The sequence below is a fragment of the Mustela putorius genome, unplaced genomic scaffold, assembly GCF_011764305.1.
Source record: "Mustela putorius furo isolate JIRA1106 unplaced genomic scaffold, ASM1176430v1.1 tig00000056_pilon_pilon_pilon, whole genome shotgun sequence".
Classification (NCBI taxonomy): Eukaryota; Metazoa; Chordata; class Mammalia; order Carnivora; family Mustelidae; genus Mustela; species Mustela putorius.
Genome location: NW_025421263.1, coordinates 4,714,217 through 4,858,395, shown reverse-complemented (window position 1 = coordinate 4,858,395; position 144,179 = coordinate 4,714,217). Strand labels below are relative to the sequence as shown.

General features: G+C 37.4%; 2 pseudogenes; one reads left to right on the top strand and one right to left on the bottom strand.

The window, feature by feature from the left end:
• The first annotated feature begins 30,058 nt into the window (after nucleotides 1–30,058).
• On the top strand, nucleotides 30,059–30,652 carry LOC101672692 (annotated as a pseudogene).
• Nucleotides 30,653–33,272: 2,620 nt separating this feature from the next.
• LOC101672401 lies at nucleotides 33,273–122,622 on the bottom strand (annotated as a pseudogene).
• Nucleotides 122,623–144,179: the final 21,557 nt, after the last annotated feature.

Genomic DNA, 144,179 nt, shown 5'->3' with positions numbered 1-144,179 from the left:
TCAAACAACAGTATCCACCAACTTATCTTTACTGACATTTCTACCAGCATTGCAAACAACTGGGCCATTGAGAAGGCAAGCCAAGTCATCAGGTGCACATGACTTGGACCCAACTCACAATGGTAGCATTACTCAGAACTATTTATCCTAAAATTTCAAATAGGTATTTGTTTAAAATATACATGTAGCATACATCAGATAGCCCACATGCTGGACAATAAAACAAGTATCAATTAGTTTAAAGTGCCTCTGAAAAAAATGGAATTATATTTGAAAACACTTAAAAGAAACATGTAAGGGCAGCTGGGTGGCCCAGTCAGTTAAGTATCTACCTTCGGCTCATTTAAAGTGCCTCTGAAAAAAATGGAATTATATTTGAAAACACTTAAAAGAAACATGTAAGGGCGGCTGGGTGGCCCAGTCAGTTAAGTATCTACCTTCGGCTCAGATCATGATCCCAGGGTCCTGAGATCGAGCCCTGCATCAGATTCCCTTCTCAGTGTTTAGTCTGCTCCTCCCTCTCCCTCTGTGTCTGCAAGCTCTCTTATTCTCACTAAATAAACAAATCTTTAAAAGAGAGAGAGAGAGAAATATATAACTACTGTGATTTTTTTTTTGCTTCTTTGAAGCCCCCACTTCTGCATATTGCCTCTTCTAGTAGAGCTGCTACATACATAGATCCACCCCCCCCCATCACAGAAATGGACATATGACCTACACTGACCCATCAAATTAGCCTCTCTCCATGGGCATGTGTCCCAAGCAAGATCACACAAAATCTTTTTGTGGTGATTATTTGGACATTAGAGGAAAGAGAATCTGGGATTATTAAAGTAATAGAACATTTAAGTGGAATTTCCAGAGGTACTAAGACTCAAGAAATGTGAAAATCCAAAGCTAAATTGTTATATAAAGAAAATGGACAAGGATAACTTCAGTAACACTTTGACCCCTTCACCAGATAAATTCTGTAGAAGTTTTCAACAATATTTTAAAAAGTAGGATGTTGCAATTTCCTTGGAGAATTTTGTTGCTGTCCTCAGAGTCCTTAATTCCACCCAAAAGGGAGAAAGTTATGAGACCTTCCCCTGAGGCTTCCATAGGACCTTCAGCCATGAGGCTTCCATGGGACCTCTCAAAGAGTTTGGAATATATACCCACAACTGGGAGGCACAGGACTAGCACTGGATTCACATCTGAGATAGCTACCTCAGACTGTGCTAATGAGATCAAGGGTGCTGCATTGGGATCAACTGGAATTCTAAAGAGTATAATAAGGCATAAGACCCATGGATGTCTCCATGAACCAAAATGGATCACAAAGAAGAGAGTGGAGGTACTTGGGAATTATTTAGGGTCCAGCCCAACGTGGTTGCCTGGAAAGATGAAGAGAGCACAGGAGCACGATGTGGGATATGAATTCTGGACCTCCAGGGACTGTCAAAGAATTTGCTAGCAACTACCTAAAATTTAGACACATCTACCAGGTTAAAAGAAACTTCAATGGGCAACCATCAAATAAATTAGAAGTACCTCAAGGACAAAATATTAGGTTTAACTAGCTTCCATATGAAAAGCATGTGATGATCCCCAGCCTCTTTAACCTACCCTTACCCCACAGCCCCTTTCCATTCCCTTCCATTCATCTTAGAGTATTTGAAAAAGTAGTTAACATATGAGGAAAGATATTAATGAAGAGAAAAGCAGATGATCTCACTCTTTTTCAAAGGCAGTTGCCAACCTCTTGGTGGAAGGGGAAGAGAGGTAGAACATTTGCAGAAAGATTAAAGCGAGAAACTAAACCCTTGAATAGAAACATACTTATAACAGAATTGAAGCTGTCACATGACCACACTTGACCACAGAACTGCCTATATCATTTAGAGTGAGCAGAAAATTCGTAGGAGTTAAGTCTCCAACCCGGGTAGGAGAGAGTACAGTCACTGAATAAATTTTAAAGGGATACTGGGCGACAAAACTGACTTTGCATCATACTTATGTCACAAACTTTGTGGTTGCGCTGGCTCTAAGGTGACCACATACTTTGTTGTCCAAGCAGGACACTTCTGAGAGTGAAAGGGAACACTATTCATATAGCAATGCCACAGACCCAAACTCAGACTGTCCTAAGGGAACCTCGATGTGTGATCACTTCAGGAACACTGTACTCCTTGAACTCCTGGCGGATCTTCAGGGCATAGAAAGACTCTCTCTGAGAATGAAGCCAACCCAGCTGAAAGTAGCACTGAGAGATGGAGGGGGAGAGGCGTCACCCTCTACATCTCTTGTACGTGACCAGTTCAGTGATCTTCGTTGGTTCAAAGTGGTTTGAGTTCAATTTATATCTCTTGCAACAGATAGAAAACTAATACACATCACTTCTCAGAAGTGTTACCCAGAAGTAACTAGTAGTTTATTATCTTTTCACTTTCAGTAGCAACTACACTTTAGACCAGCCCACAAAAAATTATGCATGAACACTGACAAGTCACTATCATCTAGATATTGCAATTAACCATCTTTACCAATGTTCAAATCCACTAGTTGCATATGAAGCAAAGTGATCTCTTCACTTTCTCAGCAATACTGAGAAAAACGGACTGAAGTAAAGGTTGTAAGATTTGGATATTAAAAGACATGATTAGATGGCAGAGCTGAGGTTGGTTTTAATACAGACAAAATTATTTTCTTTATTGAGGTTTAACTTGTGTTCATCTAGAGTAATCTTCTTTTCTTTTCAGCTTTTAAAAACTTTTAAAAAATTCTTTACTTATATTCAATTTAGTTAACATATATTGTATTACTGGTTTCAGGGGTAGAATTTAATGATTCATCAGTGCATACAACACCCAGTGCTCATTACATCAAGTGTCCTCCTTCATGCTCAGTATCCAGTTACCCCATCCCCCCAACTCCCCTTCCCTCCAGCAACCCTCAGTTTGTTACCCTAAGTAATGCAGTTTGCACTGATTGCATCTCCCTTGTGTATTAACAAATAATCAGGCAGATTTTACAAAACCTGGCATCATGTCTTTTTCTTTCTTCATATTCCTTGGAATATAATGTGAAAACCACACTTTGTTTATCTGCAATTGGTACTTGGTTAAACATATTTGCCTTAATGATACCCTAAAATTACTACCCCATGGTTCAGTTAACTGCTGCAGAAGACTGCCAAGCTAACTATGGAAAATTGGGATAGAATGAGATATCTCTTCCCTTTCATATAGAAGATTAAGATCCAATTCTATTTTTAAAGATTTTTAAATTTTCTACCTATTAGAGGATAGTTTCAGAATAACTCAGTTTTATTCTGTGCAGTTTCTCATCCTTGCAGTAAAATAGACATAACAAACAAAAATCAGTCATGGCTGGAGTTAGCATTGTGGGATGATTCTCATGTTATTGTAAGTAATTATTTTAATCATGGTAATGACTGAATATCAGAAAGTTCTCATTAATAGCCTCACTTCTCTTGAACTTCCTCCCATATAATACATCTTTCAGACTCTTCCAGACTCGTGCTATTGTTCTCAAATCCTTTTCCATATGACTATGTCTCAGAGATTTTAAGGCTGAAGGAGAACTTTTTTCATAGAATAAGCCAGTATAGTTTCAATTTCCAAAATGTATTTTCTCAATCCACAGTCTTCTTTTTATGCTTTGCATAAAAAAATTCTTCTTATACTCTGTGCTTAATAAAATATATCATGATCCAAAGATTTAGAACAGATTTATTTTTTAAAATTTATTTATTTATGTTTGAGAGAGAGAAAGAGAGGGAGCAAGTATGCATGAGTCAGGGGAGAGCAGAGGGTGAGGGAGAAACAGAATCCCAAACAGACTGCTTGCTGAGTATAGAGCCCAATAAGGGGCTCAATCTCAGGACCCAGAGTCATGACTGAGCAGAAATCAAGAGTCTGATATTAACCAACTGAGCCACCCAGATGGCCCAAAGCAGATTTAAATATAGGGATTTGAAAATACATATTTTAAGTGCAGCCTATGATGTTCCAAATATCCCATCCAGAGACATCTGAGCTTTGTCACTTGCCAGCTTGGGGGCCCAGGTTTTCTCAGCCATAAAAAAGAAACAGTAGTCTTTGAAAAAATAAGAATAAAATATTTGTGAGGAATAAATGAGATTAAAAAAAAGTTTTAGCAGAGTACCTAGTAATAGATATTTTAGTTACTTTGTATCTAGAGTTAATTAATTAAGGCAAACTTGGTTCTTAGTTTCTTCAACACCGTTGACAGTTAGAAATCCATTATTTCCATGTTCTTGAATAAGTTCAATGTGAAACTCTTATCAAAAGGCCAGGAAAACCCTTTCATCTAATACTCAGAAAGGAGTTAAATGAACTACCTAAAGTTGCCCTCAAATTACAGCTTGTGCTGACATTTGAACAAATGATTAACTTGGACTTAATCCCAAAGCGATTTGGACAGTTTAAATTCCTGTTATGTGACGCTTTAAAACATTTATTAAAGAACACGAACACTGGGGTTAGAAAAATATCCATTGACTGGCATGAATTCAGACCCTACAAAAAATGAAATCTTTCCTTTAAGTAGCATAAAGAAGGTAAAATCGAATAAATCAAAACTGAGATGACATTGCTATTTAAAAAGGGAAAAATAGCACATTTTGTTACCTGTTTATCTTTGATAGGTTTCCATGAGACATGTGTCTGTAGCTTACTCTGAATGAATATGGTTTCCAAAATATGTAATACTTATGTCCTCTTAACTATGAAATTTAAAAAAAAAAAAGCAAACAATAAAAACAGGAGCAAAGGAGACATAGCTGAGGAACTTGATGGAGTACTAAAATTTTGTGATATGAGTAAGGCCATAAAATAGCATAAAACCATGCCTTCCAACCCTCGTTACTCATTAGAAATCCTCAGAAGTACTTCTTAAAACTACGTAAATGCCTGAGTCCCAAGCTTTGGGTTTATGATTTAATTAGTCTCATTTGTGGCCAAAGTGTTCATAATTTTTGAAAGCTGTGCAGGTGACTCTTATGAGCACCTGGTTGAGAAGCCCTGAATGAGGTTTTACAGGGTCCATTGGCCAGAGGGTCAATCCTGGCTCTGTTTTGTACTTGCTGTGCGCACCTGAGCAAATTGCTTTGCCAATCCAGGATTGAATTCCAATGATACCTAAGTTATTACTCCCTGCTTGGCCTGATGCTGATTTTTTCCAATGCTATTTATTTATGAACTATTTCCCTGAAGATATTTCAATAGATAGTCCTTCACAGGGACCTAACAATATCTTTGTTCCCCAAGCTCTGAGTATGAGTGGATGCTCTCAGTCAGTGAAAGCCAACATTAGAGATGGTGGTCAACACTTTCTGTCTTTAGCTGTTTGGGCAAAATACTACAAACTGTCCACTACTGAGCATGGTACCTTCATAAGCTGAGCGTTTTGCAACAAATATTATTTACTCTACAAAGGTCTCACTTTCAGCCATTTATTTAATATTCCATAGTACTCAAACGATAATATTTTAAGAATTCACTCTTCATGATTGCAATGACCTGCATGTACTGTGGTACCACTATAAAGCCAGCCTACAGCTAATTACAAACTAAATGCTTAGGATCAGTAATTTCTCTCTTTCCCTCTCTCACTTTCCTTTTAGAAATGTGATAAAAATAATTCAAAGTATGCTGAAAGAAGGTTAATGAAAATTTTAATTAAGCCCAGTCTCTGGGCTTATATATGTCTTTGATATGTGGAATTATATCAGTAACATACACAATCTTATAACCAATACAAATATGTGAATAAAACATCAGAAATCTGTATTTTTTAAGAATGTAGTACAAATACTCCAAGAAAAGATCATTTCAGGCTCAAATTCATTTTAACCTTGGGAAGGGATTTACTACTTGTTTGAATAACAGAGTAAGTAAATCAATAATTTATTAGACTATATTCTTTCTAAGATAGTTAAAGAGATGTTCACCTTTTGCAATATATTTTATTATGAATTTTTTATTAATTATGAAATAGTAAACCTTAACCCAATAAAGACCTCCAAATAAATAACCTCAATTTCTAGATGCTTCAAGTTGAATGAAAATTCCAAAGCACATACATGGACAAGTTATTTTATCTTCCTAGGGCCAGAATGTCCTTCTCTGTAAAATAGAGGCATTTATGGTACTTAGCGCTATTGTGAGGAATAAATGAGACACCCTATGGAAATATATATGTACAAGTGGAGGAAAGACTCTAAGGTAGCCCCCACCCCCACAATCTCCACCAAGGCATACAGTCACATATAAGAATCTGTGATTACATGTACATGATTACATTATATCAGATTGTAACACCTGTCTTGAGAGGAGACTCTCCTTTGATGGCTTTGCCGAAGCAAACAGCCACACTGGGAAGGTCCATATATCAAGGAAATGAAGGTGAACCTTGGCCAAAGAATTAAGTATGTACAAATTAGAATCAGAATCGTTACAGGTAACTGATAAGTTAATATTATGAAATATCTCTGTATCTTTAACAAGGCTTTTGGTCTTTTTAGATATTTTTCTTTTTAAGATCTTATTTATTTATTTGACCCAGAGAAAGCACAAACTGGGGGAGAAGCAACTCCCCACTGAATGGGAAGCCCCAGGGCTCAATCTCAGGACCTGAGCTGAAGGCAGAGGCTTAACCACTGAGCCACCCAGGTGCCCCAGCTTGTCATTAGATTTTACATGTTCTCATTGGAAGTCAATATCCAGAGACTGTAATTATAGGGAAAATTTAGGTTGCTATTAATTTTTACTCAACATTTATATTGAGTAGACTTTTAACCATTTACCTCTTTACCTGATATTTAAATACACTGTTTCTTTAAAAACAGTAACCCCCACTAAATTGTTAGGGAAAAAAAACAGGATCTGAACGGCATGAAAAAGATAGCTCTAATCACCTGACAGTCTTCAGTGCATCCTCAAACAGGGTTTACAGACCTTGAAGTATTGCAAAATTCTAGTCTTCATTAAAAACTACAGGAAACTTTCATGTAAGTAGCTGGAAGTCACAGACTCTTCCTCCCCTTGTCATCTTCCTCCAGCCACCTCCCTCCTATCCTCAGAAAAATATCCACAGAAAGAAAACATTTTTTTCTACATAATAGTGGGAGATGCATTGCTTATCTCCTCATTATGGGTTTGGTTTTGTTTGTTTGATTGTTTTTGGTTTTGTGTGTGTTTTTTGTTTATTGTGGTTTGTTGTTGTTTTTTCCCTGCTTCCCTGGGGAAAAATGAATGATGTCTCTCATGGGAAAAATAGACATTGAGAGTATCATGCTGGCCCACATTTTTGCAGGGAAGATTTCAACCATCCCCCACTCAACTATCTCATTCCACCTCTGTTTTAGCAAATCTTAGAGACGGATGGCTAAAATCCTGTGATGGTAAAGTCCTCCTGAATCTACTTGAGTCCCAGGGCTGGGTGGCAGAGTGAGGGACAGGGGTCCACTCTGGTGGATAAAGTGGAACTTTGTAGTGCAAAGGAACCTGAGATAAGAGCAGAGAGACAAGAGAAGGAGGAATTGGTGGACAAGGAACATGAATTTAAGGCTGGATGTAAAGATAGGAGTAAAGTAAATTGTCACGGGGCATACCCTCTTTTGAAAAGACATAAGTCCTAAGTGTTTTCCTTCTTGAGATTCTAGGGAAAGTGCAAAACAGACTTTTAATCTTTTTTTCTCAAGTTGTAATTCTCTATTCAATTTACTCTAAGATTCCCAGTAAGACTCTGTATAGACTGTGTGTTTCTTTTCAGACTGATGGGAACAGTGTTGGGAAGAAGAGGGATGAGAACAAGAGAACCTGAGAAAAGAGAACTCATTGACAGCTGTTTTCTGGATATTGGGAGAGATATTTTGTCCCATCACAGTCACTATGATTGAGAAATATTAGATTATTACCCAAAATCACAGAGTTGGTGAACAAAGAACTGGGACCTAAGCCCTTCTAAATCCAAGTCCAGCCTTACACTTAACCTATAAAATGTTTTTCACTTCGATGTATTGTTATAGCTGTATTGTGTCCTCCCCAAATTCATATGTTGAATTTCAAACCCTCAGTACCTCAGAATGTAACTGTGTCTGTAAATAGGTCCTTCAAAAAAGTCACTGAGGGGGACACCTGTGTGGCTCAGTGGGTTAAGCCTCTGCCTTCAGCTCAGGTCATGATCTCAGGGTCGTGGAATCAAGTCCAGCATTGGGCTCTCTGCTCAGTGGGGAGCCTGCTTCCCTCTCTCTCTCTCTCTCTGCCTGTCTCTCTGCCTACTTGTGATCTCTCTCTGTCAATAAATAAAAAATTAAAAAAAAAAGAAGTTGCTGAGGTAAAATGAGGTCATGAGTGGGCCATAATCGAATATGATGGTGTGTTTATAAGAAGAGATTTGGACACATACATGCACAGAGGAAAAGACCATGTGAAGACACGGGGAGAATGGCCATCTTGAAGCCAAGGAAAGAGGCCTCAGAAGAAACCAATACTCCCAACACTGTGATCACAAACTTCCAGCCTCCAGAACTGTGAGGAAAACATTTCTGTTATTTAAGTCACCCGGTGTGTGGTATTTTGTTGTGACAGCCCCAGCAGACGAATATACACTTTATTCTGGTTTGCCACTTTTCTGAGACAGAATGAAGAAAACAAAAGCAATATTCACCCTGAAGAGCATTTTTCAGGTTGATTTAGAAATGTGTGGAAATTGACATTGTAAAGAAAATGCCGAACTGATCTTTGGCTATGCCAACTAACAATTGATTTTTTTCTCCCTTTTCTATCCTGTGATTAATTTATTTTTCCTCAGAACAAAGTAATTTGGCACAAAGATGCATTCTAAATACATAGCATCAGCATTATAAATCTTGATTTAAGCTGGGTCTGCACAGTACTCAGCCAGTGCTCCAAATTCTACTTTTACTGAAGCCAGAAGCATATTATAACAATGTCAAACAATATACCATTGGATCTCAGAATATGTGTCTAATTTATGAGTTTTGTGGTTTTTCACACAAGCTTGAGGTGAAAATCAGTTTTTAAGAAACTGTTAGATCACCAAATGGGAAAGGTCTTATTCAAATATATTGCCATGAAACACCTTTAGTTAGATAGAGAGAAAATGTGCTTTATTCTAGGAATATAATCATTTCTGCTATGATGCTTGTTTTAAAAATGTGAGTTGTTTCTTTTTTAAAGATTTTATTTATTTATTTGATACGGAGAGAGATCACAAGTAGGCAGAGAGGCAGGCAGAGAGAGAGGGGGAAGCAGGCTTCCTGCTGAGCAGAGAGCCCCATGTAGGGCTCGATCTCAGGACCCTGGAATCATGACCTGAGCCAAAGGCAGAGGCTTAACCCACTGAGCCACCCAGGTGCCCAAATATGTGAGTGTTCTGATGTGACTGATGTGTTAGGAACAACTGGAACACCACACTCAATTCGTGTTTGCTTATGCACAACCTGGTGCATAAGAAAAACTAGATAAACACAGAAAACTGTGCTAGCTGAAGAAAGAGGGGTAGAAAAACACCCACCCATATACACAAACCTCTGAGAGTCAACCAGCTGGCCCTACTCACTGCATGTTAGGAGCCACATCTATCCACATCTGGTGATAGAATTTCCTGTCCAGTTTGACATAACCCTCTTCCACCACTCCACAATAACTCACAAGCTACAGGCCTTCCAATGCCCACTTACACAAGCACACTTGGGTCTTTTTCAGGGTCAAGTGATAAAATTTATCTTATCATCTATGGATTCCTTAACCTTTTAATATATATAAAACTGTGCTGCCATTTTGATTACAGTCCTGTCTTTTTATTCTTTTTTAAATTTAAAATCAATTAATTAACACATTATGGATTGTCAGTTTCGGAAGTAGAGTTCAGTGATTTGTCGGTCTTGTATAATACCTGGTGTTCATTATATCACATGCTCTCCTTAATGTCCAGCACCCAGTTTCTCTAACCCTCCATTCCCTTCACCTATCTTTTTATTCTTATATGTCACTGACAGTTTTGGAGTGTTGTGGCCCTAGCCACATATTCCTGATAGCTCTGTAGTTTCTATAGCGTGATTTTGCATAGTGCAGTGAACTTTGGGAATAAGTATATTCTAGCAGCAATCACTGGTTCTTTTTTTTTTTTTAAGATTTTATTTATTTATTTGACACAAAGAGAGAGAGCACATGCAGGGGGAGGAGCAGAGGGAGCAGGAGAAGCAGGCTCCCTGCTGAGCAAGGAACCCAACGTGGGACTCGATCCCTGGACCCTGGGATCATGACCTGAGCCAAAAGTAGAGGCCTAACCATCTGAGCCACCCAGGCACCCCAGCAATAACTGGTTCCTGAATAGGCATTATCTGACCCTTTGGATGTGTTTATCCATTGTTTTTTTGTGGTTTTGTTGTTGTTGTTGTTTCTGAGATTGTATTTATTTATTTGACAGAGAGAGGGAGTAACAAGGGGGGGGCAGCAGGCAGAGTGAGAGGGAGAAGCAGGCTCCTCACTGAGCAGGGAGCCCCATGCAGGGCTCAATTCCAGAACCCTGAGATAATGAGCCCAAAGGCAGACATTTAACCAGCTGAACCCCCCAGGCACCCTTATCCATTTTTTTTTTTTTTTTTTTTGGTAGCAGCTAGCCCAACCCTCTATAAGTTTGTTCTTTGTCCATAATCCTCCTTAGCCAAATCTAAAGTAGACACATGTGGTCTGTGCCCTCCTCAGAGACTGACCATCTTTATTAGCCTCTTTCCTGCTCAAGGGGATGATGTTGCATTAAAAAGAAACAATACAGTGCACCAGTGTAAAGGAATATGATAGTTCCAGCCTATGTTGTAGATGTACTCCTGAGGATAGTGAGGCATGCTCAATTAGAAGAAGGAGAGAAAAGGTATCAGGCAGACATAAATATTCATTACCATAGTCGCTAAAGCAGGGCTGTATGTCCTGACCCAGCATGAGAGCCAGCTCTCACTATTTTATCCTGAACCTCTTTAAATCCTTGTGACTCTCTAAGAATGTAGGAGAATAAGTGATCTCATTCACGGATAATGCCCCTTCTCCTAAAAAATATATCAGCTCAGCTGGTTCTATGCTGGGCTTATCTCCTCAAACAATTGGATTCCTCCACCTTTATTAAGGAGGCAAGTGGAATTCAAGAAATCTCCTTTCCTTCTAAACCACCCCGCTCCTGTAATTGGAAGTCTGGGTGTCTTTCTTTACGAACTCCACCTGTAATGACTTGACTTCATTCACCTCAACACGTTCCTATTCCTCTCATAATTCAATATCTCCACCAATAATTATGTTTCTCTTATAAAATCACAAACATCTCAAAACGCACATTTCTAACCAAGACATTATATATTAAAAATGAGAATGTCACATGGCCTTGTAGAACCTGCCTTAATAGAGGAAAGATCATGAAGTCTCACAACTGAGAATTTGGAAATACAAAAAAAAAAAAAAATCCACATTTTTTCATAACAATTCAGGGGCCAATGGTTGAAATTATACTGAGAAACATAACAACACTGGAGAAGAATTTACATATTCTATAAGCATATCTTATGGAAAAACTTTATAATCAGAGTGTAACATGAATATAACATTGGAAAGGGATAAACTAAATAATTCTAGTATTTAATATTTTCAGGCAATGATGACCAGATCAATTCACCTGCAAAGAGGTTTCCTTGGAGAACATGTAAGTAATGCCTTTGGGTCAGAGAATTGGAAAGTTCTTATATAGTAAGGACACTAATAAGTTCAGAGAAAATAAGTGACTTTTTAAAGATGACCCAAATAGTGTTAGAGCCTTCAAACCTTATTTGGGTGCCCATTCCAATATATTATACTGTGTCATTAGGTGGAAACTTGGTTTTATATAGGAAGACTTAGAAGAAGCAAACTTCTAGCATTGGGATCCCTAAAAGAGCATCACTACATATTTGGAAATAGAATCTTTGTAGATGTAATTAAGATGAAATCATTAGAGTGAGCCTTAATCTAGTAGGACTAGTGTTCTTTTTTGTTCTTGTTTTTGTTTTTAATAAGATTTTATTTATTTATCTGAGAGAGAGAGCCTGAGAGAGAGAGCATGAGCAGCGCAGAGGCACACAGGGACAGGGAGAGGCAGACTCCCCGCTAAGTGGGAACCTGATGCGGGTCTGGGATCCCAGGACTCTGGGATCACAACCTGAGCTGAAAGTAGATGCTTAGGGAACTGAGCCCCCCCCGCCCCCGCCACAGGCACCCCTCCACCAGTATTCTTTTAAGACGGTATTTATAGAGGGAAAAAACATCCATGTGACAATGTAGGCAGAGACTGGAGTGATGCATCTACAAACTGGGGAAACCAAGGATTACCAGCCAACACCAGAAGTTAAGAAAACGCCATGAAGGATTGCCCTGAAAGTTTCAGAGACAGCATGGTCTTGTCAACACCATGATTTCAGATGCCAGCTTCCAGAACAGTGAGACAATAAAGTTCTGCTGCTTTAAGCCTTTCTAGCAAGCCTTCCTCTGGTACTTTGTTAGGGCAGCTCTAGGAAATTAATACAGCAGTTATTTCCACGTTGGAGCAGACATTGAGCCCAGCATGAGAGGGTTGTAGCAGACCTTGTTAGCTACCTAGCTGAAATCCATCTATGTCCCCATCACTTTTCTCCCCCACTGAGAGAACACTGAATGAGCTCAAACACTGAATATCCATTTACCCACCATGTACCTGGCCTCTCCCAGTGATTCCATTTCCTCTACCCGGAATGTTTTGTTTTGTTTTGTTTTTCTTGCACTGAGCACATTTGGCAGTACTGTCCAATGAGTTGTCTGCTGCTGCATAAATCTACTGTGGGTCTTCTGGGGAAGCTTGCTCCCTCTTAATAAGCAACATAAGACAGGATTGACACTCTTCTTTGCCTTTGGACATTATAATGTGAGAACAATATCTAATATCTGTGCAGCTGCTTCCTCCAGCTTACGTGATTGTTCCCGTGATTCAGCCAGGTTGAAGCTATGAAGGGAAAAGCCAAAAAGAATCACAGAATTCAACCTGGATACCGGCCAGCATGGGCCACTGAATCCACCAAGCCTATTCTGGGCTTCTTGCTGTGGAACAGAGTATCTTTATGGTTTAGCTAGATTTTCTGTGACTTGTTCCTGAAAGCATGCCAACAGATCCAAATATGAAGACACCAGAAAGTGCTAGATGTCCTGTGTACTCATTCTTCCGTCCCGGGAAGGCAGAACCCAGGAGCCCTCTTTCCTGGAGCTCTGTAGTTCCAGAGACTGGCTATGGTTTCTGCCAAAGGAAAGCAATTGGATTCCATAAACCAAAAGAGCATTTCTGCATTTTAGATTATTTTATGCAAAATGTATTCGGCAAGATTTTTACATTATTTGGTAGAAGGAGCAGAACAGGAAATATAATAACACATTTTGGTTTATAATAAATGAGAACATGAATATACTTCAGTTTTTTCAACTATTCCTGCTGTAGGAATTGCCTTTGTAACCTATAATGATTTCTGACAATCATTCTCTTTCTAGTCTTCAAATCCTTTTCTGATTCCCTGCATGATTCAAAACCTAAATACTGTAAAAGTATCAGCTTGAGAAAAGATCAGAAATTCATTTGACCCCATCATCCATCGGATATTTGAATTCTCTCTGCAGTATCCTGACTGAAAACCATTTGGTCTTTAATTTTCCTGCTAGTGACTGTAAACTCACTCCCATTAAGGGACACCTTCTTTATTCTCGGAGAGCTTCAATGTATGAAAAGTTGTTTTCATAGTTAAAACACCTCTTCTTGGATCTTTTATAAGTGGCCTTAATTCTGGGGCACCTGGTGACTCAGTGGGTTAAAGCCTCTGCCTTCAGTTCAGGTCATGATCCCAGGGTCATGGGATTGAGCCCCGCATCAGGCTTCCTGCTCAGGTGGGGAGTCTGCTTCCCCCTCTCTCTCTGCCTGCCTCCCTGCCTACTTGTGATCTCTGTCTGTCAAATAAGTGAATTAAATCTTTTGGAGAAAAAAAAAAAGGGGGCCTTAATTCTATCCACTGGCACCACAGAAAAGCTCAACTCCTCTTCCAAGTGATAACCCTTAGTGATGGAGGACAGAGACCTGGTGAGTCATCTACCATCCGGGAGAGCACCAGTTCTTATCTACAGATAAAAACAAATCTCCATTCTTTACTGCTGCTTTATATAAAACCTGCAAATCACTGAGACAACAGGTGTTAATGGAACTGTCCTGAGCTAATTGGATATATGGTATATGGTCATATTATTCATAGAATATAGGACCTCATTAATTTTTTTTTTTGCTTTTTTTTACATTTCTCTGAACTCAGCCCAGTTTAGAGCAAATTACATGGAAATAACCACCATCAAAACAAAACAAAAACAGGGGGGAGGAGTCAAGATGGCAGAGAAGTAGCAGGCTGAGACTACTTCAGCTAGCCGGAGATCAGCTAGATAGCTTATCTAAAGATTGCAAACACCTGAAAATCCATCGGCAGATCAAAGAGAAGAAGAACAGCAATTCTGGAAACAGAAAAACAACCACTTTTTGAAAGGTAGGACCGGCGGAGAAGTGAATCCAAAGCGACGGGAAGATAGACCCCGGGGGGAGGGGCCGGCTCCCAGCAAGCGGCGGAGCAACGGCGCACAAAATCAGGACTTTTAAAATTAAGTCTGTTCCGCTGAGGGACATCGCTCCAGAGGCTAAACCGGGGCGAAGCCCACGCGGGGTCAGCATGGCCTCAGGTCCCGCAGGGTCACAGAAGGATCGGGGGTGTCTGAGTGTCGCAGAGCTTGCGGGTATTGGAACGGGAAAGCCGGCTACAGAGACAGAGCCGACAGTAAGCTCGCAGCATGGGGTGACCTTGAACCGGTCGCAGGCTCAGTGAGCTCAGAGCGCGCCCGGAGGTCAGGCAGACGGTAGTAACTGGGCGCTGTTCTCTGAGGGCGCACTGAGGAGTGCGGCCCTGGGCTCTCGGCTCCTCCGGGCCGGAGACCAGGAGGCCGCCATTTGTATTCCCGTCCTGCGGAACTTTATGGAAAGCGCTCAGGGAACAAAAGCTCCTGAAAGCAAACCCGAGCGGATTACTCACCCTGGCCCCAGGTAAGGGCTGTGAAATTCCGCCTGGGGCAAAGACACTTGAGAATCACTACAACAGGCCCCTCCCCCAGAAGATCAACAAGAAATCCAGCCGAGACCAAGTTCACCTACCAAGGAGTGCGGTTTCAATACCAAGGAGAGCAGCAGAATTCCAGAGGAGGAGAAAGCCAAGCACAGAACTCATGGCTTTTTCCCTGTGATTTTTTTTTAGTCTTGCAGTTAATTTAATTTTTTTCTTTTTCATTTTTTGTTTTTTTTTTCTCGCCTTCGGGTAAAATTTTGTTTTTTTTTTAACTGTTACCTTTTTCTTTTTTAATGATTTTTTACTAGTTTATCTAATATATATATTTTTTCTTTTTCACGTTTTTCTTAGGTGTTTTCTTTTTTTTAATTCTTTTCTTTTCTTTTTTTTCTTTTTTCTTTTTTTTTTTTCTTTCTTCCTTTTTGAACCTCTTTATATCCCCTTTCTCCCCTCTCACGATTTTGGATCTCTTCTAATTTGGTTAAAGCACATTTTCCTGGGGTTGTTGCCACCCTTTTAGTATTTTACTTGCCCCTTCATATACTCTTATCTGGACAAAATGACAAGACGGAAAAATTCAACACAACAAAAAGAACAAGAGGCAGTACCAAAGGCTAGGGACCTAATCAATACAGACATTGGTAATATGTCAGATCTAGAGTTCAGAATGACAATTCTCAAGGTTCTAGCCAGGCTCGAAAAAGGCATGGAAGATATTAGAGAAACCCTCTCGAGAGACATAAAAGCCCTTTCTGGAGAAATAAAAGAACTAAAATCTAACCAAGTTGAAATCAAAAAAGCTATTAATGAGGTGCAATCAAAAATGGAGGCTCTCACTGCTAGGATAAATGAGGCAGAAGAAAGAATTAGTGATATAGAAGACCAAATGACAGAGAATAAAGAAGCTGAGCAAAAGAGGGACAAACAGCTACTGGACCACGAGGGGAGAATTCGAGAGATAAGTGACACCATAAGACGAAACAACATTAGAATAATTGGGATTCCAGAAGAAGAAGAAAGAGAGAGGGGAGCAGAAGGTATACTGGAGAGAATTATTGGGGAGAATTTCCCCAATATGGCAAAGGGAACGAGCATCAAAATTCAGGAGGTTCAGAGAACGCCCATCAAAATCAATAAGAATAGGCCGACACCCCGTCACCTAATAGTAAAATTTACAAGTCTCAGTGACAAAGAGAAAATCCTGAAAGCAGCCTGGGAAAAGAAGTCTGTAACATACAATGGTAAAAATATTAGATTGGCAGCTGACTTATCCACAGAGACCTGGCAGGCCAGAAAGAGCTGGCATGATATTTTCAGAGCACTAAACGAGAAAAACATGCAGCCAAGAATACTATATCCAGCTAGGCTATCATGGAAAATAGAAGGAGAGATTAAAAGCTTCCAGGACAAACAAAAACTGAAAGAATTTGCAAATACCAAACCAGCTCTACAGGAAATATTGAAAGGGGTCCTCTAAGAAAAGAGAGAGCCTACAAGTGGTAGATCAGAAAGGAACAGAGACCATATACAGTAACAGTCACCTTACAGGCAATACAATGGCACTAAATTCATATCTCTCGATAGTTACCCTGAATGTTAATGGGCTAAATGCCCCTGTCAAAAGACACAGGGTATCAGAATGGATAAAAAAACAAAACCCATCTATATGTTGCCTCCAAAAAACTCATTTTAAGCCCAAAGACACCTCCAGATTTAAAGTGAGGGCGTGCAAAAGAATTTACCATGCTAATGGACATCAGAAGAAAGCAGGAGTGGCCATCCTTATATCAGATCAATTAGATTTTAAGCCAAAGGCTATAATAAGAGATGAGGAAGGACACTATATCATACTCAAAGGGTCTGTCCAACAAGAAGATTTAATAATTTTAAATATCTATGCCCCCAACATGGGAGCAGCCAACTATATAAACCAATTAATAACAAAATCAAAGAAAACACATCAACAATAATACAATAATAGTAGGGGACTTTAACACTCCCCTCACTGAAATGGACAGATCATCCAAGCAAAAGATCAGCAAGGAAATAAAGGCCTTAAACGACACACTGGACCAGATGGATATCACAGATATATTCAGAATATTTCATCCCAAAGCAACAGAATACACATTCTTCTCTAGTGCACATGGAACTTTCTCCAGAATAGATCATATCCTCGGTCCTAAATCAGGACTCAACCGATATCAAAAGATTGGGATCATTCCCTGCATATTTTCAGAACACAATGCTCTAAAGCTAGAACTCAACCACAAAAGGAAGTTTGGAAAGAACCCAAATACATGGAGACTAAACAGCATCCTTCTAAAGAATGAATGGGTCAACCGGGAAATTAAAGAAGAATTGAAAAAAATCATGGAAACAAATGATAATGAAAATACAACGGTTCAAAATCTGTGGGACACAACAAAGGCAGTCCTGACAGGAAAATATATAGCGGTACAAGCCTTTCTCAAGAAACAAGAAAGGTCTCAGGTACACAACCTAACCCTACACCTAAAGGAGCTGGAGAAAGAACAAGAAAGAAACCCTAAGCCCAGCAGGAGAAGAGAAATCATAAAGATCAGAGCAAAAATCAATGAAATAGAAACCAAAAAAACAAAAGAACAAATCGACGAAACTAGGAGCTGGTTCTTTGAAAGAATTAATAAAATTGATAAACCCCTGGCCCAACTTATCAAAAAGAAAAGAGAAAGGACCCAAATAAATAAAATCATGAATGAAAGAGGAGAGATCACAACTAACACCAAAGAAATACAAACTATTATAAGAACATACTAGGAGCAACTCTACGCCAATAAATTTGACAATCTGGAAGAAATGGATGCATTCCTAGAGACATATAAACTACCACAACTGAACCAGGAAGAAATAGAAAGCCTGAACAGACCCATAACAGTAAGGAGATTGAAACAGTCATTAAAAATCTCCAAACAAACAAAAGTCCAGGGACTGACGGCTTCCTGGGGGAATTCTACCAAACATTCAAAGAAAAACTAATTCCTATTCTCCTGAAACTGTTCCAAAAAGTAGAAATAGAAGGAAAACTTCCAAACTCATTTTATGAGGCCAGCATCACCTTGATCCCAAAACCAGACAAGGATCCCACCAAAAAAGAGAGCTATAGACCAATATCCTTGATGAACACAGATGCGAAAATACTCAACAAAATACTAGCCAATAGGATTCAACAGTACATTAAAAAGATTATTCACCACGACCAAGTGTGATTTATTCCAGGGCTGCAAGGTTGGTTCAACATCCGCAAATCAATCAATGTGATACAACACATCAATAAAAGAAAGAACAAGAACCATATGATACTCTCAATAGATGCTGAAAAGGCATTTGACAAAGTACAGCATCCCTTCCTGATCAAAACTCTTCAAAGTGTAGGGATAGAGGGCACATACCTCAATATCATCAAAGCCATCTATGAAAAACCCACCGCAAATATCATTTTCAATGGAGAAAAACTGAAAGCTTTTCCGCTAAGGTCAGGAACACGGCAGGGATGTCCATTATCACCTTCTTTCAACATAGTACTAGAGGTCCTAGCCTCAGCAATCAAACAACAAAAGGAAATTAAAGGCATCCAAATCAGCAAAAAAGAAGTCAAATTATCACTCTTCGCAGATGATATGATACTATATGTGGAAAACCCAAAAGACTCCTCTCCAAAACTGCTAGAACTTATACAGGAATTCAGTAAAGTGTCAGGATATAAAATCAATGCACAGAAATCAGTTGCATTTCTCTACACCAGCAGCAAGACAGAAGAAAGAGAAATTAAGGAGTCAATCCCATTTACAATTGCATCCAAAACCATAAGATACCTAGGAATAAACCTAACCAAAGAGACACAGAATCTATACTCAGAAAACTATAAAGTACTCATGAAAGAAATTGAGGAAGACACAAAGAAATGGAAAAATGTCCCATGCTCCTGGATTGGAAGAATAAATATTGTGAAAATGTCTATGCTACCTAAAGCAATCTACACATTTAATGCAATTCCTATCAATGTACCATCCATCTTTTTCAAAGAAATGGAACAAATAATGCTAAAATTTATATGGAACCAGAAAAGACCTCGAATAGCCAAAGGGATATTGAAAAAGAAAGCCAACGTTGGTGGCATCACAATTCCGGACTTCAAGCTCTATTACAAAGCTGTCATCATCAAGACAGCATGGTACTGGCTCAAAAACAGACACATAGATCAATGGAACAGAATAGAGAGCCCAGAAATAGACCCTCAACTCTATGGTCAACTAATCTTCGACAAAGCAGGAAAGAATGTCCAATGGAAAAAAGACAGCCTCTTCAATAAATGGTGCTGGGAAAATTGGTCAGCCACATGCAGAAAAATGAAATTGGACCATTTCCTTACACCACACACAAAAATAGACTCAAAATGGATGAAGGACCTCAATGTGAGAAAGGAATCCATCAAAATCCTTGAGGAGAACACAGGCAGCAACCTCTTTGACCTCAGCTGCAGCAACATCTTCCTAGGAACAACGCAAAAGGCAAGGGAAGCAAGGGAAAAAACGAACTATTGGGATTTCATCAAGATCAAAAGCTTTTGCACAGCAAAGGAAACAGTTAACAAAATCAAAAGACAACTGACAGAATGGGAGAAGATATTTGCAAACGACATATCAGATAAAGGACTAGTGTCCAGAATCTATAAAGAACTTAGCAAACTCAACACCCAAAGAACAAATAATCCAATCAAGAAATGGGCAGAGGACATGAACAGACATTTCTGCAAAGAAGACATCCAGATGGCCAACAGACACATGAAAAAGTGTTCCATATCACTCGGCATCAGGGAAATACAAATCAAAACCACAATGAGATATCACCTCACACCAGTCAGAATGGCTAAAATCAACAAGTCAGGAAATGACAGATGCTGGCGAGGATGCGGAGAAAGGGGAACCCTCCTCCACTGTTGGTGGGAATGCAAGCTGGTGCAGCCACTCTGGAAAACAGCATGGAGGTTCCTCAAAATGTTGAAAATAGAACTGCCCTATGACCCAGCAATTGCACTATTGGGTATTTACCCTAAAGATACAAACATAGTGATCCAAAGGGGCACGTGCACCCGAATGTTTATAGCAGCAATGTCCACAATAGCCAAACTATGGAAAGAACCTAGATGTCCATCAACAGATGAATGGATCAAGAAGATGTGGTATATATACACAATGGAATATTATGGAGCCATCAAAAGAAACGAAATCTTGCCATTTGCGACAACATGGATGGAACTAGAGCGTATCATGCTTAGTGAAATAAGTCAAGCAGAGAAAGTCAACTATAATATGATCTCCCTGATATGAGGAAGTGGTGAGGCAACATGGGGGCTTAAGTGGGTAGGAGAAGAATAAATGAAACAAGATGGGATTGGGAGGGAGACAAACCATAAGTGACTCTTAATCTCACAAAACAAACTGAGGGTTGCTGGGGGGAGGGGGTTTGGGAGAAGGAGGTGGGATTATGGACATTGGGGAGGGTATGTGCTTTGGTGAGTGCTGTGAAGTGTGTAAACCTGGTGATTCACAGACCTGTACCCCTGGGGATAAAAATATATGTTTATAAAAAATAAAAATTAATTAAAAACAAAACAAAAACAAATAACTGCCATCACACCCCCACACCCTCCAAACACACACCCTCCAAGATTATCTTTCCAATGCAGTGGATTAGAACCATCCTTTTCTTTAGCCATTATGACTTTATTCATGCATTGTAAGGTTCATTGAAGCTCTTAGCTATTTACCCTCTCTGTGGCTAAGCTCTCAGGCTCTGCTGGAATATTTATATTATGTTCACATTCTCCCCATAACATATTATGTTGATGGCTTTGGCCCATAGTTCCAACTATTTATTACTTTTTGGATTATGGGCCAAACACCCACACATTTCCTATCTCACATGGTTTCATTATTTCTTTAAATTTCATATATGTCTACAGAGCAAATGTGAGCCTCTTCTTTGTTTTTAATCACCCAACTTAAGTTGGCCCTTTCCTCCAAGTGGAGAAATTTAATCTTTGTAGATTTAAGACCCCCAGCTGACATTACTTAAAATCACCTTTACGTTCCAAGAAGGTTTGAAGGATGCCAATGAGATTGGAGGCAGGTGGTGGGAAGTTGGCAGGAGGAATGCATCTGCTCTGGTTGCCATCTGACCATGTGGACATCTGTCGAGTCATCTTCAGGCTCATGGCAACTTAGCTCTATTACATATAAGTCCTGTTGTACTATACTTTGTTCCCTTCCAAAAGTCCTCTTCAGAACTTCTTGTCTTTCTGTGACACAAGGGACTCTTTGAGCACACAGTTCAGACTGCTGTTCTGTTGCTAATATGGAGCTCGTGGACTCTGAGCTGGGATTCCATGGAATTTCTATCTGCCTAGACACAACATGCAGCCAGAGCTCCTCTACTGACAACTACATTTTCCAGGAGAGGGCACACAGTTTCCCCCCTGCCACATCCCCCTCCACTCATCCTGAGGGGCATGAACTCAGGGGCCCAGCACCATTTATGAAGAAGCTAGCATCACCAAAACTCATATCACTATTCCTCATCCACTTCTCCTTCTCCAACCAGAAGAACCTTTACCTTGGATGCCAGAATGCATGTTCTTTCCTTCTGTGTATTTATACAAATGTATTATCTTATTAGAATACTTCTCTTTTTCTGCAAATCCTAAACTTTAAACTCAGGAACCAATAAAGAATACTTTTTCTCTGTTCTGCATTCCTTCCCTATAGCAATGAATATGGGATTACCTAGCTGACTGGGTGGGGGCAGTGTGTAGCATCAATAGAAAATGGAAATGAAAATACTCTAGATAGTATTTCCAAATGTTATAATAATGCCTATAACTTATGACTAATAAATAGTGCTACAGAGAACAGAATTGAGAACAGAGATCTCTGGAGTATAACCAGAAACCAGAAACCTTCCTTTAAGCTAAATCAATTCCTGAATTTTTAGCTATTTAAACAATTTTGATGTTCAAGAAGATATTTTCAAAGATAAAATCTTTCTCTTTGTATATTTGATTAAATAGTGCTAACTCTGCCCAGGGGGTTACTGAAATGTATTCTTTCATATAATAGCTCTTATTATGTGAATATGATTTTGCCCTAATGTAAGCTTACCAACTTTTAATAATCTTTTTATATTTTCTAGGATTTCCAATAATAATAATAATAATAATAATAATAATAATATAAAGTATCTATTCATAGTAATTTAAATACGTAAATTTTAAATTTTTAATAAAATTTTCCATAATAGGAAATGTTCTACTAATTTATTTTTCTACATCCACCAGTTGCAAGGCATCTTAGTTTGAAGCACCTAGATGCTCTCAGATAGCCTCTTCACCAACTCTTGGCTGAACTTCTCTCTTAACCAAGACTATACTTTTTAAAAGAGTAATCCTCAGGGCACCTGCATCAGAATAATCTAGAATGATTGGTAAAATTATAGATTTCTGGGTACCATGTGAGACTTACTGAACTGGCATACAGAGCAGACAATGGAGCCCAGATATTTGCATTTGTAGGCTGCATCCTAAGTGATTTTTGTAAATGATACAGTTCCATGGAAACATTTATTCTATCTATTTTCCATCAAAAAAATTTCTTTCAGCAGAAAAGGTAAAAGTAATATGCCATTTAAGAAATATTTCAATGTTAAAAACAGAGGAAACGGGACTGGAAGAGATTATGCTGAGTGAAATAAGTCAAGCAGAGAGAGTCAATTATCATATGGTTTCACTTATTTGTGGAGCATAACATAGCATGGAAGACATGGGGAGATAGAGAGGAGAAGGGAGTTGGGGGAAATTGGAAGGGGGTGAACCATGAGAGACTATGGACTCTGAAAAACACTCTGAGAGTTTTGAAGGGGCGGGAGGGTGGGAGGTTGGGGTACCAGGTGGTGGGTATTATAGAGGGCACAGATTGTATGGAGCACTGGATGTGGTGCAAAAATAATGAATACTGTTATGCTGAAAATAAAAAATAAATTTAAAAAAAACAGAAGAAACTATAAACATGTCTGTTCACTTCCCATATTTCAACAATTGAGTTGATCTGTCCAAGTGAAAAGAAAGAACAAAAAAAGAACAAGGATTAGAACGCATGTATCTTAACTATAATTCTAGTATATCTGTTTAATCTTTGTAGTCAATACCTGCTGGTCCCCAAAACTGTGGGTTTTATTTCCTTTGGAGATCAGAAATCTTTCTGTAGCTTTCACACTTTTATAAGAATTACCTTACTAGTAATGTTTGAGCATCCCTCTAACAATTCGCTAATATTTATTCTTGGTTATATTTCTATAGTTTCTTCTTTTAAAAGGTTTCTTTAAGGACTGCCTTCATTCATCCAAAATGCATTTATTAAGAGTCTTCCCTGGACCAAACACAGTTCTGGGTAAAGGCGATATAGCTTTAAATAAAACATACAAAAAATTCTGCATCATGAATGAGTACAATTATTGGTCTGTTCTTCTTTAATTATTCATTTGAATTACTAATATTTAACTAACTTTATACTAAGTATTTTGACTTTTTGCTTTTAATATACTTAGTTTTCTCCAAACTTTATGAAATACAACTCCCCAAAGTTTTGGGAACTTATTTATGTTTTCTACCCCGTCTTATTCCATCCCTTTCAGTAGCACTTTATTTAAAAAATTCCAAAGAAATGATCACTCATTTGTTGAAATCTCAAGAGTGAAGAATAACTAACAATCAATGGCTGTTATGCTACTTTCTGAGAACAGAATGTTGACTAGGAGAGTACATTTTAGAATCAAAGACTAATAAGTTGAAAAGAAAAGGTAGAAAAATATTTACCGTGAAACATTAGCCATAAGAGTAATGGAGTGACTTCATTAATATAAAACAAGACTTCAAAACAAGAAATATGACAGGATGAAAGAAAGCTATTTCATAATAATAAAAAGGGCAATGTGTCAGGAGGAATAGCCATTATAAGTACATGATTATATGAAAACAGATCCCTAAAATATATGATGTGAGAAATGACAAATTAAAAGGGGAAATGTATAATTCAACTTTACAACTGGAAATTTAATATTCTGTTGTCAAGAAATGGCATAACAACTAGACAGAAAATCAGTAAGAATATAGAACCCTTGAACAGCATTATCAACCCACTTGACCAAATTCTTATATATGGAATATATATGGAACATTCTACCCTACAGAAAACAGAATACATTTGTTTTGTGCATATAGAACATTCTCTATTATAGACAATATGTGAAGACATAAAATAAGCTTAAATACATTTGAAAGACTGAAATCATACAACGTAGGTTCTCTGACCACAACTGAATCAAATTAGAAGTTGGCAACAGAAAGAAAATTGGAAATACATAAAATATGTAGAAATTAAACAACCCTTCTAAATAACTTCTAGGCTGTGCTCGCTTCGGGAACACATAGACTAAATAGCTTCTAGGCTAAAGAAGAAATCAAAAAGAAAGAGAAAATAAAATATAACAACTGAAAATAAAAATAAAAATGTATTGGATGAAGCTATAGCAGTGATTAGATGGAAAACTATAGCTTTGAATGTTTACATGAGAAAGGAAGAAAGATCTAAAATCCATAATCCTGGTTCCATTCTAAGAACCCAAGAAAAGAATAAATCTAACCCAAAGTTGCAGAAAGGAAATAAATAAATATCAGACCAGAAGTGAATGAAATAGAAAATGTAAAAGCTAGGGAAAAGTAAAAAATAAAATCAAAAGCTAATGTTTTAAAAAAATCTACAAAATTGATAAACTACTGATGGGAATATAAATTAGTATATGCACCCACCATTCATGACTCACCACTCATCTAATCCTGATTGCCTTCCAAAGGCCCCACCTCTTAACACTGTCATTTTGAGGGGTAGGATTTCAATATATTAAAAAGTTTGGGGGGACACACACATCCCATATATAGCATGTACCAAGCTGAACACAAACATATACTACAACTCAACAATTATACTCCTACATATATGTTCAACAATAATAAGTAGTTGTGTCAAAAAATATAGAAATATATTCATAACAATTTTGTTTATAACTAAAAACTGGAAAAACCCATCCACAGTGAGTTGGAGAAATATAAATAAACATTCTGGAGAATGTAAATAAACACACACACACACACACACACTCTCAGACTACTACCCAGCAATGAAAAAAAATAAATAGGTATCACACAACAACTTAAATGAACCTAACAGACATAAAGTTGAACAAAAGAAGCCATGCGCAAGACAGTATATACCATATGATTTATTTAACCTAAAGTTTTCAAATAGACAAATCTAATCTATGGGTACAGTAGTCAGAATAATATTTAACTTTCCAAGGAGAGATTGTCTGAGAAGAGGTAAGAGGAAAACATGCATTCTGAAAGCTTGCTGTTTTCTGTATTTTAACTGGGAAATGATCACACAGGTGTATACATTTCACATACCCATGTTTATCATTTACTGAAAATTAATTCACCATTATAGTTAAAATTTGGCACTTTATTGTATGCAATTATATGCCAGTAATTAACAAAAATTATATCTCTTATATTATAGTAAAGAATAAGTCTGAATAAAAAAGAAGACAAAAATTGCAGACATTGATTAAAAATTAAATTCCTAATACAACATTAAATTAAGTGAGAATTGTAGCTAAGATATGATCTCAAAATAAGTAATGCATGAATATAATATATAATATAATAAAGTAACATGTGAGATTTATGAATATAATAATATTTATTTAGTGAAAAATTAAAGACTTCAAAAACCTAATATTTAAATATTTCTACCAGACCATTTTAGAGGGAAATTGATGACCTTAATAAAACTTAGCTGCCCTCTCCCCTTCAGAAGGGTAAGCAGTGTATATGACAGAATTAGAAAAATAAATCCAGGGGCACCTGGGTGGCGCAGTGGGTTAAAACATCTACCTTTGGCTCAGGTCATAATCCCAGGTCCTGGGATTGAGCCCAGGCTCTCTGCTCATCAGGGAACCTGCGTCCTCCTCTCTCTCTGCCTGCTTCTCTGCCTAGTTGTGATGTCTGTCTGTCAAATAAAAATAAAATCTTTAAAAAAAAGAGAGAGGGAAAGAAATCCATAACATTTGTCTGGAGAGCAATTCAGCTCATTGTGAACCCAAATCTATGAATATGCTTACAATAATACAATAAACTCAAATGGAAAGTTTTATTGTAAAATATGTCCAATTTTTTCACAACTACATGACTTATATTATCATCCAAACTTTGACCAAGACTAAAATGTTTTAAGCTCTCTCTCTCTCTTTTTTTTTTCTCTCTCTCTTTTTTTTTAAAGATTACATTTATTTATTTATTTGTCAGAGAGAGAGAGAGAGAATGCAAGCATACAAGCAGCGGAGTGGCAGGCAGAGGCAGAGAGAGAAGCAGGCCCCCTGTTGAGGAAGGAGCCAGATACTGGACTCATTCCCAGGACGGGGATCATGACCTGAGCCAAATACAGCAGCTTAACTGACAGACCACCCAGGCGTCCCAAACTCTTTCTTGATTTAACCAAACTGAGAAACAAAGGAAAAAATAAATGAAACATTCCAAATTGGTTTGAGTTCACAATACATTAAAGTCCCATTAAAGGAGCTATAAATGGATGGTAATTTATTCAGTATTTGATCCATTTGACATAATTACCCACTTAAGATTTTTCACATTATCCTTCCTATGAAAGCAGGACTATCACAATTTTAAAGTCTTAAGCAAATATAAAACTGATTTTTAGCTGAGTGAAATAAGTCAAACAGAAAGAGTCAATTATCATATGGTTTCACTTATTTGTGGAGCATAATAAATAGCATGGAGAACATGAGGAGATAGAGAAAAGAAGGGAGTTGAGGGAAATTAGAAGGGGAGGTGAACCATGAGAGACTATGGACTCTGTAAAACAATCTGAGGGTTTTGAAGGGGCGGGGGGTGGGAGGTTGGGGTACCAGGTGGTGGGTATTATAGAGGGCACGGATTGCATGGAGCACTGGGTGTGGTGCAAAAATAATGAATACTGTTATGCTGAAAATAAAAAATAAATTAAAAAACAAAACAAAAACAAAAACTGATTTTTAGGATAAAATCATAATGATACATAGGTAAGACTTATTAAACATTATGCAACCTCAGCATTACATGCCTATTATTTCATAGGCATTGTTATTTTATTATTATTTCATATAATATTCATCACAAGTCTATGAGATAGTATTCTTATTATCCCCATTTAAAAGATGAGAAAACTGAGGCATAGAAAGATTAAGTTGCCCAAGGTCATCAGCTAGAAGTGATAAAGAATTGAATTGTCTAATCTCAAAGGAAATTCTGTAACATAGCGTGGGCTAGAGTTCAGTAATATACCAAGAGAAACACAGTGTATTCTAAATTAAAACGTGAAATAAATACAACATGTGATTTAGTGGTGGCCTCACATTGCCAATTCTGTGGTAAGCCCCCCAAACAAAGCCACATATGTCCTTGTGATACCACAAACAAGATGATTTAAGAATGATAAACTATTTACCTATCTTGTGCTCCATTTTGCTAGTGCTTCTTCTGGGAGCTAGTTGCCTGATTCAGAAAAAAAAGCGGGGGGGGGCAGGGCAGGAGGACTTTAGATAAAATGGACTAGATAAAATGATCATTACTAAATCTATTGCAAGTTACCCAAGGATTTTCTAAGCCTTAATATAACAAATTCAACATGCATTATACAAATCTCAGGCACCCAATGGCAGGGCAGTAGTGCTTAGGCTTGCCACCATTTATTAATTCAATTCAGTTTTTCCTGGTGAATAAACAAAATGAGTTTTAAGACTGAACTCCCGTGTGATATAATGAAGTGAGCATGCACCTTGGAATTACAAAAGCTAAGTTTACATGTTTGCTCTGATAAATACTGTGTCATCTTGTGTGAATCACCTTTTTGGGCCCAAGTTCCTCATCTACAATTGTAAAATCTGTATCTACATAATAGGGTTGATAGAGTTGAAATGAGAGAGTCATCATGATGCTTAACAGAGAGCCTGGCATAGCAGGTTTCTCAGTAAGTACTATCTCGGAGTCTTATTAATCACATTACTTCCAAAGAGCAGATTGAAATGCATATATTATGTTTTTATAAATTTTATATTTTAACTTATTTTTCTGAAAAAGTTCTACATGCACAGAGTTTTACAATGACAAATAATTATAGGGTATATAGTGAAAAATAAGGCATTCTCTATTCCTTTTCCTTTGCCTGAAATTTCCCCTCAGGAGCATCAACAGTATAAACTTTCAGTGATATCAAATGAATATAAAAGAATATATGCAAATCTTCCTGTTCAGTACAAATGATACCTACTTCTCTACCCCTTATTTTTTCACTTAATTTTATATCTTGGGGATCACCGATTATCAACACTTTTGGGTTTTGACACAATCTAATAAATAGCATGACAACTAATCACCAGACTTCTGAACCAATTGAGTTGGGACAAAAATTACCAGATGGAGAACACAAGACCAGTTTTAAACTAATGAAGAACAAGAGGACTTAGCTTAATGTGAGAACCAAAAGGGCTTGCTAATAACCTCTTCCCCAGTAGAAACCTTGGAACAGTTGATCTGAGAGAATGTTGAGCTCTAAGAGGAGACACAGCCCCCAGAGTCTCCCTCCCATTCTGAGTAGAGGTAAAGAACTAAACCAGTTGCCTTTTCTTTTTTCCTTCTCGCTTAGGTTAGTCTATTTTATTTCCTTCTGTTGACAAGGCTGTAATTAATATCCTTGATTGTAGATACATTCTTAGAAATGAAAATAAAGAGTATTTGCTTGTTAAGTTTTCAGAGGAATTACCAAATCACTCAGTATGAGAAAAGTATTAAAATACATGTATTAAAAAGACACTCATTTCATCTTCATTAAGTCACTAAAATGTGGGGCTTGTGCCCTACAGGTCACAGGATGGGATTGGAAACCATTCATCTGTACTATCAATTCAGTACTTCCTATTCCTAATGGAAAAGTGCTTTCAGCTCAAGAAAGATACTCTTTGGCACTTCCAAGTTGGTAGCCAAAGGGACATCATAAGTCTTCTGAGATATAAGTTCCCAAGCCTGTTGACTTTCAGGCACTTCAGTTACCCAACACCCAAAAATCTTTTGCGTTAAGAGCAGCATTTCATATATAGACCCAAACAGCAGGAACCTAAATCTGGCGAATGTAACCAGAAGGAGAATGAAGGCTTTAAGAACAGCAATAAGTAAAACACACTAATTATTCCTCTGCAGCAACAATTGTAGAAATTCTATTTGGTGAAAGTTTGATGGGTCTTTGGTTTCTTTTCAAAATACAAAGCATATTTTTAAGTAAAAATTCAAAAGGAAAAACGTTCGAATGAGTTTGTCAAACACGTGAAGCACGAGGTATGTTAGTTTTGACTTGGAAAATAATGGTTCTCATAACATTACCACAAAGGTGGTATTTGGGAATAGAATGAATATAGGAAATATGGTAGATTATTTTGTATGAAATGTACTGTGAAGTGCATACTTTTCTAGTCCTAAGCTATTTCTTGAAAATGTAACTACCGGACATCATAATCAATGACGCTAACTTTTCTTTAATACTACAAATTCTACATACAAGTAAACTAGAAACAAAACAAAAACAAACAAATAATATTTGGAAAACAGAGGCAGTTATAATACGAAAAAAATGAGTTTGAATGTTTAAATGGGACTTCAGTAAGAAAATGGTTCATTCTGGAATTCCCACTTACACTGGGGAGATCTGCAATTAAAGCTTCTCTAATTACTATTTCTTACCATTGATTCCTAGGCTTAGATAATACTACAGCACTCTGTTATTCTCGCATTTCATTTTCTATTAAGTAGATCTAACCAGATAATCTAACAAGAAGAAAGATGCCGGCAAAGGGGATGTCCTCACCAAGAGGCCCCCCCGTGCTGCGAGCCAGGGTGAACACAGTCACCACACTGTTGGAAAACAAGAAGGCCCAGCTGGTCGTGATTGTGCACGACGTGGACCCCATTGAGCTGGTGGTGTTCCTGCCCACTCTGTGTCACAATATGGGGGTTCCCTACTGCATCATCAAGGGGAAGGCCAGGCTGGGGCATCTGGTCCACAGGAAGACCTGCACCACGGTCACCTTCACGCAGGTCAACTCAGAAGACAAAGGGGCTCTGGCAAAGCTGGTAGAAGCCATCAGGACCAATTACAATGACAGATACGACGAGATCCTCCGCCACTGGGGAGGCAACGTCCGAAGTTGGTGGCTCACATCGCCAAGCTGGAAAAGGCAAAGGCTAAAGAACTGGCCACCAAACTGGGCTGAGTGGACACGGCTTGATTTTCTGTACATAAAAATAATAAAGTTGTCTTTCAGCCACTAAAAAAAAAATTTTTTTTGGAATTACAAATTCTATTTGTTCATTTAATTGTATATTCATACACTCATGAAGTATATATCCTTGGGGCTCCAACTAAGTACAAGGAAAGTACTAAGTTTTAGGGATGAAATGAAGAGCTTGACTAGCCACAGCCCCTTTGGTTATGGAGGTTACCATAAGAAGTCACAGAAGTAAATGCATAAATGTAATCTTCATTTAAACTATGAAGAAAAATTATGAAAGGATAAGAAAAGATGTAACATTGTGACCTATTAGGAAGTTTCATTTGAGCCAGAACCTGAAAGACAAGTGAATTTTAACCTGATGAAGAATGTCCAAGGCCAAAGGAATGGCACTGAGACCCAGAAGATCATCAAGACTGAGCACAGAGAGCAGGAGGGGAGGTAAGTGTGGAATAACACCAGAGTGGTCATGGAGGGCAGACTAATAGCCTTGTATGCTATATCATGGGTTTTGTTCTTCATAACAGCAAAGGAAAATTTTAAGAGGATTGTGAACAGGGAGATGACATGATTGCACTTTAAAACCTTGGGTAAAAAATTCTGAAGTGGGAATTTGAGTGAGGCAGAGGAGACTGTTGGGACCAGATTGTCCCATGTCACAGTTGCTCAGGAGAGTTATACCAGTAGTTTGAAAAGGAAGGCTGCAAGTACAGATGGAAAGAACGGCACACACCTGAGAGATATTTTGAGATAAAATTGATAAGACTTGTGAAGTGACTAACTGTGTGGGGTAAGAGAGAATGTCAAGGCTGCCTGGGTGTAAAATTGGATGGATGGTACCTAGAAGACATAACCAAAGGATAGGTTGAGGGTTTTGATATTGGGCTTGTCACCTTAGAAGTGCTCTTTAGACATTTCTCTGATGTGTATGATTTACTAATTACCAGTAATTCCTTTAAGGTTAAGATGTTAAGAGGTTCTAGATCCATCACGTAATTTTTCAGTACTCGAGCCTGGCTGTACACCATAGAACATCAAGAGCCCATGGGAAAGGAAGACTCTGAGGTCAAATATCTATAGACTCATGGCAACAGCAGCAGTGATGGGACTCCTCCGTTGATAAGACCTGGTAGTTTGAGAGAAAAGAGACAGATGGAGCTGAATAAGGAATGCAACAAGAGAAAGATTTGGCCTAAATTATATGTGTAGATTACAATGTAACACCTTGGTAAAATGTACATTTTGATCAAAATTTTCCATAAAGTTATGCCTTTGGTACCAGATTTTGCATTAGCATAGGAACATTTTGAAAGTAAGACTGTTTCTGTTCTGCTTTTACTCTGAATGACTTTGTGTTCGAAAACATTGAAATAGATATACAAAGACTTTTATAACATAGCTTTAGAAGCCGTCAGCACTTTAATAATCGAATACCTTAAATTAATGCATAAAGACTTTTAGAAACTTCCTTGCTATGAACAAGTTAGACAGATCAATGATATAATAGGAGAATGCAATTTGTATTCTATTGGAAATGCATTTTATTCTAAGAGTCCAAAATGTAAAAATATTTTCTCTTGTCCTCATTTTTTCAATGCAAAAATTGACTACTCTTAAGAGAGAAAAAAAGAAAGCTCATATAAATAAAAAAAATGCAGTTAAAATAAAAAGTAAACTTTCAGTAAATTCTCCAAGGGCAACTTTAATGAAAAGGTTGCTAATTATAATTTAAATAGGAATTTAAACTGTAGAATGGTATATTCAAAAATTAAAAATAGCTGACACAGTAGAAAAACACCAAAATCTCAGTGGCAAAATAAACTAAAGTCTTAATTCTTGCTCCTGCAAAATCCATGACAGGCCAGGCAACCCTCTTCAATATAAATCCAATGTCACATAGAGTATGCAGTCTCCCGGATCCCAGGGTGTGGGAGATAGAGGTAGAGGCAGCTCACCAACTCATAAATGCCTTGGCTCAGAAGAGATTTGTATCATTGCACTTCCATTTCATTTTCCAGAATTAGTTAAATAAACCTAACATAGTCGAAAGGGGTACTGAGAAATGTAAGAAATTTGTAGGTATTTGTTAAGTACTAGTCATCTGATCTTTGACATGGTAATTTTCCCTGGTATATTCAAGTGTCTTCAGCTTTCTGTCTGGAGTAGTTTTTATTTTACATTAATTGCACCCATAGAAGCATTTTATATAATATAGCAAAATATTTATGGTTTTTCACCCCAAATCTGTTTATTGGAAGTTACAGCTTGGCTAAGATACCATCAGCTTTCAGTCCTATGCAGATACCATCAGCTTTCAGTCCTATGCATGATGGTGACTATAGGAACCTGGAATTGAGAGGTTTACCACAGTATCTGACAAAAAAAAACATTTATCAAGAAGTTAGGGAGCACCTGATTGACTCAGTCAGTAGAACCTTGGCCTTTTTAGAGTAAAAAAGTAGAAACTTTTTTTTTTTTTTAAATAAAGGCCTTTTATTTGTTTTTTTCTACGCTGTTACAGGAACCCGTTGCAGCACTCTGGGGCCCACGAGGCCAGCGGCCACATCCGCACAGGCTGTGAGCGACTATGGAGAAGCCGAAAAGTCACGGGGTGACCTTCTTGTAGGTGATGTGAAGATGCTGAGTCATGGGCTGGGTAGTGGTTGCCATGGAGACCGTCTGTTCAAGTTTGCCTTCAGAATTCAGCCTGAATTTTCGGGTAATCTGCTCCACGTGGAGCTGCTTGGCGAAGGAGATCCTGGCAATGCAGTGGGACGTGATGCACAGCTCCTGCCTGTTCACCTAACCGTTTTCCACCTCCACGATGCCTGTGTTCTGGGCGCTGAGGAAGGCCACCTTGTTGGTTGTCGGGCTTGAGGCAGATGAAGCCACACTCCCTGTGCATGGATTTGCACGTGTACGGGTGGAAGGTGTTGAACGAGAAGTTCAGCACAGGCTGGCCCACGTGGGAGATGTACACCTCCTCCAGGTACTGGAAAGGCTGCAGCGTCGGAAGGTCCCGGCTCCCGGCGGGTCTGACAGCCAGGTACCCAGCATCCAGGACAGCGGCGCCACCACGGGGTTCATCGTGGGAGGCTCGCGGCTGAAGGGCAGCAGGCTGCTCAGGTAGGGGAAGCTCACTCTCCGTAGCTGGGGTTCTACTCAGTCAGTAGAACCTTGACTCTTGATATCAGCATTGTGAAATTAAGTCCTACACTGGGTGTTGAGATTACTTAAAAATAAAATCTTAAAAAACAAGATAATTAAGTAATTGTTAAGTGCTTTCCAAAACATTTGTTCTGGGGACAGACCTCTCTTCTTTCTAAAGAAAATGTAATTTTTTTCTGGGATATCAATTCTATGCATTCCACCTCTAATAATGGCCAAGTTAGCTCTTGCTAGACTGATCCTCCTCAGACAACAACTAAACATGCTGGAATACTTATCAAAACAACTATGGAAGTTCTTTGGAAAGCAAAGAACACGAGCAAAAAGGAGAGGGGAAGGAAGGAGAAGGCCGCAGCAAATTTTAGAGGGGAATTACAACTAGGAGGAAAGAAGGAACATTGGGTGCATTTTCCATTTTTGTTTTAGGGCTTCTACTCTGAAGGACCCTCACAATCTGTGCCAGGAAGCACAGTTAAAAATGTAATAGAAAATCCTGGGGTACCTGGATGATTCTAGTTGGTTAAGTGTCCACCTTCAGCTCAGGTCATGCTCTAGGAGTCCTGGGATTGAGCTCTGCATTGGGCTTCCTGCTGAGTGAGGAGCCTTCCTCCCACTCTGCTCCCTACCTCTCTTGTACTCTCTCTCTCTCTAGCTCTTTCTGTCTCTAAAATAAATAAATAATTAAAAAAAAAAAAAAAAAAACAACAAGGAAGAAAATCCACTATATTTCTTGGCTGAAGAGCCAGAAGACAAGATTTGGGCAACCACAATCACTAGATAATGAGAGGCAAATCCCCAAAAGAAGACAGGCAGAGTGGGGTTGCTGGATGGCTAAGTCAATTTAGCATTCTACTCTAGATTTCAGCTCAGGTCATGATCTCAGGGTCATGAAATCTAGCCCCTATCTGGTTCCATGCTGTATGTGGAGTCCGCTTAATATTCTCTCTCCCTCTCCCTTTGCCTCTCCCCCACCACTCATGTGCTCTTCTTTTCTCTCTTAAAAAAAAAAAAAATTAATAAGAAATCTACTATATTTCTTGGTTGAAGAACCAGAAGACAAGACTTGGGGTAGCCAGAATCACTGGAAAATAAGGGCAAATCCCCCAAAAGAAGACAGGCTCAAAGTCTATATTGAAACTCTGCCTAAGTCCTTCGCTGACATCTACACCATGTATGTGTCAGTGTCCAATCACTATAATCAAGGCTAGAAGAAGTGCACAAAGATGTATGCTGCTGCCTAGGAGTGAGTTTGTTATTTGAAACAGACCAAATGAATTGCTTAACCAAACAACAAAAAACTACACTGATTTGGAGAGATATAACAGAATCCAAAATCTTCTCATATAACATTTACAGGTTCAAGTTAATTAACCTATCAAGAAGTAGGAAAACACAATGCATCCTCAAGGGAAAAAAAAAAAATCAACAGACACTGATCCCAGGCCATCCAAATGTTACTATGAGGAGACAGGGCATTAAAGGCAGATATTAAAACTGTGCCCAAGGATGTAAAATAAATTATGGCTCCAAAGAACTAAAGATTAGAAATCCAAACAGAAATATAGGAAACCTAAAGAAACTAATAAAATTGATAGAACTGAAAAATATAATGCCAAAAATAAAATTATTCAAATAATGAATCTAATAGCAGAATGGAGATGACAGAGGAAAGACTATGTAAACCTGAAAATCTATCAATAGAAATTATGCAATCTGATAGAGAAAAACATTTTAAAAATAAGGAGATGCTCAGTAATTGGTAGGACAATATCAGCATGTGTAACATAGGTACAATTGGTGTCTCCATAGGGGAGTGGTGAAAGAACAAAGCAAAAGATACCATTGTAGAAATAATAGCTCAAAATTCCCCAAATTTGGTGAATGATCAGAATCTTCATATTTGAAAATTTTCAGTAAATGTCAATACAAAGAATAACATTCCTAGTTACATGACAAACTTTTGAAAAGCCATGATAAAGAGAACATCTTGTAATCTATAAGAGAAAAATCACATGTTAAATATGGAGGAACAATTATTATTCAAATGGTTGAAGAATTCTCATGAAAACAATAGAGAACAAAGAGAACAGATGAACATCTTTAAAGTGATGAAAGTGAAGTTATCAACCCAGAGCTCTATACCTTCATGAAAATAGCCTTTAAAAATGAAGAAGGAAAAAAGTTTCTGTTAAAACATTTTTTTTCTTCAGCACATAGTTAGTCTATGAAATAAAATAGATATATTGAAAAATGGATGGGAAAAATTATACCATACAAACAATAAGATTAAGGGGATCAGAGTGAGTTTATTAAAGTCAGATAAAGTGAAAAATATCAAGACAAAGATAATTATCATAGATAAAGAGAAATAATTCATAATGGTAAGAGTTCCTTAATAAGAAAGACATAATTTCAAATGGGTTCATACCTAACAACAGAAATGAAAAGTTCATGAAGTTAAAATTGATAGAAATTAAAGAGAAAAATAAATAAAACTATATTAATGATTATAGATTTTAGTAGCCTTCTCAAAAATTGGTGAAGGAACTATGCCAAAAAGAAATCAGTAAAGGCATAGAAGATCTGAACAGCGTCGATGTTGTTGATATTTATTGAACTCTATACCAAGTAACAACAGAATGCTTATTCTTTACAAGTGCTTATGGTATTTCATTAAGACAGACCACATGTTGGATAGAACTAGAGGGTATTATGCTTAGCGAAATGAGTCAATCAGAGAAAGACAACTATCATATGATCTCCCTGATATGAGGAAGTGGAGACACAACGTGGGGGGCTTGGGGATAGGAAAAGAATAAATGAAACAAGATGGGCTCGGGAGGGAGACAAACCATAAGAGACTCTGTGAAGTGTGTAAACCTGGCAATCCACAGACCTATACCCCTGGGGCTAATAATACATTATATGTTTATTATAAAAATAAAAAAAAAAAGATAAACCACATGTTGGGCTAAAGAAAAGTCTCCATAGACTAAAAGAGGATGAAAATCCTGCACAATATGTTCATTGGTCATAGTGGAATAAAATTAGAATCAATAAGAATAAAATCTCTAGAAAACTTCAAATATTTGTAAATTAAGCTCTACATAATTCATGGGTAAAAAAAATCATAAGAGACATTTAAAATTTTTTAAGCAAATAAAAATGAAAATACAACATATCAAAAAATTTTCCTCTTGATAAAGTAGTGCTCAGAGAGAAATCTGCAGCTTTAAATTATTAGGAAAAAGGACAAAGGTATATTAATGACCAATGTAAATGGAAGGAAATAATAAAATATAGAAATTAGTCAAATAGAAAAAAAATAAACAAATTAAGAGAATTGATTCTCTTAAAAGATCAGTCAATTTAGTCAACTTTTAACTGGATGGATTAAGAAAAAAAAGAAAGAAGAAACATGAATTACCAATATCAGAAAAGACAGTACAGTCATCACTCAAATTCTCTCTATATATGAAAAGGCATTTTAGAAAATATCATGAACAACTTTAAGCTACCAATTTTGATAATTTAGATAAAATGTACAAATTCCTAGAAAATTATAATTAACCAAAATCGACACAAAATAAATAAGAAAATCTGAATAACTTTACAACCACTAAAGATAATTAGTTTATTCTTATCACAAATCTTCCCACCAAGAAAGCATCAGGCACATTTAGTTCTATTGGTGATTTCCATCAAATGTTTATGAAGGAGGGGCACCTGGGTAACTCAGTGGCCTCTGCCTTCGGCTCAGGTCATGATCTCAGGATCCTGGATCAAGCCCCACATCGGGCTCTCTGCTCAGCAGGGAGCCTGCATCCTCCTCTCTCTGCCTGCTTCTCTGCCTACTTGTGATCTCTGTCTGTCAAATAAGTAAATAAAATCTTTAAAAGAAAATGTTTAGGAAGGAAATCTCACCCTTTATAGAACATAAAACATATAGTCTTTATAGAACATAAAAATTATTACTAATATCTGTGGCCTCTGCAGTTTATTTATTTATTCAACAAGTATTTACTAAAAATGGGAATTGAAACAAGAAGCTTGCCATAGAGCACCTGGGTGGCTCAGTCAGTTAAGTGTCTGGGTTTGGTTCAGGTCATGATCCCAGGATGAGCCCCACATCAGGCTCCCTGCTCAGCAGTGAGCCTGCTTCTCCCTCTCCCTTTCCTTCTCTTTCTCTCCCTCTGCTGCTCTCTCTCTATCAAATAAATACATAAAATCTTGAAGAAGAAGAAGAAGAAGAAGCAGCAGCTTGCTGTACAGAGGAACACCTGGAGTTCAAGTTGGTTCAGTTACAGATCTGAAATGTCATAAGCACCATTTCTTCCTTGACCTGACTCATCTGCATATAAAAAACAACAGCATTTTTTAACTGTATGTTGTGATCTGGCAGAAACTTTCATTTTCTTCTTCTGCCCCAACCCACAAGCACTTTGGTTGTAACCAGGACTTCATTTTGAGAGTAGGCTTCCTTCTTTAGGAAGAGAATAAATAGTCTTGTGACATGTGCTACCAACAGGGATTTTTAGAGGTAAATTCAAAGTTTTGTTATGCTCAAGGACTTGAAAATTGAGCCTCTTCTGATAGAAATATTTTACGCCATCTGATGTATTTTCAGGATAAACTAATTAAAGATACCCTCACCTGTACTTCATGTGCTAACTGGCAAATACCTTGCCATACAAAATGAATGGGTAACTTTTGTCTTCTATCATATGTGTAAATTGAATTAAAAACTAGATGATAAATACCCCCCAAATACTCCCTCTTTATTAGTATTTTCTTATATAAAATCCAGGCTAATGTAAACAAAAACAGATAATCATGATTATAATGGAAAGCAAAGTTGTATTTTTTTTTCCCAACTCAGAACTGCTGTTGATGAAGTATTCCAAAGGTGATGATAATTGTGCCCTACATTATTGGACCAGTCCGTCCCATGATGCTCTTTAATTCTTTTAAATAAAAACCATACCTGAACGACATAATTTATGTTAAGCTATTATATTTTCAAATTTGCTTCTTCCTGCTTTTTATTTTGCCTTGTTCTATTAAAGATATGCATATTACTTTGTCCCCAGAAAGGCAGCTTTCATCAAAGTGGGAAGTGACCTGAAAGGAAAAATCCCCACTCTGCTTCCCAGATATTCGAAAACTGTCCATTACTCACAGACCTCAGATTAATAAAATTTGATCCAAAGAATTTCTGACTTGAGACAGGGACTGTATCTAAATTAAGCTATGCTCCAGTAACTCAAAAGAGATGTAACTGATCCAGTGAAAGGAGTGTGGGAGTCTGAAAGCTGAACTTTCCAGAAGATGTACAAGTCTTCAACGTATTTCTTCACCGTTATATTCTGGCATCCTTCTCAGTATAGTAGGTATGATAGTTAGCATAAGACATAAAAACGTCTCCTGTTTATTTTGCCTCAACGCCTAGTTAAGCCAGAAGAATTATATTTCCTTTGGCCTACCTCTAGGATTCAACCTCAACACTTCTGCCCTTAGAGATTTTCGTTTTTATCTCCCCGGCCTTCACCCATCTACCAACAAGCCCCATCTCTGGCCATATACATATTCTCTTCCTTGTCCACTGAAAATTTCTCTACTTGTTCCTTTCTTTGATTCCTAAATATTGGAGCTAGATTCCTGGGCAATTAATAATCATAAGACTGTACCTATGATGATGATATCTTACCTGAGGGATGTCAGCTTTATACCGTGTTATTCAGCCCTGTGTAACAACACTTCAGATAGCACTATTCAGCACATGTGAACTTAGCTTTATTAGATGGGAGGAGGGGAAAAAAAAAAAACTCTCCCTGTTAAGAAATAGTGGCATCTGAAGACTTGTTTAGCAGGGCTGTCTATTGCAAAGCATTATCAATGGCTAGGCATTCCTATTCATAAAGATAAGATTTGCAGTGCTCTTTTTGAAATCACTTCTCTCTGTGTTGAGAGTGGTCATTAGTTACACTTGAGAAGGCAAGTGCTCTCTTTATCTAGCTGTGGCAATAGACCTTCTATCTGACCCAACCTCTTAGTTTCATTAAACTACCGATTTCAGTCAACATATTTAAGATTGAATTTTTCAGTTGAAAAAGAAATACAAAGTGGTAGAAAGTGAAGACCATGTTTAAACAAAATGACAATAGTACAAACAAAGCACAATAAATTCTGGTATGAACTCTGGGAATAACCTTTTAGAGAGTCACAGATGATGTGTTCACTTTAAATGCAGTTTGAAATTGAGGAAGAATTTTCTATAGATAATTCTATAGAATTATCAGAACTAAAAATCTGTACAATTTAAACACTCTCTATGCCTGGAGAGTAAGCAGAAAAACATATTGAATTTCAAATATAAAGTTACTGAATGTTTACTTCGTGAGAATCAACAAATTTGAATTAAGTCATTGGGTGTACACCATGGCATTAAGCATTTGACAAGGATAATTCATCAACAAAACTTCCCTTCTCCCGGGAGAACTTAGATTCATTCCACTATAAACACTGCTGAATTGATGTGCATGCTTAAAAATCTTTAGTCTTTATTTTTTTATTTGGAAAAGGCAACAAAACCCATAATACTCCTTCCATTTATTCTAGCATTTACATCTGGATGGATGGAAAACAATATGACCTCCACCATATTTTACTACTTTGAAACTGTTTAGTCTAACACAGACATTTTATCATGGCATGCCTCTGCTTCTTCCTCTCCAAGTAAGCCCACTGGCATGTTCCCAAGCCCCTTGGTGTCAGGAGCAGTTTCTCATAATCTGTCCTTGCCTCACCTCTCTAACCAAGAATTGCACTTGACCTTCTTACCCCTACAGTGCAACCAAAGAAAATGTTTTATACCCCTCTGTTCCTTGCAGTTTCCTGCCACTTGGGATCTACCCATGTTGCTTCTTCTGCCAAAACTGCTTCTCCTCTCACTATTTCTTCCCAACCAGTACAGCCTCATAATGCAAAACTGAACACAGCTGAAGCATTGTGCTTCCTTTCGGGTGAGATGTGCTCCTTTAGGTTGGTCTGTGTATTCAATATATATGCTCATTATTATGCTAGTAATACTTATTTTTTATTTGTATTTGCATTTGTTTAAAATCCTGTTTCCCTTATTAGAATGTTAGCACATAGTATGCCAGATATATATTAGCTGTTAATAAATTTTTCATGAATTCAACAGTCATCTTAGAGCTGGGGAAGTTAGAGATGAATCATTAATTTTGTCAACAAAAAGGCATTTTAAAAGCTTAACGTGTGTTTTTAAAAAGTATTTATTGAATATTTTGTATGCATGCACAAAGAGCTTAGAATTTTAATTAGGGAAGTGACATAATCAGTTTTATATTTTTCAAGGGCAATCACATTTCCCATCCTGATTATCTCCCAGACAATATACCAGTTGCTAGGGATAAAAAGGTGACTGAGATGTGATGTGCTTTACTAAAGCATGGTCATGATAGTACAATAGGGGTTCTAGACCTCTAAGCAGTTAATTAAAATATAATATGATATGGAATAAATCAGTCACAGGAATACAAGGTATAGCAAATATAGTCAGTGTTATTGTAATAGTGTTCTGTGGTGACAGAGAGTAGCTACACTTGTGATAATCATAGCCTAACATAAAACTTGTTTAATCACGCATTGTATATCTGAAACTAATGTAATGTTTTATGTCAACTATACCTTGATTAAAACGAGAAATATAATATGATAAGTGACTTAGACAAGGTGTTCATCAATGAGCTTATTCTGTGTAAAAACTATCCCAAAATTTAGTGTTTCAAATGATAACCTTTTATTAGCTCATGATTCTATAGATTGCCTGGGTGGTTCTAACTTATCTCCTCAGAAGTGTCCCATGTATTAGAAAGATAGCTGACCATGACACAGTATTTCAATAGAACCTCACTCCAAGGTGCAGTGATTGGTGGGGACATGTAGAGTGACAAGGGTGAGTATGCCAAATTTCACTCATTAAATAGGCTGGCTACACTTCCTTACACAGAGGAAGCAGAGATCCAAAATTAGGACAAGGAAGGGGCCCATTACTCTTAAGAGTACTTGTTTAGATCAAGTTTGCTAATGCTACATCCACTAATGGAAGTCACATGACAAGCCCCAAGGCAGTGTGAGAGGACACTATCAAGAGGCACTGGGAGTACAATAGAAATTTAACCTGCCGTTTTGTAAGCAGTCTCTTTTCCATGACTCTTAGCTCTTGGCTCTTGGTTCCTCCCTCTGAGATATTCTTCTCTGTAAAAAGTAAATGTCCCTGGTTGACAGTTGAGTAGTTTTCTAAGACTGCTTCCAATAGAAATTTGAAAGTCCAGAGGACTCTTTTTTATTTGAAGTGACTCAGTTTCTGTCTAAGAAATCTTAAATGGATACAACTTCCTTCAAAAATGTGTGTGCTGGGTTACCTGTGTGGTGCAGTTGGTTAAGCCTCTGCCTTCAGCTCAGGTCATGATCTCAGGGTCCTGGGATCAAGCCCCACATCAAGCTCTCTGCTCAGCAGGGAACCTGCTTCTCCCTCTCTCTCTGCCTGCCTCTCTGCCTCCTTGTGATCCTCTGTTGAATAAATAAATAAAATCTTAAAAAAAAATGTGTGTGCTTTTTATACATCTTTTAACAAAAGTAATTTCCACAGTTATTTTCAATACAGGCCTTTCTTTACTTTGGGCTGCTGATAAGGCAATGTTATTTAGAACCTTTGAAGTGCTTTGGTCTAACTGAGAAAGTCCACTAGATATCACCATAAGTGTTTTTTAGAGTCCTAACAAAGATTTTACAGTCATATCCTTGATTTGATCTTGATACAGAAGTCACGTTTTATTGCAAGTGTTCTGAATTTTCAAAACACCCTTAGGTTTTAATTTACACTGGGACTCTTACTGGCTGGAGAGACTGCAAATGAGAAATAGTTAATCTAGTGCATCCTGGGTCCTTCATGTTTTACATAAATTCTTCCTGCAAGCTAATCAGTTCTTTCTTTAGCTCATCTTTCTTTTCCTATGAATTATCACAGACAACTAAAAGAATCCAATAGAAATGTTAAAGTCCTCCTGAAAATTATCTTGCCAATGTCCACAGTTTTTATCTTCCAGATTACACCAGGAAATAGTTTTGTGAGTTGTTTCATAAGATCATCTCATACATGTCACAATCTTTCCATTCTCCACTAGCAGTTTGCTTGCCAATCTTCCAGACTTCACAAAATGTCTTATGGCTTCTGGCACAGAATGGTCTCCAAAGCCACTGTCACATGTTTATTGTTGTTGTTGTTGTTATGGAAACATCCCAAGTCTAGATATCATTTTCTTTATCAGTTAACGTTTGCTGGAAAAAAAAAAATCGCTCCAAACATAGTCTCTCGAAACAGCAACCATTTCTTTAGTTCACTATTTTGTAGTTTGTAGGTCATTCTAGTGGTTCTTTGATCTGGTCTGGCATTCTGTGACACCCTGAAAATAAGCTGATCTCTACTGAGTTCTCTAAGCATTGCATTCAGCTGGCATGGTGGCTGGGGGGTGTATTACCAAAGATGGCCTTTCACACTGACATTTAACTGGAGCATAGTTTTCCACACATAAGAGTTTCAAGAACTCTGAGTTTCAAGAGTTTCAGGAAGAGGGTGAGCTCCAGTGTGCAAGTACTTCCAACGTAATCTCTTTCAAGTTAGCTAATACACCTTTATTCAACAGGTCACATAGACAAGCTCAGTGTGGAAAGACACTGGCAAAGAGTATTCATAGGATAATAAATTATGGTAGCTATTTTTATACAAATCTACCATAAACCATAAGAAGACTGAAAATGAAGAGAAAGGAGAAATTGACTAGCTATTAGAGTAAGACCAAATCCAAGCCACATAGGGTTTCAGAGCACAAATTCTAAAATTTAAATTCAGCAAAATAGAGAGCTAGCACAATAGTCTGGAGTCAGCATGGTTTTAAAAACTCTCAATTTAACTGGCCATGAACCATAACTCATATGTACAATGTGAGACGGAGACACACCTAGTCAGATAGCAACTCCCTATACAGCCTAACTTCAGTCTCACACATCCCAAGTCCTATCATTAATTCACCCTAGATATAGCAGAGTTCATTCCCATGGGTCACCTTTCTGAGAGGTATTTTATTGGTCAGCCATTCTTAAAGTCCTAAACACCTCTGATTTCCTGGGTTTCTTCCACTCATGAAGTCTCTAAATGCACGATTTCTCCCTTTTCTTCTGTGGGATTCTTCTGAAGAGACTGACACTCTTATATTATCAAGTCTTTGGTTACCTTTCAAGATTTAACCTTGATGTCAAAGGTGCTTTGGTCTGGTTTAAGGAGAATCCCTCCATGCCTCCATGAAAATTTCAGTCAGAACAATTATAAACCAACCTAGAATCTACTACTATCTTTACCTGTATTCAGCCAACAAGAACCAATTTTGAAGATATTTACACAAGTATGTATTCACACATTGCCCACTGTATGAGAGGTAGAGAATTGGGCTCAATAACAAGTTTGGTGATAAGGTTTGGAAGGAATGGGTTTGGAGAACACCGGAAAGCAGTCTAGCTGAGAAGAGGAGTTGACTTGTGAATGAAATAATTGTTAAATATTTAAACACAAGAGCCTAATATGCTCAAGTGGTGTATTTATTTTCAAAATCATAAGGGAAGCAGCAACTCTCCAGGATATCAATTTGATCAGGTCTTAATTTTCATTGAATAAATAATGAAAATAAATCAAAATGACAATTATTTTATTACAGCCAGCTCAAGAGAAAAGACCTTTTCTCTTAAAGAAGAGAAAAGACCTCTGGAGGCAAGAGCCAGAAGGAATGTGGAAGAAACTACTAAAAAAGAGTAAAACAATAAAGAAAATAAAGAAAAAGAAGATACATTCACTATCATTCAGCATTTTTTTTTATAGATCTTGGCATATAGTAAGGGATAGTAATGACTTCCTTTTTTTAAAGACTTATTTATTTATTTTGAGAGAAAGAGAATGAACATTAGTGGGAGGGGCAGAGGCAAAGAATCTTTCAAGCAGACTCCCCGCTAAGCCAGGGCTCCATCCCAAAACCCCAGAGATGATGACCTAACCCAAAACCAAGAGTTGGACACTCAACTGACTGAACCACCAGGTGTCCCCACAGTAATGACTTCTTAATTAAATATTCAATTTAGGATTTAGGGATCATTTAGCTCCCATGGCATATGTTGTTGTCCACTACACTGGATTCTGAAGTCCTCCACCCTATTTGTCTCCCAGTTTACATGGCAAAAATTAAATCAGGAAGCCGGGACTATGCCATGGCTACCCTCTGCTCCATCCAGAGAAATAAAGTCTACTCCAACTATTGCAGTTTTGTGGACAGTGTGAGCCAGGAGAATCTGTACTCCAGATTGGTACATCTTTCCTTGGGAAGTGTTTATGAAGTCAACTTAACAATATAGCCTGAGCATATCAAACCTGGCACTGTAGACATCAATCTAATATATCTAGTGTGATGGCTTAATATACATAGTGATTTCAATGTCAATGCCACCTTATGTCTCTGTTGGAAATTAGATGGCTTCTCCTGGGTACACTAAAGAGTTCAGGTCTTAGAAAAAAATAAAGTAAAAACAACATTTAGTATCTTTATGTGTATTTGGTGGGGAGAGCAGAAAGTATTGCAGAATATTTGTTTTTTTATGTATTAAAAGATTATACTTGTGTTAATATTATTTGTCTTTTTTATTAACATAAAATGTATTATTTGTTTCAGGGTTACAGGTCTGTGAATATCTGAATGTAATAATTATTTTCGGTTTGTGTCATCTATCATGCCTCTGACACTGTTTCAGATTCTGGACTCACAAAGATAAATAATCTGTATTAACATAGTTTATGTTTCAAGAGGGGGAGACATGTACCTAAACCAATACTCATATCACAAGTAATAGTTTCTAGAATAAAGAATGAACTGAATGGTGCAAGAGAATTGAGGAAGAAATGATCTACTCTACCTACATAGGGGAGTTAGGGGAAGTTTCATAGATGAGATGAAATTTCAGATGATTCTTAAAATTGTGAATGTGTTCTTTAGCTACGGTCAGCAGTGAAAAAATTACATGCAAAAATAAATGATATTAGCAAAATACAAAATTTAAAAACTGAGATGAAAGAGGAGATGCTGGACAGTATGGCTAAAATCAATTTAAATTTCAAGGATTAGTAAGCCTAAGTATTTTTTAATTACTTTTAATACTTTTCTTTTTTAATTGTTTTTAATTTTAATTCCAGTATTGTTAATATGCACTGTGATATTAATTTCAGGTGTACAATATACAATTCAACAATTCTATACATCACCTGGTCCTCATCAAGATGAGTGTGCTCTTTAATCGCCTTCACTCATTTCACCTATCCCCATAGCCTCTTTCCTCTGGTAGCCATCAGTTTTTTCTCTATAGTTAAGAGTCTGTTTCTTTATTTGTCTCTCTCTTTTTTTCCCCTTGCTCATATGATTTGTTTTTTAAATTCCACATAAGAGTGAAATCTTATGATATTTGCCTTTCTCTGGTTGCTTTATGTTGCTTATCATTATATACTCTAGCTCCATCCATGTTATTGCAAAAGGAGAAATTTCTTTCTTTTTTATGGCTAAATAATATTCCATTGCATACATATATACCACCTTCTCTTTATCCATTTATTTATTAATGGGATCTTGCTTTGCTTCCATAATTCGGATATTGTAAATAAAGCTGCAGTAAAAATAGGAGTGCATGTATATCCCTGAATTAGTATTTTTGTATTGTAGGGGTAAATAAAATACTAAGCACTGTGATTACTGGATTATAGGGTAGCTCTATTTTTAACTTTTTGAGGAAACTCCATACTGTTTTCCACAGTGGCTGCATCAGTTTTCATTCCCACCAACAGTGCACAAGGAAACAAAAGTTAACGTGATTAGTAAACTTCTTTGGATGAAAATTTTTGTGGCTTTGTCTTGCTGTCTCCTTGCAAAGTTTAATTATTAACAAATCATTATTACTTGTAATCACAAAACTTTTTTGATAACACAATATATGGTATTTTCTTCTAATTTCTAAGATTTTGTTTGTTTTAACTTAACAAATCTCTACTGGAAATGCATCTGAACTTTTCTTATCTGAGGTATAGCAGAGATAAGAAAAAAAGGGGAAAAATGCATCTGCACTAAAATTACTTCTAAAAAATTAGCAAGCATAGAAAGTAAATAAAAATCTTGCTCTTTGGAATTTCCACTTTGCATATTAAAACATCCAGAGTTCCCAATCCTCATTGAAGATGGCACAGTACTTAATGTGCTGTCAAATGGATTAAAATGTAAGTCTTCGCTGAAAAAGCCTAAGAATGGTGCTGCAATCAACATAGATAATGATGAGCTGGGTTGCTTTGGTTCATTTTTTGTTTGTTTTTTGCTTTTTTACAGTTTAAAATTGAAAGCATTAAAAGTACACTGTGAGCTCTTGGATTCAGAATCTCCAATATGAAGTATAATTCTTAAGAAATAATCATCAATGTTGAACTAAAGCATACAAATATATGAATGAATAGTGTTTCTGAGGTATCTTTTATAATAAATACCTTGAATGGAGAGGCTTCAGAAAGGACCAATATGACAGTAATAAAATCGAGGCAAGATGAGTGTGCTTTTTTTTTTAAATTTTATTTATTTATTTGACAGACAGAGATCACAAGTAGGCAGAGAAGCAGGCAGATAGAGAGGAAGGGAAGCAGGCCCCCTGCTGAGCAGAGAGCCAGACGTGGGACTCGATCCCAGGACCCTGAGATCATGACCTGAGTGGAAGGCAGCAGCTTAACCCACTGAGCTACCCAGGCACCCAATGAGTGTGCTCTTTAATCCCCTTCACTGATTTCACCTATCCCCTATGCTTAGAGGTGAGAGGACAAGGATAAGTGCTGGTGTGTTTCTTTGCAGAAATATCTATAATTTTTAATCAACTTTTTCACTCAGAACACACATCTGATTACTTATTTTAGTTTCTTTAAGATTTATTTTTCTATTGCTTATTTTATTTTTTATTATTTTTATTAACATATGTAATGTATTATTTGCCCCAGGGGTACAGATCTGTGAATAATCAGGCTTACACATTTCACAGCACTCACCATATCACATATCCTCCCCAAAGTCCATAATCCAGCCACCATCTCCATAGCCCCCTCCCCCCAGCAACCCTTAGTTTGTTTGTGAGATTAGGAGTCTCACAAAATTATTGGGAGGGTTTGTCTCGCTCCCAGTCCCATCTGGTTTCATTTTTTCCTTCCCTACCACCAAAACCCCCACACTGCCTCTCAAATTCCTCATATCAAGGAGATCATATGATAATTGTCTTTCTCTGATTGACTCATTTCGCTCAGCATAATGTGTTCTAGTTCTATCCACGTTGTTGCAAATGGCAAGATTTCATTTCTTTTGGTGGCTGCAAAGTATTCCATTGTATATATACACCACTTCTTCTTTATCCATTTACCCACTGGTGGACATCTGGGTTCGTTCCATAGTTTGGCTTTGTGGACATTGCTGCTTTAAACATTTGGGTGCACATGACCCATCAGATCACTACATTTGTATCTTTAAGGTATATACCCAGTAGCGCAATTGCTGGGTTGTAGGGTAACTCTATTTTCAACTTTCTGAGGCACTTCCATGCTGTCTTCCAGAGTGGTTGCACACGCTTGCATTCCCACCAGAGGTGTAGGAGGGTTCCCCTTTCTCTGCATCCTCACCAACATCTGTCGTTTCCTGACTGGTTAATTTCAGCCATTTCTGACTAGTGTGTGTATCTCATTGTGGTTTTGATTTGTATTTCCCTGATGCTTAGTGACATGGAGCACTTTTTCATGTGTCTGTTGGCCATCTGGATGTCTTCTTTCCATAAATGTTTGTTCATGCCCTCTGGCCATTTCTTGATTGGATTATTTGTTCTTTGGGTGTTGAGTTTGCTTAGTTCCTTATAGATTTGGGATACTAGCTCTTTATCTGATATGTCATTTGTGAATATCTTCTCCCATTCTGTCAGTTGTCTTTTGGTTTTGTTGATTGTTTCTTTAATGTGCAAAAGGTTTTGATCTTGATGAAGTACCAATAGTTCATTTTTGCCCTTGCTTCCCTTACTTTTGGCAATGTTCCTAGGAAGATGTTGCTGTGGCTGAGGTGGAAGAGGTTGCTGCTTGTATTCTCCTCAAGGATTTTAATGGATTCCTGTCTCACATTGAGGTCTTTCATCCATTTTGAGTCTATTTTTGTGTGTGGTGTAAGGAAATGGTCCAGTTTAATTCTTCTGCACGTGGCTGTTCAATTTTCCCAACACCATTGGTTGAAGAGACATTTTTCCATTGGACATTCCTTCCTGCTTTGGCAAAGATTAGTTGACTGTATAGTTCAGGGACTATTTTTGGTTCTCTATTCTGTTCCATTGATCTATGTGTCTTTGTGTGTGTGTGTGTGTGTGTGTGTGTGCGCACGCCAGTACCATACTTTCTTGAGGATGAGAGTTTTGTAACAGAGCTTGAAGTCTGAAATTGTGATGCCACCAACTTTGGCTTTCTTTTTGAACATTCCTCTGATTATTTGGGGTCTTATCTGGTTCCATATAAATTTTAGGATTATTTGTTCCATTTCTTTGAAAAAATTGATGGGCTTTTGATAAGGATTGCACTAAACATGAAGATTTCTTTAGGTAGCATAGACATTTTCACAATATTTGTTCTCTCAATCCATGAGCATGGAACATTTCTCCATTTCTTTGTGTATTCCTCAATTTCTTTCATGTATACTTTATAGTTTTCTGAGCACATACTCTTTGCCTCTTTGATTAGGTCTATTCCTAGGTATCTTATGGTTTGGGGTGCAATTGTAACTGGGATGGACTCCTTAATTTCTCTTTCTTCTGTTTTGCTGCTGGTGTATAGAAATCCAACTGATTTCTGTGCATTGATTTTATATCCTGACACTTTTCTGAAGTCTTCTATGAGTTCTAGCAGTTTTGGAGTGGACTCTGTTGGGTTTTCCACATAAAGTATTATATCATCTGCAAAGAGTGAGAGTTTGACTTTTTCTTCACCAACTCGAATGCCTTTTATTTCTTTTTGCTGTCTAATTGTTGAGGCTAGGATTTCTAATACTATGTTGAATAGCAGTGGTGATAGTGGACATTGCTGCCGTGTTCCTGACATTAGGGGAAAAGCTCTCAGTTTTTCCCCATTGAGAATGATATTCTCTATGGGTTTCTCATAGATGGCTTTGATGATATTGAGGTATGTATTCTCTATCCTACACTTTGAAGAGTTTTGATCAAAAAAGGATGCTGTACTTTTTCAAATGCTTTTTCAGCCTCTATTGAGAGTATCATGTGGTTCTTGCTATTTCTTTTGTTAATGCATTGTCAATCACAATGATTGATTTGCAGATGTTAAACCAACCTTGCAGCCCACTTGGGTCGTGGTGAACAATCCCTTTAATGTACTATTGGATCCTGTTGGCTAGTGTTTTGGTGAGAAATTTTGCATCTGTGTTCATCAAGGATATTGGTCTATAATTATTCTTTTTGATGGGGTCTTTGTCTGGTTTTGGAATCAAAGTAATGCTGGCCTCATAAAATGAATTTGGAAGTTATTACAGGCATATAGGAAATAATTCTTCTTTAAATGCTTGGTAACATTCCCCTGGGAAGCTGTCTAGCCCTGGGCTCTTGTTTGTTGGAAGATTTTTGATGACTGCTTCAATCCCCTTACTGGTTATGGGTCTGCTCAGGTTTTCTATTTCTACCTGGTTCAGTTGTGGTAGTTTATGTGTCTCCAGGAATGCATCTATTTCTTCCAGATTGTCAAATTTGCTGGCATATAGTTGCTCATATGTTCTTATAACTGTTTGTATTTCTTTGGTGTTGGTTGTGATCTCTCCTCTTTCATTCATGATTTTATTAATTTGAGTCCTTTCTCTTTTCTATTTGATAAGTCTGGCCAGGGGTTTATCAACCTTATTAATTCTTTCAAAGAACCAGCTCCTAGTTTTGTTGATTTGTTCTATTCTTTTTGTTTCTATTACATTGTTTTCTGCTCTGATCTTTATTATTTCTTTTCTCCTAGTGGGTTTAGGCTTTCTTTGTTGTTCTTTCTCTAGCTCCTTTAGGTGTAGGGTTAGGTTGTGTATTTGAGACCTTTCTTGTTTCTTGAGAAAGGCTTGTACTGCTATATATTTTCCTCCCAGGACTGTCTTTGCTGTGTCTCACAGATTTTGAAATGTTATATTTTTATTATCATTTTTTTCCATGAATTTTTTCAATTCTTCTTTAATTTCCTGGTTAACCCATTCATTCTTTAGAAGGATGCTGTTTAGTCTCTATGTACTTGGGCTCTTTCCAACTTTCCTCTTGTGATTGAGTTCTAGCTTCAGAGCATTGTGGTTTGAAAATATGAAGGGAATGATCCCAATATTTTGGTACTGGTTGAGACCTGATCTATGACCCAGGATGTGATCTATTCTGGAGAATGTTCCATGTGCACTAGAGAAGAATGTGCATTCTATTGCTTTGGGATGGTATGTTCCGAATATATCTGTGATGTCCATCTGGTCCAGTGTGTCATTTAAGGCCTTTATTTTCTTGTTGATCTTTTGCTTCAATAATCTGTCCATTTCAGTGAGGGGTATGTTAAAGTCCCCTACTATTATTGTATTATTGTCAGTGTGTTTTTTAAAATTTTGTTACTCATTAGTTTATATAGTTGGCTGTTCCCATGTTAGGGGCATAGATATTTAAAATTGTTCTATCTTTTGTTGGACAGACCCTTTGAGTATGCTATAGTGTCCTTCCTCATCTCTTATTATAGTGTTTGGCTTAAAATCTAATTTATCTTGTATAAGGATTGCGATTACAGCTTTCTTTCTCCCCCTTGCCCAGGTTTCTTTTGACGTCCATTAGCATTGTACATTGTTTTCCATCCCCTCACTTTAAATCTGGAGGTGTCTTTGGGTCTAAAAGGAGTTTTCTTGTAAACAGCATATTGATGGGTTTTGTTTTTTTTATCCATTCTGATACACTTTGTCTTTTGATTGGGGCGTTTAGTCCATTTACATTCAGGGTAACTATTGAAATATATGAATTATTGTTATTGTATTGTCTGTAAGGTGACTGTTACTGTTTATTGTCTCTGTTCCTTTCTGGCCTACTACTTTTAGGCTCTCTCTTTGCTTAGAGGACCCCTTTCAATATTTCCTGTAGAGCTGGTTTGGTGTTTGCAAATTCTTTTAATTTTTGCTTGTGCTGGAAACTTTTTATCTCTCCTTCTATTTTTAATGATAGCCTAGCTGGATATAGTATTCTTGGCTGCATGTTTTTCTCATTTAGTGCTCTGAATATATCATACCAGTTCTTTCTGGACTGCCAGGTCTCTGTGGATAAGTCTGATACCAATTTAATATTTCTACCATTGTATGTTATAGACTTCTTGTCCCCACCTGGTTTCAGGATTTTCTCTTTGTCACTAAGTCTTGTAACTTTTACTATTAGATGATGGGTTAACTTTTTATTGATTTTGAGGGGGGTTCTCTGTGTCCCCTTGATTTTGATGCTTGTTCCTTTTGCCATATTAGGGAAATTCTCTACTATAATTTGTTCCACTATACCTTCTGCCTCTCTATCTCTTTCTTCTTTTTCTGGAATCCTAATTATTCTAATATTGTTTCATCTTATGCTATAGGTCATCTCTTGAATTCTCTGCTCATGGTCCAGTAATTGCTTGTCTCTGTTTTGCTCAGCTTCTTTATTCTCCATTGTTTGCTCTTCTATATCACTAATTCTCTCTTCTGCCTCATTTACCCTGCCAGTAAGAGCCTCCATATTTGATTGCACCTCATTTATAGCTTTTTTTATTTCTACTTGTTTAGATTTTAGTCCTCTTATTTCTCCATAAAGAGATTCCATTACTCCAGAAAGAATTTCTCTAATCACTTCCATGCCTTTTTTTAGCCTAGGAAGCACTTTGAGAATCGTCATTCTGAACTCTAGTTCTGACATATTACCAATGTCCATATTGATTAGGTCCCTAGCTGTTGTTACTGCCTTTTGTTCTTTTTTTCCTGTGGTGAGTTTTTCCAACTTTTCATTTTATCCAGATAAGAATATATGAATGAGAGAATAAAATACTAAAAGGGTGACAAAGACCCCAGAAAAATGTACACTAACCAAATCAGAAGAGACCCCAAACTGGAAGGAAAAGAGTGGGAGTAAAAAGAAATTTTAAAGAAAATTTAAAAGAAATTTTTAAATTTCTTTTACCCCCAATATGTGTGTGTGTGTGTGTGTGTGTGTGTGTGTGTATTATACTGGTGAATGGAACAGAGCAACCCACTTAATTTTGGATATATTCTGGTCTCTTAGAAGAAAGTACCTCCCAAAATTTTAAAGAAAGAAAAACTTATAAATATACAAAAATAAGGGTAAACACAATAAAGGGATGGAATATGACTGTAACGATGAAAATTTAAAAATATCTAAAAAAGGAATTGAGAAGGTAATTAGGTTGGAAAAAGAAAAAAAATGGAGGAGAGAATGCGCTCAGGCTGGAGACTAGAACAAAGCCATGTGCTAGATTTGGGGTATATTTTGATCTATCAAAAGAAATTGTATCCCAAAATTAAAGAATAAAAACCTATATGTATTTTAAAAATTAAGCTAAATACAACGAAGGGATTAAATATGGCTATAACAATGAAGATTTAAAAGGATTTTTTTTTAAGAAAGGTATTGTTAAGATAAACTAGTTAGAAAACTTTAAAAGAGTAAAGAGGAAAAGTTAAAAAAATAGAATAAGAAAAAAATAAAATTACAAAAAATTTAATTTTTCAAGACTAGAAGATCATGGGGAAAAAGCCATGAAATCTATGAGTTGCTTTCCCCTAACTCTGTAGTTCTGCTGTTATCCTTGATCGGTGAGCTTGGTCTTAGCTGGATATTTTTGCTGATCTTCTGGGAGAGGGGCCTGTTTAAGTGATTCTCAAATGTCTTTGCTTGAGGCTGAATTGCGCCACCATTGCCAGGGGCCAGGCTAAGTAATCTGCTCAGGTTTGTTCTCAGTAACTTTTGTTCCCTGAATGCTTTCCATACAGCTTTGGAGGATGGGAATGAAGATGGCAGCCTCCCAGTCTCCTGCCTGGAGGAGCAGAGAGCTCAGGGCCCCACTCCTCAGTGCACCCTCAGAGAAAAGCAGTCAATGACTCTGGTGTCCCTGGTCTGTGATCTCCTGGCCTGTGAACTAGCATTTCTGTCTCTTGTGCATGGCCCTGTTTGGAGTCTCCAAACCCAGCAGATTCCTGCCACACATTTCTGTGCCACTCCTGGAGGAGGAAGGAGGAGGTCGGTCTCAAGATCTGTCACTTGTGGGGTTCCTGCTCAAAGAGCAGTGGTGTGACTATGCCTTGGATCATGGTTTAAGGTAACCCTGATCTGAAAGTCCACTCCTTGGCTCTGTCTCTATAGTCAGCTTCCCTGCTCCAATACCTGGGAGCTCTGCCACAGTCAGACACTCACTATCTTTCTGTGACCCTGTGGGGCCTGAGACCACACTGTCCCAACAAGGGCTCCACCCCTGCTTAGCCTCTGGTGTGATGTCCCTCAGTGGAGCAGACTTCGAAAAGTTTCTATTTTGTGCTCCATTGCTTCACTACTTGCCAGGACCCAGCCCTTCCCCCTGTCATCTATCTTCCTGTGGTTTCAGATTCATTTCTCCACACATCCTACCTTCCAGAAAGTGGTCTATTTTCTGTTCCTAGAATTGCTGCTCTTCTTCTCTTCTAGCTCCTATTGAGTTTGTAGGTGTTTGGAATGGTTTGATGACTATCTAGCTGAACTTCTGGGAGCTAATGTCATTTCAATCTGCTATTCCTTGGCCTCAGCTCTCTCTCTATTGCTTTAAAAACAAAAATTGTTAGGGACTCCTGGGTGGCTCAGTTGGTGAAGCATGTTCCTGCAGCTCAGATCATGACCCCAGCGTCCTGGGATAGAGTCCCCACATGTTGGACTCTTTGCTTAGCTGGGAGTCTGATTCTCCTTCTCCCTGTGATGATCTCCCTGCTTGTGCTCCCTCTTACTCTCTCTTTCTCTGTCAAATAAGAAAATTCAATCTTTTAAAAAAATTGTTCAAAATAATGATTATTTGGGGGCTTAAGTGGGTAGGAGAAGATCAATGAAACAAGATGGGATTGGGAGGGAGACAAACCATAAGTGACTCTTAATCTCACAAAAAAAAACTGAGGGTTGCTGGGGGGAGGGGGGTTGGGATAAGGGGGGTGGGGTAATGGACATTGGCGAGGGTATGTGCTTTGGTGAGTGCTGTGAAGTGTGTAAACCTGGCGATTCACAGACCTGTACCCCTGGGGATAAAATTATATGTTTATAAAGAATAAAAAAATTTAAAAAAATGATTATTTCTAGAACTTCACATAAGTTAAATTGTTTTTACATTTAAAAGTACCAAATGAGAGAAAAATAAAAATTTATTTGATGCACAAATATAAGTTTTATAGGTGTTGTCTGTACTTGGCACAATAAATGTTATTAAATTAAATTAAATTAAATTAAATAATAAAAATCATTAAATTATTTGTTGAATTAATGACATAAAGTCATTAATTTAACAAATATCTGTTTTGTATGAGAGAATACAAAAATGAATAATATGGTCTCACATCTACTATTGTAGAAGGTTACATGGGAAAATCAAAGTTCTGAATAGACCAAGGGAAATAGGAAAGGACAAAAAAGGATAATGGCAAGAGATAGCAGGAAATTTTTACAAAGGGCAATGTGGCTTTGTGGCATGAGCAGTCTTTGGAGGTTTTGTGAACACTGCTTCCCCATCTGTAAATAGAAGAGCTATTGAAAAGAATTAAACATGATATAGAGCTAAAATAACTATAATTGTGGCTATAATGGAAAAAGTAGACAAGAAGTAGTTCTTTACATTTGTGGGTAGATTAGGTAGATCTTACTGACTCAATGATATGGGAAGGATACAGAGTGGGAGGAAAGGCCAGGGAGAAACCCAGGAGGACACCATGTTTCTGAGTGGATGAGCAGATTCACAGCATTGTGGGATGCCACGAACGAAGATAAGAATTTAGTCAGGAGCAATGTTTGGGATAGAGAATATGATGGGTGACTAGATAACATGGGTAAAAATGTCTGGAAGGAAGGATATAAGTATACAAGTTGTTTGAAATAAATGTGAACCTTAGATACTTATGGAGATATCTGAGAAGCTGAATATTTGAAACTAAGAGCATGGAATGTTTATTATATGAAGACGTAGTATGGGCACCAGAGCTTTGAATTTGGTTTTATTATAATCATCATCATCAGGATTAACAATATTTACTTTATATTTCTTTAGTAAACAGACTTAGAAATTCAGCTTTATGATGATACAATAGCAAATAAGTATAACTTTAGATTAAATGCATAGTAATTGGCATGTAAACACTCTTTAATCTTCTTGACTCTCTAGGCAAGTATAATGGTTAATCTAAAGTTTTATCTTCCCTAAGCACCAGTACAAATCACATTTTTATCATGATATATCTTAGTAAGTTTTTCTCACTGACTGTTAGTTGAAACTGATGATGTTTCGTTCAAGTAGAGTTTGATCATGAATGAGTGGAACATCTTTGGGACTTTAGAAAAGGTTTTATAACATATGCACCTGTGTGTATATAAATAAATAAATAAAACTGCATTAAGCAACTAAGTAAGCCATCCACTTATAATATCTAATTTAGTCATCCAACAACCTATACTGTAGAATTTTAGAGATGAAAGTGACTGAAGCTTGGAGATATTAGGAAATTTTTCAAGTATTAATACTATTAACAATAATAATTTCATATATCAACATCTCATGTAACAGTTAAATTAAGAAAAAAATGTATTTAACCTTTAATTGAAATCAATCTATGGAGTATTTGGGTCTCACCCACTAATCCTGGATGGTACAGAGGTCTAGCACCCAATTCTCTTTATTCTAGAAGGATTCCTGAGGTTATACACTGAACCCATGAACCAATTTGTAAACCCAGCAGGTCTCATATGTAAGCTGTATAAAACCATTAAAGAATTAGATAGTTCTTTCCAAATTCCCTTTCTCTCCTGCTGCTTACCAAATCATGAAATTCCTTATTCTTCATGAAAATGCCTTGTGCTGAGAGGAGTTTCTTATCTTTGGAAATCTTGACATAAGAATTGTGTTTCTTTACTAAAAATGTCAAAAGATTTTTATGGAACAAAAATCCACGGAAGGATCTAATTAACATCAGGTTGCATAATATTTGCGTTATTACCTCATAGTATTACAAATAAGAGCGGAAAACTCTCAAATCAATCTATATCAAGGAAGAAGATGTATGAATAAAAAACAAAAAAATATATGAATAATAAAGGAAAAATTAAAAGGAGAGTTAAAGAAGTGAGGGAAATCCAAAGGATAAAGGGAGAGAGAAGGGCATTTAGGGGCTATTAGAGAGCAGGAAAAGAGGGGTGCAATGTGGAACGAGGAGAAGGAGAGGAGATAGAGGATGGATGGATGGATAGATAGATAAATAGATAGATGCATAGAAGGATGACAGATGCAGTTTTTTTTTTGGTTTTTTTTTTGTTTTTTGTTTTTTTTTACCTCAGAGGTACTGGTTTGTAAATCATCAGGCTTATACACATCAGAGCATGCACCATATCACATATCCTCCCCAATATCAATAACCCAACGACCTTCTCCATACTCCCTTCTCCCCCCAAACCTTCAGTTTGTTTTGTGAGATCAAGAGTTTCTTATGGTTTGTCTCCCTCCTGATCCCTAGCTCCATTTTTTAAACCATGTTTATCACAGCAAATTTATTTTTCTCACCAAGCTTGTGATAACTAAGCCACTGATACTCATCTCACAGATCTAGCTCTAACATATCCAGTAAGTAAAAACAGAGGGAGATCTGCCTACTACTGGAAAACAAATCGATTTACTAAGGAGAAGAAAATTTTCTTTATAGCTTTTCTCTGAGGTCTATCACTTTTATTTGTTTGTAATGAGTTCACATGCTATGATGTGCAGAGCTGGGTTTATGGTCATACAGATGAGTTTCGATTCCAGATCTGCAACACAGTGTGTGACTTTGAGTAAGTTAATTATTTCTCAGAGTTTCAGTTTCTGAAAGAAAGATAAAGCAAGCCATATTCCAACAGTGACGAGTACATGAGATTAAAAAATGAATGAAATGAATGAGTAAAGGAACAGAGCTAACATTATGCTCTCAACTCAAAGGTGCTCAATAAATATTATGTTCTTCCATTGTAAGAGTAACCTTATTCTCATCTTAAGACTACAATTAAGATATTTCTTATTCATAACTATGAATTATGTAGAACATGTAAACAAATGACTAATATTCAAAATGTCATGTTATTCACCTATTTCATTTTCAACTCAAACCACTCTTTCCAGGAATCTCTCAAACTCGGAGCTTCATTGTTTCCTTTTGATACTTAAGTTTCTCTTATAAAACAGTGCCTTGCTTTTGTTGACATTTTTAAAGAAATTTTTCTTAATTTATTTATTTGAGAGAGAGAGCGAGTGTGCACAAGGAGAGGGAGTGGCAGGCAGAGGGAGAAAGAAACACACTCCCCACTGAGCAGAGAACCCAATATGGGGCTCGATTCCAGGACCCTGAGATCATGGCCTGAGCCAAAGGCCAATGCTTAATCCACTGAGCCACCCAGATACCCTGCTTTTGTTGACTTTTGTCATTGTCTTCAAGTCATTTAAAGTTTCTTTGTTTTGCTTTTTGAACCAGATTCCTTATTTAAAGATGGAAATGTAAGGACTACCAAAGTGTTATCTGTCTGGAAACACAGCAGATAGACAAAAACAAAATGTCTGCTACTTATCCCTGGTGACATGGACAGCTTTTCCATCACTTCCCGCCTTGCAGAGACCAGATGTGACAAAACTGGCTTCACTGGCACTGAATAAACAGTTTTGAATAGGGATACCAATGTTTCTATGCTATGACATAGACTAAGAGAAGACTTTAATGTTTATTTAATCTACAACATAAGGTCATTATAATTTGAGAAAAATTGAAAACATTGGCTGTACCAAAGCAAAAAAGAAGAGAAGAAAACTCCCAAATTAGACCTACTGGTATACTCAAATGGATCAAGCCAAGAGTCCATGATAACATTGATCAATTATTTTATATTTAGTATGTGCTCACAACGATACTGAGTGCCTTCAAACATTCCATCACTGATTGCTACTCATCACAACCCAAAGAACTGGATGACTGTTATTCTCATCTTACAAATGAGGAAAATAAGATTAAGTACATTTTCAAATTCAACCCACAAGTAAGTGCCAAAGTTGAGATACAGTGGTGTTTCCAATTCCAAAGCCTAAATTGTTTTTTCCATTCTGCTTTGCTCCCTTTCAAAGTTCACATACATTTATTTACTTAGAGTAATATGTAATGTTTACAGGCACCTGATTATATAGACAGTACCCTAAAGTTAGTAGTAGAGGATCAATAAACTTTCAGATCTATCTATAAAAATAAATGCCTACAAACTAAAGCTAACAGAAGCTCAAGGTAAAAACTGAATCATTGTTTCCTATATCCTGAACATCTAATGGCTATGATTGTTCTATTTCTACTCAACCATTCTCAAATCCTGAAGGACTGGTGACCTTGACTTATCTGAGTTCAGTTTAATAGAAGAATTGTACAAATTTCCCACATGCAAACATAGTCACTCTGACATTCTAAATGGAGCTGCCATCTATCAATTTGTTGGGTTCATCAGGGAGCCCTGTGTAAGGCTTTATAGTGTATATAGTATCACATTGAGGAAAGTAAGGCAGAGCAGACAGATTTCTCTGATGTACCATTCATCTGTTATACCTAAACACCCCAGCAGAAACAGCATGGTTCATCCAAAGCTCTTGCCTGGTTGAACTTATTTTAGTGTGAAGGCTGTGATACCTATGATCACTCAGAACACAAACCTAGTATAAGACAATTGCACTTCAGTGTCATTAAGGCACAGCTGGCTTAAGGCTCAAGGATGGATATTTCATAGCTTAATATTCGTTCTGTTAGCTTTAGTTTGGAGGCATACTAAAGATGTGGTGTGGAGGGCTGCTTCTTCTCATGTCCCATCTTGTAATTTTGGTGGCAGCCAAGAGAATGTGGTTTCAAGACAATGAACAGATTAATAAAAATCTTACCCCTTACTTTCAAATACCATGGCCAAAAGCGCCACTAAAAAATATGATTGAGAACACTAGGCCATGACAATTCAGCGTCCTCTGACATTAAAGGTCCACTTCCTTGAACTGGCAGGTTTGGCACCTGTTTCCTGTTTTCTCACTGCTCCAACAGTGATACCTCAGTTCAGAATAATAAGCTTTCCTTGTGAAGAGCACAGTTTTTCAGGCAAGTTGGTCCCAGAGAACTCCAATTTCTGAAGGAGTCATTTTTTAATGGAACACAAGTTACACATCAATCTCAAGCTTGTAACTTCACAAAGAGTTCAGCGGTTTCCCATTGTACTTTCTGATTGAAAAATATGGCCTCCGGGTAGTTCCCCAAAGGCTGAAATGCCCCCTGGGAGAATTTTCTGCAATTATCCTAACTCTGAGTAGTATTGCTTGCAACTTAAGTTTTCATGCTGTTTTTATCTTTGTTTCTCTGCTTCACGAGATCTAAATGCTTCATGAATTTAGTAACTTCACTAAAATCATAAAGTCAGGTTTACGAAGAGAGTTATGGAGGGAAGACCTTTCACGGACTATGCAACAATTTGCTAACCTAACTAGCTGCTATATGGTTTTGCAAGGACTGCCATAACAGAGTAATACAGACTGGGTGGCTTATACAACAGAAACATATTTCCTCACAAGTTCCAAAGACCAAAATTGAAGATCAGGAGGATGTTGGCAGGGTTGGTTTCTTTTAGGCCTTTCTCCATGGCTTATCGATGTCTGTCCTCTCCATTTTTTCACCTGGTCCTTCTTCTGTGTCTGTCTGTGCACTAATCTCTCCCTTAAAAGGACACCAGTCATTAAATTAGATCACACCCCAGTACCCTCATTTAACCTTCATTACCTCTTTATAGACCCTACTTGCATATACATTCACAATCTGAGGTAGTAAGAGTTAAAATTTCAACATGTGAATTTTGGGGAAGGAGGAGGAGAGAGACAAAGGTCGGCCCATAACAGTTGCATTTTATTGTTTCTCCCCCGGCCCCCATATGGGCCTGGATTATATTCTTCTGCTTTCTGAAAACTTCACTCCTGAGGCAACTCCTGTCTCTCATAGACTACCAACTGGTGAGTATGATCCAGACCCCAGCTTGCTTCATCTACTGTCTTTTCATACGTATCTTTATTATACTCTCAATGTCTCCTCACACTCAACCTGAGCCAGAAGTGCTTAAAAAAAAAAGTCACTACAAGTCTCCCTCCTTTCTTGCCTTTCAATATCATGAACAATGGGAGGAAGTTGCAATAAACAAAAAAGGCAAGAAAACAAGTGATCCATTTGCCCTTGAGCAAGCTACAGTTAAGACTGTGATTGGAGGTATCATGTTTATGTTCATGCTTATTATGAAATATTTTGTAAATGAAACAGAAATAAAGTCATGTGTTTTAGAAAACGAAATGAGCTTTTCCTTTACTCCGCTTTCATACTTTTTTTTTCTCTTGCTCTTCATTTTATTTTTTTAATTTTTTATTTTTTATAAACATATATTTTTATCCCCAGGGGTACAGGTCTGTGAATCACCAGGTTTACACACTTCACAGCACTCACCAAAGCACATACCCTCCCCAATGTCCATAATCCCACCCCCTTCTCCCAAACCCCCTCCCCCCAGCAACCCTCAGTTTGTTTTGTGAGATTAAGAGTCACTTATAGTTTGTCTCCCTCCCAATCCCATCTTGAGTGGTCTAAGGTGCCAGACTCAAGCTCCGCTTCCCCGCTTTCATACTTTTTAAAACCACAAATCTATTTCCATGTAAAAATATGACTAAATCAAAATAAAAGTGTTAGCATTCATTTTCCCCAACTAGTGACTTCATTTCTAAAGAAACCATTTTATTCCAGTAATTAGTAAATTAAATGATTAGGATTTAATTGAATTTTTAGGCTGCTTTCAACTCCTAAAGTTTAGACCACTTAAATATCTAAAATTTAGCATTTGGCATTTAGATAATCAGGACAATATGAAAAGCATAGTCTTTATCAGCACTGCTTTTTTTCAGGCAAGCCAAAGGTATCCATGGGAACATATTATATGTTGCAGTACAGAAAAAAACTTGGAGATCTGTCATAGCAATATTAACATTGGTAAGTTTTCCTGCTGGTTAGTCATCTTAATGATGGCATACTTTATGATTAATATTGTTCCTTTTCACTGAAGAACCTCAAAGGTTTTCACAGTATCTCTAGCCAGGTTCTTTAGTAGGTATTTAAATGATTCATGTTTTCCCACTGACATTTGCATCACCCCTGGGTAGATTATTTGGAGTGAAATTAAGGAAAGTTTAAGCTGTAGCTAAGTAATAAGGCTCATGTGAACACGTAATGTTACTCTGTGTGAACTTTGTCATGCTATGGTTGAAATATTCTTAATTTTTATTAAAGTCAGTGTGTAGCAGAATGCAAGGAACATTAAATGGATCCTGCTTCTTGTTTGTCTAAAATGCCTCTGGGTTTTTGATAACTATGCTTTTGAGTTCTGGGACTCTGACAGCAAATATGCATTCAAGAAGACAAAAGAATTTTAATAGGTGAGACAACAAGCTTAAGGGAAGTGGATTTGCAAAATGAGAGAAAATGCTTAATGAAATATGGTGGACGAATTGGCCAATCTAGCAGTGTCTCTATTTTTAACCCAGTTCTCAGGCAAAAATCCCATCCAATTTCTGAAGGTTCCCATCTTTGGAGTTACAAAGCAGGCAGGGGAACTTGGGAGCACCTGTGCCAAAGGGCCGGGATGTCTCCTGACCTTTCTGTTAGGTCCATGGTCAAAGGAGCGAGACTAATATGAAGCGAAGGTCAAGCAAAGCTTTATTTCGCACCAAGCATTGATAATCAAATTGACTGGCCAACTGACCGCCTCTTGCAAAGAGGAGACTCTTCCCAGCCTCACAGACTAACTTTAATAGAGTAAAGGCCATGTGGTTGAGCCTGGCCACACACAGGTGGCCAATTGAATTATAATTCACCCTAGTAGTTATTTGAACTAGCCTATCACTCTGGTCAGAACTGGCACCCAAAAGGCAGGGCCCACATTCTTGGGTGGTTAGGGAGGTGCTTTCCTGATTGGGTGTCTCCACCTGGCTTGCCTCATCCTTGTATTCTGAGCTCTGTTACCTCCCCCTGACCTGACACGTCCTAGTATATGGGCTCTGTTATCAGGGGCTGGTCAGTCATATTTTTCTGGTTTCCCAGACTTGTTTCTAAGTAAGTTCCTCTGGGAGGGCAGGGTCAATCTAAGTTTACTGAATAAACAACAAAATGGCTCACTCTGGCTAAGCAGGCCCTTACATTAAGGATAAAGAAATGGAGGCTCAAACATCATAAATAACTTTCCTGGGGCCAGTTAATTAATGCATTTTACATAAATAGTTTTAACTCATGTCTCTATGACTCCAAGGCCCATGTTCACCCCATTCACCCTCTTCCTCTAGCTTGAGAGAATAAAGTATACTAAGAAAAACACAGGGTCATAAAGATCTGGGATTTGGGGAAGTAGAAAGTAAAGTGCATAAAGGACATAGACTATAATTTCAGAGTACTAACCCTCACAAAGGAAGCTGTGGAACCCTTAAACTGAGACCAAAAGAAGCGACTATCCACAAAATCCCTATGACAGTACCATTAGCCTCTAGCCACAACATCACCTTGTGCATGTGTGGCATGTATGTGTGAGCATGTTATGCATATATATCATACCTTTTATTTATTTTCATCAAAAATCAAAAATTTCACCAGAATAATTTAAGGTCAGAACACCAAATAGTCATTTTAAATTATTTCAGAGAGCTTGATTTTCCAAGAAACTGATTTCTATTCTACTTGAGTAAACAAAATCCAATGTATCTTTAGAGTGCCACATGGATAATAGATAGCGTCCAAAGAAAACCACTTTAGCCTTGTAAGTTCTGCATGTGGGTCTCCATGGAGATAATGCCTTCATGAGCTGTGACCCTAGCAAACTTATCCTTTAAAGAAATAGATTAGGTGAATCCTTTTGGGGTTAGGTGAAAGGAAAATACTTTATTGCCAGAAATAATTTTATTGATGGGGATTAAAAAACCAGGTAGAAAATTTTCTTTTGAAATAATTATAGTAAAGAGCAACAACTTGATAAATGCATGGGCTTCTATTCACAAGTGTTGCATATTATGCTCTTTTCCTTTTCTTATATTATTATTTTTCCTTAACTAGTAAATCAAGTCATGATCACAATGAAACCCAAAAAAAGACTGTCTAAAAACCCTTATTTTTATTCATTTAGTATGCTTGCTTAATTTAGGATCATATGGAATGAGAGACACAGCATCACAAGAAGCAGTTTTGATAACATGGCTTATTACTGTGTCTGGGCTTTTGGGCTGGATCTAAATGCAGCAAACTTATTTTTAAGGGGAATGCTCAGAATTTGGAGCATATTCTTTTTTTTAGTTAGGAAAAATCATATATTTTATTATAGAAAATAGAAAAGTATTAAGAAACAGAAAAAACTATCTACAATCCCAGAACAAAAAGACAATTTTATCACTACTAATATTACAGTATATTTCCTTTCAAAATTCATTTCCAGGGACACCTAAATGGTTCAATTGCTTGGGATTCCAATGCTTGGTATCCGGTCAGGTCATGATCTGTGAGTTGTGGAACTGATCCCACAAATGGGGGTCTGGGATTCTCTCTGTCCTTCTTCCACCCCTCTCCACTCATGCACACACACACACACTCTCTCCCTCAGTCAAATAAAATAAAAAAATAAAAACAATTTAAAACTCATTTCCAAGACACACATTTAGGTAGTCAACATTCTGTCTTATAACAATTTTGATTAATAGTATTTCCTAAATGTCTTGGATGTAGGCAGCAATATACTTCTGGACTAGTCTGGCAGAGTCCTTAGTGACTCTGGGGTTATTTCTACATCTGTGGTCCTCAGTTCTCGCTGTCTGCCCTGTCCCTTCCCTGAAACCATTACTACATCCAATCATCAGTGTTTTATAAATGTTCCTGATCCCCAGGTGATTGTAATATTCTAATGCATTGCCAGCATTGAGAATCAGGGTTCTAGATTTTGAGGCTTTCAGAGTTTTTCATCTTAAGCACTCCAAGAGTTTTGCAAGTGTTACCTGACCCATTTGAAAGTTGACCTCAAAATTTTTATTATGAATGTAAATATTTATAAAAGATGTCATCTCTGGCACACTAGAAATACCAATATTTTAAAATAACTTTATTGTTTTATTTTTCTCAATGTATCCAGGGGAATCTAAAGAACATGGCAGTGTGATATTTATACTTTTAAATAATCCATTAAGGTTGTTTTAACAGTCAGAAATTTTATATCATTCTTTTTAATCCTTGACCTTGTGTTTCCATTCCTTTAAATTTTATACAATTTTATCTCAAGATAACACATTATTATGATTCTAAGTGTTGTTGACCACAGTAACAACAAAATGTATATGTAAGTTGAAATTTATTTTTCTTCCTGGCCATGTGACCTCAAGGCTAATAGATTTTTTTCTGGACTGAGAAACCCCGAAAGAAGCAGGTGCTCATCTTGAAGAAGGCACAGTTTCAAATTCAGCAGATGATATGAGAATTTTTGTGGTGCTTGAGTAACCTCATGTCTCTGCTGCTTGCCCAAAAACCAGTTGTCATCTATTGGGAGCCTTCTGACTCTGGACAAATAAAACTAAACACAGCAGCTCTCTACCATATTAGCAAGCACCATTTACCTGAGCAATTGTGTTTATAAGCACTTAGGAAAGACACACACTGAGGAGTCTTATGGAGGTTATTTTTGACTGTCAGAGACAAACCAATGATACAGAGAAAAATAATACTCAAAGATTAAGATGTGGAGTACATGGGGAAACTTCAGCACTCAAAAGGTACTTCTTGAACCAAAGGATTTCAAGTTGAGTTAAGCAAAAATGTTTCATTATATTATCCCATGGGGCAGAGGGAAACTGTAAACAATTTGAAAATAAACTAGATAGCCTTATTTTAAGGGTACTGCTGAGGATATCTTTTAAATATATGTCCTGCCTGGTAATGACATGATCCTTGCAAAACTATAAAAGTAGGATACAAAAAGAAGTAAACCCTGAAAGCCCCCTTGAACACCCCCAAATATATTTTATACAAATGGTCAAAGCATTGAGTTATGACTATGTTTAGTTATTGTTTATTTAACCTTAGAGTGAATTAAGGGCTTTACTTGCCAGAGAGCTATGGTCCTAATGGTGGTGGTAGTAGTAGTAGTAGTAGTAATGATGGTGATAATACTTACTGCTTGGTTTTATTTTCCTGATCTCTCCAGTGCCAAGGACACACATTTTGCTGGTATTGCTATTAGATAACTCTGTAAATTTTTACCTTTTATTTTGAAACTCCACTGTCCCTTTCATCCAAAATCAAAAATGCCATCCCAATTAAAATTCCACTGGCATTTTTCAAAGTGCTGGAATAAACAATCCTAAAATTTGTATGGAACTAGAAAATACCCTAAATTACTAAGGAAATGTTGAAAAACAGTAACAAAACTGGGGGCATCACGTTGCCTCATTTCAAGCTTTACTACAAAGCTCTGATCACCAAGACAGCATGGTAGTGGCACAAAAACAGACACATAGACCAGTGGAATGGAGTAGAGAGCCCAGATATGGACCCACAACTCTGTGGTCAAATAATCTTCAACAAAGCAGGAAAAAATATACAATGGAAAAAAGACAGTCTTTTCAATAAATGGTTCTGGGAAAATTGGACAGCTATGTATAGAAGAATGAAACTTTACCATTCTCTTACACTGTACACAAAGATAAACTCAAAATGGATAGAAGACCTCAGTGTGAGGCAGGAATCTAGCAAACTCCTAGAGGAAAACATAGGCAGTAACCTCTTTGACATCGGCCACAGCAGCTTCTTTCAAGACATGTATTCAAAGGCAAAGGAAACAAAAGCAAAAATGAACTTTTGGGACTTCATCAAAATCAAAAGCTTCTGCATAGCAAAGGAAACAGTCAAGAAAGCAAAAAAGCAACCCAAGGAATGGGAGAAGATATTCACAAATGACACCACAGACAAAGGGCTGATATCCAAGATGTATAAAGAACTCCTCAAATTCAACACTTAAAAAACAGATAATCACATTTAATAATTTGACCAAATATTTCCACATAGTTCCTACAATACATACATAGTAGTTGTTTATCCTAACATCCCACCAACACTTAACATTATCAAGCTTTCTAATTTTTGTGAATTCTATAGGCTTAAAGTAATTTAATCTCTTATTATTATTCTTCACATAACTAATTTTACATAACTAATTATAAATAATTTTGAGCATGCCAGTCATGTAATATGGGCCCTATCTCAGTCTTCATGTGTCATATATCAAGATTCGGGACAGATAACAAAACATCAAGTAGAACAGATTGAAAAATAGTCTGTTTTATTAAGTGAATAAAGGTTTTCAAGATACTCTCCATTATTTCCATTATGTTATTACTTACGCCCTAAGGTCTTCTCTCTTCTGCCACTTAAGAAAAAACAAACTCTCTTGCTTATTTTTTTCTTAGCTACTGTGATAGTTACTTTTATGTGTCAACTTGGTTGGATTGGGGAATGTCCAGGTATCTGGTAAAATATTATTTCTGGGTGTCTGTGATGGTATTTCCGGGTGATATTACCATTTGAATTGGTGGGATCATGAAAGTTGTTTGCCTTCCCCAGTGTGGATAGGCATCATCCAACCTGCTAAGGGCCTAAATAGAACAAAGATGTGGAGGAAGGAGGCTTTTGCTGCTTTTTTCTACCTCATTGCCTGAGCTGGAACATCACATTTCATCTTTTCTTGCCCTCAGATTGAGATTTACATCATTAACTCCACAGGGTCTCAGACCTTCAGACTTAGACTGAATTATGCCATTGGCTTTCCTAGGTCTCTAGTTTGCAGACTGTGGGATTTCTCAGCCTCAAGAACTTAATACCCAGTTCTCCATAATAAATCTTTTAGGGGAGAGGAGTCAATATGGCGGAGAAGTAGCAGGCTGAGACTACATCAGGTACCAGGAGATCAGCTAGAGAGCTTATCTAAAGATTGCAAACACCTACAAATCCAATGGGAGATCAAAGAGGAGAAGAACAGCAACTCTAGAAACAGAAAATCAACCATTTTCTAAAAGGAAGGACTGGCAGAGATGTGAATCCAAAGCAAAGGGAAAATGGACTGCAGGGGGAGGGGCTATCTCCCGGCAAGTGGCGGAGCAATGGAGCACAAAATCAGGACTTTTAAAAGTCTGTTCCACTGAGAGACATCTAAACCAGAGTGAAGGCCACCTGGAGTCAGCGTGGCCTCAGGTCCCACAGGGTCACAGAAGGATTGGAGGTGTCTGAGTGTTGCAGAGCTTGCAGGTATTAGAACGGGGAAGCTGGCTACAGAGACAGAGCTGAGGAGTGAGCTCTCAGCTCAGGGTTACCTTGAACCAGTCGCAGGCTCCGTGAGCTCAGAGCGTGGCCGGAGGCCAGGAAGATGGAAGTAATTGGGTGCTATTCTCTGAGGGCACACTGAGGAGTGGGGTCCCGAGCTCTCAGGTCCTCCGGGCCGGAGACTGGGAGGCCGCCATTTTCATTCCTGTCCTCCAGAACTCTATGGAAAGCATTCAGGGAACTAAAGCTCCTGAAAGCGAACCCAAGCTGATTACTCAGCCTGGCCCCTGGTAAGGGTGGTGCAATTCCGCCTGGGGCAAAGACATTTGAGAATCACTACAATATGCCCCTCCCACAGAAGATCACAAAGAAATCCAGCCATGACCAAGTTCACCTACCAAGGAGTGCAGGTTCTATACCAAGGAAAGCAGCGGAATTCCAGAGAAGGAGAAAGCAAAGCATGGAACTCATGGCTTTCTCCCCATGATTCTTTAGTCTTGCAGTTAATTTAATTTTTTTTTTCAATTTTTTTCTTCTGCTGCTATTTTTTTAAACTTTTACCTTTTTTTAATGTTTTTTAACTAGTTTATCTAATATATATATATTTTTTTCTTTATTCATTTTCTTTTTTTAATTGATTCTTTTTTTGTTGTTTTCTGAATCTCTTTTTATCCCCTTTCTCACCCCCACGATTTGGGATCTCTTCTGATTTGGTTAAAGTGTATTTTCCTGGGGTCTTTGCCACCCTTTTAGTATTTTACTTGCTCCTTCATATACTCTTACCTGGACAAAATGACAAGGCAAAAAAATTCACCACAAAAAAAGAACAAGAGGCAGTACCAAAGGCTAGGGACCTAATCAATACAGACATTGGTAATATGTCAGATCTAGAGTTCAGAATGACGATTCTCAAGGTGCTAGCCAGGCTCGAAAAAGGCATGGAAGATATTAGAGAAACCCTCTTGGGAGATATAAAAGCCCTTTTTGGAGAAACAAAAGAAGTAAAATCTAACTAAGTTGAAATCAAAAAAGCTATTAATGAGGTGCAATCAAAAATGGAGGCTCTCACTGTTAGGATAAATGAGGCAAAAGAAAGAATTAGAGATATAGAAGACCAAATAACAGAGAATAAAGAAGCTGAGCAAAAGAGGGACAAACAGCTACTGGACCATGAGGGAAGAATTCGAGAAATAAGTGACACCATAAGATGAAACAGCATCAGAATAATTGGGATTCCAGAAGAAGAAGAAAGAGAGAGGGGAGCAGAAGGTATATTGGAAAGAATTATTGTAGAGAATTTCCCTAATATGGCAAAGGGATCAAGCATCAAAATCCAGGAGGTGCATAGAATCCCGCTCAAAATCAACAAGAATAGGTCCACACCCCATCACCTAATAATAAAACTTACAAGTCTTGGTGACAAAGAGAAAATCCTGAAAGCAGCCTGGGATAAGAAGTCTGTAACATACATTGGTAAAAATATTAGATTAGCAGCAGACTTATCCACAGAGACCTGGCAGGCCAGAAAGAGCTGGCATGATATATTCAGAGCACTAAATGAGAAAAACATGCAGCCAAGAATACTATATCCTATCATTGAAAATAGAAGGAGAGATAAAAAGCATCCAGGACAAACAAAAACTGAAAGAATTTGCAAACACCAAACCAGCTCTACAGGAAATATTGAAAGGAGTCCTCTAAGCAAAAAGAGAGCCTAAAAGTAGTAGATCAGAAAGGAACAGAGACAATAAACAGTAATAGTTACCTTACAGGCAATACAATGGCACAAAATTCATACCTCTCAAGAGTTACCCTGAATGTTAAGGGGCTAAATGCCCCAATCAAAAGACACATATCAGGATGGATAAAGAAACAAAACCCATCTATATGTTGCCTACAAGAAACTCATTTTAGACTTGAAGACACCTCCAGATTTAAAGTGAGGGGGTGGAAAATAATTTACCATGCTAATGGACATCAGAAGAAAGCAGGAGTGGCAATCCTTATATCAGATCAATTCGACTTTAAGCCAAAGACTATAATAAGAGAATTGGAAGGACACTATATCATATCAAAGGATCTGTCCAACAAGAAGATCTAACAATTTTAAATATCTATGCCCCTAACGTGGGAGCAGCCAACTACATAAACCAATTAATAACAAAATCAAAGAAACACATCAACAATAATACAATAATAGTAGGGGACTTTAACACTCCCCTCACTGAAATGGACAGATCATCCAAGCAAAAGGTCAACAAGAAAATAATGGCCTTAAATGACACACTGGACCAGATGGACATCACAGATATATTCAGACCATTTCATCCCAAAGCAACAGAATACACATTCTTCTCCAATGCACATGGAACACATCCTAGGTTCTAAATCAGGTGTCAACTGGTATCAAAAGATTGGGATCATTCCCTGCATATTTTCAGATCACAATGCTCTGAAGCTAAAACTCAATCACAAGAGGAAATTTGGAAAGAACCCAAATACATGGAGACTAAACAGCATCCTTTTAAAGAACAAATGGGTCAACCAGGAAATTTAAAAAGAATTGAAAAAATTCATGGAAACAAATGATAATGAAAACACAACGGTTCAAAATCTGTGGGACACAACAAAGGCAGTCCTGAGAGGAAAATATATAGTGGTACAAGCCTTTCTCAAGAAACAAGAAAGGTCTCAAGTACACAACCTAACCCTACACCTAAAGGAGCTGGAGAAAGAACAAGGAAGAAAGCCTAAACCTAGCAGGAGAAGAGAAATCATAAAGATCAGAGCAGAAATCAATGAAATAGAAACCAAAAAAACAATAGAACAAATCAACAAAACTAGGAGCTGGTTCTTTGAAAGATTAATAAGATTGATAAACCCCTGGCCAGACTTATCAAAAAGAAAAGAGAAAGGACCCAAATAAATAAAATCATGAACAAAAGAGGAGAGATCACAACTGACACCAAAAAAATACAGACAATTATAAGAACACATTATGAGCAACTCTATGCCAACAAATTTGACAATCTGGAAGAAATGGATGCATTCCTAGAGACATATAAACTACCACAACTGAACCAGGAAGAAATAGAAAACCTGAACAGACCCATAACCAGTAAGGAGAGTGAAACAGTCATCAAAAATCTCCAAACAAACAAAAGCCCAGGGCCAGACAGCTTCCCAGGGGAATTCTACCAAACATTTAAAGAAGAACTAATTCCTATTCTCCTGAAACTGTTCCAAAAAATAGAAATGGAAGGAAAACCTCCAAACTCATTTTATGAGGCCAGCATCACCTTGATCCCCAAACCAGACAACGATCCCATCAAAAAAGAGAAGTACAGACCAATATCCTTGATGAACACAGATGCGAAAAGTCTCACCAAAATACTAGCCAATAGGATTCAACAGTACATTAAAAGGATTATTCATGACAACCAGGTGGGATTTATTCCAGGGCTGCAAGGTTGGTTCAACATCCGCAAATCAATCAACGTGATACAACACATTAATAAAAGAAAGAACAAGAAACATATGATACTCTCAACAGATGCTGAAAAAGCATTTGACAAAGTACAGCATCCCTTCCTGACCAAAACTTCAAAGTGTAGGGATAGAGGGCACATACCTCAATATCATCAAAGCCATCTATGAAAAACCCACCGCAAATATCATTCTCAAAGGAGATAAACTGAAAGCTTTTCCGCTAAGGTCAGGAACACGGCAGGGATGTCCATTATCACCACTGCTATTCAACATAGTACTAGAGGTCCTAGCCTCAGCAATCAGACAACAAAAGGAAAATAAAGGCATCCAAATCGGCAAAAAAGAAGTCAAATTATCACTCTTCGCAGATGATATGATACTATATGTGGAAAACCCAAAAGACTCCACTCCAAAACTGCTAGAACTTATACAGGAATTCAGTAAAGTGTCAGGATATAAAATCAATGCACAGAAATCAGTTGCATTTCTCTACACCAACAGCAAGACAGAAGAAAGAGAATTTAAGGAGTCAATCCCATTTACAATTGTACCCAAAACTATAAGATACCTAGGAATAAACCTAACCAAAGAGGTTAAGAATCCATATTCAGAAAACTATAAAGTACTCATGAAAGAAATTGAGGAAGACACAAAGAAATGGAAAAATGTTCCATGCTCCTGGATTAAAAGAACAAATATTGTGAAAATGTTTATGGTACCTAAAGCAATCTACACATATAATGCAATTCCTACCAAAATACCATCCAATTTTTTTCAAAGAAATGGAACAAATAATCCTAACATTTATGTGGAAACAGAAAAGACCTTGAATAGCCAAAGGAATATTGAAAAAGAAAGCCCAAATTGGTGGCATCACAATTCCAGACTTCAAGCTCTATTACAAAGCTGTCATCATCAAGACAGCATGGTACTGGCATGAAACCAGGCACACAGATCAATGGAACAGAAATAGAGAGCCTGGAAATAGACCCTCAACTCTATGGTCAACTAATCTTTGACAAAGCAGGAAAGAATGTCCAATGGAAAAAAGACAGCCTCTTCAATAAATGGTGTTGGGAAAATTGGACAGCCACATGCAGAAAAATGAAATTGGACCATTTCCTTACACCACACACAAAAATAGACTCAAAATGGATGAAGGATCTCAATGTGAGAAAGGAATCCATCAAAATCCTTGAGGACCTCAAGGATCTCAGTCACAGCAATATCTTCCTAGGAACATCACCAAAGGCAAGGGAAGCAAGGGCAAAAATGAACTATTGGGATTTCATCAAGATCAAAAGCTTTTGCACAGCAAAGGAAACAGTTAACAAAATCAAAAGACAACTGACAGAATGGGAGAACATATTTGCAAATGACAGATAAAGGGCTAGTGTCCAAAATATATAAAAAACTAAGCAAACTCAATACCCAAAGAACAAATAATCCAACCAATAAATTGGCAGAAGACATGAACAGACATTTCTGCAAAGAAGACATCCAGATGGCCAGCAGACACATGAAAAAGTGCTCCACGTCACTTGGCATCAGAGAAATACAAAGCAAAACCACAATGTGATATCACCTCACACCAGTCAGAATGGCTAAAATTAACAAGTCAGGAAATGACAGATGCTGGCGAGGATGTGGAGAAAGGGGAACCCTCCTACACAGTTGGTGGGAATACAAGCTGGTGCAACCACTCTGGAAAACAGCATGGAGGTTCCTCAAAATGTTGAAGATAGAACTACCCTATGACCCAGCAATTGCACTACTGGGCATTTACCCTAAAGATACAAAAGTAGTGATCTGAAAGGGCACGTGCACCCGAATGTTTATAGCAGCAATGTCTACAATAGCTAAACTATGAAACGAATCTAGATGTCCATCAACAGATGAATGGATAAAGATAATGCAGTATATGTACACAATGGAATGCTATGCAGTCATCAAAAGAAATGAAATCTTGCCATTTGGGACGACCTGGATGGAACTAGAGAGTATCATGCTTAGCAAAATAAGTCAATCAGAGAAACACAACTATCATATGATCTCCCTGATATGAGGAAGTGGAGATGCAACATGGGGGGTTAGGGATGTAGGAGAAGAATGAATGAAACAAGATGGGAGGGAGACAAACCATAAGTGATTCTTGATCTCACAAAACAACCTGAGGGTTGCTGGGGGTCAGGAGAGGGCGTTGGGTTATGGACATGGGGGAGGGTAAGTGCTATGGTGAGTGCTGTGAAGTGTGTAAACTTGGCGATTCACTGACCTGTACCCCTGGGGATAAAAATATATGTTTATAAAAAATAAAAAAATTTAAAAATAAAATAAAAAATAAATCTCCTTTTATATTCTGTTGGTTCTATTTCTTTTGTGAACCCCAACTAATACAGCTACCATTCTGAAGTTAATTCATTGCCAGATCTGTCTCCCTCCACCTGATTCTGTCTACAAAAAATGTAATAGTTGCTCCTTTTAGTATTTCAGAAGGTAGATTTCATTATATAGGCTCCTCTGGTGCTTAAATTTCTGCCCCATAATGCATGCCAAACTCAGCCTTGTAAAATGTGAACCTTGACTTTATATCCACAAAATGCTTCCCAGGTCATCCAACCCTAGCAACAAAAGCTAGAACTAATGTTGGCACTTCTGTAACTATAATCTTTAGTCTGTTCTCCTTAGGGACACTTCACACACAAAAAAAAATCTGCTTACTGTAAATGAACAACGATTTACTCATTATTATTGATATAAACACCATGTACATTCCTAATGTATCTGTCTTTTTACAGGTACCTTTTATGAGGATGGATACTGCTCTGGAAACCCCACAACTTGTTTCCATTTATTACCCAAGGTTGTCACAAATAGTCACATGGTTGTTGCTTTCTTCTTAGCTAGCTAAGTGCTATAGCAAACACTTCTGAGTCCCCTTATGTAAATCCTCCAGGTAAGTGAACCCATAGTTTGGGACCATTACTCACTTCCCAAATTGTAAAACAGGTCATGATAATTCAGTAAATCACTACACCCTTCATTCTTACCCTCTTCTTATTTGCCTCTAGAACAGCTTTCGATACTGGACCAAAAGGGGTGAGATAGGGGATTTCAGTGGCAAGGTGATGGAAGAATAGGAAACATCTGGCTTAACCTTACACCCAGAAGGATAGCTATCTTCAGAACAGGCAGTTTTTTCTCAATATTTTTATTTGTTATCCCAAGTTTCCAAAAATCTTTTCCCTAATTTAAACAATCCAAAGGAAATAGTTTTGAGGAATGCTGATTTATTTGTACTTGTCAAGACTCTTTCACTGGCAGTGCAGTGTCTCCATTTACATCAGGCAAAGGGTGGAAATAAAACCTGGGGGTTTTATGGAAAGGAGGCTAATCAGCAAGTCAGGCGTCTCAGCCACCTCTGCTCCCACTCCTTCTCTCCACCTCCAACTATACTTCACAGTTACAGTGCTGCATGTCTTCAGGGTTGTACTAATGGCCCTGAACAATAATGAGTGGTAAGAACACCTCACGAACCAGTATTTCCTCCTGGAATCATGGTAGGTTTTTATTTTTGTTTGAGAACTGTTGGATTGCCCTCCACATGTCCAAACATTCAAATCTTTAAAAGCCTTCCATCTATATTCTGATTCCTAGCCAATCAGTTTTCATTTTTAAAATATTATCTGTATTTTAAAAATAGAAAACCATATAAATCTATTTCATTTATAATGTTCAATATTTTGGTCTCTTTTTAATAAACAAAGTAAGCATTTTATTTATTGATTTGTAAGTCACTTTTTGGTTGTTGATTCTTTAATGGTATTAGTTGTCTTAAACATATAATCTATTATTTTAACCTTGGTTGAGAGTAAAAGGTGAATTAAAGGTATGAAACTTATTTATCTATGTTTAGGCTCATAGGGAAGCTTGATAAAACAATGAGAAGAACTTGGACCCTAGATTCCAAATACATGGTTTCAAATCCCAGGAAAATCATTTTCTATGGCCTTGGGCTAGTTAATAAGATGTTCTGCACCTTATTTTAAAAGAAAAATGGAATATGATCCAAAACAATTAAAGGTGAAACATTTTATTCCCATTTTCCTATTGGTAACTGATAAGGAGGACATGTAATCCAAAACATTTTACAGACAGATTCAGGCACAAAATATCTTTTTTTTAAAAAGAGATTAACTGTTTTGTTTTGTTTTAAGATTTTATTTATTTATTTGACAGAGAGAGAGAGCGAGAACACAAGCAGGCAGAGCAGCAGGCAGAGAGAGAGAGAAGCAGGCTCCCTGCTGAGCAAGGAGCCCAATGCAGGACTCGGTCCCAGGAACCTGGAATCATGACCCGAGCAGAAGGCAGACACTTAATTGACTGAGCCACCCAGGCATCCCCAAATATCTTTTCCAAGACAGCAATCTGCAGTTGGTGAATTTGCCATGACCCCTGATGGTGAGAACTGGGAGTGAAGACCTGGGAGAATAGTTTAAAATCAGACCTTTCCCCCTTCCACCTCACCTCCCTAAGCACAGGGAGTGGATATTTTATTCTGAGGACAGATTGAAACTTCAAGAGGCATCAGATTTTTAACACTTGAAAATGAGATCTGAGTAACCCCAAATCTCAGGCGTATTTGCAAGATTAACTTTCAGAGATAAGAAAACCCAGCAGAGCCAGTTTTCAGGGCAGTAGAAGAACAATAATAAAGCTACTTCCTCATTGTCCAACATTGAGTCTACCCAACCCAGTCAACAGTCCTGTCTGTAAGGCGCCTGGCATGAGGTCTTTGTTCAAGGTAGTCTAGTTCTTTCCCTGTCATGTTTCCTCCTCTGTCTAGTTCTGGGCTCTTCACTAGTTCTTCACTAGTCCTCATCTATGAAATGCAGGGGTCACTGTGAGATCTCCATGAGCCTCACATGTCACTTCATTCACACACTTTCCAGTTTCCTGGGCTCCTTTTTGTCCCTATGTCCCTTCTTAATGCACAGTTTCAAAAATAGGGACATAGGGCCCAGAAAGCTGAATTTTAAGTTAGCCATATTCTAAACCTGATGCAATTGGGTCAAATATGTTTTTAACACTGCTCAGGTACCATAGGTTTTCAATGGAGTACAGAAAAAAACTATTTTTTGACAGTTATACCAAATTGAGGCTTTAATTCCTATGTGTTTCCTATTGCATGTTCTTCTATAAACTCACAAATGTATAAATGTTAGCATGATCGATGTTTTTGAACTAATTCAACAAGTCTTGCTAATTTTATCTAAGTGAAAAGGAACAGCAGGGTGTTTAAAAAACAATAAAAATATATCTGTTCACAATTTTAAAATAAATACCATAGTATTGATCAATAAATGAAATAAAACTTACTTGGAAAAAATTTCTTAAAGGGAATGCTTTGTTGAGAACACGAGATTCCCAAATAATATATTAGTATTTTCTATGGAAAGGTGAAAAGATCTTAAATGTGTTTGGAAAGTTCATTCTCTCATGAAATTTAATATTCTACCTCATGCCTTAATATTTTTTAGCATATTTCTTTCCTTCATTAGTATGATATTAAAGTTAAACTTTAATAGCTTCTAATAACCAGCATTTATTCTAATTATCCTGAATTCCAAACCTGTAGAATTGAATGCAAAATATAAAAAATTAATACTGTTTTCTTTTGGTTATAATTTTCATCAGCATCAGGGGATACTGGGTGAACTGAAAGGTAGTGCAAGATGGGGATATGCCCAGGGTAATGCAGAAACCCATAGCACAACTGAGTGGAAGTCAGGGCTGGATACCGGGTTGAAAGCTTTAAAACCACTAGGATAGTGGATTGGGGTCATAAACAGAAGGCTTTGGACGAAGCCGGGAATCCCTGGGGCCCACAGCATGCACGGCCACAGTAACATCCCTCCCTAGATGAGACAAGCAGAACTACGGGGACTACCATGGAGCCTGCTGGCAAGACCTCTGACAGCGGGAAGTTGGATAGCCAGACACTGAACTGGGACTCAAGGCAAGAACTCCACTCAGTCTTTGAGAGAAACAAAATGGTGCAAAGCGGGTGTCTGAAGATTTGGGGAGGTTCCATCCAGAAATGTTACCACAATTAGCACACAAAATGAACACCAGATTAGCTTCAAGTGTGTTTATCCCAGATCATAGCATTAAATGAATCCCTTTGGCCTAAAATCAAAATGGTGCTAGCAGCTGGTGATACACTAAAGCGGCAAGTGGGTTCAAGAAAGCGGGAACTTTATGTGGTATTTTGGTGTGTACTTTTAGATTTCTATTAGATCATTGAAAAAACTAGTCATCATTCTGACTCAGTTTTTCCAACTCCAAGATGAGATTATCTTTGTGTACATTTCCTAGGGGTAAGTTGAGGGAATTTGGTGCGATTATGGCACTAGAGTATTTTACATCTATTTTTTAGATTGGAAAGTCTCAAAGTCAAAGCTTGGTGTAGACAAGGCTAAAATGGAAGCAATATACATGCATTCATGCTATTGTGATATATGTTATCCTTAGGAAGTGTCGCATTAAACTTTAACTGAACGAAAGAACCTATTCTTATCATCAGCAGAGCCCCCAGATTTTATACTTGAAACCATATAAACACACAGGGACATGCTCTATACAATTTCAGTCTTTTCCCTTTTCTGTACATAAAAATGTATATTGGTTTGAATAGAATCTATATATGAACATACATCATGCAAGCATGTAATAGGAAAGAAGCAACAAGCTCTAAAATTAAATAAACAGAAAGAGAAGTGTTTACTTTGTCCAAAGCTCAATGCAATCACTTCTTAGCCTTTTACAGGAAAAAGGCCAGAATTCAATAGCAAGTTTTCTAAACAGTTTATTAAAGTAGAAGACAAAACTCTTCCTCCAATCAGAAAGAAAAATTGTGAGTGAAGAAAATATAAACTCTGACAAGAGCTGCCTGGGATTCTTAATGGAGCATAAGTGTTCCTAAGATCTGGGAAGAAATAAAAGTCATTTCTACAGAACAAAAAATGGAAACAGCCTCATTTCATTGAAATTCCTCTTCCTTTTCTACATGCCTTGTTGGGAGACCTGAACATCCCCAAGTTCAACTTTTCATTTCCATCATGCTCTACAGAAAGAACTCCAGTTGTGATAAATTTCTTTTGTGACTTTTCTTTCATTTTTTTTCCTTTTTACTGATATCCAGTCATATTTACCAGTTTTCTTTCCCAGTTTTCTGTTGTTTTTGACTTGTGTTGTATAGTAGAATACCGCTTTCTTATTTTTTTCCATTTATCCTTGCTCCCCTCTCTCTGTCTCTCCCTCCTTGCCTCTCTCAGTTAGAAGAGATGTTATATTAGCTAGCCATGCTTTCTTTTGGGTCAGTTTTCTTCACAGAAGCAATGGAATGCATTTGTTTTCCTCTGGGCACGCCTCCACTTTTCAATGCAATGCATTTGAGATTTCTTCTTCACCAGCTCCTTGTGAAATTTGATTTTTATTGTCTAGATATTTTTGTTAGAACCTTCACTTGAGATTGAGACTCTTTTCATTGGCTTCTCAGATAATATCCAATAATCTAATATGCTTGAGAAATGATACATCTCCAACCCTCCAATTTCCCTTCATTTCCAATCTGGGAACCGGCTCCTTCCCACTCCATATCCTTGGAAGATGCCTAAAACACCTGTTGTGGGGCACCTGGATGGTTCAGTTGGTTAAGCATCTGACTTTGGCTTAGGTCATGATCCCAGGGTCCTGGGATTGAGCCCCACATCGGGCTCCCTGCTCATTGGAGAGCCTGCTTCTCCCTCTCCTCTGCCTGCTTCTCTTCCTATTTGTGCATGTGCTCTCTCTCTCTGACAAATAAATAAAATAAAATCTTTTTAAAAATAAAAAATAAAACACCTGTTGCCCTTAGAGAACTCACTCACTCTCAGTTTCAACTATGTGAGTTAGTTTCAAATCTACACACCAGTCTCAGAATGAGTAATAGGATTTTTAATCCCACATTTCCAGTTTTCTAAAAGGTTACTTTGAACAGTGTTCCACTAAAATTTCAGACTTAGCATCTTCTGACCTGGTAGCTTTCAACTTTTTCTAAAACAGATCCCTTTCTAGAATATGTCTTAAGTGGAAACCCAATATTTTATCAGATCAAAGTTAATACAATAGCAAATACTTATTGTGAAATCCTTAAATGTGGCAATGGAGTCATTTTGCTACATACATATGTATGTAGATAAAAAGTTATGGATGATGATTGAGGGGTATTTCTGTAGGTTGGCCTAAATTCAGAAAAAGAAATTGAAAAACAACAACCTTTCTTCAGTACTTTTGTGAGAATTCTTAATTTGAGTACAGAGATGAAACATGCTGCTTTATGAAAGAGGTAACACAGATGCTCCTATTCACGCCCTCAGTGTCCGCCAGTGAGTTAACATTTATCTATTATATGAGGGAGTGTGTTCTTTTAAATTAAAATTTGTCAATAGTTCATTTTTAAATTATGTTTTCTGACTTTTGGAAGCCCTGAAAGTCTTCTAAGGAACAATAATAATTCATAATGCACATTTTAAAAGCCATTCTTCTGTTTCATAATGTGTTCATTTTTCATCAAAAACTATTTTCTCCCCCTAATATTTGTATCCTTTTGGCAAAAAGATTGCTGCCCCTTATTTTTTTTTCACATGTAATCACAAATCATCTTATTGCTGATGTCAGTATATTTGAATTTTATAATGTTCTTTCTTTTCTATGGCACTGCGATTGCCCTTGTCCGCACTCGTATTCCCTCACATCTGGATGGTCAAAAATGGCCTTTCTATTCTCTACCATCTTCCAATATATCCTGCATTCTGCAACCTGACAAAAATACTGCTATTCTCACATTGGTCCCTTACACACAAAATTTCAACAGCCCTTTGCTGTCTAGGAAATAAATGCCAAATAGTTCTGCTTAATGTCTATAATAACATTCATTATTTAAGTCCTTTACTCTTTACATCTCCAACATGAAACACAAATGAATACACACCTGCACACACACCCCTAACTGAAACATGTGCCCCCCCCACTCCCCATCTGTCAAATTCATATCTAAATCCATTCTGGGGTCTTCCTTTATTGCTTCCCTAACTACTCAGAATAATTTTATTTTCTCCCATCTCTGATTTCTCTTGCCCTTGAGGTTGATACCATTTTTTTAGCTGATAATTATACACTGTTCGCTTTTTCTCATTATTTTATAAATGCAAATCTGCTCCAAATTAGATGGCATGTCTTTTGAGAAAAAGAAGCTCTTTTTTCATCTTTCCTCACTCCCCACCCCATACACACTCACAGTGACTAAAACAGGCTGGGCTTGAAGAGCAACTTCACAGAATCACGTGACCATTATCATCCTTCAATCTTCTTATTAAATTCCTAATTCTTTTATCTTTAGCCCTCAAAGAACTTTTTTTTTCATTACCTCTGAATTTTTCCTGAATTGCATACATATTCTGCATAACTCACTGGGCTATATTAAATTTAACTCAAGCCTTGGGTTGGGGAAGTACTTTCAACACTAGTAATTATCAGATTCCTTTGTAAAATAGAGAGGATATAACATCCTGAATTGGAAGACTATTTTAAAATTATACATGACCTTTTATTTACACACACACACACACACACACACACAGTGATGTGTGCCCCTAGGCTGGTCTTCTGCCCTATTCACATACAGAGAACCAATACCTGAAAGGGTACTAATGTGCTATTGGCATATGTCTGGAATGTGTTGAAATGAAGACAAAAACACCACACCCAGTGCTCCATGCAATCTATGCCCTCTCTAATACCACACCCGGTTCCCCCAACCTCCCACCCCCCACCCCTTCAAAACCCTCAGATTCTTTCTCAGAGTCCATAGTCTCTCATGGTTCACCTCCCCTTCCAATTTCGCTCAACTCCCTTCTCCTCTCCATCTCCTCTTGTTCTCCATGCTATTTGTTATGCTCCACAAATAAGTGAAACCATATGATAATTGACGCTCTCTGCTTGACTTATTTCACTTAGCATAATCTCTTCCAGTCACATCCATGTTGCTACAAAAGTTGGGTATTCATCCTTTCTGATGGAGGCATAATATTCCATAGTGTATATGGACCACATCTTCCTTATCAATTCGTCTGTTGAAGGGCATCTTGGTTCTTTCCACAGTTTGGCGACCATGGCCATTTCTGCTATAAACATTGGGGTACAGATGGCCCTTCTTTTCATGACATCTCTATCTTTGGGGTAAATACCCAGGAGTGAAATTGCAGGGTCATAGGGAAGCTCTATTTTTAATTTCTTGAGGAATCTCCACACTGTTTTCCAAAGTGGCTGCATCAACTTGCACCACCGACTTGGACTCCAACTTGCACCAACTTGGCTCCACCAACAGTGTAAGAGGGTTCCCCTTTCTCCACATCCTCTCCAACACATATTGTTTCCTGTCTTGCTAATTTTGGCCATTCTAACTGGTGTAAGGTGGTATCTCAGTGTGGTTTTAATTTGAATCTCTCTGATGGCTAGTGATGATGAAGATTTCTTCTTACTCCCTCCCTTGAACCAGCCCTGGAGAATCCACAGAGAACAAGAACCAAGGATCTGAAAAAATTATACAAAACCTGTGCCAGCTGCCAGCTTCAGACAGACTGATAGCATCTTGAACAGAAAGGACAGGGATAGTCTCAGAGGCAGCATTAGCATCTGACTCAGAACATCCTGTCACAACTTTGAAAGAATACACAAGAGGAGATATATTTTTCTTCTCTTTACATTGCTTTGGACAATTATTACCTGCCTCATAGCCACAGAAAGCCTAGGCCTCCTGGTTTTGTGGAGATGGATGAATATGGAAGAGGATTCAAGGATAGTACAAAATTCCACTGGGACCAGGAGCTGGCATAAACTGGTCTGAGCAGACTGGATGACCCTACATTATTTGCCTTCTCTCACTCCAAAGACCAGGGCTCACATCATTCCAAAGAAATGACCCCTTCTAAAGTTGTCTCCATCTAAGGGGATTTTAAAGATGAATTTTTGAGATTAAATGGTCTACCTAATGGCTCTGTATTACCTTGAACTGTGTGTGCTGGCCTCCCCTCTTGCCCTTTCCTAAAAGTCAGAGAAGACAGACTCCTCCAGACCTTTGTTTTTTCCCTGCTACATATTACAAGTCAGAGCAGGAAGACATTCTAAGAGAACACATACAAGCCGACATGACTAGGATCTTAGAAGAACAATCCTTTCTACAAAGAAAGCAAAACCAACAATGAATATCACATGAAGTAGTTATTAAAATAGAAAAATAATTTTAGACAATAATGATAAATGCCCTCAAAAATGTTAAAATGAGTATTAGTAATATTTAGTAGGATGGAGTCACAAACAGGAAGCAGAAATATTAGAAAGAAAACAGTTACAATAGGTTAAGATAAGTAAGTAGTAGGATATAAATAGTTGAGAAAGTAATTAGTGTACCTATAGATTATATTGAAGAAATATCCTTGAGGATAGCATGAAAGGCAAAAGGGAAATGAAGTATAAAGGAAAAGCTAAGAGATGTGGAGGAGAGAAGCAGAACAACTGACACATGGAAAATAGAAATATTATGAAAAGATAAAATAGAAACAGGAATTTTAATGATATATAAGGACATCAGATATTTCTAAAAGCTTCCTACAAAGAAGAAAGAACAAGATCTATGTGATACTTCCTTATTTTTTTTAAGATTTTTTTTTTATTATTATTTGACACAGAGAGATCACAAGTAGGCAGAGAGGCAGGCAGAGAGAGAGAGGAAAGCAGGCTCCCTGCTAAGCAGAGAGCCCCCTGTGGGGCTCGATCCCAGGACCCTGAGATCATGACCTGAGCTGAAGACAGAGGCTTTAACCCACTGAGCCACCCAGGTGCCCCTTATGTGATACTTCTTAACACTAACTTTAATTAGGTAATGGAATAATATATTTTAAGTATTTAAAGAGATCAACTTTGAACCTAAGACTTTTAGATCAGCTAGATTAACATTTAATTATGAACAAACACATAGAAAGGCCATCTTCCCCAACATTCTTTGAGGCAGGGTGTGGCTCTGTGGTTTTATCTGGGCCAAGGAAAAATGACCCAAAGTATGACACTTTCTCATAAAACATGTGATCCTACTGTTCCCCATATTTTGGCAATATAGGTGGTCAAGCCAGTTTGGGAGCTATGTATTGGAGGTAGCATTGCCTCTATCAGCCCTGGTCCATGAATGACCATGTAGAACACACCACATCCCCTGGAGTTTATTGTTCTTTGTGTAAGGAAGAAAGTATTTTTTATTGTGTCACATTAGTGCTGTTTTGTGGCTTATCTGTAACTGCAGCTTATGTTAATTTAATACAAGAATATTATATTTTGTAAAGGAGTAACAGAGGTGGAAGATATAATAATCATAAACATACATGCACCTAATGATATACTTCCAACATGCATAAAACAACAACCTCAGAAGTGAGGAAAAAATAAACAAAACAATGGTACCTGGAGATTTCAGTCCATCCCACTCTAAAACTGAGGACCACACAGACCAAAAAACAAACAGAACTATAATCAGTAAACTTGAACTACTTGGCATCATTGGGCCCTGTTAGATGTCTACAACAAAAAATGTTCCTTCTTTTTAAGCACATGAAAAATATTTTATGAAGTGAGTGAAACATTAGTCTAGTGAGAAAGTTTTAATTATCCCCAAATCAAAATGTTGTGGATTGTGCTGGAGCAAGACAAAATAAAATTATACATTTAAAATTTAACATTTTCCTTATTTTCAATTTTGCTTTTACCTGTTTTAGGAATTCAGGTATATAAGCCTTATAAAATGAGCAGAAAAGTTTTTCTTTTCTCCTTTTTCTGGATATACTTGTATTTGAAAGAAAACTACTTCTTGACAGCTGATGAACTCTTCTCAAAAAAGTGCCTAGAGAATAGAGATAAGATGGTGTTTGGTGAATATTTTTAATTTCTTTCAGTTTTTTATTTTATTTTATTTTTTAATTTTTATTAACATATAATGTATTATTAGCCCCAGGGGTACAGGTCTGTGAATTGCCAGGTTTACATGCTTCACAACACTCACCATAGCACATACCTTCCCAAATGTCCATAACCCAACTATCCTCCCCCTGCCCCCCACCCCCTACCCCCGGAAACCCTCAGTTTCTTTTGTGAGATTAAGAGTCTCTTATTGTTTGTCTCCCTCCTGATCCTACCTTGCTCCATTTTTTTCCTTCCCTACCCCCAAACTCCCCATGTTGCCTATCAATGTACTCATATTAAGGAGCTCATATGATAATTGTCTTTCTCTTATTTCAATCAACATAATACCCTCTAGTTCCATCCATGTCATCAAAAATGGCAAGATTTCATTTCTTTTGATGGCTGCATAGTATTCCATTGTATGTATGTATGTATGTATGTGTATACATATCACATCTTCTTTATCCATTCATCTGTTGATGGACATCTAGGTTCTTTCCATAGTTTGGCTATTGTGGACATTGGTGATTTAAACATTCAGGTGCACATGCCCCTTCAGATCACTACATTTGTATCTTTAGGGTAAATACCCAGTAGTGCAATTGCTGAGTCCTAAGGTAGCTCTATTTTCAACTTTTTGAGAAACCTCCATGCTGTTTTCCAGAGTGGTTGCACCAGCTTTCATTCCCACCAACTGTGTAGGAGGGTTCCCCTTCTCTGCATACTCGCCAGCATCTGTCATTTCCTGACTTGTTAATTGTAGCCATTTCTGAGTAGTGTGTGAGGTGGTATCTCATTGTGCTTTTGATTTGCATTTTTATTTGTATTGCCTTGATGCCAAGTGATATGAAGCACTTTTTCATGTGTCTGCTGGCCATCTGGATGTCTTCTTTGCAGAAATGCCTGTTCATGTCCTCTGCCTATTTCTTGATTGGATTATTTGCTCTTTGGGTGTTGAGTTTGATAAGTTCCTTATAGATTTTGGATACTAGCCATTTATCTGATATGTCATTTCCAAATATCTTCTCCCATTCTGTCAGTTGTATTTTGGTTTTGTTGACTATTTCCTTTGCTGTGCAAAAGGTTTTGATCTTGATGAAGTCCAATAATTCAGTTTTGCCCTTGCTTCCCTTACCTTTGGTGATGTTTCTAGAAAGAAGTTGCTGTAGTTGAGGTCAAAGAGGTTTCTGCCTGTGTTCTTCTCAAGGATTTTGATGGATTCCTTTCTCACATTGAGATCCTTCATCCATTTTGAGTCTATTTTTTTGTGTGGTGTGGCTGTCCAATTTTCTGCATGTGGCTGTCCAATTTTCCCAAAACCATTTGTTGAAGAGACTGTCTTTTTTCCATTAGACATTCTTTCCAGCTTTGTCAAAGACTAGTTGACCATAGAGTTGAGGGTCTATTTCTGGGCTTTCTATTTTGTTCCATTGATCTATGTGTCTGTTTGTGCCAGTACCATACTGTCTTGAGGATGACAGTTTTGTAATAGAGCTTGAAGTTTGGAATTGTGATGCCACCAACTCTGACTTACTTTTCCAACGTTCCTCTGGCTATTTGAGGTCTTTTCTGGTTCCGTATAAATTTTAGAATTATTTGTTTCATTTCTTTGAAATAAATGGATGGGATTTTGATAATGATTGTATTACATATGAACATTGTTTTAGGTAGCATAGACATTTTCACAGCATTTGTTCTTCCAATCCATGAGCATGGAACATTTTTCCATTTCTTTGAGTCGTTTTCAGTTTCTTTCATGAATACTTTATAGTTTTCTGAGCACAGATTCTTTGTCTCTTTGGTTAGGTCTATTCCTCAGTATCTTATGGTTTTGGGTGCAGTCATAAATGGCACAGACTCCTTAATTTCTCTTTCTTCTGTCTTGATGCTGGTGTATAGAAATGCAACTGATTTCTGTGCATTGATTTTATATCCTGACACTTTACTGAATTCCTGTACAAGTTCTAGCAGTTTTGGAATGGAGTCTTTTGGGTTTTCCACATAAAGTATCATATCATCTGCAAAGAGTGAGAGTTTGACTTCTTTGCCAATTTAATTTCTTTTTGTTGCCTGACTGCTGAGACTAGGACTTCTAGTACTATGTTGAATACCAGTGGTGATAATGGGCATCCCTGCCATGTTTCTGACCTTAGTGGAAAAGCTTTCAGTTTTTCTCCATTGAGAATGATATTCGTTGTGGGTTTTTCATAGATGACTTTGATGATATTGAGGTATGTACCCTCTATCCCTACACTTTGAAGAGTCTTGATCAAGAAAGGATGCTGTACTTTGTCAAATGCTTTTTCAGCATCTATTGAGAGTATCATATGGTTCTTATTCATTCTTTTATTAATATATTGTATCACATTGATTTGCAGATGTTGAACCAACCTTGCAGCCCTGGAATAAATCCCACCTGGTTGTCATGAATAATCCTTTTAATGTACTGTTGAATCCTATTGGCTAGTATTTTGGTGAGAATTTTCACATCTGTGTTCATCAAGGATATTGGTCTATAATTATTCTTTTTTGATGGGGTCTTTGTCTGGTTCTGGAATCAGGGTAATGCTGGTCTCATAAAATGAGTTTGGAAGTTATCCTTCCATTTCTATTTTTTGGAACAGTTTTAGGAATAGGAATTAATTCTTTAAATGCTTTGTAGAATTCCCCTGGGAAGCTATCTGGCCCTGGTCTCTAATTTGTTGGGAGATTTTTGATGACTGCTTCAATCTCTTTACTGGTTATGAGTCTGCTCAGGTTTTCTGTTTCTACCTGGTTCAGTTGTGGTACTTTATGTCCCTAGGAAAGTATCCATTTCTTCCAAATTGTAATTCTCCCAAATTTTCGGGTGTATAGTTGCTCATAATATGTTCTTATAATTGTTTGTATTTCTTTGGTGTTGTATGTGATCTCTCCTGTTTCGTTCATGATTTTATTAATTTGGTTCCTTCCTTTTTTCTTTTGGATAAGTCTGACCAGGGTTTATCAATCTTATTAATTCTTTCAAAGAACCAGCTCCTAGTATAGTTGATTTATTCTACTGTTCTTTTTGTTTCTATTTCATTGATTTCTGCTCTGATCTTTATGATTTCTCTTCTCCTGCTGGGTTTAGGGTTTCTTTCTTGTTCTTTCTCCAACTCCTTTAGGTGTAGGGTTAGGTTGGGTATTTGAGACCTTTCTTGTTTCTTGGGAAAGGCTCATATGGCTATATATTTTCCTCTCAGGACTGTCTTTGCTGTGTCCCACAGGTTTTGAACCATTGTGTTTTCACTATCATTTGTTTCCATGAATTTTTTCAATTCTTCTTTAATTTCCTGGTTGACCCATTCATTCTTTAGTAGAATGCTCTTTAGCCTCCATGTATTTGGGTTTTTTCCAAATTTCCTCTTGTGATTGAGTTCTAGTTTCAGAGCATTGTGGTCTGAAAATATGCAGGGAATGATCCCAATCTTTTGGTACCAGTGGAGACCTAATTTGTGACTCAGGATGTGATCTATTCTGGAGAATGTTCCATGTACACTAGAGAAGAATGTGTATTCTGTTACTTTGGGATGGAATGTTCTGAATATATCTGTGATGTCCATCTGGTCCAGTGTATTATTTAAGGCCATTATTTTCTTGTTGATCTTTTCTTGGATGATCTGTCCATTTCAGTGAGGGGCATGTTAAAGTTCCCTACTATTACTGTATTATTGTTTATGTGTTTTCTTAATTTTGTTATTCATTGGTTTATATAGTTGGCTGCTCTCATGTTAGGGGCACAGATATTTAAAATTGTTATATCTTCTTGTTGGACAGACCCTTTGAGTATGCTATAGTGTCCTTCCTTTTAGTATGCTATAGTGTCCCTCCTCATCTCTTATTATAGTCTTTGGCTTACAATCTAATTTATCTTTTATAAGGATTGCCATCCCAGCGTTCTTTTGATGTCCATTAGCATGGTACATTGTTTTCCACCACCACCACCCCCCTTTAAATCTGGAGGTGTCTCTGTGTCTAAAATGAGTTTTGCTAAACAGCATATTGATGGGTTTGTTTTTTTATCCATTCTGATACCCTGTGTCTTTTGATTGGGACATTTAACCCATTTACATTCAGGGTAACTATTGAATATATGAATTTAGTGTTATTGTACTGCCTGTAAGGTGACTTTTACTGTATGTTGTCTCTGTTCCTTTCTAGCCTACTGCTTTTAGGCTCTCTCTTTGCTTAGAGGACCCCTTTCAATATTTCCTGTAGGACTGGTTTGTTGTTTGCAAACACCTGGAAACCTGTGTTTGTTTGTCCTGGAAACTTTTTTTTTATCTCTCCTTCTATTTTCAATGATAGCCTAGCTGGATATAGTATTCTTGGCTGCATGTTTTTCTCATTTAGTGCTTTGAATATATCATGCCAGTTCTTTCTGGCCTGCCAGGTCTCTGTGGCTAAGTCTGCTACCAATTTAATATTTTTACCATTTTATATTACAGGCTTCTTTACTAAACTGCTTTCAGGATTTTCTCTTTATTACTAAGACTTATAAGTTTTACTATTAGGTGACAGAGAGTGGGCCTATTGTTATTGATTTTGAGGGGGGTTCTCTGTGCCTCCTGGATTTTGATGCTTGTTCCCTTTGCCATATTAGGGAAATTCTCTACAATAATTCTCTCCAATATACCTTTTGCTCCCCTCTCTCTTTCCTCTTTTCTGGAATGCCAATTATTCTAACATTGTTTCATCTTATGGTATCACTTATCTCTCAAATTCTCCCCTCATGGTCCAGTAGTTGTTTGTCTCTCTTTTGATCAATTTCTTTATTCTCCATCATTTGGTCTTCTATATCACTAATTCTCTCTTCTGCCTCATTTATCCTGGCAGTAAGAGCTTCCATTTTTTATTGCACCTCATTAATACCTTTTTTGATTTCAGGTTGGTTAGATTTTAGTTCTTTTGTTTCTCCAGAAAGGGCTTTTATTTCTCCAGACAGTTTTCTCTAATATCTTCCATGCCTTTTTTGAGCCCAGCTAGCACCTTGAGAATCGTCATTTTGAATTCTAGATCTGACATATTACCAACATCCTTATTGATTATGTCCCTGGCCTTTGATACTACCTCTTGTTCTTTTTTTGTGGTGAGTTTTCTGCCTTGTCATTTTATCCAGATAAGAATATATGAATGAGAGAATAAAATACTAAAAGGGTGACAAAGAACCCAGAAAACTGTGTGCTAACCAAATCAGAAGAGACCCCAAATTGTGAGGAGATGAAAGGGGAAAAAAGAAGTTCAAAATATTAAAAAAGAAAAGAAAAGAAAAAATATGTATTAGACTGGTGAATAGAACAGAGGCACCCACTTAATTTTAGGAGTATTTGGTCTCTTAGAAGAAACTCCCAAAATTTTAAAGAAAGAAAAGAATACACACACACACACACACACACACACACACACACACACATACAATAAAGGTAAACATGATGAAGGGACAGAATATGACTGTAAATGTGAAAATTTAAAAAAAATCTGAAAAAGAAGTTGTTAAGTTGGTTGGGAAAAGAAAGTGGAGAGAATTTGCTCAGGCTGGATACTAGAACAAACCCTGTGCTAGATCTAGGGTATATTTTGATCTATTAGAAGAAGTTGTATACCAAAATTTTTTAGAATAATAAACCCTATTATGTATACAAAAAATTAAGTTAGATACAATGAAGGATAAAATATGACTATAATAATGAAGGTTCAGGGGCACCTGGGTGGCTCAGTGCATTAAGCCTCTGCTTTCAGCTCAGGTCATGATCTCAGGGTCCTGGATCAAGCCCTGCATTGGGCTCTCTGCTCAGTGGGGAGCCTGATTCCCCCTCTCTCTCTGCCTGCCTCTCTGACTACTTGTGATCTCTCTCTCTGTCAAATAAAAATAAATAAATTCTTTTTAAAAATAGTGAAGGTTCAAAAAATAAACTAGTTTAAAAAACATTAAAAGAGGAATGAGTAAAAGTTTTAAAAAATCAGAATAAAAAAATAAAATTTAAGAAAATTAATTAACTTTGCAAGACTAAAGAATCATGGGAAGAAAGCCATGAATTCCATGCTTTGCTTTCTTCTCCTCTGGAATTCTACTGTTCTCCTTGATCAGTGAGCTTGGTCTTGGCTGGACCTTCCTGCTGATCTTCTGGGGGGAGGGGCCTGTTGTAGTGATTCTTAAGTATTGTTGCCCAAGGTGGAATTGATCCACCCTTGCCAGGGGCCAGGCTAAGTAATCTTCTCCCTGGAGCTTTTGTTCCCTGAATGCTTTCCATAGAATTCTGGAAGAAGGGAATGAAAAGGGCGGCCTCCCAATCTCCAGCCCAGAGGACCTGAGAGCTAGGGGCCCCACTCCTCCATGTACCCTCAGAGAAAGGCGCTCAATTACTTCCATCTCCCTGGCTTTTAGTCATGCTCTGATCTCACCTGGCCTGTGACTGAGCATCCCTGTCTCTGGCACACAGCCCTGCCTGGAGTATCCAAACCCAGCAGATCCATGCTGCTCTTCCAGGGGTATCTCCCCAGATCACCACTTGTGGGGTCCCTGCTCAAAGAGAAGTGGTCTGACTATGCCACAGATCACAGTTTAAGGTAACCCCGGGTTGGTAGCTCACTCTTCTGCTACATCTCTATAGCCAGCTTCCCTGTTCTAATACCTGTGAGCTCTGTGATACTCAGTCACCCCCAATCCTTCTGTGACAATGCAGAACTTAAGACCACACTGTCCCCACAAGGACTCCACCCTCGCTTAGCCTCTGGAGAAATGCCCCTCAGTGGAGCAGACTTCTAAAAGTTCCAATTTTGTGCTCATTTGCTTTACCACTTGCCAGACCCTGCCCCTTCCCCAATGGTCTATCTGTCCATCACTTTGGATTCACTTCTCTATGGGTCCTACCTTTCAGAAAGTGGTCAATTTTCTGTTTCTAGAATTTCTGCTCTTCTTCTCCTCAATCTCCTATTGGATTTGTAGGTGTTCAGAATGGTTTGATAAGCTATCTAGCTGATCTCCTGCTACCTGATGTCATCTCAGTCTGCTACTCCTCCGCCATCTTGACTCCTGCCCCTTAATTTCTTTCAGTTTTATTGACTATTCCAATTTTATATTTATTCCTGAGTCTTAATACTAACATATTTTTCTGGAAATGCATTTATTTAATCTAGATTTTAAAAATGAATTAGCATATAGTTTGTCCACAGTACATGTGCACTTAAAGTTGTGTGTCTGCTTTTGTTTGAAATGTAATTGTTTGGGACTGAGTTAATGACATTCCCTTGGTTCCAGGTACCATGTCATTTCATGGTCACACCAGACCACTCTGTTTTACTTCTTTATATAATCACTTCATCTTTTTGCTTAAGTACCTACCCTACCAACTTGAACAACTATTCAAATGTGTTTATTAAATATATTATTCTTTGTATGTTTTTTAATGTATATTGTGCTGTGTGCATACATATTTTAATTTATTTTTAAATTTGATTTTATTTTCTCATTGTTCCAAGATTCATTGTTTATGCATCATACCCAGTGTTCCATGGAATACATGTCATCCACCAGGCTCACCTAAACCCCTCTTCCCCTCCATAACCCTCAGTTTGTTTCTCAGAGTCCACGGCCTCTCATGGTTCATCTCCCCCTCTGATTGCTCCCAATTCACCCTTCCTTTCCTACTCCTAATGTCCTCCATGTTATTCCTTATGCTCCACAAGTGAAACCATATGATAATTGACTCCCTCTGCTTGACTTATTTCACTCAGCATAATCTCCTCCAGTCCCATTCATATTGATGCAAAAGTTGGGTATTAATCCTTTCTGATGGAGGCGTAATACTCCATTGTATATATGGACCATATCTTCTTTATCCAGTCATCCATTGAAGAGCATCTCAGCTCTTTCCACAGTTTGGCGATTGTGGCCATTGCTGCTATAAACATTGGGGTACAGATGGACCCTCCTTTCACTACATCTGTATCTTTGGAAGGCAGCTATGCTCACCACTATACCACCAACGCTACATCTGTATCTTTGAAGTAAATACCTAGTAGTGCAATTGCAGGGTCATGGGGTAGCTCTATTTTTAATTTCTTGAGGAATGTCCACACTGTTCTCCAAAGTGGCTGCACCAACTTGCATTCCCACCAATAGTATAAGAAAGTTCCCCTTTCTCCACATCCTCTCCAACACTTGTTGTTTATCGTCTTGTTAACTTTGGTCAATCTAGCTGGTGTAAGGTGGTATCTCAATGTGGTTTTGATTTGAATCTCCCTGATGGCTAATGATGATGAACATTTTTTCATGTGTCTGTTAGCCATTTATGTCTTCTCTGAAGAAGTGTCTGTTCATGTCTTCTGCCCATTTTTTTGATGTGCTTATCTGTTTTGTGATTGTTGAATTTGAGGAGTCCTTTATCTGTGACATCTTTAAGTGATTTTTTTTAAAAAAAGCTATTGTTCCTCAAATAAAATATATTTGAGGTCAGGATATTATTTATATAATAATTACATACATAATTATTATATAATTATTTATATAATTGTTTATATTATTTTATTTATATAATTGTTATATAAGAGTTACAAATGGAAAATAATTCTGGAAATAAAAATACATTTTTGAACATAAAAAATTTAATCACAGTGATTAAAAAGTCAAAGCATCTAGATATAATAATCATCACCATAAAAGAATTATACATCTGCTTTTGTAGATAGAAAAATCTTCATGATAGCTTCAATGCTTGATTGCTCCATTATTGAATTTTCTATACAAATGAATGTTAAATATAATAGTCCTTCTAATGACATTGAAGTCCTTCTGTACCTCTTCAATAATAATTTTGAGAAGCTATGAGGAACAATTCTGCAAATTTAGGTATAAATGACAGTTTCAGAAATATTCAGTAGTTCTAGCGAACTATATCAGTAAATATGTAAAATACTTGAATTATATCCTTACTAAAATTTAAGATTTTATTTATTTATTTGTCAGAGAGAGAACACAAGTAGGCAGAGTGGCAGGAAAAGGCAGAGAGAGAAGCAGGCTCCCTGCTGGACAAGGAGCCCGATGTGGGACTCGATCCCAGGACCCTGGGATCATGATCTGAGCCAAAGGCAGCAGCTTAACCGAATGAGCCACCAGGAGTCTCCTTACTAAAATTTAAGACAGTGTTAATTTTTTTTTTAGTTACTTGATGTACATAAAATGATGTACATAAATAATATATTCTTTACTGTGTTTGGAAATTTTTGCTAATTTTTATATTATTGCACTACCTTATATTCACTATAATTCTATTATGTATTTATATCATCTAAACAATGAGAAGACCACAATAAATGCAACTTTAGATCATAAATGCAACTTAAAAAATTTTATCCAGGGACGCCTGGGTGGCTCAGTTGGTTAAGCAGCTGCCTTCGGCTCAGGTCATGATCCCAGCGTCCTAGGATCGAGTCCCACATCGGGCTCCTTGCTAGGCAGGGAGCCTGCTTCTCCCTCTGTCTCTGTCTGCCATTCTGTCTGCCTGTGCTTGCTCTTGCTCCCTCTCTCTCTCTACAAATAACTAAAATCTTAAAAAAAAATTTTATCCAATATAGAAAAATAAATTGATTTTAAAATTCAGTTTTGGATTAATGTTAAACTAATATTGGGATATACAGTTGAAGTGAATTTTCTTCTTCTTATATTTTTTTCTGCATTTTCTCTTTGAAAGCTAGCTAAATACTTGGTGTTAATTTGTTTTAGAATCAATAATATATTTTAATGAATAATATTACTTGAAATAGTTTCTTTTTTTTTCAAGATTTTATTTATTTATTTGTCAGAAAGAGAGAGAGAAAGCACACAAGCAGGCTGAGAGGCAGGTAGAGGCAGAGAGAGAGGCAGGATCCCTGCCGAGCAAGGAGCCCAATGTGGGACTCGATCCCAGGACCCTGGGATCATGACCTGAGCCAAAGGCAGAGGCTTAACCTACTGAACCACCCAGGTGTTCCTTGAAATAATTTCTTATTCTTCTCCATGTTTCCAAGGACAGTTTATATATTTAAATTTTTTAGCATAAATTTGCTTATAATATTAATTTTACTGAAAATGTCATGTAAAATTTGTATTAAGCCAAGAAATTTACAAGTGGACATTTTCTAAAGGATATTTTTTTTACATTTTAGAATTGATATCTTACTATCAACAACTTCTTTAAAAATAGAACTAAGTATCCTACTAAATAACTTATTAGACCTTGGTGATATCATTTTGATTATTTGTATCATATATTCTCTGGTGGTTTCACATTGTTAGGTGAATGCCTTTCAACAAATGCCAATGTTCCAAAAGGTAACAAAAAAGAATATTAATAAAGTCAAGGCTATTTTTTGCTAAAATATTATAGAATGACTCAGCAAGATGGTAGACTAGGAGGTCACAGCCCTTGTGCCCTTACACAAATAGTGATTTTATAACTACTCATGGGAGAGCTCTGGAATATAATTAAGAAGAGTACAAAAACTGAGGATGGCCATGTGGAAAAGCATAGAAAGCATTTTACATGAGTCATTTTATATCACAAGCTGGCATAGCTTAATGTTAAACATGATCTCCTGAACTGCAGGATCTCCTACATCCCATGGTGGATTAGGAGAAGAGGAGAATTCCAGCAACCTTCATCACTGAGGGCCCCAGTCGGGGTGACTATACTTAGATTCAACACAAAAGACTTTCAGTCAAAAGCTGTCTCTAAAGACAAAGAAGGTAACTATATAATGACAAAAGGTCAACTCAATAGAAAGATACAATAATTATAAATATATATGCACTCAGCCTCAAACCACCTGAATACATAAGGCAAATATTGACATATCTGAAGGGAGAGATTGACAGCAATACAATAATAGTAGGAGATGTCAATAGGCTACTTTTAAAAATGTGTAGAACATACAGACAGAAAATCAGTAAAGAAACAACTAACATTATAGACCAAATGGACCTAACAGACACAAATAGAACTTTTCACCTTCTTTTCAACTTTTCACAACTTTTCAAGAACTTTTCACATTCTTCTCAAATGCACATGGAACATTCTCCAAGGTAGATCACATTTTAGATCACAGAACATGTATAAAAAAATTTAAGATGATTAAAACTAATCCAACCAGAATGGAATGAAACTTGACATCAATAAAAAGAAACAGAAAAATTCAAAAACAAGTGGAAACTAAATAATACATATTATACTAAAAATTGTAAAATACTAATAAAGGAAATTTTTGAAAAAGCACAGCTCAAATAGAAAGACATCTTGTATTCATGGGTTGGAAGAATTAGTATTGTTAAAATGTCTGTGTTACTCAAAGTGATCTGCAAATTCAATACAATCCCTATCGAAACCTCAAAACCATTCTTTATAGGAAGAGAAAAAAAACAATCTTGAAATTCATTTGGAACTACAAAAGACCCTGAGTAGCCAAAACAATCTGCAGTAAGAAGAAAAAAGCTGAAGGAATCATACTTCCTGATTTGAAAATACATTACAAATCTACAGTAATCAAAACAGTAAGATGCTGGCATAAAAATGGGCATGTATACCAGCTAGAACAGAATAGAGAATAGAGAACCCAGAAATAAATCCACACACCCACAGTCAACTAATCTTTAACAAGGTGACAAGAAAACACAGTGGAGAAAGGGTAGTCTCTTTAATAAATGGGTTTGGGAAAACTAATTGTCCATACATTTAAGAATTACGTTGGACCTTTGTCCTATACCATATACAAAAGTCAACTCAAAATGAATTAAAAACTAAAACACAAGGTCTAGAATTGAAAACTACTAAAAGAAAATTTATAAAACTTCTTGGCATTGGTCTGAGTGATTTTTTTTTTATATAATACAAAAAGCAGTCAACAAAAGCAACAGAAACAAAAATAGACAAGTGGGACTATATAAAACTAAAAAGCTTCTGAGCTGCAAAAGAAATCCCAACAGAGTGAAAAGATAACCCACAAGATGGGAGAAAATACTTGCAAACCACATAACTAACAAGAGCTTAATATCCAAAGTATATAAAGTATTTTTATAACTCAATAGCAAAAAACACACAAATAACCCTATTAAAAAATGGGTTAAGGATCTAAATAGACATTTCTTTAAAGAAGAGATATAAATATCCAATAGGTATGTGAAATGTGCTCAACATCACTGATCATTAGGAAAATTAAGTCAAAACCATGGTGAGATATAACTTCACTACTGTTAGAATGGCTAGTATCAAAAAGACAAAATATAACACGTATTGAGAAAGATATGGAGAAAAGGGAATTATTGTATACTGTTGGTGGGAATGTAAATAGGTTCAGTCATCATGGAAGACATTATGGAGTTCTGAAAAAAATTAAAAATAGAACTACTTGATCTGGCAATCAGATCCAAAGAAAATGAAATCAGTATCTTGAAGAGATATCTGCACTCCCATGTTCATTGCAGCAGTATTCACAATAACCAAAATATGGAAACTACTTACATATCCATTAACAGATGAAATGAATAAAGAAAATGTGCTCTGTATATACACAATGGAATATTCAGACTTTAAAAAAATGAAATTCTTCCTTTTAGAAAGATGTGGAGTTGGAGAACATTATGCTAAGTGAAATATGCCAGACACAGAAAGGTAAATACTGTATGATCTTACTTAAGACTTTATATATATAGTATGTAGTATATATACTATATATATATATATATATATATATATTTACATATAATTGTTCCCAAAATGCATAGCTTCCCCCATTATCAACATTCCCTACCAGAGTAGAACATTTGTTATAATTGATGAACCTGCTTTGACAAATAAGTATATCAAAGTATCAAGTTGCATAATATACAGTCTTATTTGTCAATTATATCTCAGTAAAGCTGGAAACAAGATATTTTGTGTCTGTTGTATTTACAAAAAAACACTTAAAGAATGCACCTACCAAGAAATGTAAAGTGTCATAACAGTTTTTATAATAAATTTTCATTCAATTAGTTTTTTACAGTATGTTAACAGCATCATCATATTCCCGGTTCCTGAACTTTTTCCTGTATTTTTAAAAATTAAAAAGATTATTACTTTTTGTGCTTTTCAAATCTTCAGTCATGTAGAGCCCATGAACATTTCATTGATTGGAGGAAGTTCATGGTCTCATTTAAATTCAAGGGACTGGGAAATATACTCCACAAAGGAAGGAAGGGGGAGAAAGAGAAAATATTTTTGGACAATAATCTAGTCCACCACATGTCATTTTAAGAATATCCTTATTGATATAATCAAAATTTTATAGATGACTCACTGAATGTTAGACACTTTCACAAAAATGAATCAAAGTCAGGCATTCAATAGCAGCATGTCAATATTGTGTCTCATTTTCATAGATTCTACTCTGTGGGATCCAGAGTTATAGTAGTTAAATCAGAATTTCATTTTGAATACTTGATATCATTATTACATGTTACATTCTATTTATGTCTACAGAAAATATGTGATAATTATTGCCAATCCTTTCACCCATTCTCATTTTTCAGGTCATTTTTTCCTATCCCCAAAGGGTCTTTATTAAAGAGCAAATACAAAACCTTTGAGAATTAAAAATGTTGACTTTTTTTCAACATTTAGAATAATTTATGTAAAATAAGTTACTGAAAACTTTCTACATGCAATATCTTTTGAGATTTACCCTGTTATTATTTCCAACTTGTAATGGATAACTTTAAACAAGAATGTCTTCTAGTTGAATATTCTAGTTACATTGTTATATATCTGGGACAGGAGAAAGTACATTTGGTATAAATAGGTCATCCATTTCTTTTTTTTTTTTAAGATTTTATTTATTTATTTCACAGAAAGAAATCACAAGTAGATGGAGAGGCAGGCAGAGAGAGAGAGAGAGGGAAGCAGGCTCCCCGCTGAGCAGAGAGCCTGATGTGGGACTCTATCCCAGGACCCTGAGATCATGACCCGAGCTGAAGGCAGTGGCTTAACCCACTGAGCCACCCAGGCGCCCTAGTCATCCATTTCTTTTCCTATCAGTTTTTCTTGAAATTCATTAGATATGGTTGATATGGAGGTACAGGGTAAATTTGTGTTTTACTCTATCAGTGGCATATCTGGGCTATAGTTTGCTGAAAGTAATAGCTCTGAATTATTTTTCCTCTTTTTTTTTTTTTTTTGGCATTCCATCACATTTCTCCAAAATTCTGTTTAATGATACAGAATAATATTCTTATAGTTCTATTCTAACAGCTCTACTTTTCTTTAATCTTGACATCTGTAGTCAAATAAGATTTAACAATGTAGTATTTTATCTTAAATTTTATAGCACTTTAAAATAATATGCATCTAGGGGTGCCTGGGTGGCTCAGTGGTTAAGCCGCTGCCTTCGGCTCGGGTCATGATCTCAGGGTCCTGGGATCGAGCCCCGCATCTGGCTCTCTGCTCAGCAGGGAGCCTGCTTCCTCCATTCTCTCTGCCTGCTTGTGATCTCTCTGTCAAATAAATAAATAAAATCTTTAAAAAAATAAAATAAAATAAAATAAAATAATATGCATCTAAAGGTTATTTAAATTAGAAAGTTATATTTTACATAGTGAAATAATCATAGTAACAAATAATGCTATGCTATACTCACCAAACTGTTGCAAGGGTGATCTCTAATATATCTACAGACAACACTTCAAAAAAATACCTTAGTTATTAAATAGTGGATTGTATTATGCAAGTACTTATATATTGAATTTTAAAACTCAGCAACGTAACACAGCACCAAATAAAAGAGTAAATAGGAACTATAATATTCAATATCAAATTTGGTCACTGTGCTAAGAATAATGGGAGCTTCCAAAAATTTTTAAGATATAGTGATTACTATGCTAACTTAAAATGCAATTTCTTTGCTTGGAAGCGCAGATTATTTGAGATATTATATCAACAATGTCTATCAAATATGTATATATAATGATATTAGAATGTATACATATATAACATTAGAATAAGACACTACTTCCTTCTGCCTAAAAATTATTATAACATACTGATTTGTTAGGAAAAAAACATTTTGTTGCCATTATAATAAAGCAATAATATAATAAATAATAATATAATATATAATAATAATATATAATATAATAATATAATAAAGCAATAATAAAATCTTTTAACCTGAAAACATTAACAATGTGCACATTGTGAATTGCAACTTCTAACCTGATAGCTTGAGTTCACATTCTAAAGAGAGAATAAAGAGGTGATAAAAAAAAATAAACAAAATTTTCAGTAATATTACTAATTCACTAACACCATAAGAAAATAAGACTGAGTATGTAGAGTTTTATGTATGGCTTTATATGCTCGGTCAAGGGAAAACTCTAAAATGGTGATGTTTAAGCTAAGATCTTAAGTTAGAAGAAGACACAGGAAGAAAGAACTAGTTGGTACACAAGTTCTTAAATGAGAATTATTTCCAATGTCTAGGAAACAGAAATAAGGTCAATGAAACAGAAGCATAGTAAAAGAAGGGGAGAATTATGGGAGAAAGAAGGGTACAAGATGAAGTTCTTCATTAGGCAGGGTCTTAAATATCAGATTGAGCCCACTCACCCTCTTCTAAATTTGATGGGACATCACTGGAGAATTATAAGCTGGAGTATTCTGGCCTTACATAGATGTTGAAAGATCACTTTGGTTGCTCCTGTGGTAGTTAGATGAGGATGCAGGAACAGTGAAAGGAAGGGAGGTTAATATAGTTGTTCAGATAAGCAATGACTGAGTCTTTAAGATACTAATATTGGAGAGATAGGGAAGAAGGAAGGGATTTGGGATTATTTTAAGGCAGAGTGAGAAGACTGGTATATATATTGATGTGGAAAAAGGAAAAAAAAAATTATTCCTAAGGTTGGGGCATGAACCTATTGCTATTTACTGATTTATTTATTTGGGATTTATTTGGAAATATGAAGAATAAAGAATTCTATTTGGACATTTTATGTTTGAAGTATCTTGGAAACAAATATGTACAGATATTTTGAGTAGGCAGTTGTATACATGCCTAAGAAATTCATGAGAAATATCAGAGATAGCTAAAATTTGGAGCCATTGCCATACAAGAAATATTTGAGGTGACTGGCCTCTATGAGAGTTTAGATGTGCAAGAAAGGAACAAGGATATTGGCAGATCTGAGACATGGCAAAATTAGAGGTTGAACAGAGGATGATTAACATAGGAAATTGAGAAAGAATAGTCAGGTTGGTGGAAAACAAGGAAGGTGGAGACAGGGAAGAAACACAAAAAGGAAGCTTTTGAGGTAGTCAGTGATCCATCCTGATGAATGCTGGTGAATGGATTAGTATAATGAGAACTGGAATGGGGCCGTTGGATCTGGCAGCAGGAAAGTTTATCTGCCGCTTTGGTGTGAGCAGTATTAGTGAAGTGGTAAAAACAAAATTCAGCGCAAGTGTTCTGTGACTAGAGCTGGATTCTACGGCATGACCTCATTCTTATAGCAGATACATTTAATGTTTGGGTTAAAAGAGAATAGTACTGGGGCGCCTGGGTGGCTCAGTGGGTTAAAGCCTCTGCCTTCAGCTCAGGTCATGATCTCAGGGTCCTGAAATCGAGCCCCACATCAGGCTTTCTGCTCAGCAGGGAGCCTGCTTCCCCCTTTCTCTCTGCCTGCCTCTCTGCCTACTTGTTATCTCTCTCTCTCTGTGTGTCAAATAAATAAATAAAATATTTTTAAAAAGAGAGAGAAAAAATAGTACTATGGTGATTAGAAAGAAGATATTGGGGAGGAACCACTTTGCCATAGGCCACTACAGAAAGTTCCTTCTTATGTCCCACCTGGGAAAAGTTATGATATAACTACTGTATTATGAAATCCATAAACCAATGAGTATTCTTGGCCATTTTCCACCATATATTTCTATATGTTATAGCTGCTAAGTAGAGATAATAGTTGAGCCTAGGCTCTGATTATTTTCTTGCCATTAGAAGCCTTACAGGGCAGACCAAAATCTTCTATTAGTGCAAACTTAGGTTCTTCTTACGGTTGACATTGGCTCATGCTCAGTAATACTTCCCAAAATGAAACCAGGTATAAGCTAACGAGTATTGTTCTTTTAAAATTAAACCAGGGGTTCCTGGGTGGCTCAGTGGGTTAAAGCCTCTGCCTTCAGCTCAGGTCATGATCCCAGGGTCCTGGGATTGGCCCCACATCGGGCTCTCTGCTCCATGGGGAGCCTGCTTCCTCTTCTCTCTCTGCCTGCCTCCCTGCCTACTTGTGATCTCTGTCAAGTAAATAAATAAAATTTTAAAATAAAACCAAAGGCAATCAAATAGCGAGATGCCCAGGGATTCTCTCTTTCTAGAGACACATTGTCAGTGATATCTGTTCCACTAAATGCCTTCCAACCTTCTTTCTCTGTGCAGACCAACATTCTCTACTATCCTTGTATATACACAATCATGGCCAACTTAATCAGGTGTGGACACTTGCTAGATCCAATTTGTCTTATTTCTAAGTTACTGAAAGATAGGCTCCAGCTTGTCCAGCTTAAGTCAGCCCACTCTGGCTAAGGAGGCTGAGCGATGTATCGAGGACTCACTCAGAAAGGATCATGAAGTCTCAATCCTCGGGCACGACAGGCAAATAAAGTATTTCCCCTTACGAATGCAGGATATGTTACAAGACCCCAGCGGATGTCTGAAACTGCAGAGTACTGAACCCTATATATACTATTTTTTCCTATCCAGAGTTACATATGATAAATTGATAAATTGATAAATTAGGCATAGTAAGAGATTAACAATAATAACTAATAATAAAATAGAACAATTATAACAATATACTGTAATAAAAGTTAAGTGAATGTGCTCTCTCTATGAAAATATCTTACTCTACCATACTTATTCTTCTGGTGACAATATGCAATGATAAAATGCTTTGTGATGAGATGAGGTGAGGTTCATGACTATGGGCATTGGGATGTAGGATCATCTGCTTCCAGACGGCAGTTGACCCTGGTAACCAAAACCATAGAAAACAAAACCTCAGGTAATGAAGGACTACTGTATCTCATGAATGAGTCCTAACTGCTCCATCTCCTATGGAGGGCTATTTCCATGCCCTGCGTTATGGGGCAGTCACCCCGTTCTACACAAATGAAAGCCTTTTAAGCATTAATACTGAGCTTTTCATCTGGTCATCGAGCTCTTTTAGTTCATGCAAACTGCCCATTGTTTTTTAAGTTTTTAGAAAGGATTAGTATGGGTCAGGATATAAATGGGGTTCAATTCTTGAGAAGAAAACTGTATAATTTCAGTGAAAAGGTGTTAAGGAAATCTAAGCAAATAAAGAGCAACACCACATTTATGGAATAGAAGACTCTATGTTATAAAGATAGAAGTTATCCCCAAGTTGATATATAAAGACAATAAAATTCCAGTCAAAATAAAAAAAAAAAAAAAATGGGTTTCAATTCATGCTGGGAACCCAAAATTCCCAAAGATCCAGAACACTGTAATGAAAGGAGAATTTTTGTATTTAAAATTACAACACATTCATGGTACATATATGTTCATGTATATTCCCAGAGATGCTCAGTAGGAATTTTTGTTTTTTACATTGGAGACCTTTTTATTTGATACAAATACTTAAGGTTTTGCATGAAAAACTTAAAAACTATCTAGTTTTCAGGATAAAAATATTCTAAATAGCCTCCTTCCATACAACTTGAATTGGAAAACTGAATAGGGGAAGGAAGGAGCCCATGAAGGAGAAAAATTAGGGAAAACAGGATTGTTTTACTCCCAGCAACACCCTACAGAGCAGCATTTTTATTTCATAAGCACAATTTTATTTCATAAGCCACATCAGGTTCCACACTCAGTGGAAGTCTGCTTGAGATTATCTCTCCCTCCCCCTCCCATTCATGCTCTCTTTCTCTCTAAAACAAATAAACAAATCTTTCTCTTTTTTTTAAAGGAAATAATAGTGATGCCATGCTGTTCCATTTTCTAAGTGGTAACTCCAAGATTGTGGTTTCTTCCACTGAACAGAAACAAAGCAGAAAATGGGGGCTCCCAGCAGCAGCCATCCAGAGTGGCATCCTGATTTCTTCCTTTCTGATTTATTTTCCCTAGAACTGGTTCTTAAAATGAACCTTGATTTGTCCTTCTCCTGGCAGAAGTCACTTGGATTTCCACAGTATTTTCAAGTCTAGCTTATGAGACTTTAGTAGGAGAGCCCCTATGAAGCCATAGAATGCATTAAGCATGAGTGAAATGCTTAACTTATGACTAACTTACATTCATGGGAGAGCTCTTTCCCTACTAAGGAGAAAAACATTGATTTCTTGTCCTTAGCTTTAGTCATCTTCATTGCTGAAACAACCCAAATCGTTCCTACTTGAAAATAATTTTCAAAGGCATGGGAGAATATGTGTTGCCAAGGAGACTGCTGACATGCAGAGGAAGGAAGGGTTTGTGGTTATCTTTGACCATGCAGCTATGATTTCTCCTGCCTCCAGCTCTTGACCTACAGGAACTTACAAAAGCTTCTCCAAGAGACTGAGGTCACACAAAGACATTGGTAAATCCCTCATGGTCCTCAGATCAGATTTCATGCCTAGTTCATCTCAGTCCAGCAACTTGGACATAGATCTTGAATAACTTTCTTCGTGCAACATGAAATCTCCCAGAATGCGCAAGCAGAGGGCACAGTTTTACAATCTCATTTCATATGTGAAAGACCATTTACTCACAACTATGATTCGATTGGGAAAGAATGTGAAAATGGTATGTTGATTTATATTGAGTTTTTGAAGAACTTCAAAGGACATAAACTTCAGTGTATCCTGAAAAACCATTGGTGATTCTCCATTTTCATCAAAATTTTTTAACAGAGTTTAAGGTTATAAGTATATTTGTACTTTTCCTTTTTAAAAATAATTACATTTAATGCCATTTAATAAACTCATCTTGTATTATTTCCATGATTAGAAAACCTGAAATTCCTAGAGCAATTGAAAACTCCTAGTATTCAACACACTGGCAATGTCTACACATTACAAAGAGGAAGCATTTTCCCAGGGTTTGCTCACCAGGTGACAAATGTGAGAAAGAGGTAAAAAGAACTTCTCTCAGGTGTAGTAAAGTTCAGGTGGGATATTTACCTGAGGTGGCCAAAAGGAGCATACTTGTAGGCAAATCTAAAATCACAAAGCTGGGTGCTGAGGTGGATCAGTTGATCGAGCATCTGCCTTCAGCTCAGGTCATGATCCCAGGGTCCTGGGATCAAGTCCCATATGGGGCTTCTTGCTCAGGTGTGAGCCTGCTTCTCCTTCTCCCTCTGCCTGCTGCTCTCCCTGCTTGTGCGTGCGCGTGCTCGCACTCACTCTCTCTCTCTCTCTATATATATATATAATAAATAAATAAAATCTTTTTAAAAATAAATAAAATAAAATCACAAATGTGAAAAGAAACCAAAGAGCATGGTCAAGTAAGCTGTTCAGTTTTCAAACCAATAACAAAGACAAAACTAAATGGAGAGAGATTAGTTGAAAGCAAGAATGCCTAAAGCTTACAATGCTCAACTGAAATCCAAAACTTACCAGACCAAGTCATCAACTTCCAAGCTAGTCATGGTATACCCTCCTTTCTGGAAGCTTCTTGTGCTAGAGGAACTCTGTGCCTTATTGCTCTGAGAGACACCAAAATACCTTCCACACAGATTCTGCACATGCTCACAAATATATTCTAGCTAAAAAAACAAACAAACAAACAAACAAAAAAACTGTCATTACCAATTCTATGTGTCCATAAGAGTCTCAGAGGCATTATACTGAATCCTCTTTAAGGACCACTTCCTATGCTTTAAAACAAACAAACGAACAAAAACTGTTAAAGCGCTAACAGAAAAACTATTGAGATCTGTCTCAAATTTGAGAACCTAATTAAATAAATTTAAAAATGAATGAAAAACATGTGTTAAAAATATTTACAGTTTGGCTAATGGTTTTTCTAACAGTCCCTCAGTCCCTGGGATTGTGTTTAACAGACATGTAAGCATCATAACAAATCTTTCCTAATACAAGAACTTTCCTAATATAAGGTCTGAGACAAGTGTCTCAACTCAATCAAGGTAAGACAAACCACCACAGAAAGTCAAACATCCCTTACTTAAAGGCATTCTCAGGATACTGGGGAAGGTGTACTCACTGTGAAAAACTGCATATACTTAATCTGCAGATTCTATGAGAAAGATATACATTCTAGAAAATCCCAGGTATTTCTCAAAGTACTAGCACTCATTTATTCCCTTCATTTTACTCACTCATAGGCAGTGTAGCCCAAAAGGGCATAGGTGGGTTGTCCTCTCAGAGACATGATTATACCCTCTGCAGAGCGCTGTCTGCTCACTTTGTGTAGTTTCATTATTTGCCCTTAAAGACACAGGGCTTCCAGTAGAGTACTCTTGTGTCTAGCCTTCATAGTTATTACTACTACTACCTTCTCCGTGCCGTGACCACCATGTTCCTTCTCTCGCTTGCTGCTCCCCCAGGCATTCAGTGTGCTTCCCATGCCAACCCTGGGGACCAAAACCTGACCAGGACCACCTCTGCCACTCTCCCATGAATCTTCTCACCATATCCAGATTTGTAGATTTTTGCCACATAGACACAGAAAGAAGATTGCCTTATACAGAGATCACACGTTTAGCCCTTCCGATTATTTTCAGTTTTGTGCTCTATATTGAATGCTTTTCACCTGAAAAATTCGAATTTGTCATTTAAGATCCAAATAAAATGTCATCTGTTTTCTCCAGAGTTATGTTAATGGATCCATGATGGTGCTTCCTTAGCTCTTAGCATGTACCTCCATAACATGTGAGAACGTGTCCCTCTATAAAATACGTTAACACACACCGCTGACACTGTGACTGTGTATGTCTGTGATATATGTTAGTCTGTACTTCCAGAGCATGTGTTAATATGTACCTCTATGTTTTAGTCCATTGCAGCTACCATAACAAAGATATCACGGACTAGGTGGTTTATAAACACCGTAAATTTTTTTCTCATAGTCTGTTTGCTGCGAAGTCCATGGTCTCAGTGCTGGCAGATTGGGGATCTGGTGAGGGCTCTCCTCCTGGGTCATCAGTGGTTGTCCTTCTGCTATGTCTTCCTATGGCAAAAGGGGGTGGGGGGTCCCTCTGAGGTTTCTTTTAGAAAGGCATTGATCATATTAATGAGGCTTCCACCCTCATAAACCACGCATCTCCTAAAAAGATTACATATAATAGGAGGAGGGACAAAAATAGCACGTATTAAAAAAGATCTCTGGGTGCCTTAACCTCAGGTCATGATCTCAGGGTCCTGGGATTCAGCCCCATGTCCAGCTCCCTGATGGGTGCAGAGTCTGCTTGTCCTTCTCCTTCCCCCTCTGCTCTTCCCTCTGCTTGTACTCCCTCTCAGATAAATAATAAAATCTTTTAAAATTATATAAAATATATCTCCATAGCATTTATGAATATGTACTCTTAGAGCTGGATGGGTCTACATCATTTATTCTTATACTGACTGATTGTTTACTTTAACTGTACTTTATGCCACTAAGAAAAAAGCACTTATTGACCATAAGCCACCAAGTCATGCTACCTTAACCAATACATGGCTCTTTCCTTCAGCTTGTTTGTTAGGCATCTAATATGTTTTAGGCACTGAAGATACTACTATGAACAAGACATGTAAACAGCCTACCTTCATAAAGCTTACATTGTAGAGAACAGAGATCTGAAATATAAGTAGACAAATTAACAAGTGGTGATAAACCCTACAAAGAAATTATTCAAGCACTGAAATAGCAATTACTGGGAATTCTAATTTATGCGGGCAGTCAGGGGATGCCTGTGAGGGAACATTTAGACAGAAATCTAAAGGTCAAGAACAGGCTAGTTCCTTCCTTCCCTTGTTGAACTGCTTGTGACAGTCGCCACTGGCACAGTGCCCAGTACATGATGGGTGCTCATAGACTGATCAAAGAAAACTTTAAAACATTGATTTCATGCAAAAAAAAAAAAAAAAAAGCCTTTGTGTAATAAATGGATGAGTGGATTCATGAGTGCTGTATTTGGTGAAAGCTTTTAAACTTAAATTAATTACATGTAAATTGGTCTAAATTAAACATGCTATACTTCATTTTACTCAAATTTATATTTAATTAGGTAATTAACATGTTCTGATCATTTCATAAAACTTAAAGACTGCTGATTACAGTTGATAAATGAGCATTGTACTATGAATATTTAATGTTTTGCTCATAACAAAGAGAATTCCACATTTTGTAAAATAACTTACAGTCACAAAATGCTTCCATTTTCTTGCTATGTTTTGACACTATATCTTTATAACCTTTTTTGTTTTTAAGCTTCACAATGCCTAAAATCTCCCACTTGTAACCACAAGTAATTTCTCAATTTTCAGCCAATTATCTGTGAAGAGATGTTCCTGCACTGGTAAATTCCATTTCATTTTGGATTTTAAAAGACAAGGTAATTAAAAATACCAATATCTATATTCTGATAAGTCAAATATGATCTGAAAATTGAATTCCTAATTAAAATGTGTCTGTTTAGAGAACTACCATTACATGAAGGATCATGAGCATTACACCTGCATTCAGAATTCATTACTAAAAATTACCAAAATTATTTTATTTTATTTTTAAGTTTTTTTAGTTAAGATATAGTGTATTATTTGCCCCAGGGGTACAGGTCTGTGAATTATCAGGCTTAGACACTTCACAGCACTCACCATAGCACATACCCTCCCCAATGTCCATAACCCCACTACCCTCTAGATACGCTTTTTCCCCCTAGCAACCCTCAGTGTTTTTGTGAGATTAAGAGTCTCTTATGCGGGGGCCTCTGGGTGGCTCAGTGGGTTAAAGCCTCTGCCTTCAGCTCAGGTCGTGATCCCAGGGTCCTGGGATTGAGCCCCGCATTAGGCTCTCTGTTCAGCAGGGAGCCTGCTTCTGCCAGCCTCTCTCTCTGCCTGCCTCTCTGCCTACTTGTGATCCCTGTCTGTTGAATAAATAAATAACTTCTTAAAAAAAAAAAAAAAAAAAGAGTCTCTTATGGTTTGTCTCCCTCCCAATCCCATCTTGTTTCAAAAAAATACCAAATTTTTGGTCTTGTCTTTAACACTCTACCTAGCAAAAAAGAAGCAAATGACATTAACATAAGACACATAGAACAAACATACTTTTTCTTTGAGGGTTAAGTGAAGAATACAATGAGTCTTAGCTGCTTCATTCTCCACTTCTTTGATGAGTTAGACTTCCCAAGGGAATTTAATTTTTTTTCTACATGGACCACACAGAGAAATTAATTCTGATGAAAATAATAATAATGATAATAAAGAGTAAAATGTCATGTCTCTGGGTAAGTTTCTTAGTAATAGCACTGGTCAATTAATAGTATATTTTTTAATACAGGTCTCCCTTCAGCATAAGCCCCAGAGTGGCTACTGAAAGCAGGATAAGGGTCAACCTCAAAATGTGGCCTTGGAATGGCTGTAACATTTCTAACACCATCCCCCCAAATGGGCAAGACATATTTATAATGGGTCCAAAAATCAAGGGGTCTGGGAATAAACATTTTTGGCCTTTGTATGGCCAATGTACAAACAAACTAAGAATAAAAATGAAATGAGTAAAATCCAGTTTACTCAATATACTGTAAGGAATCACATATACTCTGTGTTTCTTCTAATTGTTTTGGGTGTGTGTGTGTGTGTGTGTGTGTGTGTGTGTGTTTAAACGTTATGTTTAAACCTAGAGTATGAAGATATTTACTAGAGGAAAAATCATTACATTTTAATCAAGAGGTTGGGAAAAGGAAATTTGGATGGACTTTGGAAGGAACTGGTAGAAATTTGGAAGGAAGAAAAGAAGTTAGAAGGAATAACCACGGAAAATGTCAATCAAAAATTCTGTAAGCATCATTATTTTTTAAAAAACAATTTGCATAATTGAACCATAAACTCCTATTGAAAGCAATTATATCAGCAGTTATTAAAATCAACCTGAAACAACAGGTGCTGGCAAGAATGTGCAGAAAAGAAACCCTCTTACAATACTGGTGAGCATGCAAACTGGTGCAGCCACTCTGTAAAACAGTATGGAGGTTCTTCAGGAAGTTAAAAATAGAACTGTCCTAGGATCCAGCAATTTCACGATGAGGTATTTACCCAAAGGATACAAAAATACTGATTCAAAAAGCACATCCTACCCCAATGTTTATAGCAACACTATCTATAGTAGCCAAATTAAGGAAAGAGCCCAAATGTCCATCGACTGATGAATGGATAAAGAAGATGTGGTATATATACACAATGGAATATGACTCAGCCATCAAAAGAATAAAATCTTGTCATTTGCAACAACATGGATAGACCTAGAGAGTATTATGCTAAGTAAAATAAGTCAGAGAAAGACAAATACCATGATTTCAATCATATGTATAACTTAAGAAACAAAACAAACAAACATGGGTCGGAGTGGGAAAGAAAGAGACAAACCAAGAAACAGACTCTTAGCTATATGGAACAAACTGATGGTTACCAGAGGGGAGGTGGGCCAGGCCGGGGAGGGAGGGATGTGTGAAATATGTGATGGGGATTAAGGAGGGTGCTTGTGACGAGCTCCAGTGTTGTATGTAAGTGATGAATCACTAAATTCTTCAACTGAAACTAATATTACACTGTATGTTAACTAACTGGAATTTAAATAAAAACTTGGAAAGAAAAAAATTAAAATTAAAAAAAGGCCGATCTGAACCTTGAGTAAAGGTTCTTAAAAACCAAACCCCAACTTTCCTCATTAATTAACATTCTTGATACCATCAATTACAGCAAGAAAGAAAACATATTATCCTGCATATGTTTTATTATGTGAAGACATTTATAACATTGCTTTTCTTTTATTTCTCTGAATCTAGAAAAAGTTTTAGATACTCGAAAAGGTGACTTTGAAAACTTTTCCTTTTAATAAGTATTTTAAATCTTTGGCGTTCATTACGAAATTGCCTCCTAAGAATGCAATATGGCACGTATAGCAAATGGAATGTAACATTTGGCAAGGTTTGGAATTTATTGCTGTCAGGAACCTGATTTAGAAGTTAGATAAATAGATTTTGTAATAAAAATGATAAGACCAAGCTTTAAAAGTCTAAACTGTCCATTAAAATTTTAATGAAACACAAGTATGGGAGCACCTGGGTGGCTCAGTCGTTAAGCGGCTGCCTTTGGCTCAGGTCAGGATCCCAGTGTCCTGGGATCAACGCATGCATCACATCACATTGGGCTCTCTGCTCAATGGGAGGCCTGCTTCTCTCTCACTCCCCTGCTTGTGTTCCCTCTCTTGCTACCTCTCTCTCTCTGCCAAAAAAATAAATAAAATCTTAAAAAAAAAAAAAAAGAAGGAAGGAAAAAGTAACCAAGTGCAGTGTACTCATTGCTTACATAAAGATGACTCCTTTAGAGAATTGTGTATGCTTCACGGATATTTGGCTTTTCTCCGTTAATCATCTTCATATCTAACTGGGATCAAGCTCACAAAATAACCTTTGTGTTGTTTGTCACATTAGTTTCCTTGGTAAATTCTTTGGGTTAGAAAGAGCTATGGTCATGGAAACATGTAAGAGCACTGGTGAAAGACTAGTTCACCTTTCATGTTAATTCAGCTAGCAATTTAAAATTCCTCCCAAAATAATTGAAGTGCAATCTTCCCCTACATCCTGGGGGTTAGAGATGATCAGTGCTAGTGTTGAGATTGCTGTGAAGCAAGCCCTTTCACCCCTTTGCACAAGCAGATAGCTTGACTATCTTTCATATTTCTTATGGTTGTTGTGCTGTGTGACTGGATTGTAGCCCATGGAATGAGAGTTGAAGTGACTTGTGCCTCTTTCAGACCTGGCCTATAAAACCTCCAAATGTGGCACTCCTTTCTCTTTCCCCTCTGCAAAGATTTTGGAGGCCAAATAGAGAAGATCATGGAGCTACAATGTGGAAGGGCCTACTTTGAACTTCATGAGCAGAGAAGAAAACTTGTATTGAATCAATGGATGAAATTTGGTGGTTTGCCTGTAATTGCAGTGGTCACTACCTTAATTTACAAATACTTATAAAAAGAAGTTTTTAAAAATTATGACTTGGGAGGTGCCTGGGTGTCTCTGTTGGTTAAAGCAGTTGCCTTCAGCTCAGGTCATGATTCCAGGATCCTGGGATCAGCCCCATGTTGGGTTCCCTGCTCAGCGGGAAGCCCGCTTCTCCTTCTCCCTCTGTCTGCCCCTCTCCCTACTTATGCCCTCTCTCTAAAAATAAATAAATAAAATATTTTCAAAAATTTTTAAAAAATAAAATCTTTAAGAAAAATTATGACTTGGAAAAAAGCAGGAGGCAGTAGTTTAGAGATGGATCAAAGATAATTACCAGAAAAAATTTTGGAAAATTTTTCTGTGATAAATATAGATGATTTGATAAATGAAAAACATGTAATATTTACATTCAGACCTCCGAATCCAAATTTTGACCCCTGGATTCGAGCACAGAGGAGACAGGAAACAATAGAGTGTCTCACCTGTGCCTCGGCGGGTGTCCCCAGGGTGTACCCAGAGGAGAGGAGAGCTATCAACACAAACAAGCCCTGAGGCCTGCAAGAACTTGGCAGAGAAGAAACACTGGCTTACTCAATGTTTCATACTGCTATTGGAGCTCTCCTTTTGCCAACAGGAAAAAAAAAGAAAAGAAAAGAAAACCATAACCAATAAAGTAGAAGAAAAAAACAGTTTAAAATCCATAGCTTCTGATCGCTACTTTAATTAAAAAAAAAAAAAATTCCCACTCTAGTCTTCATGTAAATTGCATGTGACAAAAAGCAATCAAAAGTGTTTTGTGGTCAAAAACCTGAGAAACAAGCTGAGTTAAATACCTTCTTTACATAGAACTTCTCAAATCCTTTGACTTTCAGCTCTACATTCCAAATATCCAAGAGGAACCTGGCATATGCAGTTTTCCAAATTGATTTGATCGTAGGCCTCTGATTGCGGAGCATGTCACCATGCACAGATGATAGAAAAAAGAAACAAAGGACTAAAAGCACATGAAGAAAAGGTGCGAGCACATGTCGTCCTGGTCTTGCCAGTAAATTGATAACTTTAACATTATTTCTGCCATATACTGTAGAATTTCACCCAGCTATGTTTATCCTTGTGCTGTCCCATACTGTAATAAAAGACAACTAATCATGCCAATCAAAAGACCCCTCTATTTATTGAGACATTAACTTCAAACCACATTTCAGTATTTTCAGGATGAGTCAGAAGAAACTACAATAACCAGCTTTGTAGCTATTTCTTTGGAGAAAGTTTCTTCTCTTCCGTCTGTCTTAATACATGCCATTGTATAGGTTATTATTTAGTTAACATTTATGTTGCTTATGGAATAGCCTTTTTTTTTTTTTGAGATTGTATTTATTTATTTGACAGAGATCACAAGCAGGCAGAGAAGCAGGCAGAGAAGGGGAGGGAAGCAGGCTCCTCACTGAGCCGAGCCACGGCTCAATCCCAGGACCCTGAGATCTGAGCTAAAGGCAGAGGTTTAACCCATTGAGCCACTCAGGCGCCACTTATGGAATAGTCTAAACTGGATACCGTAGCCTGGGAAATGACCTTGGACAACAGAGCTGAGCCAAACAGTAATTTCCTCAGTCTCACACTGAAGCAAGGAGAAAGCGTTGCTGTCTCATGCCAAAAATGAATTTGAGAAATGAAGGGGCTATAGAAGTGTAACCTTTTGAGTTAATATTCTGGATTTCCAGCGCTCCTATCTGATGACAGGAAGACTCCGCAGGCAGAAATGCAACATCAACATTTCTACTGTAATTTGTAGGTGGGTGTGGAAGAAGTAATTGTGGAAAATCAGCTAACCAAGCAAAAACAAACAAAGGTATTCAATGGACAGAACTCCACTCTGTGCCTTATTCTCTAAGCAAAACATTTGTAAATAACAGTCATACTAGAATTCCTCCAGGAAGATGGCAGTTTGTCCATTTTCAATGCCGAGCATAAAAACAGATCTCTTCGTTGGCCAATTTTCTTATTTCCTGAGAGAGAAAGTAAAATAAATATTGTGCCTACAAAGTCAGCCTGAAGAAATACATTTACATTCTTTTGGCCTTGTTTCTGATTTTTTGTTTCAGGCTGTTTTTCAGAGAAAGTTTTTCCTTCCTGCCAAATAGTTTCTCTCTCACATGCGCTTTTTTTTTTTTTTTTAATTTTTTATGTTTTTTTGAGGCGGCACTCTTCTATTTAGAGAGTTGTCTTAGCCTCTGTGACCTGAAATTGTACTGTTTGGATGCAGTTCACTTCAAAACACTGTGTGGACTTAGAAACTGAAAGGCATGGAAAAAATAAGGAGCATTAGGCACAGATTTATCTGCACTGTTTCATTTTATTAGATTCTGTCATCTTTATACCTAGTTTTTGAATGCCTCAGAATATATGCACTTCACATGTGAAAAGTTTTGTATGGTAAGAATCTCATAATATTACTATTAGAAGACCAGGGGAAATTGGGTTTGATATCTCCATGAAGAGCAGAGAGAATGGGACCCCATGAGGTATAACATCAAAGATCTAGCCCTAGCTTCACAGGATGTTGTTTGCAAGGACAGGTTCATGGCTTTGGTTACTTTCATTCATGACCACAAGACAAAGACAGAGACAGAGAAGGAAAAATAGGTAAATTTTGCTCTTTACATTTTAAAGATGAGAAAACTTACAAAAAGTTGCGTTTTAAATTCAGGTCTCTCTAGCTCAAATTTTGTGCTCGTGGCCATCAAAGTGTCACATATAAATGTCATTGGTTAAATGATGTAGTCCTATTGATCCATAAGCAATGTTCCCAGCTTTGCCCTCAGGATTTTTGGATCTATATACCCAAGATGTCTTGCTGATGAAGAGCAGAGTTGCTGTGTTTTTACTGAGTTTTATTTGTCTCCCCCACTTTGATGATATCACCATTCCCTGTTGAAATCGCCCTGCTTGAATCATCTGTTAATTCAGATCACCTCTGCTTTGAGGATTTCTTAAGTTATCTACATGATATTTTTGTTGAGATTCAGAGATTCTCAATATGTTCCCTCCCTTTGTCCTTTTCCTCTCTGTTGTTCTTCCTCTTGTCCTACTGTCTTTATTTCCCTTTCAGCCACTGGGCTTTCTTGGAGAAGAAAAACGTCATCAGATCGAGACTATTTCTCATGGAAAATTTAGGTTTCTATGCACACTCATTTTATGGTTCTTAGGAAAACTCTCACTCACCCATGTTTCTCTCTGTCTTTGTTTTGGTGATATTTGTTGACTTTTTGCAGTTGTGAACTTGTATTGTTTTCTAGTGTCATCTCTCTTCTACATTTTATTTTATTTTATTTTTAAAAACGTACTTATTTATTTGTCAGAGTGATAGAACACAATTAGGGGGAACAATAGGCAGAGGGAGAAGCAGACCTCCCCCTGATACAGGACTCAATCCCAGGCTGCTTTGATCATGACCTGAGGTGAAGACAGACACTTAACTAACTGAACCACCCAGATATCCCTCTCTCTTCTACATTTTTAATAAATACAAAAAAAAAAAAAAAAAAAAGAAAGTTCTCTCCTCTCTCTCTTTTTTTTTTTTAGTCTAAAGAGATTACAAGACACCCTCTGAAGTTAACCAAAGAACCTGTGACCTAGTGGACCTAGTGCACTGAGATGGAAGAATTTCTGTATTTAAACCCATTGCTCCTATAAGTACACCATGGAAATTCATGAGTGCAATTATGATCACCATTGCAGAGGTTACAAGTGGCAAAGAGCACATGGCTGAGGCCCTCAAGAGGCTTAAAATCCATGGAAAGACTTCATAATGGACGTCTGCTAAAATTCCCTTGGTATAGATAAATAAAGATGCAATGTTTCCAAGCAAGAAAATCCCAATTTGAGGAATAAAGTCCAAGTCCCTGAGATGGGACCAAGAACTGGCTTCTTTCTATATTAAAGCTCAGCTTCTGACTCAACTAGTTTTCCCAAAATACTAGAGAAGAGCTCAACTTGGCTCAATCTGTGCTAGGTTTCTACTTCTGCATCAATCAACCATGCCCATGGACTGGAACCATATTTTACTGTTACAAAATTTCTGGAACATGGGGCACCTGGGTGGCTCAGTGGGTTAAAGCCTCTGACTTAGGCTCAGGTCATGATCTCAGGGTCCTGGGATCAAGCTCCGCATGGGACTTTCTGCTCAGCAGGGAGCCTGCATCTCCCCCCATCCCCATCCCCCGCCTGCCTGCCTCTCTGCATACTTGTGATCTCTCTCTCTCTCTCAAATAAATAAATAAAATCTTTTAAAAAATAAATTAAAAAAAATTCTGGAACAATCAGGTAGGAGTCAGATGGGCATTTTTCAAAACTTTGTGCTGCCCTAAAGCTCTGAAGATTTCTAAATAGTTTTCTTAAGTTCACAATGGAGAGAAAGAAAGATAACCAAGTAGCGTGTGTCACTCTAACTTTCTTCAGCCATTGATGTGTTTGGAATACTGAATTGCTGCTGCTAAAACAGGGCTTGAAAAACACGGTTCCAAAATTGTCTGAGGAAACACACCACAAAAGCATAATAATGTTGAAAGACCAGCATCCTAAATGAGGTGGGTGTTCCCAAGGCCAAGTAAATGCAATTAGCTAATGTGAGTTGTGCCACCTGAATGGCAAACTGTCCAGTGACCATTAATTCTTATTTATGGGGTAAGTAGCTAATATGAGGCACCGTGCCAAGCTCCAACAGTGAGCACTAATTATTTTCTCGGTTCTCTGTGGTGGTGCTCCTCAGTCCCTAATAGATATCAGTTGCAGGCTTTTAAAAAAAGGTATCTAAACAATGGACATAATGATAATATCTATCTCAAACAGGTTTGTGAGAATTAGTCAATCCATGTAAAATACTTAAATTATTGACAGAAACATTTTGTGTTTAAAATGTTATCTTCTATTATTATTATTGTTATTATTAATGATACTCATAAATCAGAAATAGTAACATTTTAAAAATGATTTTATTTATTTATATGAGAGAAAGAGGAAGAGCCGGGAGAAGGGGAGGGAAGGAAGAGGGACATAGGGAAAGGGAGAAGCAGACTCTGGACTGAGTGTTGAGCCCATCATGGGGCTCAATCCCAGGACTCGAAGATCATGACCTGAACCAAAGTCAGAAGCTTACTGACTGAGCCACCCAGGCATCCCAGAAATAGTAATTTTAATAAGTAGATTTAAAATTTGAATTGGACAATTGAATTGGACAAAGAACTGGAAATTCTGTTCTAATTACTGGTATCTAAAATAAAATATTTATACATTTTCTAGAAAACATCAGACAGTTACAATTGTGTGAGGACTTAAGAGATCAAGAGCAAGAAAAAAGTGACAATCAGGGGTATGCTGGATATTCAGCACATTTCTCCTCGAGGTATTTGTTATTTCCAACACATAATTCAGGAGCTAAATAGAAATTGGTGGAAGAAAAACTGAACAGAACCTTCAAAGCCCTCATGGGTTGGCTAAAGGGAAATTAAAGAGCAGATCCACTAAAGGAGAAGTAAATTTGCTGGATAAAATACAACATGTAAGCTAGCTTTGAATTTCAGATAAAAAACAATTTTTTTAATATAAATATGTCTCATAATATTAAAAATTAAAAAATAATTGTAAAGTCTTTTTATTTTATTTATTTATTGTTTTGTTCATTGTTATGAACTCTGGCAGTCCCAGAAAGAAGGACTATGCTAAACAACCAAGGTTTTTAGCTAGGACTCCAGAAAATCTATGCTCTTGGAGTAGTAATGAAGTAAAAACAAGGCAGACCTCACAAGGAGCTTCAAATCAGCTCAAATGTTAAATCCATTAAATTAAATCCATTTGCCTTCCAGAAGGAGAAATAAATTCTTGCTGGAGAAAGTTAAACTCTTCTAGACCCTAAATTATCTCTATAATTTTCCATTATTTAATTAAATATTATGGAAATAACAGAGGTTAACAATTTAACCAAACAAAGAGACATGTATGTGCACACGCCTCCATGTTCAAGTGAAAGAGAAAGAGAGATTTATTATGAGGAATTGGCTCATGTGATTACAGAAGCTGAGACATCCCAAAATCCACCTTACAGCAAATTGGAGACCCAGGAAAACCAGGGGTATAATTCTGTCCAAGTTTATACATAGTCCTGAGTACCAAGGAGGCTGATGGTTTAAATCCCATTTTGGGGGCACCTGGGTGACTCAGTCAGTCGAGCATCTGACTCTTGGTTTCAGCTCAAGTCATGATCTTGTGGTTGTGAGATAGAGTCCTGACTTGGGCTCCATGCTCAGCAATAAATCTGCCTGAAAGATTCTCTCTCTCTCTGCCCCTCCCCTTACTCTCCCTTCCCACGTACCTTCTTTAAAAATAAATAAATAAATCTTAACAAAAAAATCCCCCAAATCTGAAGGCCAAAGAAGATTAAATGAGATGACCCAACTCAAACTGGTAGGTAGAAAAGCCAGGCAATTTCCTCCCACCATCCCTTTTTGTTCTATTCAGGCCCTCAGTGGATTAGATGATGCCCATGTACACACTGGGGACAGATTCAAATGCTAATCTCAACCACACACTTACAGACACACCCAGAAATAACATGTAATCTAGGCAGCCCATGGCCAGTCAGATTGACACATAAAATTAATATCACATATATGGACCATACCTACCAGTTCCACTCCTGGTTATATGTCTAACAGAGTGGTATATACATGTGCTCCAAAAGATGTATAAAAGTTACCTTTTATACAAGAGCCAAATGTTGGAAATAACCCAACAATCTATCAACAGTAGACTGTATAAAGCATGGTGTGGGGGGTATATGTTGTGTGTACTAGCACAATGGTTATGCATTGGTTATGCAATAATATAGATATATCTCACAGATATACTTCTAATTCAGAGACCAGTCATAAAAGAATACAAACTGTCTGATTCATTTACATCATGTTCAAAAAAGACCAACTCTTCTCTGATGCTAGAAATCAACATATTGACTGCCTTTGAGAGGAGGGAGGGGTACTTATTAGAAGGAAGAATAAAGGAGGCTTCCAGAGTCTTATTTCTCAATCTGTTTAATGAGTACACAGGCATTTTTATTGAGGGCCTGAATAACACAACATGTTATATATGTGTTCATACACATGTGGATGTAAAAAATTATATTTTTATAAAAGATGAAGTTTTAAAAATACAGCAGAGAACTGGAATATGGAAAGTAAATAAACATAAAAGCTAATGAAGAAAATAATAAATCCATTAGCATAAAGGACAATAAAAAATAATAATAGGGGCACGTGTGTGGCTCAGCTTGTTAAGAGTCCGACTCTTGATTCAAGCTCAGGTCATGGTCACAGAATCAACCCCAACATTGGGCTCCATGCTGGGCATGGAGCCTGCTTAAGATTCTCTCTCCTTCTCCCTCTGCCCTTCCCCACCCTCCCTCTCAAAATAATAATAATAATAGTAAATGGCAGCTGAAATCAGGTCAAACCCTTGCTGTAAGTTCTAAGCTATATAGATGGCCTTAATAGGAGCACGAAGAGTGAGACCAATTTGGGGTGCATCAACAGGGTGCTGGGAATGGAGCTGGAAGGAACCTTTTCTGGGTATAGGCACTCAGACTCCTAGCAAAGGTGCACATTTACAAATAAAAACGAGTCTCTACAAAGAAGACCTGCAGCCATAAACTAAAGGTCTGGCAAGCCCAGCAGTCTGACCACAAACTTATCAGTCACAACCACAGACCAAGATAACATTGGTTGAGTGTAGTTCTGCAAATATGAAGGACATGCAGGTATAACCACACGTCCATGGACAGTTTATTTGCAGCATCACCCCCTTCCTCTTGTGGTTAAGTGATAAGAATGGTTCAGAGAAGTTTCATGTTCTTTGGGAAAATCGATTATTCTATGGTTAAATCATATTTGTGCTGGAAGACCTTCCTCAGAATTGTATTTTCCTAGCCTTTCACAGTCTTTCTACAGTACTGTTTATTTTTTCCTCTACTGTCTCTCCATATCTAGAAACTAGTTTTTTCCATCAATCAAGTTGACAAATTTTGTAAATGTTTAACTAGATGCTGGCCATGGATATCGTGCGTGCACTGAGTTAAGCAAAATGGCTTTTATTTAATTCAGTTTAACAGACATCAATAATATGCCTACCATATATTAGATAAAACTGAGTTTTAGATAGGGAGTTCTCTCTGAAGAATTTCTTTAATTTATTTACATTGCCACTCAGAGTCTTCCTGGGACTTCAATGTTTTTTGTATTTGTGTAGTTCTACCTGCTTCCACTTTTAATAAACCGACCTTTCACATCAGCACAGAGCCCATTTTAAGTGCAATAATCACAACAAAAGGCAATCTAAACCTTTAAAACTTCTGCTTCAAGCAGTTATATTTTTTATCATTTTAAAAAAAGCAAACAGGTTAGGCTGCCATAACGTATTAACAGGTCATCGATGCTCACAGAAGAAACAAGATCTGGGGCACCTGGGTGGCTCAGTTGGTTGGGCGACTGCCTTCGGCTCAGGTCATGATCCCAGAGTCCTGGGATCGAGTTCTGCATCGGGCTCCCTGCTCCATGGGGAGTCTGCACCCTCTAACCTTCTCCCCTCTCATGCTCTCTCTCACTGTCTCTCTCTCAAATAAATAAATAAATAAATAATCTTTAAAAAGAAAAGAAAAGAAACAAATAAGATCTGTGGGTCACAGGCAAAGGACTCGACTACTCACGGCATAGCAGGAGGCAGGAGCATCAGCATAATTAGATTTCCCCCTTCGTACCAAGTCTCACAGAAGGGGCAGGAATGGGCCCAAATACATGGCTTCACACAGAGTGGTTTGCATTAAAGAAAAGGAGACTTAACCTTCTGTAATCGACAATATGTATACTTGTTGTTTGCTCTACAGAGATTTTTTTCATTTTCTTCTGTAGTAAGCATACCTGTTCTTTGCTTTGGAAAAAATACTGTTTTTTCCAAAGAAAAGGCTGTTTTCTATACAAACACTAAAAGGTAGTTCTCAATAAGAGGGCAGGTAGTACCTCTGTCGTAAAACACAGAAACATGAGAGACCCGTGGAGAATGGTCTCCCAAACATACAGAAAAAAATGAGTGGAAAAGTAACATTCTATAGATGTGGGCTGAAACTCCCTTCAATTCTCCAGATAATAATTAGAACTGGAAGATAAACTCCATGGGTGAATAGAAGGGATTATTTTTGTTTTTGAGAGTTTGTGGTTTTCATTGGGTGACTCCATAAATAATATACACACCAAGCAATTCATGCATGAAATAGAACCTCCTCTGGGATGATGATAAAAGTTGGTGACAGTTTGGTTTGCTCTGTTACCACTTCTCACCATCCTTTCCCCTCTCCTCCACAAGAGGTGGTGGAGCAAACCACGCTAAACACCAGGTATCAACAGAGATTGTGGTGTGAGAGCAAATCAGCGTTTGCCAGAACAAAGCATATTTCCCCCAGGATATGAAGATAATATATCCTCACATATATTATATATACCTTTATATATATATAAAATTATATATTATATATATATATTATAATATATATATAATAAGGGTGTGTGTGTGTGTGTGTGTATTTAACCCCAGAGGTTTTGGGGATTATATATATATATTAAAAATATATAGGGATGCTCTATTTTTAGCCTTTGTAAATGTGTTGTGCTACCAAAGCTGATCTAGAATCAAGCTCTCAGATGCTCATGGCCTCATGGGAAGTGTAGTATCATCCTCCAGCAAGGCCACCCCTCTAATGAACAAAATGATGTCAAAACAGGAGCCTTGGAGGTCTGATCCAACATGTTACATGTTACACCTCATTTCTTTCCTTAAACACTTTGTGACATTGGAATGCCATATGAGGTCCTCAAGTCTTGGCTTCCTTGTCTGAAAGATAGCATTCATACTACTTAGCTCAAAGACACAAAGACTAAAGGAGACAAATGACTTTACAGCAGAGACCTATGGAGAAGAGAGACTGAACTTCCATTTGCTTGGCTCTGTCGTTCTGCTGTGTCACAAGTGTCAAGCACCTGCAGGCTGTCCTCTGGGGCCACACGGGTATGGGGGTGGAACACAATAGACCGTTTCCTGTCTCATCTCTTGCTCTTCCTTTCTCTGTCCAGGTTCTCTTCCGCCCACATGACCACGGTGTTTTCAAGCAGAAGTGTTTCATCCAGCTTGGCAGCAGCAGCCATCTTCCAGGACTGTGCAACCTCCAGCTCCAGCACCAAACCATATTTTTATTTTTCCTCTCCACAGGCCTTCTGACTAAATCCTTGCAGAACTTCTTCATAGATCAATGGCCCAGATTAAGTCATTGATGTGAATCTCCATTTTAATTATGTTATTCACAGAAACATTAAGCTCTTTTCAGAGTGCAGCGGGCTCATTCTTTAAAAAAAAAAAAAATAGGATACCCCGGGTTATGTGAAAAGGCTATAAATGAGGCCAATTAGAGGCTGCTTGATCTGTTTCCTCTGGCACCAGGAGATCTGGCCTGAAGCTGCTTTTTTAAAAAAACCCTGCATTGCTCAGGGTGTTTTCTTCCATTTCCCGAAAAGCATTTTATGTCATGTAAAATGTGTTCTCCATTCACAGAAATTGTATTTAATTCACTGATATTCGAGTGTGTGTGTGTCAGAAAAAGAGAGACTGAACAAGGGAGACAGAGACTCAAAAGATAACTCAGAACAAAGAATAAAAATAAAAATAAATGTCCTAAGTGGGCTCTGAACCCACAAAAGGGACATTTGCAGTAGCACAGAACAGATTAGAGGTGAACTTAAAAGGATTCAGCTCAACCCCTTCATTCTACACTTGAAGAAATCAAGGGCCCAGCACACAGAAGGAATAAAGGGCAAAGCTGGGAACAGAATAGAATGAAGGACAGCCAGGTCAGTATGCTTCCCATTGTAGTGTAGGAAAAAGCAAAAGTCAGACAAGCGAGGTGTGGAACACTCAGTGTTATCAGTTACAAAAATGTTTGATTTTATTCCAAAAATATTAGTTCAGAGAGTCAGGACTCTGAATCCTGAGCTGTTATTACTCATGCCTCTATCCCAGGGAACTCTGGGGATTGGAAGACTAGTCATCTGGGGAAGCAAATATTTATTTGCAAGTGAGCCAATATTACAGACTGTCACAATATGGCTTTTTGGTGAAAGCTGAGTTGGAGTACGTGACTCAGACATGAGCCTAAGTAGGGCTCTTACATTCTTCTAAAAGTCAGCCTTTTTAAGTATGCCAACAAGGCCCAGGCTAATATGGAATGAAGAGCCAGGAACCCAAGAACAGGAATCCTCTTGGATTCTGTATTTGGAACAGAGAGAAAGGGAGAGAGCAGCCTGGGTGGGTCTCCCTTGAAGAGCAGAGGAAGAGAGGGTCACACGCAAGTACTAACCACCAAACCACAGTGACCCACACACCCCAGCCAATTACATAGGCTCCCGTCCGTGTTCCCAGCTCTGCCTGGTTTAATTGTTGATTAGCTCTCCCTTGGGAGAAACCGGTAAGGCGTGGGCAGAAGAGAGGCAGCAGAGCTGAGAGGATGAGAAGGTTCTCTTCCCGAGAGCTGCTAGAGTAGCAGATCACATGTGAAATACAAGATTCCAAGGACAGGGCCAAGCATCATCTTAATTTAAAGAGGTAATCCCGAATACACTAGATTACCAGGAAGCGGTAACACCATCAACACCCTCATTATTCACAAACATAAGAATATGCTGTGATTAGAACCAAACTCTTAATTACATTGTCTGAGTTAATGATAAGGTGCTCCTCCTTTAAAAACTACTTTAAATTATTTTAAACTACATCAGCCTGATGATTAAAGAATTCAGCCAAGGCAGAAAATATAAAACCTAAATTAAAAAAAAACAAAAACAAAATCCCTGGAAAAAAGAATGTCCTCAACTTGCCCCAGAAATCTATCTCAAGGTTTCTATTCTAACAGTGAAAAAGACAGAGATAGAGCCGGTTGAAGGGCCATTAGAGTAGACAGATGGTAAGACCCCAAGTTCCAGGCCTTGAGCTCAGCATTTTTCCCTTGATACGTCAGGACCTCTGAAAGCTGGAGTAAAAGCACAGGCATTTTTCATTGTTCAAATCATCGGTGTTAAGGTCTGCTGCAAATACGCAGGCTCTGGTCTGCCCAGAGGCAAAAAAACAAATTAATGATCAACCGGTCACAGATATGACCTTTACTTTATGAGCTTGTCACTACATTTCAAAACAGCTCTCCTTCAACATGATCCTCAGAGCTTTCTTTGCTACCATTTCAAAAGAAGGGCCCCTTAACCAAACAAATGTTAAATGAGCACATTCAGGAGCTATGAAATCCCACAGCTACTGGAAAGTCATTAAAAATGCTTTCCAAAATGCTCTAAATTCCAGTATCCCTGTTAAGGAGACATCTGCCTGCCATCCTAACAGTGCATTCAGTAAAAGTCCTCCACCACCCTCCATTCAGTACAAGTTGAAATCAAAATCAAACCGTTTCTCCTTTTCCCTCTCGAACTGTGGAGGACAAACATAAAAGATGGACCCCCACCTGAATAAAGAGTGGTATTACAATTTGAAGTGAACTGTCAAGACGTATAGATGTTTCGGTCTGTTCATCTAAGCAACAGCTGTTGCCACAGCTTGCCTTCTCAAGGGTTTGCTGAGCCATCAGCCTGGGCTGGAGATGACATGGTCCCCAGCTGAGTATTCGCCAAACCAACTTTTCTCACAGATATCGAATACTCATTTTTTAGATAGAATTTTCTTAAATGTCAATTATTTGAAATGGGGAGTAGCTACTCCTCAGACACCAGTAGGTGAGACGGCGATCCTCAAACTCTCAACATTAGGAATTGGTCTGAAAAGACAGATGTTTCCTTCCCTGATTGCTTATCAACCCATGAGCCTCCAGGAATAATCTAGAAGCTGGGACTCTCCTGTGGTTTAATCTGTTATTGTTGGCATTCCCCTACCTTACGTTAAGATGAATCATTGAGGTTCACTGAGATTTTTGAGATCCATTGTCTGAGTTGGAATCTCACCACAAGGCAGAGACAATACAATTTTTTTTTTCTTTTATATATTAAGATGTTCTGGCCTACAGAGATCAAATGCCCCTAATCTTCCAGACACTAGTAGCAGAGTTAGAGCTCAAACTCAAGATGGTCCAAATCCAATTTAGTGCTTGTTTGAACCACCACATTGCGTCACCCAACCTCTCTAAAGTACCTGCAGCCTGGTCATGGCCTCAAGAAGCCATGGGTAAAGTAACTGGCACCCTCTCCTTCTGCCCTCTTCCTTGGCTGGTGACGGCCAGGTGACATCAACATACTAACCTGGGGACAGGGGGTGGTCATAAGCCTCTAGAGCCAAACTTTCAAGTCTGAATCCCGGCTTTTTCAAGTGTTAGTTATGTAATTTGAGACCTAATAATCACTCTACTCTATGCCTCAGTTTCTTCTTTTGTAGTATGGAAATAAAAATCATATCAATCTCACAGGTCTTTGGAAGGAGTTAAACAAAGTAAGCCCACAAAAAAGCATTTACAACATTGACCTCTATAAAGTAAGTAATTAACACATGTTAGCTATCATTTTCCCTAATTCTTAAGTTGAGATGCACATGGTACCAGGTTAGTCCAAGAGGAGTGGGCTCGGGTACCTCTGTCATCCCAGAATTCCTCTCCCTTACAAACTCTCTCCTAGGACCCCTTTACACACCTCCCCATCATTAAACTACTTATCTTAACCGTATTTTACTTTCCTGCCACTCAGATTCTCATAGTTGGACTTCAATGGCTCAGAGTCCACAGGACAGATGGTAACTTCATAATTTAACTCCTATCTATGGAATAGCAGGTGTTCATTAACTTAACTTTCCCAGATACCATGTTTGCATTTTGACAGCAGTCCTCTGAAGGCACAATAGCCAAGCTATTAGCTCACACACTTCCCACAGAGCATGATTCATCTGAGTCCACCACAAACCTGAATCAGAGCCTCTAGGGGCGGATTCTGGTTTGGGTTTTTTGTTTTGTTTTGTTTTTAACAAGTGTGTTGAGATTTAATTCACTACTGCTCTATTCACCATTTCTAAGTATACAATTCAGTGGTGTTGATTCTCAGAATTGTGCCATGATCACAGTAGTCTTTCATCATCCCCAGAAGAAATCCCCTATCCATTGGTAGTCCCTCCACATGTTCTCTTCCTTTCAGGGCAGCAACCACTGATCTCTTTTTGCCTCTATAAAGGTATCTAGTTCTCAACATTTCATGCAAGTGGGTATGTATAATACATGACTCTTTGTAACTAGGCTTTAAAGATTTAACCATGTTATCTCATGTATTAATACTTTATTCCTTTTTATTGCTAAATAATATTCCTTATATGACTCTACACTACCTTTCATTTATCCATTACTCAGTAGATGAACATTTAGGGTTAGCGGTCTCTTCTTTTTCTAGATTCTTGAGGTGGAGAGTTAAGTTACGGACTTGAGAACTTAATTCTTTTTTAATATAGGCATCTGCAGCTACAGATGTGCTCTAAGTAATGTTTTAACTGCATCTAATAAATTTTGGTACGTGTTTTCATTCATCACGAAGTAGTTTTTAATTGCCATTATGACTTCTTCTTTGACCCATTGATTATTTAGGAATGTGTTGTTCAAATTCCATACACTTGCAAATTTTCCAAATTTCCTTCTGTTACTGTTTCTAATTTCATTTCATTGTGGTTGGAAAACATTTTTTGGATGATTTCGATGGCTTAAGGTCTGAAGGGAAATGAACATGATTTTCCTGGCAATGTAACACCTACAAATAATAATTTTTAAATGAACAAAATGTATTGAAATGTTTGACAAAGGTAAATAAATATGATGGGCTTATTTATGAGGCAAAAGGATCTTTTACTGCAATTGTTACACAGAGGAAATACAAAGAGACCCAAACCAGAATTTGTGCTTTCTTTCTGTCAAAACTGCAGGTTTTTGTGCCCAGATAGCAGAGGTTCTTTTATTACTAAAATATTCTGCTATCCTCTGTGTTTTCAACATATCCTTGCATCATTTTTATAAAATTTCCTACTAATTACTGTAATTTATTTTTTAAATATATTTCCTAGAGTTATTTCTTGCTTTCAAATCCTTGTTACTTATGGTCAAACCTTGACTCCTCTAAAAATCCTTATGGATTTTGCTACTATCTAATTCAGACCCCAAATTCAAATTAAAACAAAAAGCACAGTTTCTTCTTTTTTTTTTAGCACAAAATGTCTTTGATTTTCCTAAATGACTATTAGTAGCACAAACCATTCATTATCTTCATTTTATAAAAACAACACAAAAGAATAATTAGGTTTGCCCCATCTCTCCAAATTTTACTTATCTCAACACTATTGTGAGACTTTTTTATTTATGAAATTTAGGATCAAAAATAATTTGAAAAATTAAGAATTCAGCCTTCCTCGTTTAACTCTAAGTAAACTGTGGTAAAGCATGTTTCAATGATTGCGTACTATTCAGACATAAAAAACTCATACTCATATTCAAGACTCATGAATTATTGTCTATAAAAAGATTTGTCTTCCAGTAAATTACTCTTCTCAGTAAAAGCCAACCATAATCCTAATACTAAAAAAAAAAAAAAAAAAAAAAAAAAAACACTAAACTAAAGGTCTAAAAGTTTTGTTAATGTTCTCAGTTTTTATAACATCCTTATTCTCCAAAAAGTCATTGAGAACAAACTAATTGCATGCTGTAACTCAGCAAAGAGTCTCCCTCTCCTCTGTTCACATAGCTATGATATGATATGTTATGATAAATTAGCCAGTGCTATTTGGTCCTATCATCCATACATACCAACTGCCCTCCCAAGAAACCATCTAATTATTTTCTACATGATTTTTGAGCAAAAGATTGGGTATTTTGAAAACAGCATGGGAGAACACGCTTGCTGGAGATGACGTAGCAAGGGATTGATCCTTGCATAAATTCCTCTGGGCAAAAACATGATCTTTTCTCCAACTCTAAAAATGATGAAGATGACACTATTCGAAGCCATAAGGTGAAATTCTCAGAGAATCTCCAGGAGTAAAGAGTTTACAGATTTTAAGACCTAGTAAACTGCTAGCTCTAAATTTTCAGAACAAGGGATTACTACCAGAGGGAAACTACTTCTGCCCAAGACCACTGAAATAAGATGCCCCCTGCTGAATGGTGGAAGCCATTAACTACAATGCACTTCTTTGCATTTTTTTCTTTTTGTCTTTTTAACCATTTCTCTCCATTCTGCTGGTTTAAATTCTAAGCTCTTATTTAACAACTCTGCTCTGTAATCACGTACTGCTAACACCATACATAATTGATAATCTCATATTACATATTAACATTAACATATTTGTTAATCACAAATACATATTAACATTAACATATTTTGATAATCACAAAATATAGGATTAAGGCATAAGCACCATAGCACCATGGTTCAATAGGTCAAGATTACCTAAAGGCTTTCTCTATCCTTCAGTGTAGGCTGATTATTTGAGTTTTCTATATCTGAGTTTCTTTCCACTTGCTCTGTCAATTACTGATAGAAAAGTATTGACATTTCTAATTACAGTTGTTTATTTATCTACTTCTCCCTTCAAATTTTTTCCTCGTGTATATAGATGCTTTTGTTTTAGGTACAAGTGAACTTAAGATTATTCTGTCTTCTTGGTAAAGTGTCATTATAAAATGTCTTTTATCCCTGGTAATATTTATATTTACTGTTCTAAAGTTGGCTATATCTGATATTAATATTGTCACTTCTACTTTCTTATAAATAGTATTCATAGGGCATACCTTTTCTCACCTTTTTATTTTTAGTCAATGTCTTTATATTTAAAGTATGTCTTATAGATACCATTTATCTGGGTTGTGTTTATTATCCAATCTGACAGTCTTCCTTTTACTTGAGGTATTTAGCCAATTTACATTTTAATGTGATTATCATTTTTTTGAGTATAAATCTATCTGGGATAACTAATTTGATATGTCAACTTGGTTAGGCCATGATGGCCAGATATCTGGTCTAGAAATCAGTCTAGTATATGTACTGTACATGAATCTAGATGTCTTTGTGAAGGTATTTTTTAAATGAGATCAGCATTTAAATCTGTACATTTTGAGTAAAGCAGAAATCTCTCTATAATGTGAATAGGCCTCACCCAATCAATTGAAGGGGTAGGAGAAAAAACCTGAAGTCTCCTGAAGAAGAGGGAATTCTGCCCCCAAACTGCCTTTGGACTCAAGCTACATTAGCAACTCTGAGTCTTTAGACTGCCAGCCTGCTCTGCACCCTTTGGACTTATCAGCCCCCATAATCACGTGAGTCAGTTCCTTAAAATGAAGCATCTTTCTCCTCTATTTGTTTCATGTCTTCTTTGTGTCTTCTTTACTCTTTTATTTTTTTAATTTTTAAAATTAGTTGCATATTTTTTATTATACTGTTGGGTCTATGGTCAAAGGAGGAAGACTGATATAAAGCGAAGGTCAAGCAAAGCTTTATTTTGCACCTAGCACTGAGAATCAAACTGACCGGCCAGGGCCGTCTCTTGCAAAGAGGTGACCCCTCCCTGGTTTACAGACTAACTTTTATAGAGCAAAGGCCATATGGTTGGACCTGGCCACACACAGGTGGCCAATGAGATTTAACACACAGAGAAAGCTGCACAGTCATGCTAGGTGGCCAACTGAATTACAATTCACCCCATAGTAGTTATTTTAACTAGCCTATCACCTTGGTGAGAATTGGCACCCAAAAGATGGGGCCCAGACTCCTTGTTAGCTAGGGAGACAGTATTCAAGCTTTACTGATTGGACGGACGTCTCTACCTGACCCGACTTATCCCCGCATTCGGGCTGTTATCTCCACCTGACCTGACCTGTATTTGGGCTTTGTTACCTGGGACTGGTTTCCTGGACTTGCTTTTAAGTAAGTTCCCCTGGGGGTGGGGCACGGTCATTTTAAGTTTTACTGCATAAACAACAAAATGGCTGTTCAGCCGAGGTGGGGCCACGCTGGCTAAATAGGCCCTTACAATACCACTTTATTACAGTTACTACTTATTCATTCTACCTCTTTATTTTTTTCTCTTTCAATATCTAGATTGGTCTTTTTATTTCTTTTACTATTTTAAAGGGTTAATTTCATTGTCTTCTGACATAAATTTTTTTCTCTTTTAATGTCTAGATAGGTCTTTTTATTTCTTTTATTATTTTAAAGGGTTAATTTCATTGTCTTCTGACATAAAATTTTTTGTGAGAAGTCTGCAGTTCTTTGTATTCTGTAGCTTTTAAACTTTTCTCTTTTTTTCTCTGGCTGGTTTTAAGATGTTCTCTTTATTATTCATTTTCAACAATGTGATTGCAGTGCACATTTTTGTGATTATTCTTTGCTTATCCTATTTGAGGCTCATTGAAATTCTTTGAATTGTGTTATAGTTTCCATCAAATTTGGAAAGGTTTGAACAATTATGTTTTCAAATACGTTTTTCCAGCCCTTTAGACTTCTTGATATTTTCCTATGGCTCATTGAAGCTGTATTTTTAAATTTTTACATCTTTATTGCCTGCATTCACTTTTGATACATTATATTGTTATATCTTCAAGTATGTTGTCTTTGCTGCTATAGGCTCTAAATGTGTGATTAAGCCGTCTAAATATTTTCATTTTAGATAGAGCATTTTTTATCATAGGAGTTATAGTTAAATCTTCTATATATATTTCATATCTCCTCTCATCATGTTGTTTTTTCCTTTAAATTCTCAAGTGCATAGAGTATATTTATAATGGCTTCTTGGAAGTCTTTACTAATTTCATCATCTGTCACTTAAATACCATTTATATTGAAAAATTTTTTTATTGATCATATTTCCTTAGGTCTTTGCATATCCAGAAATTTTTATTTGTATGGTAGACACTATTTTTTTACATTTTTGAATGCTTGATAAAATTATATTTCCTTAAAAAGTGTTGGGCTTTGTTCTAGCAGGCAATTAAGTTATTTAAATATACTTTTGCTCTTTTGAGGCTTGTTATTAATCACATTTTAGAATGGCACCAGAGTAATCTTTCTCTAGAACTGGTTTAGCCCATGACTAAGGCATGACCATCTGGAGTCTTTACTGAATTCCCTATATATCCAGTCAAGTTTCTCTATTACACATAGTAGAAACTTAATTTTCAATCATACATAAACTCTGAAAATAGAATAACTCACATTTCCTCAGTAATTATTCCTTTCTTAGGATTTTTTCACTTGGTTTCATGGCCTATGCATGTTCAAAATGTTATCAGTCCAAAGATTTAATAGGATGTCTGTGTATATTTCTTGAGATTTTTTTCTGCATAGTGATCCTCTATAGCACACATCCCTTAAAAATGTAGCTGCCTCAAAGTCTTTGAATTCCTATTTTGTCTCTTCAATTCAGCAAGACTATTGATATACCCTTTGTGTTACTGGCTAATAATTTCTTCCAAGAAAAAATCTGGGAGAATAAAGTGATAAGGTTAATCTCCCCCTCCCCCTTTCCTGAGATCAAAGACTTGAACTGGCATTTGTTTCATGTTTGAAAAGAGTTTCACTTATAGTGCCCCATTTCTTAGTCCTTTATGATAGTAAGATAAGTACAGACCCTTATACTCCAGGATAACCAGAAGTAAAATTCCAAATAACTTTTAAAACAAGATTTATATACCCACGTATGTATTTCAGGGCTTCAGATTTCCTCCTCATCTCAAGGAAGACAGCAATAAAATATTTTCTGAGTCAGCACAAATCTGACTCGCAATTTAGTTTGATATATGATACTTTAAGTTTGAATCTAAACACCATATGTGTTAATTCTACAATGGTTTAGGAAAAAAAAATCTTTCACATCTTTCAATATCCACCGCTAAATCCTGGCTCAGCTGTTTTACATGCTAATTTTTACTCCTTTGAAGGATTTTAATACCAAATCAAAAAGAGTGGTAGGGAGTGGCTTTCTCCACACACATCAATTCTGAACAATTTCAGCTTCTCTAAAATTACATGGAACCTAGGATCACTAAAGAAATCCTTTATTTCACTGCAGGTGACACCTCTCTGGTTTTATGTTAAGTTTTCTTTGCTCAGTAATTTCTTTTTGCAAAATCAAAGAAGGGCCACTATCAAATCAATACAGCAAAATATTCAAGAACCAAGATGGATGTAAGGTAATATAATCTTTTTACATTCAGTACAGCTGCTTAAAAATGCTGAGTGATGTGGCATTTCATGCTCTGTGAGTCTAACTCATAGTGCTTTTTATATCCCACCAATCTGCCAGCCTGCCATGAACCTGACTCTCCCCCAGAATTTGACTGTTCTTCACTAGAACAAGAAAGGAGATATCTAGAAATACAGAATTGTCAGGTAAGTCCACTATGCATACCTTCAGAAGGTAAACAGCCAGGGTAAATGTCTTGGACAGAATTCTCAAGAGAGGACAAAAATCCAGAAAGAAAGAAAAAGAAATGGCACTATTAGCAAATCGTAACACTGAAGTCAGTAGGAATATCAGAAAGGATATGAAGAACTAAAGAGAGGACATAAAAGGAAACTATACATTTATATATTTAGAATGTGTTAACAGATGAGAAAATTCGATATTAAAAGCTGTCAATTTTTACCATTATTAATTTATAAATTCCATTCATTCATAACTTGAATCCAAACAGTTTTCATTAACTTGAAACCAGGATTTTAAATTATATGTGGCATAATAATTGCTTAAGGATATCCAAGATAAATCTTTTTTTTAAAGAATTTATTTGATTATTTGAGAAAGAGAGAGAGAGAGAGAGAAGAGAGTGACAGAAGGAGAGGGAGAAGCAGGCTCCCCACTGAGCAAGGAGACCAATGAGGGACTCAGTCCCAGGTTCCTGGGCCCATGACCTGAACTGAAAGCTGACACTTAACCAACTGAGCCACCCAGTTAGTTGTTCCATTCAAGATAAATCTAAAGTAAATGTGCAAAGGCAAGAGATCTCCCCTAACAGATAATAATATTTATTATAATTATATAAGAATTATAATTATGTGACATTAATATGGGAGTAAACAAATAGATCAATCTATTTTTATTCTATAGAAAAGGCAAGGGAAAGGTGTGTCTATACCACTTGATGTATAATAGTACTGGTGTTACCTATCAGGGGGGCTTTCCATCTTTTGATGATTTTTATATTAAATACCTTTAGAACACTCAACTTTCTGTAAAGAATAAAATAATAGATCCTTATAATACACCACACAAAAATAAATGCTAAATGAGGGCCATGCAGGTCAGTTTCCCCAGGAAACAACTCTTAAATTTGTGTGCAAAAGGTTGAATGGGGAGGGCTCATGGGAGTGAGAGAAATAGAATCAGACAGAGAAGCTAAACTTTAACTCACTTTGGCTAATGGCATAGGGGCTCTGGACCTATGAAGGCTCTTCAGAGACATCCTGAACTACAAAACAGACTGCCCCTGTTGGGGGCAGGATGAGGAGGAACATTTGGGGGAGCAGCACCTTTTGATTGAGGACAATTCCTATGGAGGAATCCAGCTATGAAATCTCATCAGAACCAATGAGCACAGGCCTACTGCTCTACCTCCTTTGCTATAAAGTTAGTCTCTTCATTTGAGGCAACTGTATGCAGAATCCTTATGGTTGAAATAGTATATAAGTCTTTAGATAATGGTGCATGAGGTCCTATCAGCAGGAAAGGTAAAACAAGTCAATTCCCTTTAAGATGAATTACTACCCCTTCAGGGTGGAAAAGATCAGATATAATTAACCCGTTACCAAAGCTAGTTGGTTTCCTAGAAAAATGGAACTCATCATACTGAAAACTCATCTTTCGTTGATTTCCACTGTTGACAGGTTGGACACTTGACAGCAGCAATAGTTAAATCAGCCTGAGTGAGAGAGAGTCCATATTTTGGGTACTATGTATATTATCTATCCCTTCATAATGGTAATTCCAGTTTTTTATCCATTGTGCTTGTTCTAAGGTATGCCCTAACAAAAAAGTGGTTAATGTCAACTGACTATATTACTCTGTCTACTTGGTTGTTTAGTGACTATTACATGAGGGATATGGTCTGGTGGTAATAACCATATGATATAAATATCATAACACTCCCATTCATTATAATTGTTTCTATCTTTCTTCTGAAGCTTGAGCCCTTGACCTATAGTTATTTTAGGATCATAAAATCTCCTTTGCTATCAAGGAGCCCAGTTTTACCATCAGCCATGGTCAAAAGAGGACACTGCCAGTGGGCTTCTCAGTATTACTTTTGTCCCTCCTCTAAGTGCATTCTTTATTGCTTTAATAAACAGAGTGTACTTTGGACCCTACTATAGAATGTAGTTGCCAATAGGTTTCCCAGGCACATGTGTTGTTTTTCCAGCCTTGTATAGTACATTCTCCTTAACATGTTCATTTCTCTTTCTTTTTGTCTTGGCTCCCTCTCTCTGCAATGTTTCTGGCATTTCTGTTTCACCTGATGTAGTACTTCACTTTTTCCAAGTTTTTAAGAGTCTTCTCGTTATCTAAAACTGTGCTCCCCTCTTGGTGGGTCCTGAGCCAAAAGACACAACCAAGCCAAAGAATAGGAAAAGGATGAACTTTACTTGCAACAAGTAAAGGAGAACACCAGGGATCTTTCCCAAAGCGTCTCCCTGAAGGACAAAATCGGGAAGTTTTAAGCTAGGGGTTCATGCATATTCATAAGGGAGCTGGTGCAGTGGGGAATATAGCACAGAATCAATCGGGCAAAGGTCATTTTAAGGCAGCTGAGTCCCAGTCAAAGTCAGGAGGGCTGGCAGGGTCAGCATCATCGATTCTCTGGCACCTGTTGGTACAGTATCAGAATTCTCAAAGGCGTTTAGATCCTGCAGAGATAACTCCTGAATATCCACCGTGTCAATCTTCAGTTTTGAATATGATTAGGTATCTCCTGGCCTGATAGCAGCTCTTTGTTATAACATTCGTCACAAGATGGCAGGGTGGAGGGGGAGGCAAAATGACTTTTCTTATGTTGAGAAAGCTATGTCCTCATTTTTCTGGGGACCCTTCTTTCTACTTGTAATCTAAACAGCCTGTTAGCACTGACTCCCGAGGCTCTTGTCAGAGTGTTATTTTTATCAGGAATAACGGTCCCATATCACTAAAGGCTCCCTTATCCAACTCTGTACTCCATCTCCTCTCATCGAGAACTCTCAGGATGTTATAGTCCAAGACACACTCTCTCAACTCTTGTTAAAATATATTGGGTAGGTCCTGTAGTTTGTCTGAGGTATAGTCCTATTCTCACCTTAGCAGTTGCAGTTACTTCCCTGGCTAGGTCCAGCTTGGACTTCACCCTAGCAACTGCTGATGTTCAAAGGGTGGCGAGCCAGGGAGATCTTGAGAAGAACAACTGTTGTCACCAGCCAAGAGGCCTCTGCATCATCTTAATATAAACAAGGAGCTCTAGACTCTCAGCAAGGAGTGGGCCACTTATTCTTGCTTAAAACATTTAGGAGAATCTGGGGATTCAAGATTTTTTGAGTGCCTTAACTCAAATCTTAGACTCCCACTCCTTCATTGCTGCCCTGAACTTAGTGTTCTGAACTTCCCAGGGCTGAAAATTCAGTTTTCTTTAGAGCGTCACGATCATTAAGCCAGGGGCTTGGGTGCCTGGGTGGCTCGGTTGGTTAGCATCTGCCTTCAACTCAAGTCATGACCCCAAGGTTCTAGGATCGGGTCCCATATTGGTCTCCCTGCTCAGCAGGGAACCTGCTTCTCTCTCTGCCTGCTGCTACTCTCTCTCTCTGACAAATAAATAAATAAAATCTTTAAAAATAAAAAAACAAAAACAGGGGCTTTATCTTCAGCTTTTTTCTGTCTTCCAGCTGCAAAACCTCAGAATCTCTTTATATATGACCCAGGACATCCTCTGGCTATCACAAAGCCTTCACTGGTGATTAAAGGTCTTCAGCTTTTCTTTGTCTTTTTCTAATTTATCAATAGCCCCAAGCACCAGCCATCTGTTGTGATTTTTTTTTAATGTTTCTTAAGTAGAGCCTGGGGGACTGTGAGATGATGAGACAGGTCAACAAATGACCACAAAGAAAAATGAAATAGAGAAGTTTATCATTCACAGATCCTAGAGGAGGTACTGGGCACAGAGGAGGTCAAGGCAGGGTGCAGGCAGAAAGAACATGGTGTCAAGGTCTGGGCACATGACTCTTTTAAGGTCTGCTAGTGGAGTGCTTTTGGGTTTCTGGACTAAAAGTGGATTAGCAATTCAAACCAAAACCAGCAGGAGTTTAGGAGTAGAAGTAGGAAGGCCTTAGGTGGTAGTGCTGTGCAGCGCACACGTGGGTGGGGGGGATGCTTACCACAGGAATAGTTGACAGGTGTCATATCACAAATTTACATTTATCTGTGACTCTGTGGGCTATTAGCTTGGGCTTGAGCTCACAGCAGAAGCTGGTGTCAGTTCAAGTTCAAGGCCTCTGTAGGCTGCTTGACCAACACAGAATAGAAGCCAGGGCAGCAGTATTATGGAAGTAGTTTAACTCAACACCATTCAAGTCCCAAATCCTTATAATTTCTTACTACTTCTAAACCTCTCAATCACTTGAGATGTTGTACCCACCACTGTATTTTCTTCCAGCCTCAGTACCCCCTCCCCCCAGTGAAAGTTTTAGAAGTCACTGGGCTACTGCTTGGCAATGTTTATCATTATTTCATCTATGGTGTTAAAAAAAAAGTCATCATTACTAGCCAGGTGATGGAAGATTCAGCTCCAAAATCCGTTTTTAAATCTGTTTTCCAGGATCACTTCTTGTGCCCATTATTACAAGTCAGGTTTTCTAGAACACAGACTCTGAGATGTAGATTAGCATGGTTTATGGGTGATTAATTTGCATAAAGGAGGGAAGGAAGCAAACTTGGGCAGGAGAGAAGTTAAATTGTGATTCATTGCCACAGGACTCATCAGTCTCACAGAGAGCTTGGAAGTAGAACTGGCCCTTTAGAGAAATCCCAGACTGAGGAGCCAGACTTTTGTCCTTCCACACAAACTCAGTAATTGAATACAAGGCTATCTCTGAAGAGGTAGCAGAATCTTGAGCAAAACAGGTTTTTGTTAATTTGAGGGACAGATTATGCTATGTGCTATTGGAAGACAGTACTTGAAATAGACTCTGGGCTCTGTACCACAACATGTGCTATAGCTCTAAATGTATAAAACAAACCTTGAATGATAAATGATAGACAGGTGGATAGATGGATGGATGGATAAATTGATAGATATGAATATCTTTGTGACATAGGAGTATTCAAAAAAATTCTTAAGACATTGAAACTTCCAATTATTAAAAAAAGATAAGTAACCAGGCAATATTAAAATTTAAAACCTGGACACAGTTCAGGACAGTGTAGGCAAAGATAAATAACAAGGAACAGACTTGGAGAAGATACATGCCAAGTGTATTATCAAGACTTCATATCCAGAATATATAAGACATTGATATGAATCATTCAGAAGACAAACAGCATGAAGGTAAAAACAGGCAAAGTATATGAAAACTAATTTTTAAAGCAGTGAAATGATCAAGAAATAAGTGAAAAAATGCTTATCTTCACTAGTATAGAGAGAAATCAAATTAAAGAAATAACCCCCCATTTTGCAATATTCAAGGCTCCAAAGTTCAAAAGACAATGCCTAGTGTGGACAAAGTTGTAAGGGAATGGCTTCGTGTGCTATGAGTGTTAGTCTGTATGTTTTGGGGAAAATGTAAACGGGCACTTTGAGGAACAATTTATCAATGTACATAACATTGAAAGTGTGCATGACAAAAATGGTAGCCATTCCATTTCTGAGCCCAGGGAAACCTGCACATGGACACCAGGAGAAGTGAATGGAGAATTTTCATAGCAATATTCTCAACAATAGAAACAAATAATGAGACATAGCCAAATGGTCATCAATAAAAGACTATATAGATGAAATGGGATTAAGTTACCTGATGGAATGCTCTACAGGAGTTCATGTCTACAAACCAGGTTCACACATATCAACAGTGCTATCTTAACAACATGTCAAATCAGAAGAAAATCCCAGAACTCTGTGTGCTCCAAATGAGCCCCGACCCCAGCCTTTCACTTCTAAGCAACTCTAAACCTCACTGCCCTATTTCCCTTGATGTCCTCAGGGCTCCTCTCATTCTGCCCAGACTGCCTCAGCCTATCCCTCTGCATTCTCCCTTCCTATTTTTTTGTCCATAATATTCTCACTGTCCAACATATTTTACCTCTTTATTTATTTGTCCTTTCCCAATTAACACATAAACTTCCCTTAGGTAGGTTACTTTCTTATCATTTTGTTAATCTCTAGCACTAACATCTAGAATAGTGCCCAGAACATCGAACACAAAATACATATTCCTTGAGTGACAACGTAATGCAAAATGTAAAAAGGGGGTGGTAAAAGTGAATGAAAAATATATACACCTCCTGTAAAACTTTAAATACTTTCAAAACAGTACTCCATAAAAACGGTTAAAAGACTTTAAAATGGGCTGGAAAAGCATATTATAAATTCCCAAAAGTGATTATCTTTGAGAAGAAAGTGATTCTAAGGGGTCTGAGGAAGGAAAACAGGATTTCAGCTTTATTTCTAATGGGTGTATTTTTACTTAAAAAAGTCCAAAGCAAATATGGCAAATTTAACTTTAAGATTCTGTGTTACTTCCCTGTATATTTAAATTAGAACAAAAGGAACCTACATGAAAAGGTGACAATCTGCAATGTCACCATCATTATACATTTGATTTTAATATTACAAATTTCAGAAGCCACAGGTGGTATATAACATTTCATCAAGGCAGAACATCCAACTGACATCAGCCTTACAACCAGGTGTCTGATACTTTGAAGGATTCTGTTTAAACTAATAGGCACATAAGAGACTCTTAATCTCACAGAACAAACTGAGGGTTGCTGGGGGGAGGGGGAGTGTGGAGAGGGTGGTTGGGTTATGGGCATTGGGGAGGGTACGTGATATGGTGAGTTCTGTGAAGTATATAAGCCTGACGATTCACAGACCTGTACTCCTGGGGCAAATAATACATTATATGTCATCAAAACTAATTAATAAAAAATAAAATTTTGAGCAATATTCTTTAATTCAGTCAACTATAAAATAAAAAGTAAGCTTGGTGTCTACCAGAGACACCCTTGATCACCTGTCTTTGTGGGCAGGCTGAGGATTAGGAAGTGGCCACACTAAATGCTGGGCAGGTTTCTCAACAATATTCGGGTTGGAGAGTGTTGGAGAGGGAGTAGGGTGGGGCAGGGCTCAGCTGAGGGAGGCCTACAGTGCTTGTGGGAGTTCCAGACTGCTTTAGAGCTATCCCATTGACTTTGAAATACTCCTCAACATTTCCCACCAAACCTTGCTTCTCAACTCTTTCAGGGTGCACAGCTGTGATGATGCTATGTGCCATGCCTTGGTTTGCTTCCTCTGACAGAGAGTCGAAGTCCAGTCTGAAATACAATCAGCTCTCTGCAGCTAACTCTCCATAAAATGAATCTACCCAGAACTCTGTGGCCCTTTGGACTGGCCCCATCTCAGGAACAATTCATATCATTCATCACCATAGCAGGCAGATGTGGTGGCTTAAGGATTCAACAACTATTCCTCACAAAGGACTCCTTTAAATAACTTTCTGCATGTGGACCTTGCATGTGTGAAATTTATGCCCATCAAATATACATTTCAAGAAAAAATCATTTTGTAATTTTTGTTGACCAAAGGATAAGATAGAAATATATAAAAGTATATGAGATGAGGGGCGCCTGGGTGGCCCAGTCAGTTAAGCATCTGCCTTCAGCTCAGGTCATGATCCCAGGGTCCTAGGATTGAGCCTCACATCTGGCTCTCTGCTTGGCAGAAAGCCTGCTTTTCCCTCTCACTCTGTCTTCTGCTCCCCCTGCTTTTGTGCTCTCTCTCTCTCAGTCAAATAAATTAATAAAATCTTTTTTAAAAAATCCTTAAAAAAGTACATGAGATGAACCAGAGCTCACAAATGCTTTATTAGCCCAAAGCTCAGAACCCTGATATTTTAGTTAGATTATTAGCTCTAATGGAAACAAATGTATGATTTTCAATACTCTGAACATAGCTCCATCAAGAATCTTACTGACCTATAAAGCTTCATGATCTGGACTCTATTACCAGAGTGTGGCTAAAATTAAATCTGGGAAGGGAAAGTTTATTATATTTTATTTCACTTATTTCCTCCCAGTGTTAAATTTTTAAAGTCATAGAAATCTTAGAAATCATAGAAATTTTCCTTTACTTCTTAGAGCATTACAGCTTCTTCACATTATGAAGTCATCTCCAAGGGACTTGGAAAAAATTGTGTGCCTTGAATAGTACATCAAAAGATTTACATAGCTCTGCAGAGGGGATGGAGTGGTGAGAGAATATTATCCAGAGTCCTATCGATCTTGTGTTTTTATTCTTCTGGAGCAAGTGATTAACCTCAGACAGATAGTCCAGCATTATGACTCGAAATAAAAACCGAAACAATAAAGAGAGGTCAAACTTTTGAACTGCTTTGAACCACATAAAAACAAATTTAATAAATGTTACACATGAATAATCATTAGAGCTGATTCACATCTGCTTCTCTCTGACACCTCACACCTCAGTCAGGATCCTCATTTATCTGTAGAATTGTTCCACAGAATGACTTCTAAAACTGTTTCACAAATAATCCAAGCATTATGACCTAACTTGATAATCAAGCTACTATCAACATTGGAGAGTGGATGTCATAAACTAGGTGACTATTCCTACCAGAAGCCTTCTACTTCAGGAAAGGAGACTAAGCACATATTTGTATATTCAACAAACAATAATCAGACAAGCTTGAAAAATGCTACGTGTTGTTCTCCCTCAATATACAGGTAGCTGAAATGTGATTTGTAAAAAATGACGTGGACAAGTAAGTGATCTCCAGTGATATAATTAATCAAAATGAAGTATATAAGAATTGATGGCCTTTTCTGCCAGACTCAGAAGTAATAATAAATATTTCGAGTAAGCTGAGAGCTCATGATGACTTTCTCTTGCCCTCCCCAGTTTACAAAAGAAACTAATCAGCTTATTCCTTTATGGAATTTATAATGTGGCTAAAGACCAGATTCCATAGAAATGCTGTTGAATAAAATAAAATAGTGATCTTCTGACAGTAATATACTTAGTTGAAATCATGTCACAGTTATGGTTGTAAATTTTTATTGATCTTCAGTTGCATTTCCACTCTGCTGCATTTCTGAGCAATGTTCCATGCTTGCAGGTTGGCAAAGTGATGCAGAGGATGTAGAATGTAATAAAGAACTCTTTAGTTCATCATGGGATGAGACATACATGTGTCTGGACCAGATAAAGTGGCCACAAGCCTAATGGGAAAATGACAGAAAAACTAACAGAGTTTTCAATCCACTTGAAAATGACTTTGCTATTTTGCTTTTGTAAATTTGTGAAAGAATAAGAAGATCCATTTATTTGCATGGAAATTCATTTAATTCAGCTTCATATATCATTCCATGCAGCAACACCCATGTGGGGATTAGCAGAAAGAGGCACAGCACAGGATCAGCCCTATAGAAAAGCCATGGTTTGAAAGAATTGTAGCAATTAATGAGTGGGATAGACAATATTATATTGTTGGCCAGATATGGTCCTGCCCTCAAAGCATTTCCTGCCTATTTTTTTGGAGGCAAGCAGACATTAGTCAAATCATACTGTATTTTATATACATATATATATATATATATACACATACACATATACATATATATGCATAGTATTTATACATATATATGTATATGTGTGTGTGTGTGTATATATGTATATATACATATGTATACACCATTAATATAGCCCCCCAACCTCCTCCTGACAGATTGTCTCTCCTCTGCTCTCCTGCACACTGCTCCCTTGCAGTGTATTCAGTAAACTTCTGGGGTACCTGGGTGGCTCAGTCAGTTAAGCATCTACCTTCAGTTCAGGTCATGATCCCAGAATCCTGGGATCAGGCCCCACAATGGGCTCTCCACTGAGTGGGGAGTCTGCATGACTCCCTCTTCCACTGCCCTTCACCCCACTCATGATTTTTTTTTCTCTTTCTCTCTCAAATTAATAAATAAAATCTTAAAAATGAGTAAATGAACAAACTTCTATCTCCTCTGTTCTGCCTTGGGTGAATTCTTTCACCATCCACACCACTGGCCTCCACCTGATCAGGCCATTCCACATAAACCACTATTGAGGAACTTCTGAGGATTTTGCTTACTTGGTAACAAAGAGGGAGAGAAACTTCAAGCCTTGCATCGTATTTTTTCTTAATGAATCAAGGAAACAAATGACCTAGGAATAATATTTCTTCCTGTCCAGCTAAGGTTAGCCTCCTCTGGAGGGCTGTGCTGAGCCTGCATTAAGGGTACCCCTTCTCAGAATTGAAGGATATGCCCACACCAGGCTTTTACAAGTTATGTTCAAAGAGATTGTTCTTAGGGGCTCCTGGGTGGCTCAATGGGTTAAAGCCTCTGCCTTCGGCTCAGGTCGTGACCCCAGGGTCCTGGGATCAAGCCCCACATCAGGCTTTCTGCTCAGCAGGGAGCCTGCTTCCCCTTCTTTCTCTGCCTGCCTCTCTGCCTGCTTGTGATCTCTGTCTGTCAAGTAAATAAAATTTTTTAAAAAAGAGAGAGAGACTTTTCTTGGAAGCTAGAGCTTCCAAGTGTTAAGTGGAAATAAAAAGAAAGAGGAAAAATCCTTGAAAAGAGGCTAAAATCAGTAGTCTTGTTATTGTTGGTCATGATGTGTGATGATACCCCTGAGCGTCACAGAACCAGTGAAGATCCTAATGGAGACCGTGTGTTAACTGGCTAACTAACTGTCTCCTCCACTAGAAGACAGTGGCTCTGAGGAAGTGAGGACTGGAAGTGCCTTGGCCTAGAAGAGGAACAAAGTTGAGTGTGCTTACACCTAAATTCTCCTCAGAGGGGCACCTGGGTGGCTCAGTTGTTAAAAGTCTGCCTTCGGCTCAGGTTATGATCCTGAGGTCCTGGGATTGAGTCCCCACATCGGGCTCCCTGCTCTACAGGAAGCCTGCTTCTCCCTCTCCCTCTTTCCCTGCTTGTGTGCCCTCTCTCACTGTGTCTATCTCTGTCAGATAAATGAATAAAGTCTTAAAATAAATAAGTAAATTAATTAATTAAGTCTTCTCAGAATAATCCAGAATCTGAGCATAACTGCCACCACCAGAAGCTGACAGAAATCTTGGCAGTTGGACTCTGGAAGAAGGAGGCCAACTCCACATGAGGGGAAAAAAGGGGCTTCTGCAGTCCCTGCTCAGCTGCCAAAGTTAGAAGGATGGTTTCTATGAATATTCCAGGGGCTCTACAAATGTATTTCAAATTTGAGGGACTCATATCTCTGGTAATTCCTACCAAACAGACTGCTCAGAAGCCTCTGAGAAACCAAGTGTGTCTTCCCCTCCCATAACATGGCTTCCCATCCTCCCAGCTGCTGCTGTGTTTCCAGGCTTCTGGCCTCCAATACCAGTTGCCCTTGGCTTCCCATCATTCACCTCTAGTAGAAATCAGGCAAACAATTTAGTTTTCTTCATGG